Raw genomic sequence first — 143800 nt, 5'->3', positions numbered from 1 at the left:
ACCTTTTAAATATTACAAAGTTGAAACCAGATTTTAAAAATTCTTATTCAAATTTTAGATTTGATTTCACATTCAAATTAAGATTTAAGATTTTTTCTTTAATTTTTTTAAAAGACTAAAACTGAAATTTTCAGCACCAGATATCAGATTTAGATTTCAGATTTAGGATTCAAATTCAGATTTAAAATTTAGACTTCAGATTTCAGATTCAGATTTCTTATTCAGATACAGATTTCACGAGGAATAATGGTTTAAATTCCTATAAAAAAGAAAAAAAAATACAGATTTCGTAATCAGATTTCAGATACAGATTCATTTTTCAGATTCCAATTTCAGTAACAGATCCAGATTCCACATTTTGATTTCAGAACCAGATATCAAATTCAGATTTCAATTTCAGACTTCAAATTCAGATTTCTTATTCAGATGGCAGAATTCTGATTCAGATGGTTGAGATATAAAATTTCGGTTTTAATTTCAGGTTCAGATTGAAGATTCAGATCCGAATTTCAAATTCAGATTTTAAGTTTTTTTTCAGGTTCAGATTTCAGACGTTAAATTTCGTTTTAATTTTTAAGATTTGAGATTATTTTATTCGATTTCTGATTTGGATTATCTGTTTCAAGTTAAACTTTTTTCTAAGATTTTGATTGTAAAAACAAAATCTTGATCTTGGCTCCGTTAAACTAAAGGTCCGAGCAGTTCCAAATAAACGAGATTTTAAAAAAAAAGTTAAGCTTTTCATCTAAACGGGCAAATTTCTCTACATACAAATAGTCTTTGAACACAAAAAAGGAGTACAATATATTCGATAGTATAAAGCTTATTTACAACCCGTCACGGCATGATTCCGCGGTGAAAAAACGGGATCAAAAACCACTTTAATATCCGCGTGAATTCCTAAAAAAAAGAAAAATGAATTAAACCACGGACGTTGAAAAATATTTAAATGTCGTTACCTTGCTCGAGTAGATACAGCCATCGATCGTACAGTATCACCGATTCGATCAGTGGGGCAAACATCAAGCGAAGGGTGTAGAATTTCACCACCCGTTCCCAGTGACGTAGATCGCTCAGAACCACCTGCGAATTCAACTCCTCGACGGGTAGCTCAAACCCAAGACCACTGGTTGCTCGATCACAATATTGCTGGAAGCTCAAATTGGTAACTTTGGTGCTCCTAAGGCCGGAATGTTTCAAATGAGGGTAAAGTTTAACGATGACTCGCTCGGTGGCCGCCCGAAAGGCGTGAACTTTCAGTTCTTGGAAGTCATCGGCGTCCAATTTACTTCGATACTGTTCGATTGCATGACAAGCGATTTCTCTGGCCTCATAACTCAGATGCAGATTCGATTGTCTGCTAAAGGAACTCAACGGAAAACCGTAGTTCTGCCGTTTGTCTTTTTCTGTGGTCAGTTTCATGTAACAGCAGCAAACTAGTTTTATAAATTTAGCTTCCGGGCAGGACAAAAACAATTTGGTCAATGAAACGGCAAGGTCTCCGCAAGGGTGTAACCCAATCAGACCGAAACTAAACTGAGCATCTTTCTCCACGTTGAAACTATCCTTAATCATGGCGACGAATTGGCCAGGATCAATATCTTCAAGGTTTACTTTCCTGGTAAGGTGAATTGGGTGATGTGATGGTTCTACCTTGAATTGTTTTTTCATTTTCGAAGCTAGCTCTTCGTCTTTTTGTCTAGAAAAAAAACATTAGGTTTAAATTTTAAAAAGAAAATGTACAAATTTTACCGCGCAGTTTCAACAAGCTTCTCGTCCTGCTCAATACAGCACACCTCGAAATCAAATCCATAAGCCAAAGCACGTGCCAGGTTCCCTTGACCGGATCCGATATCGACAAGATAACGCACCTCAGTGCTGGTTCCTGTTTTCCAACATTGCTCACTGAACTGTTCGATTTCGTGACGCTTCTTCAGTTTAACCGATTTATTGAAAAGGTTTCGATTGACTCTAAAATTGGTCAATTTCAAATTGTCCTCCGAATCTTCGGCTACGTTTGGAGCAGCAAGTTTCCTCGAAAGGCATAGCTTTTGAAAAAGTACCCGTACGGCCAACATAGACAGGGGCCACAGGGTTTCACACCTACTGTCCGGATCATCGCTTAGCAGATCTTTCAGCCTCCTAACGTCCAAGTTTTCCAAGCAAGATTGCCAACTAGGTGGAAGCAGATCCCAGTGGTCGTCGACATAGAAGTCCTGTTTTGTAAAATTTAAAATGTCCATAATTTACTCCCCAACTTCATGTAAATAACAAATTTCATATTTACCAAAACGTAGGAATCAATCAGCCGGTGGTATTCATCAATCACTTTAATAGAATCACTAATTTTGCACTTTAAAGAAGCTATTAAAACTTCCGATTTTTCGCTCATTATGTCAATAGTACGCGGCTATAATGAGCCGTTGAAAAAAGGGATGTAAACAATCAGCTGATTTTTGGTAAACAAACCCCATGCCATGCTGTACTTATTAGTGTGGCTTGGATTTGTAATTTTATTTTATGCTGCGACGCGAGATTCATACTCAAATTCTGAGATCATTTCATAAACTCGTTAGTTTTATCATTTTTTTTTATATATTTAATACATGTCATCATTTATATTTTTTATTTTTATTTTTCCGTTCTCCCCCCCAAGTTTAGAATTTTTTGAAATTTCGACATTCTTGACATGATTTATGCGGGATGTCTTTCTGTCTTTTCTGTGTTTATTGTCTTTTTTGTCTTGTTAGTGTTTTAAGTCTTTATTGTCTTTTAAGTGTTTTAAGTCTATTTGTCATTTTTGTCTTTTTAATCTTCTTGAGTCTTTTTAGTCTTTTTTGTCTTTCTAGCCTTTTTAGTCTATATATGACTTTTTTGACTTTTTAGTCTTTTAGTCTGTATTGTCTATTTTGTCATTTTTGTCTTTTTTGTCTTTTTTGTCTTTTTTGTCTTTTTTGTCTTTTTTGTCTTTTTTGTCTTTTTTGTCTTTTTTGTCTTTTTTGTCTTTTTTGTCTTTTTTGTCTTTTTTGTCTTTTTTGTCTTTTTTGTCTTTTTTGTCTTTTTTGTCTTTTTTGTCTTTTTTGTCTTTTTTGTCTTTTTTGTCTTTTTTGTCTTTTTTGTCTTTTTTGTCTTTTTTGTCTTTTTTGTCTTTTTTGTCTTTTTTGTCTTTTTTGTCTTTTTTGTCTTTTTTGTCTTTTTTGTCTTTTTTGTCTTTTTTGTCTTTTTTGTCTTTTTTGTCTTTTTTGTCTTTTTTGTCTTTTTTGTCTTTTTTGTCTATTTGGTCTTTTTTGTCTTTTTAGTCGTTTTTGTCTTTTCTTTTTTGTAGTTTTTTTCTTTTTTGTTTTTTTTTTGCCTTTTTGTGGTTTTTTGATTTTTTTTTGTCTTTTTGTCTTTTTTACCTTTCTTATTTTGTCTATCTCGTCTTTTTTGGGTTTGTCCCGCGTGTCAATTTGACCCGTTCTAGAATCGTTCTAGAACCTGCCAACTCCGAAAGAGGTCTGTTTAAATTTTAGCTTTCACTTTTACGACTATAACCGATCAATAAAAACAGGCGCAAAATGTGTTCGGGATATTCCTGATCGTCGTTCTAAATTGCGTTTTGAAGCCTGTTGCTCTTCAATAATAACGATGTCTCACTTTTCCATGTGGAGATCATCCAGCTAATATCTATAGATACATAGGACATAATTGGTAATTTATTTCTTCATGTCCTCGTATCCTATACAGGTAAACAATCCAGGATACAAAAAGTAACCGGTAAAATGTTTCATAAAGCGATCGAGCTACGTTTCATAGGTAGTACGATCACGATCATGTTTAGAAGACAGAAAAAAGATCAACACAGTTATTCATTGCAACCTAGACGGCACGGCGAGAGAGAAACCATCCAGGTAAAGGTGTTCATTTCTCACCTCTTCCATAGACTAGTGGTTGAAGACAAAACATTTTTTTCGTTCGTTCGTTCGTTCAGTCATCAGAGAACCCGTACTACCTTTGTTAATCGGTAAAGTGAAATCGACTGTTTTCTTTGGACATTTTCCTAGATACTTGCTCAATAATGGCATTCAGGTTTACTTGTTTTCGCGACGACTAGTATAGTAACTAATGGTTCTTATCAGCGATGATGTTCTGTAGCGACGCATTCGGGGCAAAAAATATCGATGCCGACAACAAGCTGTGTAAACTTCTGTGCTGAACGATACAGTTTAATAATTGTTCCCCCTAAACTGGAGTCTATTAGGGTGGGGTGCTTCAGCAGGTAATTCTACGTGGCTCCTAGTCCGCGATATTGATCATCGATCATAGCTATGCTCATCCGATGGCTACGGTTACATTGCGGCGCGAGTCAGCTCCATCAAGTAATATTTACAGTTATAATATGGATCATCATAGGTCCGGTCGCCAATGGACAGCGATCTGAGGTAGTTTCATGTGACAAATTGTACTGGTTGATTCTACTAAATAGCTCAAATTGATCTTTCAGCGCGGTCCCGTTCCAGGGAATCCAAGTGGAACAAATCACCCGAGTGGTAAATATGGTAATTAGTTCCGTCACTTCGATGGCCTCATTCAAATATGTACTGAAAATATTTTGTTTGCTCAACACAGAGTACGAGTACCATCCGGAGTGGCCTCGACAGATGAACCGAGCGTTGGGTTCCGTTTCGGCTGTTGCTTTCGATTCTGGTGGCGGCGTGGTGATCTTCCATAGGGGCTCACACGTTTGGGATATCAGCACCTTTGATGAGGGTAATCGGTATCTTCAGGTCCAGAGTGGTCCGATCCAAGAATCGACGCTGCTGACCTTCAACGGTGACACCGGAGGGTTGATTAAGGAATGGGGTGCTAACTTGTGAGTATTGAATCATCGTGTGATGTAAAATTTCCTACTTCGTAACAGAGCTGACCTTCATTTCTTGTAGCGATAAAGCCAGCCTCTGAGATTTAGCGAGCACATGTTTGTCAACCTGTTGCTGAGTTTGAGAATGAAATTTAAAAGTATTTAATTATCACAATAAGTCAATACAATTTTGAGGTTTTTACAAAAAAATAGAACTTTGGATGTCTATTTTTTACATGGTCTATTATAATTATTCTTATAATAAGAAAACAAAACAAGGTGATCGTAAATTGATTTGTCTTTTAGAACTTATTTGCGTTCTTCAATGATAAACTTTTTATGTCCCATGCAGATTTGAATGCTGAACCTTGAATAAAATACATTGAGGCCCTCAAAATACGAATTACCTATATTTAAGAAGCATGCACTCAGAAAAATCCTATTATGTAGAACATAAGATTCTCTTATGAAGTAACGCCATAAGAAAAATAATGCAATTCACATTTGTATCTGTTCACTTTAACGTGTAAATTTTTTTACAGCTTTCATGTTTACTGTCCTGTAAAAATTAATATTTTGTTATAAATTTGAAACACAACAAATATTTTTTTTTTATTAGAAAACTCGTTACAGGTGGATCAGAATCTACAGGGTTCATTTCAAGAGCTCTAAGTAACATTAATTTGATTTTTTGAAACTTTATTCTGCTCGGTTCCTCAATGATGATCAATGAAGAATCAAAATAATAGTTCTATTTGAAAGAAGATTATTGAAAGTATATACTCACTGACTGTTTCCTAGACACAAATCGCATAGATTTTAGAAAAAATCAACTTTTGAAGATGAAATTGTTAACAAAAATTTCTTAACGTGTGACCTCTTGCATGTATGTCTAGCAAGAGCCCTATTGTCATTTTATTTTTTTTTATAAATGGCATAAGTATAGATTAATATTATTGGTACATATTTTGTAACTTTTCATTTTTGTTATTTGTTTTTGTCACTGTGGTAATTTTTGAAAATTTTGTAATTCTGTGATCTTTAAATTTTTTTTTTGTTTTTTTTTAAATATTTTTGTGTTTTTTTTAATTTTTCAGTTTCTCATATTTTTAATTTTTATCTTTGAGTATTTTTCATATTCATCATTTTAATTCTTATGAACATTTCCATTTTAGTCTTTGAATTTTATTATTTACCTTTATCATTTATGAAGTTTTAACCATTTTTTTTTCGATGAAATGTTTCGTTTTTTTTTTTTCATTTGTACATGTATCTGGAATTTTCTACAGTTTGTACTTTAAGCACAGAGCTTTAAGTCTATTTAGGTAGACTTCGGCATTTTTCAACATTTTATCAATTTTGGGTCAGTTTTGCATTTTTATTGTTTTTAAGGTAATCCAATTTTTATTATTTTCATAATCTTGATATTTTTGTTACAATTGCCAATTATTTTGTCGATTGCCATTTTTGTAGGTATATTTGTTTAATTTCTTATTTTTTCTTTATTTTGTAATTTTCTATTTTCTTAAAGAGGCGAATCTACCAAGCAAGCCTCTCTTATAAAATAAATTAAATTAAACAAAATCTATTTTCTTTCCTTGTTACATTTCTTGATTTTTGTGTTTATGTCATTTAGGTCATTTTTTTATCATTCTTCCTATTTTTTTAGATTCTACATGCCCCACGGATTGACGATCGATCGTCACGACAACTTCTGGCTAACGGATGTCGCCATGCATCAGGTGTTCAAATTCAACCCAAAACTGTCCACGACCGAACCCTCGCTAACCCTGGGGATCCGCTTCGAGCCGGGCAGCGATCGACACCATTTCTGTAAACCCACCTCGGTCGCGGTGCTGGACAGTGGAGACTTTTTCGTCGCCGATGGTTACTGCAATGGTCGGGTGATGAAGTACGCTTCCGATGGTACCTTGTTGATGAGTTGGGGCAAGAATTCTTTCGTATTGACCCGGACCTTCCTGATGCCCGACGGACCGGTGCCGGAAAGTTTCTTCGCCATTCCACACGCCTTGACCTATGCGGCAGATAAAGGTTTGCTGTGCGTGGCTGATCGTGAACAGGGTCGAATACAGTGCTTCCATGCTACGAACGGTACGTTTCACTCGATGTACAGCAGTCCGGAAATAGGTCATCGACTTTTCAGCGTGAAGTATGTGCCTTTGGATGGGGGGATGTTCTACGTGATTAATGGACCACCTTTGGGAACCCTTCCGGTCCCGGTAACTGGATTCCTACTTTCTATGAACCATAACGAAGTGGTAGCGAAGTTTCATCCAAATAGCCCCAGCCAACCGGGGGCGTTCAACAATCCCCACGAGTTGGCCGTCAGCCCAAGCGGGGATGATATCTACGTAGCAGAGCTGCTACCAACCAAAGTGCATAAGTTTAAACTGAAACGATCCCTTGTCCGATCGTCCTCAGTAAGTCAGTCAACGATCGATTCAACAGCCATTTCCGATACGCTGTACGCCAGTTCTCTAACACTGGTAACTATCATTGCAAGCCTTCTGGGAACCAGTTGTTTGATCATGTGCTTATTTCGAACGGTTTGCTTTAAATCAGGTGGGTTCCGGAGGAGGCAAAGGTTTTCCACTCCCGGAGAGAATATTGCCCTGAGGACTTTAAGCCAAGCCGACGAAGAACTGGGTACGTGACGATTTTGAACTTTTGAAGAATCTTTGAAAGTATTGACTGATTTTGTTTTTTTTTTTTATTATTCTAATTTATTCCTTCCCACTCTGTGATTAACATATCGAAATAGACAATACATGCAGCTAAGACACTTAAATGTCAGATGGTTTCAATTTTTTATTGAAAGAAATCCTATTGTTCCGGGAGGTGTAAGCCATGACTTTTGGGCAAAGCACGCGTTTTTGTTTTCGTCCATAATTTTTTTTAAATTAATTTAAAGTTAAACTAGAAATTTTAGAAATAAAAAAGTGAGAATGATTGAATAAATGATCGGAGGAACTTCCCGGAGTGATGTGTGATTTGTTCCAGCATGCACCTGGTTGAGGAAGTTCAGAAGGAATCTAAATCACTGATGTCTAAATTTCAGTCGGTCCAGACTACAGAATAAGACATTTCTAGTTGAAAACAACAAAGTCTTTTTGCTGAGATCCAACCTTTTCTACTACTTTAAACGTTTTTATTGTATAATTTTCTTACACAATGTATCGAGATTCTTGTAGCAATTTTCAAATTATGTTGTAAGTATAGGATCATTTACCATATGAAGCGTTTGGTAGAGAACTCCACGCTTTATTCCTCGCTTTTTTCCAGTATCTTTTGCGGTATTTACCACATGGTTGGCCGTGCGTAGTATATCTGCAATGCATGTTTTATGTAAGTATCAGAGATAATGTTGAAAAGAAAAATGAAGGACGCAAGTCTTTACATTTTCCAGGATGCTTACATGTTTTGGCTGTGTTGGTAAAAGAAGAAGAAGAAGAAACCCTATAGTTCCGGGTCACTGAAGAGAATGATGTCACCAGCCAATTTTCCGATTAATAACTTAGAATCAGTGTATCATACTCATCGATTACTTAAAACGTTAGACCTTTGATGTTTCTCTGAGATGTTCATAATTTTCATAATTGAGACCAAGTTCGAATAAAAATTCACCCGAACATGCTCTATTCAAAGAATAAGGTAAATGATCGTTTTTTGTATAAGTATGCTTCAATCAGAAAGATAAATAAAACGCTTCCGGTTAGGTCCTAAATTTTTTTTTTATTATTTATCACAAATTATAACATGCTTGAACATCACACTTCCTATTTTTCTTTTACGAAAGTTTAAATAAAAAACAAACATATATTGAATCTGTATCTGGAGAAAGGGGGTTTTGGGTAGAAGGGGAGCCCATATTACTAGAAGATTTTTTCACAAATGAATTGTTTATCAAATGGCCACATTCGTTTTTGAAGCACCTTCAATTTTATCTTCCGTTGCCGGCAAATAGATGTATTGGCGATGTTGCTCAACTGGAGGTCGCTAAAAACAAACGTTCGTAGATTCTCCACGGTTTAACCTGCTCGGAAAGTTTAGTTTGTTTCTGCCAGCTACCGTACAGAGAGTGAAATAGTACCCCATCGAAAGGAGTCAAAGGGTTTTCGTTGTTTAATCCTACCACTCTTAGAGCTTTTGAAAAATATGAGTAGATTTTGCACCACAAAAATGTCAATCGAAATGGCCGTTCTTCCAGAACATCAGGATATTGCACCTCGTCAATATCATACGTTTTAAAAGTAACGTCGTAGCTTATCTGTAGCAACAGATCTGCCTCGAAAAGTTGAATTATATTTTTCTCCATAAGGTAAAACAAGGCAACAACTGTCGGACGAAGTACATCCGGAATTGGTGTTAGTAGACTTGGGTCCAGTCTATCGGAGCATATCCAACTGAACAACTGCCACTTAGTGTTGACCAGACTTTTTTGAATATCATCTCGTTTCGAGTACAAATCAAGTAATGGTGGAACTGTTATTCTGTCTGGAAATTGTATGGGGACCGTTTGTAAGGAGTGAGATGCGTTGTGTGATAATTTAGCTACTAGTTTGATTGTATTATCTCTCTCTGCTTGACGGTGATAAATTATTATACCCGCTTTCCGCGCGTGTATGGGAATCACTAGGTCGACAAATCGTCCTCCAACATTTGTGTCCCGCATATCGGTGAAGAATGTAGTCACGTTGTACGGATGGTTTGTCATAATTTGATAGGCAAACGTATTTTCCTCCTGCAGTAACAAGTTTATAATAGCATCATTCGAAGGATTTATGCATGGAGGAGGGCTTTCCTGAAAACCAAAGTGTTTTAAGATGTTGATATCGAATGGTAAATTTTTTAAACTCAACTTACTGTATCGTAGAAATCTAAGCTTTGACGAAACCGTTTGATTAAATCCTCATTTAATTGTTGTCTGTCAAAGACATCATCAAGTAATGTTCGAAAAACGGATGGGTCCTTGTAGTTGTTCAGTTGATAGTTCCGATCCCTCACAAATTGTGCTATAGCATGAAATTTCTTGTAATTTGGAGCGATTTTCTGATGGAACTCTAAAACTTCTTCGTAGTGAACGATATCATTTCCGCCTAGTGTAGCTAACAGTCTCATTTGATAAAAAGTCAAACCCAACGTTCTAACCACTAGCGGGCGATTATATTCGTACGTAGTTAATGTTTCAAAATTGATATCCGAAGACCAGTAACGCCAGAACCCTTTAAATATCAAGAAATCAGTATCGTTCGAAACGATTGCTAATGCCTTCACTTGACTAGCGTATATGGCCAACGCCTGATCACATTCCTGTGAGAACGTAACGTGAACATTTCCATGTTTCTTGGCCAGTTTTACTAATGGGAGAAAAGTACAACTGGGAAGACGTGCACCAAATCTTTTCAAAATTTCTTTGACACTTATTTGTTGGTCAATGCTGTCGAATATCTCTATCATTTTGGCATATTTTTCATCCTGTCTTTGTATCCAGGTGTCATATTTCATCTCCTGAACTGGGCCATCGTAAAAGAAGACCAACTCAGCACCAGCCTCTTTGAGACGCTGAAAAAAACGTTCCATGTACCGATATGACCAGTTGAAGCGAATTCCGCACAGAAAACCAGGCAAATCGGCAAAGGTAAAAGGTCGGTAGAGCGCCATAAGATCAAACACGATGATCGGTTTCATTCCATTATGAGCTTCGGCGTACGATCTGCGGATGATATAGTATGATAAATGATGTACTTAATATGACATCAACACAACACAAATATTTAAACGAACAGGGGCAAGGTAACGATTGAAATGAATGAAACTATCTTGATTGAATAATTCGACGAGAAAACAATAGAATCCTGTATGGAACACAGGCAGCATTGCACCGAGCGGTACATTCACGTTGCATGTAATCGCGTTACATTGTTCCGCTTCATGCGTTATATCAACTAACCTTATTTCCCGTTCCATATTCACTTTATACACACCGCCACGGACTTCTCTGCGAACAAATGTTTCCAGGTGCCGAATGCCCATTTTTTTTGAATAAATAAAAAACCTCCGTCTACGAAGTGCTACTACGTCTTTTGTTGGTAAATATCACTTTTTCCCATTTCGTTTCAAATCCACACACTGCACTAGAAAAGAGATGGTATCTGAACTTGGCAAGCACTTCAGCAACTGCACACTAGTATTTAACCATTTATGGTTGAAAACGAACCATTTTATGTGTTTGCTGCAGAACTACAAATATGGTTAGTTCAGAAATTTTAAATGCGCAATTTCAACCATTTTAGTAAATCTTAAGCATATAAGCTGGTCATAGACACACAGTAAATTTTGATTCGATTTTCAGAAAAAAAAATGCTGGAAACGTTCAGCAATCTAAATTTTTGCTGGTAACCAGCACACATGATTCGTTTTGCTGGTTTTTCCAGCACTTGTATTTGTTTGCTGGAAATTTTCCAGCAATCGATCTGTCAGATTTGGGACTTGTTTATTTTTTAAGGTAAAATTCAACTGAGTTAAAAGTAAATGCCTCAAATTCGGCGAAATGTTTGGTCAGTAGATGCTTTCGATGTTTCAGCTGTTATGATTAACAAGTGTTAACAATAAAGCTAACGATTTGTTGTTATTTAACAGAGTGTAATCAGTTCGTTATCTTGACTGGAGGATGACCGGACGCAGTCGCTGGAGGGCCCCGGCAACATCCAGGACAGAACCGTAAAGAAATAAATAATCTTGGAAAGACATTCTAATAAATAAAGCAGTATATAATTATTCGTAAATTAAAACCAAACATTTGTAGGATTCATTGAATGCTTTTTCAATTGCTGATTTTCCAGCAATTGAGTTTGCTGATCTTTCCAGTAATATATATTGCTGGAAATTTGCTGGAAACTCACGCTTGACTTGATGTCTGATTGCTAGAATAAAGAGGAAAATAAAAATAATTGTATTGATCTATATCCAAAATTTGTAAAATAGAGTATCACCTTGCTTCAGCGTACGAAAACAAACAGACTCCAATTTGACAACGCGATTGCTGATTTTCCAGCAAACTGGAAAGTCCAGGAATCCGAAAACCGATTGCCGATTTTTCAGCAAAAATTGTTGAGAAATCATTACACTCGGGAACTATCGGTTGGATGCAAGTCGAGTGAATTGCACAATATCAATTTGATATTCAACAAACAATAACACAGCCAAGTGTGGAGACTTCATCTGTAAAACGGACTACTTGCATAGAAGATTGCACGAGATTGGATACAATGTTTGATACAATATTGAACGGAATCTAGTGGACAACTGGATTAAACGTTCTGGTTCTTGAAATAGTAAATAAGCATGTGGAATAAAGTGCATGAAATAAACTTAAACATTACTAATGTAACTCATTTAGTTTAAAGGAATAGACGAATGATGTTTCAATACCGTATTCGTTTTCACATCTCGATAGTGTTGCACCGTCCTGGCCAAAAACGAGCATAAATTATATGGTCGCTTATTATAGTTAGTGTGCGTGACATCGATATTTAGTGCCAAATGTAAACATCAAGCAGTGAAAATTCCAAGGGGCTGAAAGAGAAGAAAATTTCCGAACTGACATTTCAGTACCGCACTGACGTTTTGGTTCCAAAATTCCATTGAAATCAAAGGGGAACTGACGTTCTGGTTCCAAAAAGTCAGTACGGTCGGTTTGTACACTCTAGGCGGCTACAACCCAAAACCAAGTTGTAATGCCGCAAAATCGGATGAAACTGGCTCCCGACGAAAATAAGTTCGGAGGGGTTTTCCCAAACTTGAGAATCGGGCTCTTTCTCACACCCCAAAATTGAGAAAGCCATTCTGACGAGAAAACGATATTTATTTGCTGCTCATAGCATTTCAAATGGACATATATTCATTAAAAAAAAGACAAATGCGTTGTTTGAAGTTTTTTTTTATTATGACTGTAAATAGTTTTTAGTTCATTGTTTTTTATTGGGGTCTTATTTATAATTTCCGTGGTGACTTTTTCCAGCTCTGTAATGAGAATGGAAAATAAAGAAGAAAAATATTAGAATCAATGTGCAATAGAATGATTAAGTACAAAAGTAACGTTATATTTATTGGGTTGTTGATGACATAAAATATAGAAAATAATCTATTGTCCATTCAACTGCAAGTTGAAACTTACTCACAAATCTTCTGTTAACAAATTTTTCTACACTCACCTAGCTTTCCATATTTCTGTGGTATCCCCTCTCAATTTGTTGATCCGTTACTACAATTTCCTTTGATCCTTCCAAAACTTCAACAACTGATGTATCTGAAATTAAAATAAATTGTTTTGAATTACACTTTTTACTAATATAATGACTGTACTAATTGTTTAATAGCTTACCAACGATTTTTCGCTCCTTTTTCATTGGAAAAAAAGTTTTTAGCAAAATTAAACAGCATGGCGACAAGAAACGAAACAAATTCCTAACGATAAGTTTTTGGGGCAGTCAGTTCAAGCTGTGAACTTTTATTTTGGGGTGTTGACAGCAGCCCAAAATTAAGAACAGCACCTAAACTTTGTTTTGATGCCCGGGCGTTCTTAATTTTGGGTTGTTTTTATTCTGAGTGTATGTGATATGACAGTTGCTTCAGTCCTTTGGAAAATTCATCACCAGCTGATTCGCTTCCATACAATTTGTTTACATCAGGAAGCACGATCACCTGTCAAAATTCACGATAGTATTGGTGAAGGCACAAGCAACACTGGATTCACTGGATATTTTCAGAGGTTGCCACCGTCCGCGGTCAGTTCACTACCGGTGAAAAACTGAGCGCATAAACGAACACAAAATAGCGAAAAGTGCACAACTAAACGAAAACGAATACGTTATATAAACTATAGCCCACTCACTATACAAACTCGAACAGACGAAGAAAATTAAAGCAAATTTTGCAATCATGCCCCAGAGACCGTAATTTGCTTTCACTTTGCTTGGCATAAGGAGGCACACATAAAAAAATGAGAGCAAAATTTTTAAAAAATATGCTTAGCAAAGATGATCCCCCCTCATTCTGCGCCGCGCGTGAGGTGACGATAGTCGAGTCACCCGATTCCAGTAGTCGCTTTGGGTGAGAAACGTCTTTGAGAATGAACTTTTTGAGTTCTTATCCTAATCTAGAAGTCAGCTGGGCATGGACCTCTGTCACATCGGCTTCGGGAATAAAATGACAAGACTCACGTGACTCCGACTCGACTCGACTATCGTCAACTTTCGCGCGGCGCAGAATAAGGGGGAATGCCACTTTATGCTGGAACTGAGAGCTCATAACGACATCTCGTTTTCCGAAGGATTTGAGAGCATAAAAATCCAAATTTTTGAACATAGCAATAGCAAAATATGACATCTTTATGCATTCAAAGCTTCTAGAAAACGACAGCTAAACGAGATATAGTTAAGGTTTGAGAACAAGAAAAATTTGCCATTGCTTTGCTATCCGGGTATGGAAATTATACTTTTATTTTTGCTCTGTTCCATGTTCAGTCAAACAAAGTGGGAGCCAAATGTGTAATCTATTGAGGCAAAACATCCCAGTTTTTTTTAATACACATTGAAGGGTCATTTTGGGCGGTAAATTGTGTCTGGCTGTGATTTTTGTATTGCATTAAAATTGTAGCTTTGGTTTTTAAAACGAACACACACACTTAGCAACTTAGTGAAACTTCATGTTTCTTTGAAAAGATCTAAATTCTACTTAAGACCAAAGCCTACATCTTTCAAGGATATAATGGCTAGCAAAATACTAATGCTAACACCACCAGCCAGGTTGGATTTGAAGAATGCCTTCTTCCATATTGCACTGGCAGAAGGTTCAAGCCATTGCTCGATTTAATTCGCTGGTGAAGCGCTACAGATGTTTTCGACTACCATTTGGACGTACAAAATCCTCGGATATCTTCCAAGGAGTTATGCAAATTTTAATTTTGTCAGATTGTGAAGGTACCGAATATTACTTGAACGACATCATGAGAAAAAAGAGTACATGACCAAAACCTCCAGAAGGTAATGAAGATGTTTGAAAACCATAAAAACGGATGGGAAATCTGTTGTAGTAAGCGGTGATAACCGATGACAATCATGTTAAAAAATAAAATTTGTTATTCTATTCCTAACCATCAAACGAACAAGTCGTTCTTATTTCAAAAGGTTATGGACCCACGTTACGTTTAGAAGATTTTGTCCTCAAGATATGGCTTCTCACGGAATTTCAAACCTTCCAGGCATAGAGCGACTTCAAGGCAGAGAGAACTGGGCAACATGGAAATTTGCCGTACAAACCTACCTCGAACTTGAAGAACTCTGGGATGCCGTTAAACCGAAGGTGAAACCGGATGGGTCTGATGTAGCAGTTGATCCAGTCAAGAACCGCAAAGCTCGGGCAAAGATTATCCTCTTGCTCGATCCGATAAATTACGTCCACGTCCAGAATGCTACAACGGCCAAAGAAGTGTGGGCGAATTTGGAAAAGGCGTTCGATGACACCGGATTGGCACGGCGTATTGGTTTACTCCGGAAACTAATCAAGACGGATTTTGCGAGCTGCTCATCAATGCCGGAATATGTCAACACAATTATATCGACAGCCCATCAGCTAAATGGAATCAATTTTGCCATTTCTGAAGAATGGGTTGGTGCGCTGCTGTTATGTGGTCTACCCGAGGAATACAGGCCGATGATCATGGCCTTGGAGAATTCCGGCGTTGCAATTACAGGAGACGCCATCAAAACAAAACTGTTGCAGGAAATTCAAGTACCAACAGCGGATGTAGCGTTACTGGCAAAAGGCAAAAAAGGACTCCACGGCAAACAGCAGAAGTTGACAAATTCATCATCAAGAGGACCAAAATGCAGGAAGTGTGGCCAACATGGCCATATCGCCAAGGAATGCAGAAGCAACAAGAAGGCTGAAGCGTTTTGCACCGTATTGTCGACATTCACATCCTCAAGCGACAGCGAATGGTTTTTTGATTCGGGTGCAACAGTTCATATGACCCGAAACAAATATTTACTCAAAAACATCAAGCCCGCCTCAGGATCGGTTACAGCAGCGAATAAGGCAACGATGCAGATCGAAGGCTCTGGTACTGCTTTGTTACAACCTCGATGTCAAGAAGATGCTATTCCCGTAAACGATGTGCAGTATATCCCGCAGTTGACGGTAAACCTTCTTTCGATCAACAAGATTGTCAGCAAGGGCTACACGGTGGTTTTCAACGATGCTGGTTGCAAGGTTTTGAACCGCGACGGTCAGGTTGCAGCTACTGGAACGCGGGCCAATGAACTTTTCAAGTTGGAACAACATGAAGAAACGTTCAGTGCTCTAGTGTCCACCACCACATCAAGCTTGGACATATGGCATCGTCGCATGGGACATCTACACAAAACTGCGGTTGAGAAACTATCCGATGGCTTGGCAATAGGTGTTAACTTGTCCAACAAGAACTGGTGCGATTGTGCAGTTTGCGCAATGGGAAAACATAGCAGACCCCAATTTCCAAACCAAGGTTCAAGAGCAGGCGATCTTCTTGAAGTCGTTCATTCAGATGTCTGTGGTCCTATGGAAGTAACGTCCATAGGAGGCAGCAGATACTACGTTACTTTCGTGGATGACAAATCACGCCGAATATCCATCTATTTTCTTCGAACGAAATCCCAAGACGAGGTACTCAAGGCTTTCAAAACTTTCCATTCGATGTCCGAGAGGCAAACAGGAAAGAAACTGAAGATTCTTAGAACGGACAACGGTCGTGAGTATATTAACAAAGGATTTTCCGACTACTTAGCTAGGTGTGGCATTCGACATCAAACTACCAACGATTACACGCCGCAACAGAATGGATTGGCCGAGAGAAACAACAGAACCATCGTTGAACGCGCCAGGTGTTTGTTGTTTGAAGGTAACCTGGGTAAGCCGTTCTGGGCCGAGGCAGTGTCGACAGCGGTTTACCTTATTAACCGCTCACCAACCCGTGGTCACGAATTAACTCCGGAGGAATGCTGGTCTGGTCGAAAGCCGAATCTATCCCATGTTCGAATCTTTGGTACCCAGGCGATGGCGCACATTCCGAAACCCAAAAGGCAGAAGTGGGATCCCAAGTCTCGAAAATGCGTTCTCATTGGTTTTGATCAAGAAACCAAAGGGTACCGTCTGTACGATCCAAAGAACAGACAAGTTTTTAGCAGCCGAGATGTCATTTTCCTGGATGAAGGTAGCACGAATCCGAAGGTGGAGGACACAGGTCGAACGATAATACGACTGGAGCTAGAAGAAAATATGTTTTCGTCAGCAACTCAAGACCCGCCACCTGAGCCATCCGTATCTTCTTTAGAAGATCCTTCCGCACCTGATGTGGTTCATTCCGAGAGTGAAGCCGACGATTTTGATTCTGCCATGAGTGATGTCAGTACTTCATCCACAGATACCGTAACCGATGTGACCGTGCTCCCACCGCGACAAGTTTCATATCCGTCTAGGTCACAGACGTTGAGGCGCAGCGGTCGGGAGCACAGAATTCCAGGCAAGTATAAAGATTTTTTAGTGTCTTGCAAAGGCTTGCCGTGTTCTCCTTCCCCACAGAACTTGCAAACACAAACCGATCCACCGGAAAGGGCGGAAATACGAGAGGCACCACTCAACTCACTTCACGTTAGCGAGATGTTGGGCGAGCGTGGCGATTCAACTGTACCCATTTCCGATGACCCTTTTACCCACCAAGAGGCTCTGGCTCGTGACGATGCCGATCGTTGGAAAACAGCAATGCAGAAGGAGTACGATGCTCTAGTTAGCAACGGAACTTGGACCATGGCGGAACTTCCGAAGAACCGAAAGGCAATTCCGTGTAAATGGGTTTTCAAAACGAAGCTGGACTCCGATGGCAACGTGGACCGGTACAAGGCAAGACTGGTGATCAAAGGATTTTCGCAGCGAAAGGGGGTGGACTACAACGAAACGTATTCACCCGTGGTTCGTCACAGTTCGCTGCGATATCTGTTTGCGATGGCGGTCAAGCACGGATTGCAGATTCAGCAAATGGACGCCATAACTGCATTTCTGCAAGGAGAGCTCGATGAAGAAATTTACATGCAGCAACCCCCTCTCTTCGAGAACCAGACCAAATCGCTTGTTTGTCGTCTGAATAAGGCCTTGTACGGGTTGAAGCAGTCAAGTCGGGTCTGGAACCGCAAATTGGACATGATGCTCAAGAAGTTCGGGATGTTCCAAGCCAAATTTGATTCCTGCGTTTACTACCGCATCCAAGATGGAAACATTATGTTCGTGGCGGTCTATGTCGACGACGTTATGCTGTTCTCGAATGATGCTGAGTGGATGAACAAAATGAAGTCTTTCCTCAACGATAACTTCCGAATGAAAGACTTGGGTGCAGCCAGTTACTGTCTTGGAATCCGGATCCAGTACACCAAAGATGCGATAACGTTGGACCAAGAAAGCTACGTAGAAGCGATGCTGAAACGATTCAATATGGCGAGTTGCAATCCGGTGAAGGTTCCCATTCGAGAAAGACTGACCAAGGCGATGGCACCGAAAACTGACGATGAGGCGAAGAAGATGACCGAAATACCGTATCAGGAAGCTGTAGGTAGTTTAATGTACTTGGCCCAATGTACACGACCGGATATCTTATTCGCGGTCAATCAACTGAGCAGATTTAATTCCAACCCTGGAATTCAACACTGGAACGCAGTCAAGCATCTTTTCCGTTATCTTCGAGGAACGTCAAAAATGAAAATAAGCTACCGAAAAGATGGCAGTCCCGAGGTTACTGGTTACAGCGATGCAGATTGGGCGGCTGATCAAGATGACAGGAAATCGACGAGTGGATACATATTCACTTTGCAAGGTGGTCCTATCTCGTGGAGTTGTAAACGCCAAACGACGGTAGCACTTTCAACCTGTGAAGCTGAGTACATGGCGTTATCTGGAGCGGTACAGGAAGCAACCTGGTGGAAAGGTCTTACTGGTCAATTCGAAGAAAGTGGTCCCCTGGTTATTCGATGTGACAATCAGAGCACGATTGCCTTTGCTCGGAATGGCGCAACAAACTCCCGTACCAAGCACATCGATTTGCGTCATCACTTTATCCGAGATCTTCTGGATAGGCGAGTTGTGGAGATCGAACATGTGGCATCCGACGATCAAGTGGCAGATGGTCTTACGAAGCCGTTACCCCGAATGAAGCTGGAGAAGAACCGAGAAGCTATGGGTGTCATCGCTTAAGGAGGAGTGTTGTAGTAAGCGGTGATAACCGATGACAATCATGTTAAAAAATAAAATTTGTTATTCTATTCCTAACCATCAAACGAACAAGTCGTTCTTATTTCAAAAAAATCGGAAACGAGAAATACAGGGCAATGAAGGACGCTCGCAGAACTATATCGAAAGCAGAGGTAAAAATCTTATTTATCTATATACTTTTCCTTCTCACGGCATAACTTGATGGACACAAAAAGCTTCTTGGGGCTTATCACGTTCATTGACAGATTCATCTCACAAGAAGACGCGGACAAGACACGTCATTTGCAATGCAAGGGAATTCAATCGAAGATTAACTTCGAAGACCACCGAAAGTTTGAAGGCAGCACGCCGAAAAGTCAATTTCGTGGGCTCAAACGGAAGGACCCGATTTTTGTTAGCGGACCTAAAAGTTTGTGGCAGAAAAACCTAGCCACAGAAATTATAACTGTCGACGAAAATCCTGACTGACAGACATACAGTGAAGGCGCTGGCTCTGCATCGGCAACAGTGGAGATCTTTTATTTCGACCCCTAACGTCGAACAATCGACGCTGGAATCTTATTTCAAGTAAAAAATGTTAAACTTCCCGGAGTCACGGTCGGTCACGTATAAGTCGTTTTCCAAGGATTAAATTTCTTTTCAAGTTCGTCAGAAGGTTAACAATTGCTGTGTATAGGATAACTTTTATTGCGATACTGTTCAATTGTTTACTCAAAAAAAATCAACATATTCCACAAAATGCCTTTGTCGTTTATAAATCTAGGTTCTGTATTTTTCTAATGGTTTAGTTACCAAAAACAGAAACAAAAAATTAGAATAATTTTCATTTTATTCATTTAAACTAGATTTTAATTTAACTAAATTATACGTTAAATAAATGTTTCCGGAAAAGATAATCATCTGATTTGATTTTTTTTCGTTTGATTAGTACGTGATAGTACGTGCTAACAGTTTAAAGATAAAATAGTCTTAAATAATGCTTCAACATAATTAAATTAGGCAAAAAACTTCTTACTTGTGTAACGCAAAAGTAAGCGCACCGATTGTTGTTTCCTTATCTTTTTTTTCATAGCTCGTATCTAATTTGAAAAGAGCGAAAAACGGACTTACCTATCATCGGTCCCCCGGGATGCATTTAGAATGATGCACAAGCGCTTCCAAACATGCAGATATAAATATATACAAACCGCAGCCATTGTTTTGTCTCGTTCAACCTACTGTCCCGAGGTCGGTAAGCTGGCACCGGTGGCCGTCGAGAACTGAAGTCCTTGCAGGGCTTCGGCCTGAATGGTAGCACTAACCGTGATCGGGGGCATTCCGGGGAGAGAAATGGGCGTCGTGACTGCACTAGTTTGGAACATAGGCACCGGTGGTGGTGCAGTCATTGGGTCCAGGATCGTCGTTTGTTGTTGTTGTTGTGGGAAGGTAGAGTACATCTGGATCGGAGCTGGGGCCTGGCCAGCGGCGTACATTTGTTGGGGAGCGGCAGCTGCCGGAAGTTGACCAGGCTGCTGATGAAAATCGACGACACTGGACGGGTACGAAAGGCTGGCCGGTTGGAACTTTGGGAATAGAAATAAATAAGAAACATTAATGAGAATCATACTTTTTTTTAAAAAAAAAACTTACTCAATCAAAAGTATTTAAAAAAAAACGTCGAGAAAAATATTTCAAAATTCTGATGAATTCGGATTTCTTATTTTCGATCCAGATTCTCACTAAACTCAAATATTAAATTAAAATTTAAGCCTTCTGATTCCAGATTCTAATTTCTTATTCAGGTTTCAAAAAGTTATTGCTGATTCTGATTTAGTTTCAGTTTTTAGACTCAACACATTTAAAATTCAGTTACAGTTTTCAGATCCAAATTTCAAATAAGGATCTTACGGCGTGTTCGTAAATTGATTTTTTTCTATCGAAGTATTTTTTTTTATCGGTGCTGGCGTTCATAAATTAAACAAACTGTATGCCAAAGCATTGGAAGGTGATTTGACATCTACCAAAAAAAATCGATGCATCACCCAAAAAATCAATTTACAAACACGCCGTTAGAATCATTTTTGACAATTTGTCTTTTTTTGTAATTTTTTTAATAATGTATTTAAATTTTATGTTATTAGGTATTTGTAATTCTGTCATTTTTTTTTTGTTATTTATTTTTAGAATTTCTTTTTTAGGATATCAGAATAAGTTGTTCTTAGATAAATTTCAACATATCAATACTCACACTACTAGCTAGAGTTGCAGCTGCTCCAACGCTTCCATAGTTTTGATAGAAATCGGAACCCAGCGATGAGGGCGGGGGAACATCGGAACCGAACACGCCCGGATTTACAACCGGCGGATGAGATGAAGGTGGCGCAGCTGGATACGAGTAATTTGTCATAGGAGGAGCTCCCGGATTGTACATGGGAATCGTTGCTGCCACGTCAGTACCCGGGGATGGCGAAGCGTTGATGTCATGCGCCGATGATGACACCGGGATTACAGCCGTTGGAGGTGTGTAAAAAGACTCGCCGGTAATAATTGGCGGTGAAGCTACCGTCTGATTGAGGACAGGAGTAGCTGGCGAAGTTACGTGTTGGTTGTTGTTTGCTTGATCTGTTGTGGTGCTGGTGGACAGTTTCGAAAACTGATCCGTTAGACTGGAAGTTTCGGTCGAAGGTGGTTGGGAAACTGTTAGAAGGTCCGAATGTGCCGTGGAAGGTGCGGACACAAAGGTATTGGTCAATGGAGGAACCATCGGAATAAACGGGATAGATTTGTTGGCATTAGAATCTCCTGTCGGAACCGAAGTCGGAACAGATTGCATAGCTTGACTCGTGGCAACCGGTAGCGTAGCTTGTGGAGTTTTGCCATCGGTGGGAAACATTCGAATCGGTATTCGGTGCAGATACCCGTAGCCAATTCCACAACCCAGACTTCCTTCTCCACCCCATTTACTATTGGCCGTTATCGTTACCTCACGGCAAGCATCCCGATCAATATTGTACACGTACATTTTCAATGGACGCCCTTCATGTGACTCGATCAGCGTAAACAGATCTTCACTCTCATGCAAAATCGAATCCGCCCCAATTATATAATCCGTAAACGGAATCAATCCGGCTTCTTCGGCCGGCGACGACGGGTGTACTTCCAGAATATGCCAAACGTTCTCATTCGCACCCTCAAATGAACAGAACCTTATACTGACACCCAACAAGCCTTGGCCACCCCAGCTGGTACTTGGCATAATATTGACCACCCGTATGTTTTGAGTCTTGCTGCTGAATATCGTCATCTGGATCTCCTTGTCAATGTTTGCCTTCAGCAGCTCCTTCAGGGTATCATTGTCCTGATCCAATCGGGTATTCCCGATCGCCAGTATAAAATCAAAGAACGCTTCCAAACCGGCCTTCTGCCCCGGCGAATTATCCTGAACCTAAAAACGAAAAGATCGAGAATCTCCTTAAAATTCATTGCCAATAAAAATCAAAACATCCATCACAAAACCAGACACGTCATCTTCCAAATTAACAAACCCAGAATAAACCAAAATCCCCAGAACTTACCCTTAAAACGTGATAGCCCTCGGTTCCGCCACCGGGCACCGAAATACTGTGACTTAATCCCATAACGATGGATGCGAGGGAAGTTCGATTATTTCACTATTTTCCGGAGATTTTTTCGGAACACGACCGGATTTTGCTGCACAAATGGTGAACACTTTTTTCCTTTTTTTTTCTTCTGAAAAAGACTGCAGTCGAAAGACGTCAAAATTGGGAATGTGTCGCGACGCTTTTCTACCGTGTATTAGAACCTTAAACAATTAGACGGTGTAACTTTCAAGTTCTGTAGGGTGGCTATAATATATAAAAATTGAAAACCCGATTTTTGCACTTTTAGTTTGCTCAATGATATTACCCGAGCTAAATTTAAGTAGAAAATTTAAAGTTTTCAATGAGAAGTGTCTTTCAAAGTTGAGAAGAAGAAAAATCCAATGTTGTTACACAATCCTAACCCTTTTTGAGAAATAATTTCACATACCTTGAAAAAAAATATCCAGGATTTCACTGCAACTGAGAAAACACACAACATAAAAAACATCACCAAAAATTCGTAAAACAATTTAGAAAAACATGGTTGATAAGACTAAATTCACTTAAATGATAAAAAAAAACACATCAAAAATAACAAAGATGACCAAAAACTGACAAAAGCGACAAAAATTGCAAAGTTACAAAAATTAGAAAAATGACAAAAAAATATATAAAAATGACAAAAGTTACAAAATTTCAAAACCAACAATACGACAAAAATAACAAAAATGACAAAAAAAACAAAAATAACAAAAATATTACAAAAATATTACAAAAATTACAAGAATATTACAAAAATTACAAAATTTCCAAAAATTATAAAAATTACAAAAATTACAAAAATGACAAAAATTACAAAAATAACAAAAGGCACAAAAATTACAAAATAACAAAAATGACAAAAATTACAAAAATGACCAAAATGACAAAAATTACAAAAATTACATAAATTACAAAAATTACAAAAATTACAAAAGTTACAAAAATTACAAAAATGACAAAAATAACAAAAATTAAAAAAAATTAAAAAAATTGATAAGATTAAAAAAATGACCATAATCAAAAAAATTACAAAAATTACAAAAATTAAAAAAATGGAAAAAATCACAAGAATAACAAAAATAACAAAACAAAAAAAAGACAATAATGACAAAAATGGCAAAAATCACAAGAATTACAAAAATAACAAAAACATAAAAAAATGACAAAAATGACAAAAATGACAAAAATGACAAAAATGACAAAAATGACAAAAATTACATAAATTACAAAAATTACAAAAATTACAAAAATGACAAAAATGACAAAAATGATAAAAATGACAAAAATGACAAAAATGACAAAAATGACAAAAATGACAAAAATGACAAAAATGACAAAAATGACAAAAATGACAAAAATGACAAAAATGACAAAAATGACAAAAGTGACAAAATTCACAAAAATGACAAAAAAGACAAAAATGACAAAAATGACAAAAATGACAAAAATGACAAAAATGACAAAAATGACAAAAATGAAAAAAATGACAAAAATGACAAAAATGACAAAAAAGAAAAAAATGACAAAAATTACATAAATTACAAAAGTTACAAAAAATACAAAAATTACAAAAGTTACAAAAATGACAAAAATTACAAAAATTAAAAAAAATTTAAAAAAAATTGATAAGATCAAAAAATGACCATAATCAAAAAAATTACAAAAACTACAAAAATTAAAAAAATGGAAAAAATCACAAGAATAACAAAAATAACAAAACAAAAAAAAAGACAAAAATGACAAAAATGGCAAAAATCACAAGAATAACAAAAATAACAAAAACATAAAAAAATGACAAAAATGACAAAAATGACAAAAATGACAAAAATGACAAAAATGACAAAAATGACAAAAATGACAAAAATGACAAAAATGACAAAAATGACAAAAATGACAAAAATGACAAAAATGACAAAAATGACAAAAATGACAAAAATGACTAAAATGACTAAAATGACAAAAATGACTAAAATGACAAAAATGACAAAAATGACAAAAATGACAAAAATGACAAAAATGACAAAAATGACAAAAATGACTAAAATGACAAAAATGACAAAAATGACAAAAATGACAAAAATGACAAAAATGACAAAAATGACAAAAATGACAAAAATGACAAAAATGACAAAAATGACAAAAATGACAAAAATGACAAAAATGACAAAAATGACAAAAATGACAAAAATGACAAAAATGACAAAAATGACAAAAATGACAAAAATGACAAAAATGACAAAAATGACAAAAATGACAAAAATGACAAAAATGACAAAAATGACAAAAATGACAAAAATGACAAAAATGACAAAAATGACAAAAATGACAAAAATGACAAAAATGACAAAAATGACAAAAATGACAAAAATGACAAAAATTACATAAATTACAAAAATTACAAAAATGACAAAAATTACATAAATTACAAAAATGACAAAAATGACAAAAATGACAAAAATGACAAAAATGACAAAAATGACAAAAATGACAAAAATGACAAAAATGACAAAAATGACAAAAATGACAAAAATGACAAAAATGACAAAAATGACAAAAATGACAAAAATGACAAAAATGACAAAAATGACAAAAATGACAAAAATGACAAAAATGACAAAAATGACAAAAATGACAAAAATGACAAAAATGACAAAAATGACAAAAATGACAAAAATGACAAAAATGACAAAAATGACAAAAATGACAAAAATGACAAAAATGACAAAAATGACAAAAATGACAAAAATGACAAAAATGACAAAAATGACAAAAATGACAAAAATGACAAAAATGACAAAAATGAAAAAAATGACAAAAATGACAAAAATGACAAAAATGACAAAAATGACAAAAATGACAAAAATGACAAAAATGACAAAAACGACAAAAATGACAAAAATGACAAAAATGACAAAAGTGACAAAATTCACAAAAATGACAAAAAAGACAAAAATGAAAAAATGACAAAAATAACAAAAATGACAAAAATGACAAAAATGACAAAAATGACAAAAATTACAAAAATGACCAAAATGACAAAAATTACAAAAATTACAAAAATGACAAAAATAACAAAAATTAAAAAAATTTAAAAAAAATTGATAAGATTAAAAAAATGACCATAATCAAAAAAATTACAAAAATTACAAAAATTACAAAAATTACAAAAATTAAAAAAAATGGAAAAAATCACAAGAATAACAAAAATAACAAAACAAAAAAAGACAATAATGACAAAAATGGCAAAAATCACAAGAATTACAAAAATAACAAATACAAAAAAAATGACAAAAATGACAAAAATGACAAAACTGACAAAAATGACAAAAATGACAAAAATGACAAAAATGACAAAAAAGACAAAACTGACAAAAATGACAAAAATTACATAAATTACAAAAATTACAAAAATGACAAAAATGACAAAAATGATAAAAATGACAAAAATGACAAAAATTACATAAATGACAAAAATGACAAAAATGACAAAAATGACAAAAATGACAAAAATGACAAAAATGACAAAAATGACAAAAATGACAAAAATGACAAAAATGACAAAAATGACAAAAATGACAAAAATGACAAAAATGACAAAAATGACAAAAATGACAAAAATGACAAAAATGACAAAAATGACAAAAATGACAAAAATGACAAAAATGACAAAAATGACAAAAATGACAAAAATGACAAAAATGACAAAAATGACAAAAATGACAAAAATGACAAAATGACAAAATGACAAAAATGACAAAAATGACAAAAATGACAAAAATGACAAAAATGACAAAAATTACATAAATTACAAAAATTACAAAAATTACAAAAATTACAAAAATTACAAAAATGACAAAAAATGACAAAAATGACAAAAATGACAAAAATGACAAAAATGACAAAAATGACAAAAATGACAAAAATGACAAAAATGATAAAAATGACAAAAATGACAAAAATGACAAAAATGACAAAAATGACAAAAATGACAAAAATGTCAAAAATGACAAAAATGACAAAAATGACAAAAGTGACAAAATTCACAAAAATGATAAAAATGACAAAAATGACAAAAAATGACGAAATAAGTTCAATTTTTTTTTTAATTTTACTTTTTTTATTATTTTGAAGATTTTGATAACTTGAATTTCTTGCCTACTTTTTCATTTTTGTCATTGCTGTAATTTTTGTTTTCCGTCTTTTTTTTTCATTAATTTTGCTTATAAATGTTGTAAATTTTTTTTAAATGTCATTTAATGGAAAATATGTAAGATAAAAATTAAGGACTTTCCGAAATCATTTCTCATTAACGGGAATCGGATTTCCCATTTTATTTAAGTTAAATTGTTTATAAGGAACATCTCCAATCAAACAACGGCGTGCGGTGTAAAGACGGTGTAACTTTCCTATCCCTCGCCAAAATGTAAAAGTGTGCGTGAGACACTCGTCATCGACATTTTTTATGGGGGGTGTTTCAATTGATCGGCTTACAAAGTTCATGTAATCAAACAATCAGCAAAACACAAAAGTTTTTGAAAAATTGATTTAAATTTTCTTTGTTGCTGTCTTGTCAGAATTAAAACATTGAAAAATATAAAAAATAATATTTAATACGAATAATACTCCTATAAACCTAACCTAAATCCGAGATATATTTTTATTTCCGTTATCCATTTTCACACCCCTCGTTCCAAGTGTTTGCTCATTATTTGCCTTTTTCTCTATACAAAGTGCGTGGGAGGAGAAACGAAAAGGGGAAAAATCAAAAAAGTTTAAAGAAAATCGAACCACCACACCGCACGCACAGGAATTTTTGTTGATTCTTTTATCCGTATAAATTGTTATGGCCTAATTTCGTGTCCCCGTCGAAAGAGACTTCCGGAATTTTCGTGTGCAACAGCAGCAAAGTACAGCGTACTCGGAAACTATGTGAATTAAACGCTCTGCTAATTAGATTTTAAGGCGACGAAAGTTGGTGCTTGGTCGACAAAAGAAACAGCAAAACTCCAGCAGGGGAGTTGCACAACAGATTATTTAACGAAGGGGCAAAAACAGCAAACAAGAAGAAGCCTTCAAAATAGGTCTCCTGGGAAGAGCGCTTCGAAAGTTGAACCATTTGCCGCCCAACGGAAGCCGGAAGAAGCCTAACCATTGTAATCTTATGAGCATGAATAAAATCCTGCTGGTGCTGATCATTGCCAGCGGGTTCCTGCTGATCATCTATGCGAATAGTAGCATTTTCAATCGTAGGAATATTTTGACGATTTTCCAGAAGGATAACATCGATCCGGGTGGAAGTTCCGGGCACAGTAGCTTCCTGCCCGGGGAAGCTGTAGCTGGAAGGACGGCTCATTTGATCGGAAGCAATGGAGTGGCTATAGGTTTGAAACCGAATGAACTCAAACGGGTCAGATACATCCCGAAGGAAAATAATGCCACCGAGTATAATATTTTCGTTATCTACACCAAGGAGGGTCAGAATCAGATTCTACGGAACAAGTTTGAGTTGTTCTTGAAGAGTTTGCTGAAGTATGCAACTGTGCCGTTGCATTTGCACGTCATTACAGATGAGCAGAGTGAACTGTCGGCGGAGGAACTGATCAAGGAGCAGATCGAGCACTACCGGAAGGCGATCGTGTTCTATACGCTCTATGATGTGAAGGACTGCGCCGAGAAGATCGAGGACATCGTCAAGAGTATGCTGCCGCTGTTCAACTATAAAACAGGTAATATGTGGGTCATTCATACATCTATAATCGTTCGTTTCTTTCAGATAGATCATATCATAATTGTCTGACTATTCAATTATTAGTTTAGGAGTAGGAACTCTGTTAAAAAGTATCGCTGATTTTGGCAGTGCTTAAGCAAATATGAGAAATCCTGAATACGAGTATAAGCTCATGGTTAGGTAACTTATTCAAAGTGACAAAATCCTGAATCCAAGTATAAATCTATGCTCAAGTTGAAGAAACTTAAATGGGGAAATTTTGAATCCGAGTAAAACTGAACCTATAGTAAAGAAACCTAAAGGATGAAACACTGAAACGAAAAAAAGGTCCTCGCCAATGTTAATACACGAACGTAGCAGTAACCTAAACTAACAAGAAGCTCATCGCGAGTAAGTTCAAGGTCAGGAAAAAAACGACCAATCCTAGGAAAAATGATTCCGAGAAAAAGTTGGTCAAAGAATGACTAAATCCTGAACCGATTATAATGCTATAGTCTAGATAGACCTACTAAAACAAACAGAAGAAAAAAATAAAAAACTCGAATATAAGCCCACGATTTGGTAAAGAAACTACTAAACGACTAAATTGCATGTGGAACCGAATATAAGCCAGTTTGCCTTCAACCTTCAGTGGAATCGGACATACTTCAACGCGTTTGAAACTAAAAAAGAAAGGCTCTTGTTTCGCGTCTTATAGAAAAAAGTTAAACAAGTGTGTTTTTGGTGGCACGAGTCCTTCTCCCGGAAGTATCATCCAGATAGAACCATGTCGGAATGGATAGATCCTCAGGGTGTACATGACCGATTGTACTTCATGTTCTTGAACGCGAGAAAAGGGTTCGAATTGCCGAATAAGAATTGAAAATTCGCAGCGAAGAACGAGCCCGAAATTTTTTCACTTTAACTACGCTCATCGATGACACGTTAATCGAAGTTGGTCGCTATCCTGGTTTAAATAGCCGAAAATTCGTAGTTCGATGCACCGAGGTCGAAAGGATGTCGGAGGAAGTGCTTCTGAAAGAGCTACCTTCGCAAAAAATAATAGCAGTACGACGGATAAAAAAAAACCGCGACTGGACTTGTTGAAACTCCGATTCTGGTTCTTGCCATCAATTCAACAGTTGTTCCGGAATTTATAAATTTCGGTTTTATACGTTTGCGAACACGACATTATTACCCCAGCCGCTCATCCGCTTATCAAGGAAGAATATCGCAAACTCAACTCCGCTATAAAAGCCAGTCAACGTTGTATCAAAACCATCTTAGCCGGATTCAGCAAAACCTCAAGACTAGCCCCAGAATCCTTCTTGAATCACGTCAAGAATCAGCGGAATAAACCTGGAACACCATCCTGCATGTTCCTGGATAGCATCATGACGAACTCTGACTCCGGAATCTGCGATCTCTTTGCAAATAAATTCTCGAGCATCTTCGATACATCTTCAATAACCGACGATCAACTGGATTGTTTAGCTACTGGGCTTTTCTTGAAACGGTATTACAGTCGAGGATCTCTAAAGCAGCCACTAAGCTCAAAAACTCCTTCTCTACGGGCCCGGATGGGATACCAGCTACCTTCCTGTAGCGTCTTATGTATCAGTCGTGACTCAGGGAAGTCATCTAGGGCCAATAGTATTCCTGACCTACTTAAATGACGTGCTGCAACTTATCTATGGACTAAAATTAGCGTATGCCGATGAGTTGAAACTGTACTACTTTATCAATGGCCCCGAAGTTGTGAACTTCCTGCAGAACCAGTTGACCCTCTTACCTTCAAACCGTAGTAAACGCGCAGTAATATCATTTTCCCGCAAACGAGGTCCGTTCTCAGCCGTTTATTTCCTTGGAAACGATGCCATCTCTCGAGCTCAACACGTGAAAGATCTTGGTGTGATTCTTGACATGCGGTTGGTTTTTAGATCCACACCAACTACATCCTTGATAAGGCCTCCAGAAGCCTGGGTCTTCTTTTGCGCATGACTTAGGACTTTAATGACATCTACTGCCTGAAGAGTCTTTACTGTAGTTTGGTTCGCTCGATCCTTGAATAAGCTTCTGAAGTTTGGTGCCCATTTTATCAAAACGGTTCTGATAGCATCGCAGCCATCCAACGACGTTTTTAAGGTATGCCTCCTGACACTTAAACTGGCAAGACCCTTTTCGGGTTCCCAGCTACGAAAGCCGCTGCCGCCTGATCGACATCTACACGCTGCAAGATTTAAAGAAGATTTAAAACATCCTTACAAACAATACCCCTGGCTAACATTTTAAGATCTTTTACTTCTGCCAAAAGCTCAAAACTAATCTCAACACAATTAATTTCAGGAAGCTACTACAGTGACGCACTGTTCCTTATCTCACTGGGTCTGCATCGGATCGTGAACGTCAACATGAAGCGAGCCATCCTCATCGATTGCGACGTCGTTTTCCGTTCCTCCGTAAAGGAACTTTTCGACCAGTTCGATTACTTCAATCCGGACCACCTGTTTGGGCTAGCCCCAGAACTTACACCCGTCTATCTGCATATTCTATTCAAATACCGGGCGCAAAACCCCTACACCCTATTTGGCACCCCGTACTATCTGAACGGAAGCAGCAGCGCCTTGCTTACCAATTCGGTGGGTGGCTTCTTCGGTCGAACGGCTCGCAAAACGCGTCACGGTTATCCGGGATTGAACTCCGGGGTGGTCATGCTGCGGCTGGATCGCATCCGGCAGTCGCGCCTTTACGAAGAGATTATCAAACCGGAATCGGTTAAAAACATGGTGGAAAAGTACTCCTTCAAGGGTCACCTGGGCGATCAGGATTTCTACACCCTGATGGGATTCGAATTCCCGGGACTGATTTATCGGCTCGATTGCATCTGGAACCGGCAGCTGTGCACCTGGTGGAAGGAAAACGGTTACGGAAATGTGTTCGATAGCTATTTCCACTGCGAGGGGGCCATTAAGGTCTATCACGGAAACTGCAACACCCGAGTTCCGGAATGATTCGGAAGAAGGTAAACTTTTTTTATTCTGCCATATCCTCTCTATAGTATCGTGTGAAAAAGATAGATACGCTAAGCGTTGTCCTTACGATGTGTACTTTTGTGTTCGTCCAGAGACTAGGGACGATTTTTACATACTGACTTAAGTAATCCATATCTATCGCTAAACATCTCTTGATATCATAGTGAGTTGAAGACACTTGGCTAGCAACATTCCATATCTCTATCTTAACGGCAACATTCTTTGCCAAGCGTTTTGAAGACTCTCGATTTCAAACTACTGTCTGATTTTTGGTAGAAAAAATTGTGATCTCATTTTGTGAAAATGATCCTTATTTTAGCAATATATCTTGATACGTACTACATTTATTTTTAAGATTTCAACTAAAGTTGCAATAAAATAACGACCGAAAACGGCCGTTCTTCCATAAAACGAATGTGAAACAATTTCGAATCTTAATAGCCATTTATTTTCTCTTAGTTTTCACTGTTATTATTAGTACAAAATTAGCGATTATTTTAAAGAAACTTTTTAAAACGATCTGTTACTTATTGAAAAAAGAATATTGATTTTATCAGAGTATATACCTACTTTAAGTTTAAAACTTACAAAAAAAAAAAACAGCAATGCATTCCCAGTATATATCCCACACGAGTTGAAACAATAAGTAAAGACAAAAAAATAGAGCGTACGTTGGACGACGAAATAGTTTGATAATAAAGATTTACCTACTGCTAGAAAGAAGAAAAAAAAAATAAGAAAAATAAATCCAGTAGAGCTGCAGTTTTTAGGGCTCGAATCAAGCAAACGAACTAGCAGCGAAGCTCGAACTTTTAGCTAATCGGTGTAGATTTTTGAAACCTACTAAAATAACCAAAACGGCTTTGATTGAACGACGAACGTACATTTTTAGACGAAACCTAGCGAGATTAGTAGGAGAAGCCATCGGGACAAATCTGATCGCTCCTTTAAAGGCTAAATAGATATATAGAACTTACACTAGTTTTACATTAAAATAGGAAACAGATTGATGACTGCAATTTGGTGAGAATTAAAACAAAAAAAAATCAAACCTTTTGAATTAGGGGCCGTTAAAAAACTGCTGTAGCCAGTTGAAGTGAAATTACAACATAAAAAAAAAACAAAATATACAGTATATAATGTTTAGTGAATGCGCTAAGGGGAATTGAATAAATTTTATTTCTTCTAACTTAGCTAGTAGTGAAGAATGAAAAAAAAACTATAATTGAAAGAGTTTCAGCTTTCGATGACAGCCATGCTTGCAGATTTTTAAACAAGCAAAATGACCAAACATTCGGCTCTCATCACTCATCGGAGACGGTCGAGTATTTTTTCATACCGTGAAACAAAAGTGTGTGATACAATAAGTGCAGTTCGGTTATTAATAAATTTAGTGCTGCTATCCGATAATCCGGACTTACGTGCCGTTACCGGATAGCTACCTGGAACAGCAAAATATCAACTGGAACGCCGCCACTAGGAAAATTCTACCGGTTAAACACAATACCCTTGGTGCTGTGCCCATTCGTCAGCAAACAAAGAACCACATTGTTGGCTGGCTTGGGTGAAGGTTTGCTAGAGTGGTTCAAAAACTTTTTTTCTTTTTTTTCAAAAGTTATTTGGTTTTTTTTTCTTTCCTTTCTCATTGGTTTTCCATTCTTTTCTCTACTATTTATTATTATTTAAATCTTTTATAGATAATTATATTAAGCTGAACACATATATAGATAATCTTTTATTGGTTTTGTTCTCCGCATATACCCATCAGTTTGGAAAATTGCCGGCTGATGGATGACGACGGCGAGGCGGGCAAAGATCCCCCATTTCGAGGAGAAAATGCTTCCGAAGAAGCCGTTTCCGACGGAACAGACTCGGATAACGAACCCCACGTACCGATGTACCTTTCGGATACCGAAAATAACCCCTCCCCCTCCTCACAACCCTATAGTTTAGCTATTTCACCGAAAATTTTTAAATTTGGTAGCTCTTCCCCTCCTTCAAATAATGTTCATCTGCCAAAATCAACCTTACCTGAAACAAACACCACCCTCAAAGAGTTGCCTAAACCTCCCCCTCGCCGTCGGGTTTACCAAGCTGAATCGACGGGACCTTGGGTGGTTTACATCCGGTCCAAACCGAATGGGAAATCACCCAATGTGATTTCAATTGCACGGGACCTTGATCGATCTTACCCTTCCGTAATAAGCTACCAGCCTATGAGACCGCACAAGATGCGCATTGTTGTTGGTAGCTTGAAGGAAGCAAATACCATCGCTTGTGACCCGAAGTTTACGATCGAATACCGCGTTTACGTTCCCGCTCGTGACGTGGAAATTGACGGAGTGGTAACCGAAGAGGGTTTGACCGTCGATGATCTTGTGGAGTCCGGGGTTGGCCGATTCAAAGACCCTGGTCTTCCCACGGTTAAGGTGCTGGACGCGCGGCAGCTAAAATCAGCTCATGACGAGGGGGAAAAACGAAAATTTTCCCTGTCGAACTCCTATCGTGTTACCTTTTCCGGCACTGCACTTCCTGATTTCGTTGCGATCGGGAAGGTTCGTCTACCTGTGAGACTTTATGTGCCTTCGGTCATGTACTGCCAGAATTGCAAGCAGTTGGATCATACGGCCGCCTACTGTTGCAATCAGGCACGCTGCTCTAAGTGCGGGGAGAAGCATGAGGAAGCTTCGTGTGAAATACAAGCAGTAAGCAAGTGTTTGTATTGCACAGGCGAGGAATCTCATGCTCTCTCGGCGTGTCCGAAGTACATATCGCGCCGGGAAAAAATCAAGACTTCTTTGAAAACCCGCTCTAAAAAATCATATAGAGACATGCTGATGAAGTCTTTGCCAATCGTCTCAGAAAACCAGTTTGGCCTTCTAAGCGAGAATGAGTCCGAAGGGGAGGATCCATGTGAAGGAACATCAACTGGGCCATCCTTTAATAAAAATGTTTCACAGGCTCCAAAAAGGAAACGCACAACTAACACACAACCCCTATTAGCTGCCAGCAAAATTAAAACTAAAAGAAATCCTCAAAGTGGAAATAGTAATTCTTCCCCTCCTATTCAGAATCCTCCGGGTTTTAATCCATCCCCGAAGGACTTCCCTCCACTTTCTGGGAAGTCAAAACCCCAGTCTTCCCTTCAGAATTCAGGCCCATCAGTAGCTAACAGGAATGCAACAATTTCGAGAGATACTGCATCTGATCCATCGTCGAATAGTTTTCCCAGCTTTTCGGCTGATGGTAAGATGAAATTCTCGGAAATTGTTGCGTTCATCCTGGACTTTTTCAGTGTACCAGCAGGATGGAGAACTATGATTAATATGTTTGTACCCCTTTTGAGAGAAATTTTAAAAAAGAAAGCTCTTACAATGACCCTCATTTCAGAAACAATTTCTTTTGATGGCTAATTCATTCAATGAGGGAAGAGAAATTGTTTCTGTATTACAATGGAACTGCAGAAGTATTCTACCAAAATTAGACTCTTTTCAAGCTTTGGTACACAATTTGAATTGTGATGTATTCGCCTTATGCGAAACTTGGCTTTCTCCTAACGTAGATTTCAACTTCCACAGCCACAACATTATTCGCCTGGACCGTGATGGTCAAAGAGGGGGTGGTGTTCTTTTGGGGATCAAGAAATGCCACTCTTTCTATCGTATTCCACTACAGCCATCTCCAGGTATTGAAGTCGTTAGTTGCCAAGCTAGAATAAAAGGTCAAGACCTTTGTCTAGCCTCGGTTTATATTCCGCCAACTTCAAGTGTGAGCCGGAACCAATTGGCGAATATTATTTCACTTCTCCCAGAACCCCGGCTAGTTCTGGGAGACTTTAACTCCCATGGCGTGGGCTGGGGTAGCTCACGTGATGATGAACGTGCTAACATTATTTATGAGCTGTGCGACGACTTCAACATGACTGTCTTAAACAATGGGGAAGTGACTCGAATTAATGGATCCCAATCACAGCATAGTATTTTAGACCTTTCTTTAGCTTCTTCCTCTCTGAGTTTGGATTGTACGTGGAAGGTAATCCAAGACCCTCAGGGAAGCGATCATTTGCCTATCAATATTTCTGTCATCAGTGGTCGTAGTCCACCCGAAGAAATCAATATTCCTTATGACCTCACAAGGAATATAGATTGGGAAAAGTATGCATCGGACGTCATTGAAGCCATTGACTCAACAGAAGAACTGCCTCCGGAGGCAGAGTACAGTTTTATTTCCGGAACAATTGTGGACTGTGCAATCGGGGCACAGGTCAGACGGAATGAAAGCTCGACGATACAGAAACGGCCTCCCACTCCGTGGTGGGATGGAGATTGCTCGCGTGCGCGAACTGAAAAGTGCAAGGCGTTTGTTGAGTTTCGCAGAACCGGATTGCCAGAGAAGTTCCAACGTTACTTGGCCTTGGAACGCAAGTTCAAGAACTTGATCAGGGGCAAGAAACGGGGGTACTGGCGGCGATTCGTGGATGGGTTATCTCGAGAAACGTCTTTGCACACGCTTTGGAGAACGGCACGAAACATGCGAAATCACACTCCTTCGAACGAAACTGAAGAAAGTTCAAGTCGATGGCTGATACAGTTCGCGAAAAAGGTCTGCCCGGACGCAGCACCAGCTCAGAGATACTATCGGGATACAGAGAATAGTTCCGAAACGGAGGATCAATTCTCGATGGTCGAACTTTCACTTGCGCTCTGGTCTTGCAACAATTCAGCTCCCGGACTGGACAGAATCAAATTCAACTTGTTGAAGAATCTTCCAGATACCGCTAAGAAACGCTTGTTGAATTTATTCAATAAGTGTTTGGAGCTGAACATTGTTCCGCATGACTGGAGACAAGTGAAAGTCATCGCCATACAAAAACCGGGAAAACCAGCTTCTGAATACAATTCGTATAGGCCGATTGCAATGCTCTCGTGTCTCCGGAAATTGCTCGAAAAAATGATTCTCTTTCGGCTGGATAAATGGGTTGAATCAAACAATCTGTTGTCAAGTACACAATTTGGATTCCGTAGAGGCAAGGGTACGAACGACTGTCTAGCATTACTTTCATCAGACATTCAATTGGCGTTTGCCCAAAAAGAGCAGATGGGGGCAGTATTTCTGGACATCAAAGGGGCATTCGATTCGGTGTCCATAGAAGTGCTATTTAGTAATCTTAACTCTTGCGGACTTTCACCAATTTTGAACAATTTTCTATACAACCTGTTGTCTGAAAAAATCATGCATTTTAGCCATGGAGAAACCAAAGTTGAACGAATTAGTTACATGGGTCTACCCCAAGGCTCATGTTTAAGCCCCCTGCTATACAACTTTTATGTCCGAGAAATCGATGCTTGTATGGCACAAAATTGTACGCTAAGACAGCTTGCGGATGACTGTGTTGTTCATATCACAGGTAAAACAGACACTCAAATAAAACCTCCGTTACAAGAAACTCTTAATAATCTATCACATTGGGCCAGAAATCTAGGCATCGAGTTTTCGCCTAGTAAAACCGAGTTAGTAGTTTTTTCAAGGAAGCATTCCCCTCCTCAAATAGAGCTCCTTATGATGGGTAGAACTCTAAGAGCAAGTTCACTGGTTGAGATGGAGTTGGAAATTTCGAAGGTTTACATCACATTACAACACATTTGCCGTCCACCGGTGTTGGGAAAATCTGATATTCGAACAGTTTCGCGCTGCAAAATTTGTATCGTATAACACTTTTTGGCGGAGGGTGATAGAAAAACACGATGTTTTGCAACACCGAACCAAGTGATAGAGTCGGCGTTGCAATACAGTATTCGTGCATGAAACGCTTAGGTGCTGCCATCTATCTTATGCTCAAAACCTCAGTTGAGGGGAAAATAAAGGAAATTGAGCAATTTCAGGATTTAAACATAAAGTGATATTTTCTGTTTTTTTTTAATCTTTTATCACTTAAATTGATACGAATTGCAATGAAGTTAATCAACTCTTTAAAACTTACAGCCAATTTTTTTCATGCCCTTGCCAATCGAATACATTTTGAGGCGCAGAGATGCCAGATAGCTGGGTGAATAAATAAACTCTGTTTGTATGTTTTGTTTGAGCGGTTTTCGGGAGTAGGAAATTGTTTCGCTTTTTTATTTGAAAAAGATATTCCGTCGGAATGTCCGGTAACAAGTTCGGAACGCCGTCTTTAATTGATCCATCATCTTTAGAAAACGGAACCCTCGCTGTTGATTCGACAAGTGTCAATCATATCAAACGCAAGGCGTCGTATCGGAAGTAAAATTCAGCTTGTGTCTGAAATATCTATACTTTTTATTTGTCACTTACTTAATTATCACTTTGAAAATGAAAGTTTTAGAAAGAGTTCAAAAACTTTATCAACTCGTGTAATCAAATGCCCTCCAAAACTCCTAATTCTGCAGAATACAGTTTAATATTAGGATGCATTATAACTTAAACAATACTTATTCATACACCTAAATTATAAAATTTTCATATTGGCACTACTATTTCAAGTTAATGATCAAGTAAAATGAATTCGATTTCAATTTTCAAACGGTGAATTCAAAATACAAAAAGTCAGTAAAATTACTGAAAAGCAAATTCTCTTGGCATCGCTGGTTGCTTTCAATTTTATACCTTCGTATTCTATCACACCGGTGGACGGCCAACCTTTTTGGTCTATATTTCACGATAGAAAAATTCCCATCTGTGCTACAGACGTCAAAATTCCTACCACTTTTTCCCAACACCATTGGACTTGCTCTAACTCAATCTCTTAGTTTTAAATATTTGGGTGTCTGGTTCGACTCTAAATGCCTCTGGGGAAAACATATTAGGTACTTGACACAAAAATGCCAAAAGAGAATCAATTTTTTTCGAACGATTACTGGAACCTGGTGGGGTGCTCATCCACAGGACCTCATCAGGTTATACCAAACAACGATACTGTCGGTCATAGAATACGGAAGCTTTTGCTTTGGGTCCGCCGCGCAAACCCACTTGATTAAACTAGAACGAATACAGTATCGTTGTTTGCGTATTGCCATGGGTTGTATGCAGTCGACACATACGATGGGTCTCGAAGTACTGGCGGGAGTAATGCCGTTGAAAAATCGGTTCTTCGATTTATCGCTACGTTTCCTAATTCGAAGTGAAACTATGAATCCTTTGGTGATAGAAAATTTGGAAAGGCTTATGAATATTAATCCGCAAGTAACATATGTAAATAATTATAAAACTTTTAGTCAATTAGAAATAAATCCTTCTTTATTAAATTCGGACACGAGTCACTTTTACCCGAGTAGCAGTTCCTTGATAAGATTCGATCTGTCCATGACCGCTGACATCCGTGGAATACCAGATCACGTCCGACCCAACATTATTCCTTCAATCTTTGCTTCAAAAGTACGTGAAATTGATCCTATAAAAATGTTCTTTACTGATGGTTCTAGAATCGACAACGCGACTGGCTTCGCAGTGTATAATGAGGGCTTTGAAGCTTCGTTTAAGCTTCGAGAGCCATGCTCCGTTTACACTGCTGAGCTAGCCGCTATTTACTGCACCTTGGAACACATTCGCACACTGCCCGTAGACCACTATTTCATCTATTCGGATAGTCTCAGCTCCGTTGAGGCAATTCGATCGATGAAACTGATGAAGCGCTCTTCCCATTTTTTGTTGGAAATTTCAGGGGTATTGGGCGCCTTGATCGAAAATTCGTATAGGATTACCTTAGCTTGGATCCCGTCTCATTGTCTTATTCAAGGCAATGAGAAGGCGGACTCATTGGCTAAGGTGGGCGCGTTACAAGGTGAAATCTTTGAGAGGATAATAACTTACAATGAATATTTTTCAATACCTCGCACTTTAGCGATTAACGCTTGGCAGTCTAGCTGGGACAATGGCACAAAGGGACGTTGGCTCCATACGATTATCCCTAAGGTTCCGACGAAGGCATGGTTTAAGCATTTCAACATGAGTCGCGATTTCATTCGCGTGGTTTCTCGGCTCATGTCAAATCACTGCCGGCTTGACGCGCATTTGTTTCGTATACAACTAGTTACAAGCAATGTTTGTGTTTGTGGGGATGGCTACCACGACATTGATCATGTTGTGTGGACGTGTGAACGGTTTGATCGATCGAGGGCTTGGCTACTGGATACCCTTAGGGCCCGACGTAAACCACCTGGTGTTCCAATTCGAGACATCTTGGCAAAACTTGATCTTGAATATTTGTACCCTATCTACAAATATCTTAAAATGTCTGACTTGGTCGTTTAGTCTTCCTTCCTTCGTGGCTTTTCCCCTGTATATGTACCCTATTAATGTTCATTTCATCTATTAAATAGAGTAACATACCGTCCAATGGGTTCCACAAACTCCACCAGAAGTCTGGCCAGGAAGACGACAATCTGAAGTAGCTCATGCATCCACAGCTACAGGAAGCCACCACCGAGCCCAGATGGAGAAATGTTTCCGATAGTAAACCCTAAAGGCTCCCCTTCCCAACCCCCAAATTAGAATACAACTAACAGTTGAGTCGCCGCGACTATTACGGCTCCCCCTTCTACTAACATAGATTAATGAAGTGATACACTCGGCAAAACGAAACTTTATAAAAAGTAAAATGCCTTAATAAACAAACCTATGATTATAAAAAAAAAAAAAAAAAAAATGACCAAACTCTAGATGTGTTTTCTATGTTAAGTCTGAATATGGAAGAATATTATTTTTTTTTCTCTTTAATTCAAACGGTGCTGGTATCACAAATCTTCTCTTTGCTGGTATTCTCAATTTAATCGAAACTAAACTTCGAAAATTTTAAATTTGGATTCGAACTTGAGTTTTCTTAAAACACACAACCACATATTGATGAAAATTATATTGTATAAGTTAGATCAATTCGTGAAAAGAAAGCTTCTACTGATTCTACCACTTGCCAAACTTTTATCCATGTTGTGTTATGGCCGTTCTGAAAAGCTAGGTATATACCACGGAAAAGGTTCAATCGTTAGAAACAGTTCTGAAGGTATAGTTTGGCTACCTTATCTTCAAGGCATACGATCACGCTCAAATTCAGTAACCAACATGTTTTCAAGATACTTTCTACATGCAACTTGATTTACTTCGATATGAAGAGTGTACCAACATAACGAAAAAAAAAAACTAGTAGCAACGCCATCTCTTATCGAGTCGCAATACTTATGGTGTAATCTAGATCATTTTACAAAAAAAACTGATTTTTTGTATTGGTTGGGATCAACATGTGATCGGTACCATTTCCAGGCGAATTGTATAGCAAATGAGCTACTCAGTAGTTCGCGACACAATGATTGTCATCAAACTGGAAAACTTTACCTTGTTTCAAATATCCTAATCTTTATTGAACCGATTCGATACACCGTTTTTCCGGCCCAAAAAACCTTCACGCTGCTGCCAGCGAGTTGTTTATTTTGTATTTACAAGCTGTTTTGGTTGGTGATTTTATTCAATCGCTTGCTGATGACAAAAAGGTGCCATTACATAACCCCTCGTTCTTCCACTGCCAGCTGCTTAGATAACGATCTCGGTATTACCCAGTTCCTCATCCGAAGGGAGCACAATGTGGGCTGGATCGATGTAATCCTTGCTAATCGGTTCCAACCCGGCAGCTTCCCGACGCCGCAGTTCCAGGTAACCCTCCCGTTGGGCCCAATCCAACATCTGGGTATCGGGCAGATAGGCCCAGTAGAAACCTCCCAAAACCAGACACAGTGTTACGGAGAAGAAGAACGATGAGTTCATGGCGTTCCGATCTTCGGTCTCGTTCTTATAGTCGAATCCATAACTGACCCAGTTCTTGGTGGCCGCCGTTGAAGCGGCGGGTTCGGCAGGTTTTGCGGCAGCTTTCTTCGACACATCAATGGTGGCGGCTTCACGATTCTTCTGGGATGACGAAATCAACCGGGCGCTGCGAAGCGAGTGCTGCATTAGGGAGCGGGCCAGCAGGGCACTGCTATTCAACCGAATCAGGCCGGACATGGTCGTGGGAAACCGATTTCTTCCTGCACTTTTACTAAACCACCACGGATCTGCTGAACTGCGAAGAAAAACTTTTGTGGATTTTTGTTGTTTTTCCGCGAGGTTACAGAAGGTTACAAAAACAAATGTCAAAATTACGCATTGAGAGTGATTTCCAATTTTGAGTAAAATTATTGCAGAGCTTTTTTTCTGGTTAACAAATAAACCCATATTGAGGGTCCTCAAATCTGATGTTGTTTATGTATAACATTTCTCGTTACAAAACAAACAGAGATTAAAGATTACCGAATCTCGCTTTGATTTTCAGTACTGAATTCAGAGAAATTTGAATTCTAAATTTTAATTAAAATTCAGTTTTCAGATTCAAGTCTGAATTGAAATTCTAAATTCAAAATTCAGATTTCAAAAACAGATTTCATGTTTCAGATTCAGATTTAATTCTTAAGTAAAATGCCTTAATAAAACTATATTATTCTTATTTCGATTCCAGATTCTAATTTCAGGTTCTAGATTCAAAGTTTGGAAAGCTTTCAGATTAAGTCTGAAGTCAGATTCAGAAATCAAACTTAAATGTCCGATTCATAATACACTTTCAGCTAGAACCTGTATCGGTCCAAACCGGTCCAAATTCCGACCAAAGCAACCGCATCCGTGCATGGTTTATTATACCTGTTTCAACTCAACTTTTTTTTACAGGACCGGTTTAAGCAATTGGTCCAAAACTGATGAGATTTGGATCCAATTTAACACAGTTCTAAACTGCTTGAAAGCTTTAATGAAATTAACACAATGGGGTTACCGGTTTTTCACTGGTTTGGATATAATTTCGATGGTCTAATAATTCTTGTATATTCACATTCAAGATTAAGATTCAAACTTCAAAAGATTTCAGATTCAGATTTTTTATGCAGGCCTCATATTACAGACAGATTCAAATTTAAGATTCGGATTTCAGATTCAAATTTCAGATTTCAAACGGGATTAAAATTTAGATCTCAGATTCAGATTTGAGATTCAGACCTCAGATTACAGGTAGATTTCAATTTCAGATTCGGATTTCAGATTTGAGATTAAAATTTCTAATTAGATCTTGGATTCATTCAGATTGAGATTCCCGTTTCAGATTTCGATCTAAAATTTCTGATTCAGAGTTCGTATTTAAGGTATCTCAAAACCCAAAGTGATTATTTCAGCGAACACGTGTATTTTGTTTTTTAAAGTGACAGCCGCCGTGACAGTTGAATCGCAAAAAATACGAAAAAATTCCGTCCAAGCGGGCGACGAGCAACCGCAGCCAGCAAGCGAACGAGGGCCAGCGCAAAGCAAATCAGTCAGCCAGAAGACATCCGATCGGAACATCCAGCCAGCAGCAGCAGCATTAGTAGCAGTAGCCAGCAGAGAGAAGTATCGAATCTTTGTGCGCACAGCCAGTAGTCAGTGTAGCGAAGAAGGAAGGAATTTTTTAGTCTCTATACTAGTGTGTGGTGTGTCGTTGGGAAGAGAAAAATACGAAAGATACCTGTCGTATTTTGGCCTTTATTGGAATTGTGGTGCAGTGAAAAAGTGTGGGGCTTTTATTATTGTAGCGCGTAGCTTCCCGGCATTACGGAAAAAAGGGAAGCAATCAACCGGAAGTCTCCTCGGGAATTGGCTAGTGATTCCCCAGCGAAGAAGGGCAGAGTAGAAGGTGCATTTCACATCGAGTCGATTCGCGGTTGTTGGGTGGTGCTCGTTACAATCGGCAAAAGTTAGTGCCTGCGAGAAGAGGGTAATCTGAAGATAAATCGGTCTCTTTGGTTTGCCGAGTGTAGAATTCGAAAAATCGAAAAAAGTAACCCGAGTGTGAAAGATATTTTTGTGGTGCTTGCTCGAGCTAAAAAGTCTTTACCGAATTCGGACGTAAAAGTTTCGCCAGCAAGCTAGCAACTCCGTGCACAATTTAATTGTTCCGATAAGCCGTCAGCCACAGCAGCACCCTTCAAAATGGTCATCAAGGTCTACATCAGCGGAATGTCCGGCAGCAAAGAAGTAAGTAGGCACAGAAGTTGAATGAAAGAATAAAACGGAAAGGGGGAGATGTTGGGGACCACAGAGCAATATACATTTTTGCTACTACTTGCACAAATATCACAACGGGAAAAAAGTTAGTCATCAAAAGCGCAGATAAAAAATGGAAGAAGCAGTCAGCCAGCAGAGGGCACAAAGAAACGAAACGCGTTCGTTGAATCAACTATACAGTTATCTCTTGACGCTCGTTCGTTCGTTCGTGTTTACTAAATATGGTCAATGGGCGGCGGTGCCAGTTAACAAAATCTAACAGCACAAACTCCGGTGTACGTACACTGGCCCTGGGCTGGCTGGCTGCCGCACTAATAAATATCACTCCCCCCAGACGCATCCCACAAAATGTTGGGATGATCACATAATTTGATGATCGGTTTGGGTTTGAGTTTGCTCTCATGGCTTCATTTAATTGAACAATTGGGCTGGTGCCTGATATTTTTTTTAATATGATGTACAGTATAAAAAGTAGAGGGTTTTCATTACCAGATTAAGGAATTTTAAATTTTAATTATCTACTGATTTTCCAAACGTTTTCCAGTTCCACGCCAAAAATGTAAAATTATGTTGTTTGAAAGTCATCTTTGTTATTCATAAGAGATCCTTTCACGTTGGCAGAAGAAATGCATTTTGATAATTTTAAAGACCGAATTTTGTTTTTCGTTTGTTTTGAGTCGCCTAGGTGTTCATTAGCTCGAATAATCAACTGAAATCCATCTTAGGATCGACTAAAGATCCAGTGGATCTCCTTCATAGATCTGATGAGTACAAAATCAGTTGTTCCGGCTGTGATAAGGTGTACATTGGGCAAACCGAAAGGAAATTGATCGATAGATTCGAGAAACACATGGCTTTAGCTATATTTTATTTATTTATCTCTTTATAAAATTAATAAATCATATATTAATAGATTGGACCTGAGTCGGGATTTTATTCGTTTATTTTCCCGTCTCATGTCCAATCATTATTCCTTGAATGCGGTACTCTATCGTATAAATATTGCTAGCAGCAATTTATGCGGTTGTGGCCTAGGTTACTATCACATAGAGCATATTGTTTGGTCGTATGAGGACCATCTTGTTGCTAGAACGAATTTCATAGACTCCCTTCGGGCCCGAAGAAAACCACCCAACGTTCCAGTAAGGGATGTGTTAGCTGTGATGGACTTGGTCTACATGTTCGAAATATACCTTTTCCTAAAAGCTATTGATCTCCGTCTATAATTCTTTTTATTTTCACATTTCCCTATCTGTTTCCTATTCTCTTCAAAAAGTGTTAAAAAAGTAATCTAGACCTAAGCAAACAATTGTAAAAAAAAACAAAACGAGTTTGGCTCCTTAAAGCCTCAAGGTATGAGCCGATTCAAATAAACGAATTATAAAGAAAAAGGATCATATATTGATCCTGGATGTGCTAATATTGCACGCAACAGTACACCTCCAGCTAGTTCCAGAATTTCTGCGCAAGACGCTATACGCACCATCAAAACAAACATGAAGTGGACATAGGAAAACAAATGGCGTTCAAATCCATCATTCCTAAGGCAAACAAATATTCACCTTCAAAATATACAGACCGGAAATGTCTCTCGGACCAACGTGTTATAACAAGATTGAGGATAGGCCATACAAGACTGACCCATGCGCACCTGTTCGATAGAAGTACCCCGCCTATATGTCAATTCTGCGGCGTCCTAACTACTGTGCAGCATATTCTGACCGACTGTTATGGATATAAAGAAGCTCGTGAGAAAAACAACAATAGGAGAAGTGTTTTTGAAATCTTGAAAAATGATGAACCACTTGAAAAATCGCTACTTAAATTTTTGAAAGAATGTTATCTTTATAAAGCTCTGTAAATTGCATTTTACATGACACAAAAAAAAACTTACTTTATGATCCCGCGCCGATCCTCCGGTGCATAGGGCCGTGGTAAAAGACCTCCACTGTTGACGATCCGGAACCAGCGTCTTCACCTGGTCCCAGTCAAGATTCTCGTCGACAGTTCGGATTTCAGCGGCTAGGCTTCGCCGCCACGAGTTTCTGGGTCTGTCTCTTTTTCGATGACCTTCTGGATTCCAATCTAGCGCCTCTCTGCAAATCTCGTTTTCTCGATTTTGATGACACCGGCGATGTAGTTCCTCATTCGAGATCCAGTTGCCAGGCCACCAAGCGCGGATGATATTCCGCAGGCAGCGGTTATGTGCACCAAGTTTCGCACCCGAACAGCAATACGGATTTAAATATCATGATTCACCAATGCGGCAGACAGATCGGTATAGATGCCATCAGTTTGATATTTCTTTTAAATTAAGAGACTAACTACAAATACAAATCTACACACTCTAAGAATTCTTCTTTACATCCCTCGAAACGTCAAAATCAAAAGGCTCTGAGAAGCGGTTGAAAGTCTTAATGACGCCAATTATTGGTCCCGTAATTGTTCAGTCTATGGGGAACGAAAAGCTGAAGATCCCGATTCCGTTTGGGAGGACGTCGGGGTCGGACGCTAAGAGGAAGAAATTCCAAAAGTGCGCTACAGTCGATTCTTGATGAAACCAGATCAGCGACGAAAGACAATGTCAATGTCGATCAGGCGGCAGCGGCTTTCGTAGCTGGGAAGTCGAAAAGGGTCTTGCCAGTTTAAATGTCGAAGGGCATACCTCAAAAAACGCCGTTGGATGGCTTCGAAGCGATCAGAACCGTTGGTATCCCTTATTCTGCGCCGCGCGTGAGATGATGAGCATCGATTTGTCACACACGGTGACTACTAGATTAGGATAAGAACTCAAAAAGTTCATTCTAAAAGACGTTTCTCACTACTGGAATCGGGTGACTCGACTATCGTCACCTCACGCGCGGCGCAGAATAAGGGGGGATATGGACACCAAACAGCTGGAGCATATTCAAGATAGATCGAACCAAGCTACAGTAAAGACTCTTCAGGCAGTAGATGTCCTTAAAGTCCTTCGTCATGCGTTAAAGAAGACCCAAACATCTGGAGGCCTTTACAACGATAAAGTTGGTATGAGTCTTAAAATCCAGCCGCACGTCAAGAATCACACCATAGATCTTTCACGTGTTCAACTCGAGAGATTGCATCGTTTCCAAGGAAATAAATGGCTGGAGGCAAAGAGTTTAAACACATCTTCGTGCCATTGATAGAGTAGAACAGTTTCAAGTCGTCGGCACACGCTAATTTTGGTCCATCGAGAAGTTGCAGCACGTCATTGAAATAGATCAGGAATACTATTGACCCTACATGACTCCCCTGATGCAGCTGAGAATTGCCTGGAAAAGCAGTTACCCGTACGAACTGTCAAGTTACGTCCAGTTAAGTAACTGCAGAACCAGCCAAAAAGAGATCCACAAAATCCTAAACGTTTGAGCTTTCCGATGGCAATATCATGATTCACCTTGTCGAATGCGGCAGACAGATCGGTATAGATGGCATCAGTTTGATATTTCTGTGCGCAACTTTCATGCACAAACGAGGTAAAGGTCAGTAAGTTAGTTGTAGTTGAGCGTTAAGGCATAAATCCATGCTAGTCGTTGGAGAAGTTATGCTTGGCTATTAGCTTAGCTTGATTGACTACTCACATCCACCTGAATCATTGAACCCGAAATGCTCAAATATCAATTTCTGCTAAATGAATTTCACGTCTGAAACAGATATTTTTAATTGTTAAATAATGATATAGTCGTTTAGCTCGCATTTCTCTACACAAAATATGCATTTCGAAAACCATGATCGCAGGCGTGGCTTAGTAGAACGAATTCCACATCACCAATGGTTGCTACTCCGTGATTGACCGAGGCCATCAATTTTGTACAAAGGTCAAAAGAATAATACTTGGGATTAGTAGCTCATTCTCATTGTACAAAACTGCTGCTCTCTCTTTGAACATCAATAACGGCGCCGGCCACGTCCTAGTAGTCAATGGGAGGTAGGAAAAATATAGAAAGGGATGAAAGACATAACATTGCGCTTTAGGACCGAGGTCACCTCTGCATCCTAGCAAACAATTTTGTTTTGGAGTATGGATGGAAGGATATAATCAGGAAACACTTTTGCCAAGTGTGATTATTATGGAGGCAGATCTGTGGTCGATGCCACTTAAATGAGAACCTAAATTTTCTTAAAATTTTGGCTTGTATTATGGCATTTTGTTTTCAATTAACTCTCCCACTTTTCCCCGATTTGCGTGCACTTACCGCTCTTCATTTCGTCGTCCCTGGAAGGATCTCCTCCGCATCGACCTCGCCGGTCCCACTGTGGACATTCGCCCCGTGTTGATCACGCTTGTTCGACGACGCGTCGCCCCTGCAGTGACGCGGACGCACCCTTGCGTAGCTGCTTCTTTTCCGGTTGCTATTCGACCAGAACACTTTCTGATGTGCGCCGGCAAGTTTTTGGCTGGAACTGGACTTGAGGATGGCCTGCGAGCGGCTCCTCCGACCTTCGCTCGAGACCTTCGGCACTAGTGGTACTGCGTCCTCCTTTTGATCGCTTTATGCCCGGAGCTTCGATAGTGGAGCACAACAGGCGCCTACTCTCCATAAGGATCTTCTTTTTCTGGCACCGATGGATGCGCGCTGCGGTTGCCTTGGTTTGCAGCCACCTCCGCCGCCACCTGAATGGCACAACTGGTGCTGTTTTACTTCAGCCACTCTACGTCACCTGGCGCACTGATGGAATAGCACCGCTGGTGCTGCTGCTTCCGTTTTCGGTTACCCTCTCGCATGTAGCGCCTAGGGTCCAGTAGGGAGCTGCTTCTTCCCCCTTTTCCTGCCGCTCTTCGCACGGAGCGACAATCTGCTAGCGCTGGTTGAGCTTCTCCTGCTCCTTTACTAAGATCACCGCCTGAGGACCACCAGAGGCGTCTTCCTTCCGTCTGCGGTTGCTTGTCACCGGGAGTACCTATTGGGCACCACTGGTGGTGCTTTTCTTCAAAGTTCGATCGCCCTGGAGCACCGATGAGGAACAATCCTGCTGGTGAAAATTTTATTCGTCGGCCACTCTTTGCCGGAGCATCGATGTCGCCGGTCAGCCCTGAGAGTTTGCCACCGAGGTCCCGATAGTGATGGTAGATAGGGCAAAAAGTAGATGGAGTAAAAAAGGTAGATGGATGTGGAAAAAAGGGCCGCCGGCGAAAAGCCGAAACTAATTTCTTGTGGCCACGTTTTAAAATTCACCTTTACCCGCCTGTGCGACCCTTTTGCCGTTCTTTCTTTGCTTCTCCCGGACCGGGATTCCCGGCTGGGGCTACCCTATGGGCGATAAAAGTCGGGTTAGGTAAATGCGGGTTAGGTTCCTCGCGGCAGGTGTTACCTTTTTAGGCTTGATGCCTTTTCCGTCCTCGAATGGACCGATGCAGTGGCTGCACGTGGCCTGGCCTGGCTTTTCGCCGTGTAGTGGCCTAATTAAATCACGCACGCAAAAAATGTGATGGTGCAACGTACCTTTGGTTCGGATCTCCGCGGCACACTTCCACGCGGTTTTTCTCCCGGGCGACACAAACAATTTTTTCCACCACGAACTTGTGTGGTGTGGTGATCTACTCCCCACCGGAAACGACAATGAGGTTTTCGGTCGTTTTTTGTTTTGTTTTGTTTCTTTTTTCCGATATCTGCACGCTGATTTTGATTTACTCACTCCTTTTACACGCGGAGTATATTTCACTTATTTTTTGGGATTTTTATTTTATTTTTGTGCACGCTTCCAAAAACCTACATGGGGATGGGTTTTTATTGAGTTAATGATGCCAACTGCTCGTATCGTATCAGCTTAGAGACTATTAACGAAAAAATAATTTCAATTGCAACATGATCTAGTTTTTGAAATTCTATTTTTTAAAATTGTTGTTTGATGGAAATACCTGAACTGGTACAAGTACAATCTTAAATTATAACCACATTTCTTCATTTTTCATGACACTTTCCAACACATCTAATTAACTGCCATTTTATCGCAATATTTTCACTCAAAATATCATACCTTTTTCCTAAATGATACACAGCAAGAAAAAAACGTGTAAATTTAGATCGAAAACGATGCACGAAAACGGAACATCGATTTTGATATAAAATTGTACCACGGTGTATTTTTCTCAACAATGTAATTTTTGAGGCGTGTAAATTTAGATCGAAAACAATGCACGCAAACGGATGACATAAACCGTCGTGTAAAAATACACAATGATGTAAATTTCAAAACATAGCACCGTTAATATTACAAATCTTTTTTAAATAATCAGTTTTTGGGTGTTGTTTATGAATAAATACGCCACATGTGTCATTTTATTTAACATATATTTCCGATACACTGAAAACTCAAAAAACATTCACCATCACTTGCAGCTGGAATTGTGGTTGTGTCCGATGATCCCCAGCAGGGCAATGTTTTGCCGATCAGCTTCAGGCATTCTTGAATCCTTCCGGAACAGCATAGTAATCGGAATCCCCTAAACATCAGAAACATTCAACATTGATTCGGCCTTTGATCCATTTATAAAACTGCAATTCCTGCAATCGAAAGAGAATTTGAAGTTCCATTTTTTTCATTTCGTCTAAAACTAAACCTACCATTTTTTAATTCAATTCTGAAAGAATTTGGTTCAGTTTTAATACAAAATTAACAGCGGAAGCGAATTTTTTTTCTTTTCGCACAATAAACCACCATCTCGGATAAAAACAGAACAATTTATGCCGCGAAAAAAGGAAAACAATGAATCTGTCGTGTTTTATATTGTTTTCGATGTAATTTTATATTGAGATATATTTTTTAGATCAGGGCGTGTAAACATACATAATACAAAATTAAGTTTATACCAACGATTCAAAAATAGATCAAAAAGAGTGTAAAATTACATCAGTTTTGAATTACACTGGTCAAAAAGTAGATCACTCGTATTTTAGATTGCGTATACTTTTAGAAATTTTTTGCTGTGTAGAATCATAGCTTTATAGAAGCTGAATTGATATTATAGTCGTTTAATTTATTTCTTAATGCTTCTCTGATCTCGGCATCATATTAGTTTTCTAGTTTGGATGGAATGTATAAGATAATATCACAACAAGCATAGGATCAATATTTTTGTTTTTGAAAAAGTTATTTTAGGAGTTGTTTTTTGATGGAGAAAACATTTTCTAGAAATTAATTTAAGATATGATGGACAATTTTGTCATGTTTTCGTGCAAAACCTAGTCAATGTTCTGATATGATTACTTAAATGTAGCAATATTACCTACTGCAACCTCTTCATAAAAGCAAAAAATATCGGTAACGAATATGATGGAATCAACAAACAGTTTTATTAAAAATAAAATTCTTTTGATTCCTTATCATATCTCATTCTTTGAAAATCCTTAACCTCCAAAAATGCACAAAATCAATGAAAAAAAAATTCGACTTATAAAAGATTTATTTTTTATTCGTTACATTCCTTATGCATTTGACAAAAAAGAATCTCCTGATAAAATTCCTAGATTCGAAAATGTTAAACAGGTATTAATGTATCCTACAGAGTAAAAATCCCTTATACAAAAAAAAATGTCAAATCCTCACGTAAATCTTAAGAAAAAAATTGAACCACCTCAACGTCTCTAGATTTAAAGCACCGGTTATCATCCACCTCTACGAAAGTTCTTGTGCAAAACTCTGTTAAATCAACTAAAAAAAGGCACGCAAACGATTGTGGAAATTTTTTCATAGATAATGCAAACCGTGCAAATAATAGCAGTTCACGAAATTGATTTTTGCAAGGCGAAATGACACAATCTAGTTAAACTCCTCTCCCTCATCTTTTCCTAAAAACAATATTAGAATTTTCCACTCTTTGCAGTCTTTCATATTCTTACGACAGTCACCGAATGTTATTTAAAAAAAATGCTGAGTGTTTGGGAATTGAAATTATCCCTGCCTCGATTGATACTACAGCTATCATGGACATTTTTTAAATAAATATTCTCTAAAAATCACCTAACGAAATATAAAAGCAAACCAAAACAATAAGAGTAAAAGAATACTTAGCTGAAAAATCCTTTGCAAATGCTATAAAGGTAGAGTTGTAAGTTTCGCTTCCCATGATTGGTCACTTTTCCCGGTCCAAGATTAACCATACGAATCCAATGTCCAAAACTTTGTAAGCAGTTTTTTTTTCCAATATTCTTGAATACTTTTGGGACAAAATGAAAATTCTTGAAAAATTTGAGGAGCTTGAAAACTTGGTGTCAGTTGAAGCCCCGTTAGAGAAGTTATGCTTGGCTATTGCACACAAAGCTGAAATTCCACGGTAATTATTGACATCTTTCCTATTTCTCTTTTTATGAACCGGGAACATGTAAGCTTCCTTCCCCAGTGAGGGGAAGGTGGCCTGTTCAAGCGAAGCTTGGAAGATAAGTCTGACAGGAGTCCGAAAAAAGGCATAAAACGCTTCAGGAAGGTAGCTGGTATCTCATCCGGGCCCGTAGAAGAGGAGTTTTTGAGCCTCGTGGCTGCTTTAGAGGTCTGATTAAAAGAAGAAAATCCTTCCTTCACAGAGTCCTAGATCGGCGGTAGCATTAGACATGTGTGAATCTGGTTACTCTATTGATCGAGGAAATCACACTGCACTATGGGGCAGCTCTATGCAAACTGGTGGCCATAAATCAAGGTGTCGACTACCTGAAAAAAACCTGGAAAATCAGGGAAAATCAGGGAATTCAATTTGCATCAGGGAAAATCAGGGAACATCAGGGAATTTTTGCACCAATCAGGGAAAAATAATGATCCTGATTTTATTTGAAGAAATTGAAACGTCATAGTTTATTATCTGCTTAAAAATATGCGGATATGACACTAAGAATGCTACGAAAAAAATGTTTTATGCTCAGCGAAGAGCAACTACTGCAATTTCGTATCGAATGCAAAGGAAAGCTGAAGGCAATTGTACTTAAGTTAATGAAGCGATCGCCATTAACTTATCCTCTGACCAAGGCCGTCCCTTGTCTTGATCCGGCAGTTATCAGCAGCGATACCAAATTGGCCAAAAAATATTTGAGAAGACTTTGACTATATTGACAGATACTGGACGCATTAGTAGAACCTCGGCAGATTTAGCAGTACGGCAGTATTCCGGAGTGATTGCCAGAGGCGATAAATTTGATAATTATGACCGTAGCAAAGAAAGGCTGAATCATTTTTGGAGTGGAATGCTAGCAAATGCCAAGAGTTCTTTTAACATCGTCAAAATGAGCTGCAGTTTTTCACATGGCAACGCGAATATTAAACGTGGTTTTTCAGTAAATTCCCAAGGAATATTTAAATAAGGTAGTGTCGAGAGCCATATTGTATTTTTTTGTGACGTCACAAAAACGAATGTTTCGAAAATTTATATGCGAATGGCAGAAATTTCAAAGAAAAACACGTTTAGAACGAAAATGAATTCCAATTTCATTTTGATTGTGTTGTACGACCTCTATTGCATTATGTTATGAAATTTTTTGGTCCTTTGAAGATTGCATTATGTTTTTTTTCTCATTTTAATAATGAATGCAATGTCGTCTTGAAGCTAAAATGTGCAAAAACGAATAAGTCTCGCTGGTAGTTATTGAATGCTCAACTGATTGTCACGATTTTTATACAACCGATTTATCTTATACAATTCTTATGTAGAACATTAACATCAATTAATGATTGTTAGCTCGATTTACTAAAATGCCAATAAATAATTGTGTTTTTGTATAAAAGTTTGGTTTTTGATAATTTTTTTGAAATAAGGATATTTTTAATTTTTGCAAATTTGAGTAGGGAAAATCGAACTTCGATGGTATATCTAATATATAAAGATGAGTTGGACTATATATGTTTGGTTGTTTGTATGCACCTTATACAAATCCACACCGCTGAACCGATCAGACTGAAATTTGGTACAGAGATGTAGTTGAACCAGGGTAAGGTTTTAGTAATAGTGCTGAGCCCCTCCCACCTAAGAAAAGGGACCCTCCCATACAACTTTCGTTTTTATTTCCACAAATCAAAAGTCATGGCACCCATTTGGCAGCCGATTTTCGTTTCCTTTGGCGGGTTGTTTTCACCATCACCATGGGCCGGGCGTAAGAAACGACTATCCAGAGTTCACGTGTACTGGGAAGCAAATCAAAGCTTGCTGAGCGTTAAAGATTTGAAAGGGGAAATTTTGGCGGTTGTTTTTTGTACCTTCTACTGCTGAAAGCACGTGGTACCGGTGCGAGGCATTTGATTGCAATAATGAACCTTCATTTAGGATTTTAAAAAAACTACTCGCCTGTTAGAAATATATTGAGAAGAACAGTGGTTGAGGATCTACTAGAATATGCCGTGTGTAAAGTATGGATACATTAATTCATGTTCATTATGAATTGACTTCTTCAGTTGAATAACTATTTGGACTGAAAACTAATGTTCCAGCTTTTAGGAACCAACCATTTTCATATTTTCGGAACTTCTCAAAGGGAAACAGTTAATAAAACTGAAGGTTGTGTTGTAAGTTCAAGGCTGCGATCTCAACACTTTGATTGCCGTGTAGGAATTTAGTTTACAATAGGAATTAGACAATATAACGTTCATTTTATGCAACTAAATCCAACGCACGAGACATTTAGTAATTTAATCTTAAGTTTTTAGTTTTGTACAATTCAAGTTCATTTGTAATTCATTTCATTTTTAAATTTTAAGTAATTATTGATCATCGATGTGTTCAATTCTATCATCCAATTATAAGAAAACTTAAAAAGCACATTGAAAACATACAGAGGAAATCTTTTATAAGGTTTCAGCGGAAATCTATTTTGAAATTTCTAAGTACAAAATAAAACTTAAAAAGATATTCCATTCTACGGGTAGATCTTGAAAAGAGGTCGTTAACATTTGCTTACAAGCTTAATACTTTGGATTTTCACTAAATAACCCATGGAAAAGATAAAAAAAATGTTATCATTTGATGAGAAACATTTATCGAAAAACCTGGCCAGATCCAGCATTTGATTTCAAAATGTTCAAACCGATATCCTGGCAATATCCGGGAAAACTTGATTAAAACTACGGAATTATTCAGTAAAAATAACGAAAAATATACTTGCAAATATTTTTTTTCAACAAACCACATCAGCAGATTTAAAATTGTATATCAAGCTTCCAAACACGAGTCATAATTATTTAAAAAACTTGCCATTTAAAACTTCTTTTTGAATGTAAAAATGAAAATATCTCAAGTTTATGTTACGTTTTGAAAATTATGTGAATAAATCCGGGCAAATCCTGGCTTTTTGCAACAAAATCTGGGAAACCGGGCCAGAACTGACTTACCTCAAATTTTGATTCAAATGTTCTAACAAATCCGGATAAATCCGGGCCACCCGGCAACCTTAGATTGAAATGTTTTTCGTGATAGAATGGGTAAGCATTCAAGGGAAATTCTTTCAAATTTCGATTAGCAAAGCTTAAAACTATTAGTTATTTAATAACTAGCTGACCCGTTGTGCTTTGCTACACCTTCCGAAAATAAATGTAATTTGTAAAAATTTATTCAAATTTACATTTTAGAGAGCATTTTTTTAAATCAAACCTCATCATACTTCAGAACCAACAACTTTGAAATGAGAGCTGTAGCTGCAGTTCTGAATTGCAATTCAAAGATGGTTTATATTATTTACTGAAACTTTATCTCTAAACTCGTTTTTCAAGAACTGAAATTTGTACTCTGTACCCAAAAATACCTTTTTAAATATGGTCCCTTCTTTGAAAAGCTCTTTATCTTAAATTTACATTGGAGCTCCCCCATTTTTTCCAATTTTGTCCCCACTGCATGAAGAAAGTAGGCAAATTTAACCGGCTCGAGTTTACATAAATTACTAATTGAAAGATAAAGATTCGCATATTGGAATTTATTGCAAATTGTACTTTATGGAGATAAAATTTTTAAAACCGATGAATAGCGTGAATCGAGACAGTTTTTTGAGTATATTCCTAATATTTTGTATTATGAGCACTTCCAGCTCCTGATAAGCTTTAAGCTTGGGGTATTTTTTGGAGTTGAAAAAATAAGGTATAGAAATTAAAAAAAAACGATGAAAAGAATTTTTAATAACCATTTTCAAACAGCTTTTTTCACCATCCTCGCCTACGAAGCAGTTTGAATATCTATCCTTTTTGCGCCAAAATTATGTTAAAAAAATGCTTCGCCATATTCCAAACTCGTGGACATGAGACATTATAGCTTGAAGTTTCCCCAAACAACACTTATCATGGTAATAAAAAATATATTAAATTTGTTATGTATTAAATACAGTGCAAATTTCTTTTTTTTTTTAATTTACTACGGCAAAAAATATAAATATTTAAAAAAAATATCAGTTGCATCACTAAATAAGTTCTCAGCGTTTTTTTTTAAATTTTCTTTTTGAAAATCAAACATTCAAAAATGTTGGAAAAATCATATTTCTAAGGTTACATTTGTCCCGTATATTGGGGCAAGTGTCAATGCAAAGCTTATTTACAGATGCGTCAGAGTAATGGCTTTAAAATGGATTTAATACGTATTCCTGTTTTTTGTTCTATCAAGTTTCACTGATATATCTTCAGTATTCCTGCAGTATAAATTTATGTTTGTTACTCCACTTTTAACGAATGCTGTTCAAACGGAATGACCTTCATTTACAAAGACATTTAAGAATTGTCAATATTCGCTTCAGTTTCAACATTCTGAATACCCCTTCAGGTCTTTCCAACATATTGAATCATTTTGAAGATGAATTTCTAAAAAGTTCGACGTTTGCCCTTGGCCTACCGTGTAAGTTGACAGGAGGGAATATTGTATTTATCACTTTAAGGGTTTACTAAAAATTTCTCATAAAAATTTTGCGTCCAGTTGAATATCAGTTCTAAAGTCTCGCTTTTTAAAAACGAAGCGGATCAAAAGTCTCTTTTATGCAGCCATGAAACACAAAAACACTTTTCATATTAAGTACGTACTTGAATTAGTATGTAATCAAAAAGTACGATGGTTTTTTCAGAGTTATTTGAAATAAAAAACTCCCATATGCATTTCTAAATTCGTTTCCGTTGTGTATTTGGGCCGAAGTAACAATTTCTAGAAGAAAACATAATTTTTTTTTTTAACAGAAAAAGTTGAACGTTTGAACATGTTCTAATGTTCCTTGAATGAAAAGTCGAATGCTACCTACATTAACACGAACTAAATATGGCAGTATTTTTGCAAATCTTTCAATTGGTTTTGATTCGATTGATAAAATACCAATCCGTGTTACATCTAGGCGTTATTTATTACCACGTGCAATTAAGCAAGAGAAAACACATCAAAGTTGCATATCGTCCCCACGTGCATAAGAAACATAGGTACTTGGTTGAGGAACAGGCGCCTATTTTAAATTAGTCCAGCGATCAATGAACAGTATGATTTAGTTACTATCCACTTGTGACGACGTTTGCTTGACCATAGAGACGAAAAACAAACCCCTCAAATAAAAGAAAATCTCTAAAAATGGATGCCATAACTTTTCAATTCCAGATTTTGGCAAAAAAAAAATGTATGTATATGTTTTATTCGATCGGCAAAATTTCAAACTGGGTCTCATCTAGGCGTCATTCATAACCGTGTGCTGTACAAATGAGCTAGGAATCAAGTAGAAAAAAAATCACATCTAGGCTTCATATCGCCACCCCTTGCATTGAAAATATTCTTGGTTGAGAAATACGCGCCAAAATATTCCCACTGATCAGTATGCTATGCCATGGTCACTATCCTTTTGCGACGTTGACTCGCGACGCCTCGACCATGGAGACGAAAAACAAACCGCCCAAGGGAAGAAAAAATCTCGAGAAAATGGATGTCATGACTTTAATTTGTTTCGAAAAACTACAAATTTTGTATGGAAGCCCTCCCTCCCTTGAGTCGGATGGAGTTTTGACTATTACAGAAACCATCCCCGGCCTCAAAAACCCTCAGATGCCAATTTTGACGATGATCGGTTCAGTAGTTTCCGAGTCTATAGGGAACAGACAGACAGACAAACATTCATTTTTATATATATAGATATGAAAACGATAAACATTGCTAATAATCCCAATTAAAACTTTAAGAAGACTTACAAAACTTACAAAGCTCACATGGCCAAACATGGTCCAATTTGTTATGATGATGATCAAAAAGATTTCAAAAAGTCAAACGACTCATTTCGATTTATATTTTATGTGAACCCGAGCAAGGCCGGGTAAAATCAGCTAGTTTTATATAAAAATAACTCGAAAATCCAACTTTTTTCGTACCGATCTTGAAGAGCAAGAATCCTTCTAGAATAAAATGTTTTAAAAGTGAAAATTTCCAGCAAATTCTTCGAGCAATAAAAAAAAGTGAAAATTTCATAGTAAATTCACAGATTTTTCGTGATTGTGACGTCGCAGTATGTACTAATACTAGAGCAAGGCTGCCTTGACACTACCTTCTTTAAATATTCCTTGGTAAATTCCGAATGTCTCTTCGAAAATATGCGTGGAGAATCAGTGGTGGCTAAACGACAAATCTATGATGCTGTTTTTTATGCTGGAGGGATAAAGTCAGTCCAAATTTCCAACAAACTTATTCAGAGAGTTAAAAATTCACATGCTCTGAATTTGGAAGACAAAGATCGCCGCAAAATGGAAGCTCTTGAATCAGATCAAACAAAGCTGATGAAGCGTAATCGAGAAGCGGAAGCAAAATCGCTTGAGGTGAAACGGAGGAAAATTTTAGAAGACGCACAGAAGAAGGCTGATAGCTTGCAAGAGAAAATTGTTATGCTGAAATCATAAGAATTTCTACAAGTGGATCCGAACTGGCTGACTTATCCTTAAATGTTTAATATCACAAATAATACTTCCATTCAAATTATCGTTATAAATTAGTATTCTCGACTCAAAGTTTTCTTGCGTTTATTTTCGGGGGAAATATATTTTCTATAACTTTAAGATGTTTCCTCAGGTTGCAAACCTGGAATTTTCTGGAAAAACGACTGGCAAATCAGGGAATATTATTACCAGATATGAGTCGACACCCTGTAGGGGAGATGAGGGCATAACGAGAACCCGAGGCATAATGAGAACTACGCTTTTCTACGAAAGTGCGTATTTTCTTAAATAAATTTTCATGAGGATTTGTTTCGTACTTCCTATAGTATTATTTTTTTACAAAAAAAAGAATCTCCTTATCATCTTTACAGAGATATTTAAAAAAAACTAGCTTGGTTCACAAGTTACGAAAATATTATAATTTTTGAGCACCACGAAATGTACGCACTGCAACATGATGTACACATTGTTTCTCAATTTTTACCATCAAAAAATTTTTGATTTTTCACTTTTATCAATTTTAAAACACGTTTTTACTTAAATTTGTTGACTAGGGGCATATAGAGCACCATATTATCGAGGCATAATGAGCATTTTCTGCCGTAGAATCTAGCAGCGAATAAAAATTGATTTATAGCGCCACACCTTGACTAGTTTTCATCCGACAATTTAGCCTATTGGTAAGGTGTCGGAGAGGTAATCAAAAGACTAGAGTTAGATTTCTGTTCGAGGTGATTTTTTTCCATTCACAATTCATGATCGATTTTTTTATTGTCACATTATACGGCTAGTAGCATCATCCTCCGAACAAAGCACTTAATGTATGAGCGTGCGTGAATTGTTTGTATTCTACAAACAGATCTAGATTATTTTGTTATTGCTTTGTTTGATGAATCTATGACTCACCTGACTTCATCGAATTGAATTCGCTGCTAGATTCCCCGGCAAAAACGCACATCTTGCTCTGATTAATGGTGCTCATACTGCCTCAGGGGGGGTTCTCATTATGCCTCCACAGTGGCTGGTTTTCAGCTTTTGGCAAAATTTTTCAAAATGCATTTTTTAACGTTTTCATCTAGTTTTTCACGTTTCAGCCCGTTAGGGAATAGGCTTTTCAAGTGTCTGAACACGAAACAATAATGTAACCTCCATATTATAGCTATTTTCTATGGTTAAATAACCGTTTTCCTTAAGGTGGCCATTATGCACCCATCTCCCCTAAATATATCTCCGCCAATTCAAGTCCTAGAGGGTTACTGACTTCGGCAAAGTTGCTCAGAATGTCGAATACTATCATTTGACAACATCAGGTTAGGGGCAATCCATATACCACGGGTAGACTTAGATGCTTAACAAATTTTCATGGTCCATGGCCATACACATTTTGGGAATTCATATGGATGATCATCCACGGAGGGAAAAAGGAGTCTAAAATAGCTCAAAACTTGTTCACGTGGTATATGGATTGCCCGTTAGTTCTAGATCTCATCACAGATAGTAGTATATCGTTATGAATTTAAGTGCTATAAAGTCTGTGTCTTCGGCAGGTTGTTCAAAATGCCGAACACTATAATTCAACACAATTAGACTAGGGGCTATTTATTTGCCACGTATGCTTTGGATTTTTATATCTATTTATTTTAATTTGATGTTGCTTTAACTGTGAATGAGTTTTATACTTACTTGAAAAATTTGCAGTTGTGTAGTTTTTCAATTGTCACAACCCTCTCATACAAAGTTAGCCTCAAAACTCGCTTCGAAAAAAGTTAAACGAATTTTTCGTTTTTTGAGGTTAGTTTTTAAAAAAATTCCTTTAAAACATGTTGTTTCAAAAGATAAAGCTTTGACGTCTCCTAGAAAGTTTCTTAAAATTAGATGATCTACAACTTTCTCTAAGACATCATAGTGATAAAATGATAAATACAAAAAAAAGAAAAATTATCTTACTTATAGGTGAATTGATCAGGAAAAAAATTACAACAAAATATGGGCATTTTAAAATGGTGAAACATTGTAGAACATACCATAAAGCTATTTTGACATTTAAGCCTTCAAAAAGCCCATGATCACGTTTTTCGGGTTTTAAACCACTGTGCAATGGTCCCATAGATACAAGGTACAGTACAACCTCGTTAATCGAACGTTGATGTTAGTGACGATTTACACTGACAGATATACAAATTCATATCACATGGTCAGCTTCGTCTTTGAGTCTATACGGAAAATTGTTCAAAAATATAATCGATTTTGATATTATCATCTTTTCACAGAATATGAAACTTCCCTAAGCAGTCTGATTGCATAAAATAAAATTTAGATAAAATGACAGAAACCTTAACGTGACCAACAATTTGTACTGCCAGTACAACTCGCAACATATCGGCAACCCTAGCTTCTGGGTCTGGGTTTGGGATTATGATGACGAACGACGACCCAGGAACAAATTAAACCGGTTGATGTTGGGGGAGGAGAAACCGCACCCAGGCCGATTACGCCTATGATGTCATATTTTTGTTTGTATTTCGGCAACACTCTCCTCGTAGAAGGTGCAGTTTATACACACCAGTTTTAAACTGTATCTTCCACACACAACCACCGTCAGCCGAAAAACGGTTTTGGTCGACTTCGTGCGGTATAGACTCTCTTCCGTCCCCTAAAGTTTCCCGGCTCAGCTATCAGCCGTCGATTTCTCGTTCCGTCCGATGGTCACCGGTTCGTTTTTTGGTTTATATTTGTTTTTTTTTCTTGCTTTCCTATATTCTATTTCACTGGTTCACTTACCATCATGGGCAATGAATCAAGAATCACACTTAGCGAGTCGAACTTGATATTGAACGAAATCAAGAAGAAAGGCAGAAAATCTTTGGGAAGTTTTCTTCGACTTTTTGTTTGGATGAGGAAAATCGGATCGCTCTGATAATAGGGTTTGGGTTGGTCAAATGGGTGTAAGGCAGGCGAATTGGGGTAGGCATTTATTTCATCTTATTTCCTAGTCGAATTCGAGAAACCAGAGGACAATTTGTGCCCGTTGGGTTAGAAAATCGTAGAAAAGTAGAGGAAAATTATTCTATTTTCGTGGCACTTTGCAGTTGGTTTACGATTTTTTTTCTTGCGTTTGCCCATTGTACTCGCTACTTGTTGATGTGTATTTGAGGACGTAGCAAGAAAAAGAAAAATATCACACAACTGTGATAAGCAAAAAGAATTGGCTCATTCCTTGAGCGACGAACGCATTGGAAATTTGTGTGGTTTTGGCTTTCTGTTTGTTATCTGTGTGTTGTCGCCACGCTGCAGCTGCTGACTCTTGAAATTAGAAACCTTTTAAAACTTTGTAGTCTTGTCGATGACTCACTGATTGCGTGTTTCGATGACTACGTTAGGAAGTATTGCACTTTTGTGATTCACAAGCAGTCTGTCGCAGCTGAGGAACAATATTTATGCCATAAATACAAGTATTTTTCAAATTCTTCCGTAAATTACAGCCACTGTAGAAATTACTGTCAATTAACGTTGTTTCTCTCGATGCATCATTTGTTCTAAGTGGGTCTAGATTCCTCTATCGCAAATGTTGATTGCTATCAACAGGTATGCCACAACAATTTCTTTTCCATGGTCGAACACCACCGGTCCTCGTCTGGAGAAGATTGATAATTAATGCTGCCAATAACGTCGGTCTGATGAATGTACACGGATGATGAAGTCTTGCCGTCGTCGGTCGTCGTAGGCAGCAAGCAAACCGGACACAGATCGGATAGTTGCACGAAATTGCAGTATACCCAGGTACTTGTTGCATTCATTTCTCGTTTCGTTTCGAAATCACATTCTGACGTTGCACGTCTGCAAAATTGCAGAATAGATTATCATTGAATTATAGTGGCCCCGTTTGTTCCGCTGCTGCTGCTGCTGCTGCCTGGACTGAGAAGTACAAATAGATGTAGACGTAATATATACCTTCATATTGAAAGAGAAACATACCTCCCAGTAGACAGAACAGAGTGTGGACTCTATCGATCCGTGTGATCAATGGCAGGAAATGACCCTGAAACGGTATACAATAAAGTGTAATTGCTCGCATATCGAGTAGAGCACTACCCATTCCCGATACGGCACTTGACAATGCACTCGAAATGAGAGGGATTGATCTTCGAACTTGTATCTATAAATTTACTACAAACTTTACAATTGCAGATTACATTGATTTTTGGTAATATTTTTACACAGATCCCCATATGCCTCTTTTGCTTAAGATCCACTTTGGGCTCAAGGTCGACTCTCGTTTTGAAGGACTGGTCGTATCTACAGGGTGACAAAAAAGTCCGGTCACACAGGAAAATCTCTATATTTCAAAGAATAAGAATAAAATCTGAACCTGACTTTCATAGCTTTATTCAGTAACTCATAAAGATACTTCACAGATGATATCTCGAAATTACACCACCTTTATCTGATCGAACCAGCTTCAGACGTCTCGGAAAGTCGTCGCAAGCGGGCGCACAACTGCTCCATCGGCATCTCGTCCCAGATTTGCGTGCTAACTCGTTTGAATTGCTCCAAATTTGTTATTTTATAGTCGTTCAGGGCTTGTAATATAGCTCAGTTGGCAAGTCCGTTGCTTCCTGAGCCAATGTCCGCGAGTTCGAGCCAAAGAGTAAATATCGAACACAGTTGTACCGGATAAGTTTTTCAATATTTGTCCGCCAACTGGAACGTTGATAAAGTCGCGAATGCCGTAAAGATGGTAAAACGACTATAATCGAAACAAAAAAAAAAAGAAAATAGTCGATCAGCTTCGACATCATGTATCCCCACACGAAATAATCCAGTGGATTCAGATCCGGAGACGACGGAGACCATTCATTCTTCAAAATGAAATCGGCCAAGTTTCCCTCAGACCACGCCTGAACAACCTTTGCGGTGCGGGATGGGGCGCCATGGAAGCAAGACTGACGTCTTATTTTGGAACCGGGAAACATTCAGCTTGTCCGCAGGAGCTTGCTGGAGGCTCACACTCCAAACTCGATCATTTTGGCGATTGACTGTTTGCTCCAAAACGAACAGCTTCCAGTCCGAAAAAATACTCTCGTTATCTGCGCGCCAAATCGAGCAGCGATAACAGCTGCCCTTAACTCTGCCATGGCTCACAACTCAATGTTAACAAACTGCACAGAAACGAAACTCTGCCACTTTGGGCAGCAGAGTTTGCCCTTTCATTTGACATATAAAAGGCACCAGAGAGATGCATCGTGTAGACTACAGGCGATCCCAAAAAAGTGTGACCGGACTTTTTTGTCACCCTGTATATATGTATATAAAAATGAATTTTTGTCTGTCTGTCTGTTCCCTATACTGCCGTTGGAGGCATAATTGTCACATGTTACATTCTCGTTCGTTTTGGTGTCTACAGGAGTTATTTAAAAATTGTTGTTTATCGGTGTTTGATTGGCTGGTAAACGGTGGATAATGTGCAACACGAGACCCCATAGTGGTCATATCACCTCTTATTCACAACTCCTATCTCTACCACCCCGCGGTGCCGGCTGGGGTGCGAGTAACCTAAGCGGAGATCGGGTACCCAACCCCGGTGGATGCTTTGGTCGCATGCAGACTGAGAAGGTGGCCGCACGCGTCTGTTCTCCAGGTCAGGGGCGGCTCAAACAGCGTCTGTCTTGCAGCAAGCGGCTGAATTTATGAAATGCGGCTCCCGCCAGCTAAGTCCAAGATGGCAGCCCCATCGCGGGATAGGGACTTTAGGCTAACAACCTACTGCTCCTGATACCTTGTATTGTTACAGAAACTGAGAGAAGAAATAACCGAATTGGAACTTTGGCAACGACTTTTAGCATGAAAACACGGACTAGAATTGGAACTTGGAATGTTTTGACCCTTGCCCAGCCAGGAAAGCTGGCTCAACTTGCTAGAGAAGCTAGCCGCCTCAAGCTAGAGATATTGGAACTGAGCGAAGTCCGTTGGCCTAACACTGGAGAACACAAGACACAGTCCGGGCAAGTACTGCTTTACTCTGGCATACGAGGAGAACATGCTACTCGGGAACGAGGAGTTGGTTTCCTGTTAAGCCCACAGGCCCATGCGGCCCTCATAAGATGGGAACCGATAAACGAAAGAATAATCGTAGCCAGATTCAGAACACGGGTTAGAAACCTTACAATGGTCCAGTGTTATGCGCCAACTGACGTTGCCGATTTGCAGGAGAAAGAGCAGTTTTACAGTCAATTGAACAGCGTGGTTGAGAGAATTCCGAAGGGTGACATTCAAATCCACTTAGGCGACTTCAACGCAAAGATTGGCTCTGATAATCAGGACTTTGAGCGCATCATGGGGCGCCATGGTCTAGGACAGATGAGCGAAAACGGAGAGCTGTTTGTAGAATTTTGTGGCAACAACAACATGGTGATCGGTGGATCGCTCTTCCCCCATCGACCAGCACATAAGGTCACTTGGGTATCCCGAGATGGCCGAACAGAAAATCAAATTGACCACATCTGCATCAGTCGAAAATGGAGAAGGAGCCTTCTTGATGTCCGCAACAAACGAAGCGCAGACATTGCATCCGACCATCATCTCGTCCTTGGCGAGATACGACTGAGGGTTGCGCGTGTCCAACGGCGCGAGGAGAAAGTCGGGTGTCGATACGACGTCCGCCGGTTGGAGAATCCAGAGGTGAAAAGGGCATACGTTGAACAGCTAGAATCCCGAGCCTCGGAACTGCCGACAGACGGAACAGTCGAAGAACAGTGGTGTGGAATCAAGAATGCCTTTATCACGACGAGCCATGGTACTCTCGGTAAAGTTTGTGGAAGACGAAGTGAATGGATGTCGGATGAAACCTGGAGGATGATCGATGATCGGAGAAAGGCGGAAGTCGGAATTGAGCAGGCATGTACCGGGTCAGCCAAAGCAGCCGCCCGCTTACGATATGCGGAGCTGGAAAAGGCAGTTAAACGAGCTTGTAGACGAGACAAGAGAGCCTGGACAAGCTCCCTAGCCGAAGAGGGAGAAAGAGCCGCCGCCATTGGAGATATCCGATTATTATATGATATTTCTCGCCGCCTTAGTGGTGCAAGGACTAATGCAAGAGGCAAGAATGCCGCTGAAAAACCGAGCAGGTCAGCTGCTGACAGATCGAACAGATCAGCTCAAGCGTTGGACTGAGCATTTTGATCAACTTTTCCGAGTTACAAATAGCAATGGCCAACAGAACCCGCAGCTCGAGGCGCCCACAGTAAGTTGCATTAATGGCGTCAACTCAGAAGCGCCCACGCTGGCTGAAATAGAAGCGGCAATCAAGGACATGAAATCCAACAAAGCGCCTGGAATCGATTGCATTCCTGCTGAAATGCTCAAAGCCGACCCTGCCTTGTCAGCACAAATGTTGCACCGTCTTTTCGCTGACATCTGGGATACTGCAACATTCCCGGCCGACTGGATGCAGGGTATCCTCGTAAAGGTCCCAAAGAAAGGAGACCTAACAGAGTGCGGTAACTGGCGTGGCATAACTTTGATCTGTACAACCCTTAAAGTACTCTGCAAAGTGATCCTGAACAGGATCCAGGAGAAAATCGACGCTACACTCCGACGGCAACAAGCTGGATTCCGATCCGGACGATCATGTGTGGACCACATCACAACGCTACGAATAATACTGGAACAAATCAACGAATTCCTTAGACGACGAGGGGTCCCAGAGAAACTAGTCCATCTCATCGAAGCACAGTACGAGGCATTTTCGTGCAAGGTCTTGCACGACGGTGTCTTGTCCGAACCAATCCCGGTAACTGCTGGAGTGAGACAAGGATGTATTTTGTCACCGCTGCTTTTTCTCATCGTAGTGGATGAGATCTTGACTGGATCGATTGACTGTAGACCAAACCGAGGATTGCCGTGGAATCCTTCAACCATGGAGCAACTGAACGACCTTGACCTGGCAGACGATATTGTTTTGCTCGCCCAAATACAACAAAACATGCAGAGCAAACTCGACGACCTCACCGAAAGCTCCAAGGCAGCAGGTCTCAAAATCAATGTCGGAAAGACCAAGTCGATGGAAATCAATACAGAAAATCGTTACAATTTCGTGGAAGCTGGACAACAGGTTGAGACAGTGGATTGCTTCCAGTATCTTGGTAGCCAGATTACGCCTGATGGTGGTACCAAGAAGGACATCGAAACCCGGATCAGAAAAGCCCGATTTGCGTTTGCGAGTCTCCGAAACATCTGGCGGTCACGCCAGATCTCTCTACGAACTAAGATCCGAATCTTCAACTCAAACGTCAAATCCGTATTGCTGTACGGGTGTGAAACTTGGTGCACATATGCGGTGACGACGCGAAAACTGCAAGTTTTTGTGAATCGCTGCCTGCGGAACATCATCCGCGCTTGGTGGCCTGGCAACTGGATCTCAAACGTTGAACTTCATCGCCGGTGTCATCAAAAGGCGCTAGAAATCGAGATTCGGGAACGTAAGTGGAGATGGATTGGGCACATGCTGCGAAGAGATGAAAACGAGATTTGCAGAGAGGCGCTTGACTGGAATCCAGAAGAAGAGGCAGGCCCAAAAGCTCGTGGCGGCGAAGTCTAGCCGCTGAAATCCGCACAGTTGACGAGAACCTTGGCTGGCAGCAAGTGAAGACGCTGGCTCGGGATCGCCAGCAGTGGAGATCTTTTATCTCAGCCCTATGCGCCGGTCAATCGGCGCTGGACCCTTAGGTAGGTAGGTAGGTGTTTGATAGAAACATCAAGTTCACTCTAAAAAACATGTTCTTATAAAATATAATAAAAATATTCATCGCAACGAGGCGTTAGACACCGAAATACCTCACCTATCAAAATGTAACATGTGACAATTATGCATCCAGCGGCAGTATAGACTTGAAACCTACTGAGCCGATTTGCGTGAAACTTGGCATATGAGAGAATTGGAGGCCGGGAAGGTTCCTATAATAGTTTAGGACCCTTCTCGCTTCCTGGAAGGGGAGAGGGGGTCTCTCATATAAAAGTGAAAGATCTTCATAACTAGAAAACTGATCAATCAAATCAAACCAATCTTGGCATGTGTACTTGGGTATGAGGAATGTTTCAAAGAATATTTGGTACCCCTCTCTAATAGATAAATAGGGAAATAGATAACTGGAGAACTAATCAAGCTAATGGAACCAAATTTGACATCGGAGAGTAGTGGAATAAGAGAAATGGTGGAATACGAGAAATAAATGACTATTTCAGACCCCTCTTACCTTCCAGTGGAGATAAAGGAAGGAAGGAGGGGGCTTTCAAACCTATTTTATTTTATAACTTGACAACTATTCGAGCAAATGGAACCAAATTTGGCGTGGGAAAAAGTTATTAAGATTTAATTGGGAATAACTGATATGCAGAATGTTTACATAGATATGCGATTTTTTTTAAATTTTTATGCCTATATCCATGGTTGGTCCTCTCAAACAACAAAAAGCCGAGAGAACAAAACTGTTTTCAGTCCAGCTTCCGAGCTGTAAGCGACTCGGGCCGGACAGCAAGTGTGGTGCTGTTTTCTAACTTGTTGATTGAAATTTGGTCCCGAATATCGAATTTCATTAAAATTAGACAATTGCCAAATCGTCCAGATTTTGCCCGAATTTTTGCACTTTATTTGTAAAATCAAACAAAAAATTAAATTGAGTCATTGAAATTATTTTGCGTCAAAATTTTTCGAGTAAATTTTATCAAATTAATGTAAACATTTTTTTGAAGCTTAAAATATGATTTAAAATTGATTGATGAATTTCTTTAAACAAAATTCAAGTGTTTTTATCCTTGATCTTTTAAATGATTTTGATATTGGCGGATATTGGAGAAAAAATCCCAGATATACACATTCCGGATACTTGAAGATAAATATCTGGAAAGCTTAGGCCAGAATAAATTCGGATTTTGTGGTTCCAAATTTGCTTATAAACATTAAAATCCGATGCCTGTGATAAGATTTCGGATTCTGCATCCAGTTTATTGTTGGTGAACTTCAGTTTTTACTCATTTGGATTTGGAAAAAAATCCTGATTCGAATCTCGATTTGCATTTCAAACTTTTATGTTCATTCTTTCGGAATATGAAATGAAAATATTCACTTATGATTCTTATGCAGATTAATTATGGTGATCAAGAATTGAAAAATCTGAAACAGTTTCATCATTGGCAATTTTCCTATGGATTCATAAGGTTAATTTCGAATAAATAACTGAAGAAAGAATTCACATTGAAAGCCAAAAATTCAGAATTCAAATATGAGATTTCTTGTTGAGAATTTCGGGTTTTGGCTCATAATTAGTAAAAAATATTATCTGGAACCTAGATTCAAAAATCGTTTTCAAATTCGGAATTCAGATTTCAAACTCAGATTCAAAAAGCAGTACTCAGATTAGGAATCCAAATTAAAAAATTCAGATGCAGCTCAAAGTTGAGTTTTATGGTGAAAATTTAAATATCATAAAGAGAATTTCATGAAGAATTCAAATCACAAGCGATCGCAGTTTCATAATTTTGATTCTGAATTCAAAATTAAAATTTAACCCTTCATTTCATGATTTTTTATTTTTCCTTAAAAATCATTTTTAACAGTTGGAAATGATGAGTACATCAAGAAAAAAAATGAAAATTAAATACGATTTTTCACTTTTTTCATACATTAATTGTTGCAAATTTGTAACTTTATGAAACGAAGGGTTAATATTCGATCAGAGTCGGTTTGGAACACAAACCAGAAGAAATCATCAATATAAAATAAAATTTTGATTTTTAAGAAACCTAGATTTTATTTTTTTTAAATTCAACTGAATTTAAAGCATATTTCACGGGTTCTTTGTTTAACCTTAATTGGTCGGGATTCGACCAGATCGAACGCCATCAGCATTTTTTCGAGTCACTTGAGTATACTGTAGAAATATGTTCAACTATAAATAAATTTGGTAAAAGTTTACGACCAGAATCAAATTTTAATAATCCAAAAATCACATCTCAGTGAATTATTATAGTTTTTGCGGTCTCGCATAAGAATAACATGATTTTCTAAATCTGCAGTTTAAGAATTTTCCGATGGTGTTCAGTGTTCAGATGGTGGAAGCCAGTCCATGAAAATTCTTCTTAAGCAAGATTCAAACAATTTATTTTTTATTTTTAAACCACTGTACAAGAGAAGAAAATAAATTTAATTTGAACCGCAAAATTTAATCTCTTGCTTTTATTCCTAAATATTTCAATTTTTTTTTACCAATGCCTCAAATGGTCATGCCTGTTGTTTAAAAAAATTAGCTAACTACTTTAGTATTTAGGTAAATTTGAAAAGTATTTCTTTAAAATGAATTCTTCAAATCCATAATTTTTTTTGAAACTTCTTGAAAAAAAATTGGCAACTTCTACACTCAGAAATAAATAAAATATCAAACAATTAATTTCTAGGTATTTTCACGTTTCTCCCTCTTAACGCACAAGGATATTTCTCATGGTGTAATTACTTGGATATTTCTCACTGAGAAATATTTCTGCGATTAAAATTTATGCATTGAGAAATGGGATGATTGTTATGGAAGCGACATCTGGTGGTCAGAATAAAAAGTTTGAGCTGGGACGTAAAGGCAAACGCTTAAAACAGAAATAATCAGAAAAAAAACAAACGAAAATCGTTTGATTTTCGTACAAAAGTTCTATGATCAATGTGCATTATTGACCATAGCATACAAAACAAATGCACTTTCCCTTTAACAATACTTTGCTGCTACTGATTCCATTCTTTTTAAAGATGATTAACATATTCGAAAAGAATGGAACCTGCATGCAGTCAAGTTGAGCGGCATTTTGCAACTGAAAATTTAGCACGTGCTCATACCCGTTTAGTTGGGACTCAAAAGCACAAATCACAAAGCGTTTGTTTGAACAAAATAATATCTCGGTTATTAAATTTTATGCATTGGATCATTACACGCCAAGAAATTATTCGGGTGCATAAATTTTAATAATTGAAATAGTTATTTTTTAATATTTCTGGATATTAATGTCAGTTAAATGTCAGAGTAATTAAAACATAATATTTTTAATATTTTTTAAATTTCTGAGTGTAGGACTTATTTTCGAAAGTTAGAAATTAACATAAATACCTTACTTCAAATGTAAACTAGCTCAAACCTGAATAATTATAAAGAAACTTCATTTTTATATGACCCATTCTAGCGTGACGTCACAACGTTTGCAAAACAATTTTTTGGTATATTGTATGTAAGTTTTACAGGTCATATCGCACATTGTTAAAAATTGTACATTATAAGGTCAAAATTTAATTCTCTACAATTTAAAACCAAAAGTATTTGTATAGAATAAATAGTTAACAAAATAAAAGCAAAAGGAATCGTGACGTCACAACGCGCCTCTTTTCCCACTTTTCAGTTTTTTTTTTACAACGCCGCAATTTTCTGCTCTTCTACAGTACCGTTCATAATTGTATAGAAATTGGAAGCAAGCGCACTGTCACTTCGACTTTGAACTTCCATAACTTTTTACTCTGATGATATTTTTTGATCAAATATTTTGCGTTAGATAGATCAATTATCACACTATTATATCACAAAATTTAAGCTTTCTGGAGTTTGTGTGGCCTGAGAAACAGTAATTCTACGAAAATCGGACTTTTTGGACTTTTCTCATTCAAACTGCAATATCTCTGAAACTACGCAACATTTTTTATTGAAATTTTTCAGAGTGATTGATGAAATATAAAGCTAGCATGTCTGACGTTTTCGAAAAGTTCTGTACATGAGATCAAAAGTTCATCATGCAATATTTCAGGCATGAACCTTGAAATGCGATTTCTATAGAATTTTGGACGAATGTTTCCATAGGAAAATCATATTCTTTGTTTAACAACCAGTAAATCTATTTCAACCGAAAAATCACAACAGTATCGCGAGATTCTGATTTCAAAACACAAATGGATCATTTATTCCATTTTTTCTTTTCTTCATTGCTTTTGCCAGACATTTTTTGTCTGATTGGTGGAGGAAACGATATTGTTCTCATGAATCGTCCAAAATTCTATAGAAATCGCATTTCAAGGTTCATGCCTGAAATATTGCACCCCGTGTAACTTTTGATCTCATCGATAGAATCTTTCGAAAACTTCAGACATGCTAGCTTCGTATCTCAACAATCACGGTGCGAAATTTCAATAAAAAATTTTGTGCACTCAGAAATAAATAAAATATCAAACAGTTATTTTTTAGGTATTTTCACATATCTCCCTCTTTACGCACGCGGATATTTCTCATGGTGTAATTACTGGGATATTTCTCACTGGGAAATATTTCTGCGTTTAAAATTTATGCATTGAGAAATGGTATTGGACGACATCTGGTGGTCAGAAAAAAAGTTTGAGCCGTAACGTAAAGGCAAACGCTTAAAGCAGAAATAAACAGAAAAAGCAAACGAAAATCGTTTGATTTTCGTTCATGTTCTATCTATGGTCAATGTGCATAATTGACCATAGCATAAAAACATGTGCATTTCGCTGGTAATATTACTTGCTGCAATTGAGTCCATCCTATTTAAATATGATTCAGTTAAATATTTAAAGAGAATGGAATCTGCATGCAGTCAAGTTGAAAGGCATTTATATAGCAACTGAAGAATCTAGCATGTGCTCATACCCGTTTAGTTGGGACTCAAACGCACAAAGCGTTTGTTTGAACAAAATAAATAATATATAATATTTATCTCGGTTATTAAATTTTATGCATTGGATCATTACACGCCAAGAAATTATTCGGATGCATAAATTTAAATAGCTTAGCTTAGCTTGATTAACTACTCACATCCACCTTGAATCTTAAAACCCGAAATGCATGGTTGAAGAAAATGTATACATGACTTATCAAAAAATCAAATTATGATAACTATCACTTCGAGTTCCACGATCGCTGGCGTGGCTCAGTAGAACGAATTCCACATCGCCAATGGTTGCTACTCCGTGATTGACCGAGGCCATCAATTTTATTCAGAGGTCAAATGAATGATGCTTGGGATTAGCAGATCATTCACACTGCACAAAACTGATGCTCTCTCTTTGAACGTCAATAACGGCGCCGGCCACGTCCTAGTAGTCAATGGATAGATTGGAAGAAAGAAAAAGGATGAAAGATCTATTTTGTGCTTTAGGACCGAGGTTACCTCTGCATCCTAGCAAAATAATTTTGGTTGGGAGAGGGGTTGAAGGAATTGGTTGGGAGACACTTTTGACTAGTGTTACGGTGAACAATAAATATTATTTTCCTGACTCATAAAGTTTCTATAGAAGCAGGCATGAGTGTGTTAGGTTAAATGGTGATAAAAAAAATAACGACTGTTACCAAGTGTAAACATAAATTTGTAAAAATAATTCTTTTATATAGTCACGTGGATTTTAATTGAGATATAAATTGAAGAGATTTGGGTTATACATTTCGCATCATGTTGGGCAGCTAATAATAATTTTGAAAAAGGAACCATAAGTTGGAAAAGGAACCTTTTCATAATTTCAAGTTGTTGAGGCAATGAAACAGGTTAAGTTATTTACATTTGAAATTATCTGAGGGAACGAACATGCTTTTGTTAATAATGTTCCTAGGTGAATAAAAAACTAGTTAAAAATAAATACTTATTTGAGAAAACTCAACATAATTTCGAAGCACTAAAACTTCTAAACATATTCCGAACTATCCGAAGCGTCTTAAAAAAAAAAGTTTATAATTCACTCCTATCCCAAAAAACATAAACCAATTACAGAACTATTTCCATGTACATATTTTCTGATCAACAAACTACTACTTTGGTTGAGTGCCTAACCAAACTTCTGAAGCACACGTTAAAACGTCATTAAAATTACAATTGAATTGCATTGTGTATGTTCTTATGCTTCAACATAAAATCCCCTACTAAAACTATTTGGTCAACTCACTTTGGGGCAGAAAAATCAGTTCGAACGCAACCGTATGTTACCATCTTGAACTTTTGTGAAACGTAAGGTTCATACCTTCCTGACCACGATAATTTTTATATCAATAAAATATTTTTCACTTCATTATTTTATACATAGAGTTTTCTTTCCAACCGCTTTGAGTTTATGATTCAAAATTAGTACTTACTGTTTTTACTATCTGCTAACTCAAGAGCTCCGCTGAGAAAAATGGAATTATGCTTTCCGAAGGTGTTATCTCCAACTGACTTCAGAAAAAAAAAAACGCAAAAAAGGCTTTTCCTTGACTCGTAACTTGCGTTTACACAAAAAATAACCATGCAATTCATCCGATAAAATATTTTCTGCTCGACTTCGTGCTGTTTATCAAAATATTCAAAATAATCTCCTAAACACTTTTCCTTCTTTACCTATCTGTAAAAAATTTAAACAAACTACTTATCTGAGAAATAATGTTGATCCGCCCGGCAGGTGGATTCAATGCTCCATCAGCTTTACAACACCACAAGGCTGATCCGGAAGACGTAGCGCTATCATTCCGTTTTCAGATAAATTTTCACAACTTTAAAACTCAGAAAAATCCAAAATCTCCGTTTCAGAACCCTTGAAAATTTTCTTCAAACAAAAAAAACTCTTCCGTCATCGACGGTCACAGCCTACCGAGTCCTATTCGGATGCATAAATTTAAATATCTGAAATAGTTATTTTTTAATATTTCTGGATATTTATGTCAGAGAAATATCGGAGTTATTGAAATATAATAATTTTCATATTTCTTTCATTTCTGAGTGTGTAGTTTCAGAGATATTGCAGTTTGAATGAGAAAAGTCCAAAAAGTCCGATTTTCGTAGAATTACTGTTTCTCAGGCCACACAAACTCCAGAAAGCTCAAATTTTGTGTTAAAATAGTGTGATAATTGATCTATCTAACGCAAAATATTTGATCAAAAAATATCATCAGAGTAAAAAGTTATGGAAGTTCAAAGTCGAAGTGACAGTGCGCTTGCTTTCAATTTCTATACAATTATGAACGGTACTGTATTTGATCAAATTTTATGAAAATTTCATGAAAGTATCGATTCATTACAACCAACAAATCGCTGTTTTTGATTTTTTCAAATTTTGATTTCAATTTATTTTAGAGCGATTCAGTTTCGTGACGTCACAACGCACGATTTTTTTAAAGCAGGGTTTTTGCAAAGCGTTGTGACGTCACGAAATTTTATGGTTAGCTACATGAGATAAGTCAAAGTATAATCTTAAAATGAATGCTTCATTTACTTAAAATGCTTAAAAACTTAATAAATAATGTGTTATTTTTTTTTTTTTTTGTTAAATCTCATTTATTTGAAACGGCTCGTACCGCTCGGTTTTAAGGAGCCAAAATCACTGTATGCTTTTAATTTACAATTCATTGCTTAATTCTAGTGCATTTGGAAAATTTAGGGTAGAAAAAGATTTGAAAGAAAAAGTAAAGATTCAGAAATTTTATAAATGAAGATCAATAGTTTTGAGAAAAAGATAAATTTCAAACATATAGTCTAAGTCCATTACAGCCAAAACATCTCGTACTGGAGTGTAAGGTTGTTTTCCTCGGGCCCTTAGGGAGTCCTTTAACTTTGATCTGGCGATAAAATGGACCTCACATGACCAGACAATATGCTCGATGTCATGATAACCAAGGGCGCAAGAACACAAATTGCTGTCAGCCAGATTAACGCGGAAGAGTGAAGCTTCTGAAGAGTAGTGGTTGGACATGAGTCGGGAAAATAGTTTAATAAAATCTCGACTCAAGTTCAAACCTTTGAACCACGGCTTAAGACTTACTTTGGGAATGATGGAGAAAAGCCACCTGCCCTTCTCATCCTCATTCCACTTGCGTTGCCAGTTGATGAGGGTATTTTTGCGAGGTAGGAAGTAAAATTCATTGAAAGCAATTAGACGCTCATATTCGTCGCCTTCAACCGCGCCTGTTTTCGCTAATGAGTCTGCCATTTCATTGCCCGTTACCGAACAATGAGAAGGGACCCAAACAAAGGTGATGAAGAAGCAGCGTCTGGTTAAATCACTCAACATAATTCGTATCTTCTCGAGGAAGAACGGTGAGTGTTTACCTGGTCTGTGTGAACGAATAGCCTCAACAGCGCTGAGGCTATCCGTCACTATGTAATAGTGATCGACAGGTCGTGATGCTACGGTTTCTAGTGCCCAATGGATAGCAGCTAATTCTGCAATATACACTGAGCATGGAAATCGAAGACTGTGAGAGACACTAGAAATTTGATTATACACTCCAAACCCAGTGCACTCGTCTATGAGGGATCCATCGGTGAAGTATATTTTATCAGTATTGACGTGACCAAACTTCGCATCAAATATTCTAGGAACAATAAAGGAGCGATGTTGTTCCGGAATTTCTCGAATTTCATGATGTAAGGACAAATCAAACTTAACGTACAAGCTATTGTAATCAAGGCAGTGACTAAAGCTGGGACAGTATATAGACGGCTCAATCTGCATTGCCATCAACTCATGATATATTGTCATAAATCTTGTTTGTACATTTTGCTCAATAAGCTGTTCAAAGTTTACTATTACCAATGGGTTCACGACCTCACACCTAATAAGGAATCGAAGAGATAGTAAATTGAATCGGTCTTTAAGTGGGAGTATGCCTGCCAAAACTTCGAGGCTCATGTTATGTGTTGACGGCAAACAACCCAATGCTATGCGGAGACAGCGATATTGAATACGTTCAAGTTTAATAAGGTGCGTTTTTGCAGCAGATCGAAAACAGAAACTGCCGTACTCCATCACTGAAAGGATAGTTGTTCGATACAATTTGATAAGATCTTCTGGATGGGCTCCCCACCAAGTCCCAGTGATTGATCGGAGAAAGTTTATTCGTTGTTGACATTTCTTTTTCAGGTACTCAACATGGGCACCCCAAGTGCATTTCGAATCAAATATCACCCCAAGATATTTAAAAGACCTGGATTGAGTGATTGTACGGCCTAGAAGATGGAGCTTTGGTTGAGCTGGTCTGTGCTTCCTAGAGAAAACCACCATCTCGGTTTTTTCTGGAGAAAACTCTATTCCGAGTCCAAGAGCCCAGACAGACAATTTGTTTAAGGTATCTTGTAGAGGTTTCTGCAGTTCTAACTCTTTAGCTCCAATAACAGACACGACGCTGTCATCAGCAAGTTGTCTTATTTTGCAATTTTCTGCCAGACAATTGTCAATGTCATTCACGTAAAAATTGTACAAAAGGGGACTCAGACATGAACCCTGGGGTAAACCCATGAAGGAAGTCCTTCTTTCTGTAACATCTCCGTTAGAAAAATTTAAATGTTTTTCACAAAGCAAGTTGTATAATATATTGTTCAAAAGAGGAGGAAAACCACAAGATTGAAGTTTGTCTGAAAGAATTTCTATTGAAACAGCATCAAAAGCTCCCTTTATATCGAGAAAAACTGAAGCCATTTGCTCACGTTTTGCGTACGCCATCTGAATTTCAGAAGAAAGCAATGCAAGACAATCGTTAGTACCCTTACCCCTGCGAAATCCAAATTGAGTTTCAGAAAGAAGGCTGTTGGTTTCCACCCAATTATTCAATCGAAATAAGATGATTTTTTCGAACAATTTCCGTATGCAAGACAACATTGCAATTGGGCGGTAAGAATTGAAATCCGACGCGGGTTTTCCAGGTTTTTGAATAGCGATTACTCTTACTTGCCTCCAATCTTCGGGAATTATATTAAATTTTAGAAATTGATTGAATAAATTCAACATACGAATTTTTGCCACATCTGGCAAGTTTTTCAACAAGTTAAACTTGATTTTGTCAACTCCTGGAGCCGAATTATTACATGAGAGGAGAGCAATTGAGAATTCAACTATGGAAAAATCTGAATCAAGATTGCATCTATTGGGTGGCACGTCTCGGACTATTCGTTGCACCGGTGTGGAATCAGGGCAGACTTTTCTTGCAAAGCTGAATATCCAACTATGGGAATGTTCTTCGCTTTCATTAGTTGAAGAACGATTGCGCATATTTCGAGCAACCTTCCACAAAGTATTCATTGACGTTTCGCTTGACAAATTCCCTACAAATGTACGCCAGTATGCCCTTTTTTTTCCTTTGATAAGATTCTTAAACTGTCTTTCTAAGGAAAAATAAGCATTGAAATTGTCAATGGTTCCATGTTTCCGGAAAACTTTAAATGCGTTTGATTTGTCTAAATAAAGCTTAGTGCACTGACTGTCCCACCATGGGTTAGGAGGCTTCCGACGGAAAGATGATTCTGGTATTGGTTTTGTTTGAGCACGAACTGCGCTGTTATAAATCAAACTAGAAATGAAATTGTATTCTTCCAAAGGAGGTAGAACATCTGTAGAATTTATAGATGAAGCAATTACGTCAGCATAAGTTTTCCAATCAATGTGTTTTGTGAGGTCGTATGCCATATCTATTGGTTTCGTTGTGTTTAACCCATTGTTGATTGTAATAACGATAGGTAAATGATCACTTCCATTCGGATCATTGATCACCTTCCATAGGCAATCTAACGATATTGAATTCGAACAAAGTGAAAGATCGATTGCGCTTTGTCTAGCAGGAGGTTTGGGTATCCGTGTTGGTTCCCCAGTATTCAAAATGGTCAAATTGAATCTGTCGCATAGATCGTAAATCAGAGTTGAGCGGAAATCATCTATCGGTTCCCCCCAGGCGGTCCCATGAGAGTTGAAATCTCCAAGAATTAACCTAGGTTCTGGAAGGACTGAACATAAGTCTTCTAATTGTTTACGACTAACTGCAACCCTCGATGGCCAATAAAGACTAATAATGCATAAATCTTTCCCTCTTATATTTATCTGACATGCAACAGCTTCAATTTCACCACAAGAAGGGAGCGGGATCCTATAGAATGAATGACACTTCCCAAGCAACCAGAATTCCCTTAAAAAGGTTCCATAGAAGCTTAATCAGCTCTCGTTTGTGTCTAAAGAGAATGCTAATCAGCCCAAAATTTAAGTTCTTAAAGCTACTTTCAAGTTCGTTTAGGTGGCTGTAGAGAACGCTATTCAGCTTCTAAGAGAATGTCAAGAAACTTCTACGCGCCGAAAAAAAAATCCGAGTGACAGATTGCTCTGACAACCACATGTCAGATTGCTAGGTTGCCGGTCTATCATGGTCTATCTCATTGATTTTTATTATATTGTTTTGATTACAAAAGCTGCTTACACGCCTAGAGAATTGAACCGCTGCTCTCTAGGTTGCAATGAAACTCATCAGCCTCTCGACCAATCCATCAATAGCTAATTGCCACTGTAATGATTAGTATTTAAACTTAATGTCATTTGAGATGATTGAGTGGGTTGGTCAATAGAAGGTACCTTATTTCGTTCAAAGGACTTTCAGTACACAATATGAATCGAAACAAAAATTCGCATCATCAAAATTTATTCGAATATCTTATTTAACATTTATAAGAAAAATTCGAAAAAATCTTGAATTCCATTTGTAAATATCAGTACAGATATAAACAAAACAAATACCATGACAAAAAATTGACAGACATTTTTGACATGTCGCTTAGAATTCAAATAGGTTCTTTAAAACACCTTCAAGTATCTTAATGGTGCGCCTTAGAATGTTACGCGAACGTTATCGACCTTCTTGAAAAACATTTATGACATGTCGCTTAGAATTCCGATATAGGTTCTTTAAAACACCTTCAAGTATCTTAATGGTGCGCTTTAGAATGTTACGCGAACGTTATCGACCTTCTTGAAAAACATTTTTGACATGTCGCTTAGATTTCCCATATAGGTTCTTTAAAACACCTTCAAGTATCATAATGGTGCGTTTTGGAATGTTACGCGAACGTTATCGACCTTCTTGAAAGAAGTTCCATTGAAAGCGCCTAGAAGTTCTGTTATCGATAGTTTAACCTTTCAAAGGGCGATGGAAGTTCCTGAGTAACTTTTACGCGACAAGAGTCACCTGAAGTTCCCGTAAAACATTTTTTCAGCCAAATGTGAACTTCGGAGTTCCATCTTTAAGTAAAAACGCGACTTTTGGTTGCTTGGGTTTTTTATTCCCAAAAGTACACCTCCATAAGAGTCGATGCGGTCTAAACGTATTATATTGAAATCAGAGATTGATACATTTGTTTGAGAGGAAAGCCATGTTTCGGAGAGAGCAAAAATATCACAGTTAGATTCATAAACTAAGAATTTAAATGGATCTAATTTAGGTATTAAGCTACGGCAATTCCACTGTAAAACAGTGATATCTTCAATTCCACTGCCTGAATTAGCCATCGAGAGATACGAACACAGAAAGAAGGGGCCATGTTTGCATCAACTGCTGTAAAAATGTCTTTATTGTAGGCAGTAATGTAAAAATAATGTTTCTGATGGGATCAGATAAATTGAAAAACGATATGATTCCACCGACAATGTCAGACAACTTGAAAAATCCTGATGAAGAAGTGGGAGCTGACGAAAACTCACTGGATTTTGTAGCTTTTGATGTCCCTGGGATCGCTGTGTCCTTCTGGACTGAAAGATTACCACGTAGACCAGGAGGTATTCGTTTTTCCGAAGAAGTCGAGTTTTTACGACGATTGACTGAAGGGGGGTTCACCGATGCTATTTTGGTTCGAGTTTTGGGAAGAGTAGCCTTTCTGCGTTTGCGAGTGGACCCTACTATGACCATTGGTCGACCTTCATCAGACGTGTCGGAATCCTCTTCATCAATTGTAAGAACATTAAAAGGGTTTTCGGATTGCTGTTGAACCGGATGAGAGACGCTTTTTAAAATTTCTGCATACGATCGTTTAGAACGTTCCTTAAGGGATCGTCTTTGCTTATCCCAATGGCTTTGAAAAGCTTCGCACACTGAAATGTCATGAGGAGAATTTCCGCAGTAAACACACTTTTGCACTCCTCCACACGCTCCATCTTCGTGTTTTTCTCCACAAAGAGAACAACGTGGCTTACTGCAGCAGTGAGATGCAGTATGGCCTATTGTCTTGCAGTTGTCACAGTTCATCGGTCGAGGTACAAATAGACGGACAGGAAGTCTTAGCATTCCGTCTATTAGAACACAGTGAGGGAGGGCGGTACCCTCAAAGGTCACCCGAAATGAGGCTGACGGGGAGTATATTTTCTTACCTTTTTCAGTGGTGGCTGTCACGAGTTGTCGACAATCAAGAATCTTAACTGAAGGTGAGTTGAGATTCTTAAAAATGCCAACTCCATTGGACTTAATATAATCCTCCGTCAGACTCATTTCGGTGATAACGCCTTCTATTTCAACGTTCCGTGACGGAATGTAGGTTCGGTACTCAAGATTGAATAACTGATTGGCAGCAATTTCGTTAGCAGCCTTCTGATTAGACACGACAACTCGCAGTTTGTCTGGTCTAACCTTCGAAATGCTGGTAACGGAGGTCCATTTTGCCAGATCTTTCGTGATCTGCACTACTTTCAAATGACCTTTAGGTTTGGGCCGAAAGAATACAACCCATGGTCCAGTAAAAGTTGAGTCATCTGGATAGACCCTGATTCGGGGTGGAGGAGAAGCAGATTTAGGAACAGAGCAAGCATCAGATACTGAAATCATTTCAGTATCTGAGCGAGGCACGTCATCCTCACGATCTTGTCCTCCGCCCTCAACCATAATCAATTATGGTTGAAGTCTACACACCGTTATCAAACAATATATGAGAAATATAAGATTCAAATATAGTAAATTTAAATGAAGAGTAGAAAGATATAGAGGAAGAAATGAAAAAATGCACAAAAAACCTTAATTTTATTCCACAATGTTTTGTCTCCTCTCGATCCGATATGGTTCCAATGTGTCGTCTCGCTCACACCTCTGCTTTGGGTAGACGCTATTGTCGATGGCAATCACGATCGTGGCGATGACCTTGGTGATGACGATCGAGAGCACGTGGTTTGAGCAAAATGACTTCTTTCTCAATCCACTTCAGCAACCGGCAAAAAAAAACCCGTACTTGGGAAAAAAACACAATGCGAAACTTCACAACGGTTGTCCAGAAACTTTCAGCACTTAATGTCCAGAAAAAAAAAACACACCACCAGGGGGTGAGAAAAAAAAAACACTGGCTGATAGATTGTTCGCGTCACTTTCAATGGTCCTCCTGGTATTCCACTTCGGCACATAAAATCCGGATTCCTCGGTATACCGATAAGACCCTCCCTAAACACTCCAAAGACAAACACTTGGCCGGTGAATTGGGTTGGGAGCACAACGCGTTGCAAATTAAACTCCAACTGAACTTTTTTCTGATAGCGAGTTAAAAAAGCGACTGCACGCTACGAAGTCCACGGTTAGAATGAATAAATAATGTGATTTGGTGATAAAACGGATCCATTTATTCCCAAAAATTAAAAGGAATTAAATCTCAAAGGCCCATATAAGCAGATAAGGTTTGCAACACTGCTCACATCAATTTTATTCGAAGTTTTTTTGTGCGATCATATGAAAATAATTTAGAACAAAACTTAAACTAGGAAATATTTATTCGTAAAAGCGTTGAAATGTGTTTCTGAAACTTTAAATCTTTAATTTCAAAGGAAAGGAAAAATAAATGATAATTTCAAAGCCTCTAATCGAAACGCGTTCCTAAGATGAAATATTGTCATAATCAAAGCATCAAAATACTCAAATTAAAAGAAAAATTGCTTGGTAAAGACCTAAATTATTGACGAAAAACGGTTTTTCTTATCATGCCGAACAAAATCTACATAATTCAGGTGCGTTGCGCAGCCCCTTCCCTTAGAATAATCTGACCCAAATTTTGCATGAGACCTTGTGCTAGTGCATATTTGAATTTATTTAAATTTGTTATTCAGTTCAAAGTCTCTTTTGTGAGATTTTATGTGAACACGGGGTTCGATTGGGACTTTCTAGTGACATTCTTTGAGGTGGAAATTTCAATAAGGGCAGTTTTCTATTAACATAATTTAATTAATTTTACCAATTAATTTTCTATGAAAATCTTATGAATTTTTTAATAAAAAAAAGTAAATCTGTTAAGTTTACAATGTTCAAAGATATTTGAATCTCATACATTTATTTCATGGAACTTATTTTGTTTGAACATAATGCCAGAAAGAAATAGAAGCTACTAGCGGTGTTTTTCATTCTAACATAGATATATGAAGAACTTGATCTTTTGCAAGATTTTTATGCAAATCACAGATAACTACCTGCTTTATGTTTCACAAATATTCTTTTACAAAATCGATGAGGATTTTATTTGTTTGATAGTTTGTTTATTCTTGAATCAAGCGTTTTTAAGCGCTGTTTTATATGTTTTATTAGAAATGTTTAAAAACAACTAAGTTAATGCAAAAAAAAAATAAGTTTCTTTAAAAACTCGATAATAGAATTCGTTTATTGAAGCACATTGTTGTGTTGAACTTGAATTGAAGAAATACTATCATAGTGTTGGAGTAAAAATTCTTGAACGTTTTCGAAAAAAAAGTAAATAAATTTTCGTGACGTCACAATGCATTCTTTACCCGGGTGCAACTCACAACCTGCTAAACCGATTTTCAATCTAAAAATTGCATTAAATTCCACTCAAAAAGTTTGAAGAGACCTCCAATTTTGACAATATGTGAAATTTCAGTAAATCATAAATTTAAAAACAGTAGAATTTTCGTGACGTCACAACGCTTAAAAATAGATACCTTTCTCAACGATTCTAGAGCGTAAACTTGCAGTAGGGGAGATGGGGGCATAATGGCCACCTTAAGGAAAACGGTTATTTAACCATAGAAAATAGCTATAATATGAAGGTTACATTATTGTTTCGTGTTCAGACACTTGAAAAGCCTATTCCCTAACGGGCTGAGACGTGAAAAACTAGATGAAAACGTTAAAAAATGCATTTTAAAAAATTTTGCCAAAAGCTGAAAACCAGCCACTGTGGAGGCATAATGAGAACCCCCCCTGAGGCAGTATGAGCACCATTAATCAGAGCAAGATATGCGTTTTTGCCGGGGAATCTAGCAGCGAATTCAATTCGATGAAGTCAGGTGAGTCGTAGATTCATCAAACAAAGCAATAACAAAATAATCTAGGTCTGTTTGTAGAATACAAACAATTCACGCACGCTCATACATTAAGTGCTTTGTTCGGAGGATGATGCTACTAGCCGTTTAATGTAACAATAAAAAAAATCGATCATGAATTGTGAATGGAAAAAAATCACCTCGAACAGAAATCTAACTCTAGTCTTTTGATTACCTCTCCGACACCTTACCAATAGGCTAAATTGTCGGATGAAAACTAGTCAAGGTGTGGCGCTATAAATCAATTTTAATTCGCTGCTAGATTCTACGGCAGAAAATGCTCATTATGCCTCGATAATATGGTGCTCTATATGCCCCTAGTCAACAAATTTAAGTAAAAACGTGTTTTAAAATTGATAAAAATGAAAAATCAAAAATTTTATGATGGTAAAAATTGAGAAACAATGTGAACATCATGTTGCAGTGCGTACATTATAGATCAAGGTTATATTAAGATCATAAGAGCTTATTTCGTGGTGCTCAAAAATTATAATATTTTCGTAACTTGAGAACCAAGCTAGTTTTTTTTAAATATCTCTGTAAAGATGATAAGGAGATTCCTTTTTTTGTGAAAAATTAATACTATAGGAAGTACGAAACAAATCCTCATGAAAATTTATTTAAGAAAATACGCACTTTCGTAGAAAAGCGTAGTTCTCATTATGCCTCGGGTGCTCGTTATGCCCTCATCTCCCCTAACTGTTTTTAATCTTATATCATGCTGAAAAGATGGCTTTTCAACCTTCATTTTGCAGTAATTTTTTTTGACATAGCTAGATTTTTTACAAACTTATGTTATAAGTAAAGAATATTTGCAAAAATCAATTTAAATTCATACTAAAATTTTTAAATTTCAACGTTAACATAATCAGTTCTAAAGAAGGGTAGCTGAAAATCTTTTAATGGAAAATGACACTCAAGAAATAACCTTTCTAACGCTATGTAATTTATTTTTGGATAGTGGATAATAAAAATCGGTTCTCCAGTTGAGGGGTGCTTGGAATGGGTCATATATGTTTGCATTTTTCAAGCAAAAATATTACAGAAACAAATTTGTCACAAATTTTTTTCCGCAAAAACTTTCTTGTTTCTTAACCAAGATTTACAAAACTTATAGTTTTGAAAAGCTTGAAACGTCATTCTTTGGCAATATTCAGGTACAATCATTTTTTCAAAGTCGATGTTTTTTTAACATGCATTAAGTGCACGAAAAAATATTCACTTAGTGCCTGAGAAAGCTGAAGTTAGAAGCTATATGTTGCGCATATGGAACTTTTTTTAATTTCGTAAGATCAAGGCCACAAAAATTGTAAAAAAGTGCTGTAAAAACCGTACTTTTTAATGAATCAACCGCCAAAGCTGTTGGAGTTACAGCACATAATTTTTGAAACGTGAATTGGAAAGTTGACGTTATTTGTGACATATTGACATATTTAGATTTATGAAACACGAAACACAGATTTTTTTGGCGACTATTCAAATGAAGCTCTGGAATTCGGGAAAAAACAAGTAAGTGCAATTTTTTTTTTAAATTTCAACTAGCAATAGAAATTTTACATATTATGTTCATCATTTAGTTTCTCGCCGTTCCCAAAGTCTGTGTACAGCAGCTGTAATAAACCATTACACTAAAGCGAAAGTAAACTCCATTAATGGACCATCATCTCTCACCCAGGCCGTCTAAAGCATACAGGGTGTGTGGGTGGAATTCCTCATTCCCACGCTATATTTCAAATAAAATCCATGTTTCATCCATGTGCAAATAGTGCGCGCGGGAATAATAATCTGATCGTCGTCGTCGTCGTCGTACTCGGCACTGCACAATGAGGCAAAATTTCTTTGTAATCTCTCTAGATGAGCGCTGCAAATCCTATCGGGGCGTAGCGTAGACACAGCTGAGCCGATGATGGCCAAGTCCAAGCCTACGGCTTTCCCTTGCGCGTACGCGCGTTCACTACTTGAACCAACTAGCTAGGAGGTATGGGCGGACATTCAAGATCTCTGCCAAGGTCATACCTCGCCATATTCATCATCATCGTCACCGCCATCATCATCTTCGAGGGGTTTCCCGTTGTCTTAAACGTCCGGCGAGATTCCGTCAGGGGATGTAAAAGAAAACAACCGAATGAGGTGGAAGGCGGTCAGGTAAAACCGGCTTGTGGCAAAAACAAAAAACAGGGGAAGAAATTGTTTATTTTCCCACCTGTGAAGGGAACGGCTCAATTTTTTGGCAAATGATGAGATCAAAATCTCACCCAAACACTAATGCGATGAGCGGCTGTTAGTAGAAAAAAAAACTCGATTTCGAATGTGTTGATGCTACGCCATTCACTAACATATGATGTGGTCCGAGTTTTTTTCCTGCCTTCGTCTGGCAGGATGTTCTAATTTTGCGTATTTTTCAATTTTAAAGACGTTCTCGAAAAGTTCCGGATTGAATCGCTAGCTTAGATGCTCGCTTGAGACGAATCATGGGGAAATAAAATAAAATCGCAGCTGAGCTGCCTTCGGTACGATTTTTATTTGTCACCACAAATGATCACAGAAAATTCGCTAAGGTCGATGTACTTAATCAAGTTTGTGTACGACGTCGTCAGTGAAATTATCACTGGGATGGTTTGGTAAATTTTCCAATGCAGCTCCCATTTTAAGCGTGTAACCTTTCGTCGTCTCTTGGTTAAAAATGTTTGTTTCAATTAACAAGTCGGTTTGCACACATTGTGACTTCGAAGCTCGATATAAAGTACCTACGGAAAGGTATTTTTAAAAAGATTGTTTTGATTCGGTTTCTTTTTTCGGTTTTGGCACACATTTCAACCTCAAAACGACAACAAAACGGTGGTACAAGCAGGACATGTGGGGTCGGTGGGAGGCAAAATGAGAAACGTGTTTCGCCGATCGTTCACAGGACATTCCTGGGGTAACTTATTTTCAATCTTTTTGGCACTGCCAAGACCGATGTCTTTCCGATAGTTGTCGGTAGTTGTCAGTGTAGCAAGACTTGCTCTTCTTTTCTTTTCAAACCAGACAGAATTTCGCTTTCGTCGGTCAAGATTTCGAACAACAAAATCGACCTTTTGGGGTTGATCGTGATTTCGCACGACCATCTACTCGATTACGAAAGACCGTTATACCGTAAATTACAACGAACTCTGAATGGTTTTTGTGGTGTATAAATAAAATAAACTGCCATCAGCTGGTCTGTTTACTTCGTTAGTTTCGTCTTCGGTTGATTTTTATAGGACAAGCTGTCTTCTTTTGTTGGACTTTTATTTACTACGTATTTTGCCGTCATGTAGATTCGCTTTACAAATATTCCAAAAACAACAAAAATCGATTCATAAACTTTAGGACATCATGCCAAACGTCCATTATGCCAAACGGCATTATGCCAATCGGTATACATACAATCAAGTATATAACAGGTTTTTCATGTTCTCATTCTAGAGATTTGCAGTTTATCTTTCAAACTTAAATCTGTTTTTTTTTCTAAAATGTAATCGTTAGGATGTTTTGCTCTATTGAACCCATAGAGAGCGAGCCACATGAAGCATTCCTTCTGAGTGATCAAGACGATTTTCCCGCCTCATTTGAATAAAATGGACACAACATGGTTAAATAGGAAAGATCAGGAGATAGGTTCAATTCAACAGTAACGGGTATTTGAAACTTCAACGGAAAATCAAACGGAAGTTGGTAAGGATGGACTTTGACTATATAAGGTTTTTCCACCTACAACCACGAGATCGCGAGAGTAACTAAAGCATAGATCATCTTAAATCTGGACGCACTGTTTATTATACCATAACGCTCCTAGTTGTCGGATCTGAAATGTTTTGGAATGTTTCCTCTACCAGTGCTGAAAATTTCTTTACGATTCGTTTTGTTTCAAAAAAGTTACATGTGATGGAAGCCGCGTAACGAAAATTAGTTTTGGACACTCACGTAAAAAACCCGACGTAGTCAGGTTCAAGAATCGCAAAATCGGCAGGTTCATACCAAGCGTCATAGTGGAACTAAGGATCGGAAACTGCACTTGAAGGTTGTAAGACTAGCCACTAGTCAGTCGGCAGCCGTCCCAAAGATTTCCTAAACAGTCCCTAGGGTCGGCAAGCTTACTGAATGAAATGCAAAATGCAGAGAATTTCCGGAGGAAGAAACAACTCCACCTTCTAGCTTACTGCTTAACACATTATTTATTAAGTTGCACAATCCAAGCTTGGTTTTTGCCCACCACTTTAATCACTAATTAAAATAAGGTTGTATCTGACCTGTTGCTGCTACCACCTGGATCCAATCCTCGTTGCGGTTCAACCTTGGGTTCGAAGAGGTCGGAGCCTTTTACTAACGCGGCGATTTGTTAATGGCGCCCTCGGTGAAACGACTCTTGAGAGTCGTAGCGATCGTACGGTGAATTGTGTAGCTGACCCCACCTTGGGTGCTGAACTAGGCACGGAGTTGTTGTTGGCCTGATCCGAAGTTCGCCGGGGAGAATTCAACTCAAACCAGCGACGGATGCAATGCGGCAAGTCAACGGCTGATACAAATCCGATTGTCGGAAGATTTGAATCTCCAAGGCCGCCGAGGGGTTTATCGTGGTGTAGCGGCAGATCTAACTTCCAAACAGCGGCGTACAAATGGATGTAACGGTGGATTCAAATCGAATTGACGGCGATGAATCAGGGTTGGAATTCTATCCAAAAATAGCGGAGTCCTGATGTCCAAATATTTCGGCTTCTGGTATTGTATACTTTATATTTGGTTCTATGTTGTTCCGCAAGAATTTGAATCTAAAATGCCGATGGACGTTATCATCGGCAGGGTTTCAGTTATAGCCGGTCATTTCTCTCGCCTCGCGCCTTTTCTTGTCTCGTCTAATTTGATTGTTTCGCCGTTTTGCCTCTTTGCTTCGACCAGGTAGCTTACGGTCTCTGGAGGTGAGTAGTGGTACCGGTAGTGATGGCTGCGTGCTTTTCGCTTTCTGGTTAATAGTCTCGCCTTCCAGAGGAATAGTTCAACCCCCAGAGATACTCACTGCATACGATAAACTACAAACTACGAATAAAATAGCTGAGACCTCTTTCGAGAGACTAGCAACGCTTACAAGGTGTTGAGAACTGTTGAGATTTGTCTAATCGAAGCAATCGATGGGACAAATAACAACATACACATCATTAATAAACAAATATTATATGTAATCATGGAAATGGTTTTAGTATATAAGGTAGCGAAATTGGTCAAATAAGGTATTTCAAGTTCTATTACCAACTATAGAACAAGTCTCTCCTTTCCACTGCCCAAGTGCTGCACAACAGGTTATGGGCCCAGCACTAGTGGAAAGGAGGAGAAACGGAATCAAAAGTGGACAGTCATCCAGCCAGGAAGCAGATGGAAGGACAACGAGCCGAAGCCAAGAAAAGTCAACGAGTCGGGAACGGTGGATGGTTGTAGGACCAGGATCCATCTGGAAGGTCGTCGGACTGGGAAGCCAGGTGGAGGTCGACAATCCAGGAAAACGGTGGTCGTCGGACAGGTACCAAGGGAGGTCGTTGGGCCGAATCCCTTGCGAGCTGCCCGGAATCCATAGGAAGGTCGGCGAGCCAGAGGAAGGTCGTCGTGCCATTGGTGAGGCGTCGGGCCAATAGAAGAGCGTCGAGCCGGAACCAAACAAGGTCGTCGGACCGGTGCCATGGAAGGTCGAAGGGCTAGGACCGCGAACGCGGTCGACGGGCCAGAGCTACTGGTAGGTTGTCGAACCGGAAAGCCATGGAAAGTAGGCGGGCCGGTATCATAGAACGTTGTCAAGTCTAGAACCAGGTGGTGGTCGTCGAACCAGGAGTCACTGGTGGACTTGCGAGTGGGGTACCACGGAAGGTTGCCAAGCCGGTGTCATGGAAGGTCGTCGGACCGGAAAGCCAAGTGGAGGTTGTCGGGCTGGAACAACTGGGAGGCACACGCCTCAGGAAAGGCATCGAGGCGAAGGAGAAAGCTTCGAGCCGCAGTAAGGAGACTGCGACGACCCAGAAGTAAGGTCGTCGAGCTGCAACAGGGGCGAGAGCGTCGTGCAATGAATGCGACGAATGAGTGCGTGCGTTGAAGAGGAGAAGCCCCATCTTCAAGAGGAGCCGCCGGAGGCAGTAAGCAGACTGCGAGTGTATATGTTGAGGAGGAGTGATGAGATTTGTCCAATCGAAGCAATCGATAGGACAGATAACATTCGACGACCTCCACCGGGATCTAGCACGACAACCTCTCAATGGCTCTGGCCCAACGACCTTCCATGGCTCTGGTCTCGGCGCTCATTCTACGGCTCTAAGCTTCCCTTCCATCGCGACGCCTTTCCTAAGGCCTGACGCCTCTAGTGGTCCAGCTCGATGACCTTCACTTGGTTTTCCAGTCCGACGACCTTCCATGGCACTGGCTTGACGACCTTCCGTGGTACCCCGCTCGTAAGTCCTCCAGTGGCTCCTGGTCCAACGACCACCACTTGGTTCCTGACTTGACGACGTTCCATGATACCGGCCCGCCAACCTTCCATGGCTTTCGCTACGACGACCTACTCTGGCCCGACGATCGCATTCGTGGTCCCAGCCCTACGACCTTCCATGGCACCGGTCCGACCGGCTCTCAGTGGCTCCGGTCCGACGACCTTGTTTGGTTCCGGCTCGACGATCTCCTATTGGCCCGACGCCTCACCAATGGCACGACGACCTTCCTCTGGCTCCCGGCTCGCCGACCTTCCTATGGATTCCGGTCAGCTCGCCTCCCTTAGCACCTGTCCGACATCCAATCGAAGCAATCGATAGGACAGATAACAACAAGAACGATCAAGGCAAACCCAGGGCAGTCGGACTATGACATCGCCAAAAAATTCAATGCCGAACGGGCCAGTAAGCAACCAAACTGGACATTGGAGACGAATGTAGTAGTCAAAGGACGTACCCGGACGGAAGTTATATTCAGGCTTGCAATTTCTCTAAAGAGAATCACCGAAGTGCTTGGTTTTCGATTCTCGGTAGAGATTCTCTGAAACGCACTGCAGAGATTTTCAACCGAACCTCTGTAGAGAATCTGTAAATCAACTCGACAGAACGAACACACACTACAGTGAAAAAATGTTTACACCACGGAGAGCGACAGCGACGGCAGCGAGCTTGGCTTGTTGCGTTTACCAATACATACGAAGTTGAACCACTCGCCCGAAACGCCCGAAACATTCATCGTTTGTTGATGATATTATTATGCACACCATCGTGTTTGTTTTTGTCTTTGCTTTTTCGTGGCTTGAACCAGTCGGTTCTGTGTTTTCACCGGGGTGCTCTACGGTGACAAACTGTCGTGTGTGTGGCTTTCGAGGAACGAAAAATCTCACCTGGGTGATTTGCAGCTATCGCACGGGAGTGTTTTATTCTCCGTTCTCCGTCTTTCTCGGAAGAGAATGGCATCTCTGGTTATATTTACAACGAGGTTCTAAAGAAGTACGACGGATGCATCCTCATGGATGACGAAACGTACGTGAAGATGGATTTTGGGCAGCTTCCTTTCCAAAAATTTTATAAAGCCACTGGTCGGGGTGATGTCCCCAGAAAGTTCAAATTCGTTTTTGCCGATAAGTTTGCAAGAAAATGTTTGATTTGGCAAGGTATTTGCAGCTGCGGACAAAAAACTTCGGTTTTTGTGACAAACAAGACTCCAAAATGTACAAGGAGGAGCACCTGAGAAAACGTATTTTCCGTACACTAGATCTCACAAAGAGGTCCTACAGTGGTATCGAGACAACCGGGTGGATTTTGTTGAAAAGGACATCAACCCAGTAAACTGCCCTCAATTCCGCCCTATCGAAAATTATTGGGCAATTGTCAAGCATAAGATAAAGGACGACTCGGATGTAGAAGAGATGAAGAGATGGTGGAACAAAATGGCCGCTGAGGTCAGCGAACAGGGTGTCCAAACTATAATGAGTGGTATTTGTTGAAAAGTTTGAGATTTCAACAAAACCACATCGATATATTTTTTTGTTGTTTTTCCTTTCAAGTGCAATAAAAGACCTACATTTTTAGTAGGTACAGTAGTTTTTCGATTTTATCACGCTTACTTCACCGTGATAATGGTAAAACTGTGAATTTAGCGAAACTTGAAACTAAAATTGAAAAACGGCAAATGGTTTCTGAATGATTTTCAAAAACAACGTGATAAAATCGAAACAATAACCGTAATAAAATAGAGCGTGAGTTTAGCAAGTATTGGAAAATCTAACAGTGATAAAATCGAAAAACTACTGTATATAACATTTTTATTTTGTTTACCTAGTTTCGACATAGATTCTTTTTAATGCGCTTTTTTCCAAACAATATCAAAAAACATCGATTTATAAAAATTTGAAAAGAAGCATTACTCTCCACTTTTACACAGTATATTATAAGAAATAATGTTGATTTTTGAAGAAAAACATAAGTACACATATTTTTGAAAATCAACGCCAATTGCTTCGCCGATAAAAAGTTAACTTATGCTCGATTTATCCGTTCAATAATTTAAAACAAATTGTAGAAGAATATTTGACAACCATTCATATTTTAACAAGCGAAACACATAGTGGCACTATTCATGTTTCGGTTACTGTACATTTCACATGTGTTCTTGCCCCCTATTGATCGCTCTTGTTACTCTATCACCGGAAATTGCTGGTTCAAGTCCTGTCGTTGAGCCGTTGTATCTTTTTCGAGAATTTTATGATATGTACGGCTTATGTTTTTCCTTTTCTTGATCCTCATGTTTCTCTAGAATTTTCCATCATCTTTGAAAATTTTAGATTACTATGTTTTAAAACATTCTGCGCAAAAAAAAAGTAACAATAACGATTGACTTGGGTTTATGCCGTAAACTCCGTCTAAAGATGAAAAACTCCATACAAATAGGTTTTTTTTTCCAATTTAGCATTCCTTTTTCTTTTTGGTAGGATTTAAAAATGACTTGAAAAGATGTCGGATAAAATACTGAATTTTATCTTTTAAAGGTCAAGGTCAAAATTTTGTCAAGGTTTCAAGTTTAATTAGTATAAAATTCAGGAAAAATATTCAGTTAGGCTTCCGCTTTTCCAAATCCGAATTGCCGGGCCTCTCGCTTAACCCCTGCCATCAGATTTTGTACAGCCACCTTGTCCACCTTCTTCGCCGCAGAAAGCCAGTTTGCCTTGAACTGCTGCTCGTCCTAAGCAGTTTTTTTGGTCTTCTTTAGGTTCCGCTTGACAATAGCCCAGTATTTCTCAATTGGGCGGAGCTGTGGCGTGTTGGGAGGGTCTTGTCCTTGGGAACCACCTGCACGTTGTTGGCGGCGTACCACTCCATGGCCTTTTTACCGTAATGGCAAGATGCCAAATCCGGCCAAAACAGTACGGAACAACCGTGTTTCTTCAGGAAAGGCAGCAGACGTTTATTCAAATACTCTTTCACGTAAATTTCTTGGTTGACTGTCCCGGAAGCTATGAAAATGCTGCTTTTCAAGCCACAGGTACAGATGGCTTGCCAAACCAGATATTTCTTCGCGAACTTTGACAGTTTCATGTGCTTGAAAATATCTGCTACCCCCTTCCTTTGCCGTATAAAACTCCTGTCCCGGAAGTTGCTTGTAGTCGGCTTTGACGTAGGTTTCGTCGTCCATTACCACGCAATCAAACTTCGTCAGCATCGTCGTGTAGAGCCTCCGGCATCGCGATTTGGCCGTCGTATTTTGCTTATCATCGCGATTTGGAGTCACTACCTTCTTGTAAGTCGATAGTCCGGCTCGTTTTTTGGCTCGATGCATGGTTGTAGACGATACACCCAGCTTATTCGCGGCATCTCGGAGAGAGAGGTTAGGGTTTCGCTTGAAACTACCGACAACTCTCTTTGTCGTCTCAGCGGCTTCTGGTTTTCGATTTCCCCCCGATCCAGACTTCCTGGCTGTCGACAAACGTTCCCCAAACACTTTAATTACATTTGTAACGGTTGATTTGGCAACTTTTAGCGATTTTACCAGATTTGCGTGCGAGTAGCTCGGATTTTCGCGATGCGCGAGCAAAATACGCTGCTCTTCTTCCTTGGACGGCATTTTGACAACTGAAGAGTGAATTTCAAAATCAAAATAGGAGAAACATTCTACACACACACACCTTCAAAATGAGGGGTGTTCAGGTTTTTTAAATGCAAAATTGAAAAAAAAAATACGTCAAGTTGATATTGACCAAATTTTGACCGTATCACCCTTTATTGAACTTAAAACCATAAATCAACCACAGCAGTAGTAAAAAATCTTGGTATTAAAATATATGACTCAACTGTACATAAGATCTACTTACTACACACTAATCGCCAGCGGCAGTGATTTAAATTGAACTGACAGCCAGAGTAAATATGGGACTGTAAAGTGGGATTAGTTCTGGTTTGGCTGACTAACATCGGGCGATGCTTTTTATTACATTCTTATTAGAAAAGAAAATTCACACCCTGATTTTGTGTTAGGGATAAAAGCCGTGTTTGTTTCTACTTTATAAGTAAAATAACAATGAAAAATTAAAATTTAAATTCAATCGAGAACAATAGAAAAAAGTTATTGAATTATTGCTTGTGGATCAAAATAAGAAATCTTTTTTTTTTCCTTTTATAAGTATCCAAATAAATCAGAGCGCGATCGTTTGCCCTCTCAAAAGATGAATGTCGCTCGAGACGACAAAAACAAAGCGACAATTTATTGGCAAATTGTTCATATTAATGGTCGGATGGCGCCTTTTCGATACATTCACAGTAAACAGATGTCGCTTTTTATCTTTCTACGCTATGGTTATTACCATTCTATAAATTTCTCTAGAAGTTGATTAACCTTCCCGAGTTTGTTAGCGATGTATGACTTCAAAAATTTAAATCTGATTTTTTTTTTCAAAATGACTAATGATATTTTCCTACCCCTTTCGCAGGTCAAAAAACGGCAGCAGCGAGTCACAATGATCATGGACAGCAAAAGCATCCCCTACAGCATAGTGGACATTACCGAGCCGGGCCAGGAGGAGGAGAAGGACTTCATGCAGAAGAACTCGCTGCACAACGGAGCCACCGTCAGTGATCAGACCCCGCGGCATCCGCTTCCCCCGCAGATTTTCTCCGACGGCGAGTACTGCGGAGACTACGACGACTTCGACCTGGCCAACGAGATCGACAACCTGGAAGTGTTCCTGAAGCTGGAAGCACCGAAGGAAAACGTCGCCCCGAGTGAGGTGAGCCCATCGCCGGCGGTTGATCCGCACAAAAACGGTACCAGCACCGAACCTGCGCAGGACCAGGCCCCGGCTGTTGTTGTTGGGGAACAGGATGAGGCGCCGAGCAAGGAAGACGACGGCGGCGATGGCGATGAGGACAAAGAAAACAAGACTGAACAAGATGAGGTTTGAGTTGTTTCCGCTTGAGCGACAGCAGCGTGACAAATATAGGAAGCCAGCAACAAACGATCTTCTTTGCTCCTATAATATTTACTTATATTAACCTGAACGCCGAACGGACTTGTTCCGTTTTTACTTTTCTGTTTTTGTAATTAAGTAATTTTGCTCTTTGGGTCGATTTCTCAAATTTTGTTTAGTTGATGTTGTACCTTCTAGCTAAACCGCAAAATTCAAGATGCTCGCTCGCTCGCTCGCGCGCTGTTGGCTTAAACCTGCTCGGCCCCTCGATCGATAGATAAGCATTTGAAGAGAGAGAGAGAGAGAGATTATAGAGTAGAAAACGATCCGCGTCCTTCGCCACGCCAGGAAGGAAAATATCGTGCAGATCGTTCTATTTTTTTTTTAATTTTTGAAACATTAATCCGTTTTGTTCCGTTATTTTACTGCTACCTAACTGTGTGCAACACAGATCGATTTTTTCTTAGATGAATAAGCGTGATGCAAACTAACAACAGAAAAAACTAAGCTGTAAATTACTGCGAAAATTGATTGAAATGCATGAATTGCCTGCCTAGAGTTGCTTTAACAGTTTGCAAAGTTTACCGATAACCTTATCGAATTTTTTTTTAATAATAGTAGTTGATCCATTAATACGAAGGCAACCATCATCTAATTTTGAAAACGGAACTGTTGCTCCTTCTGATAAGATAAGCTAATGCATTGTATCGATTGTTGAAAGCCCGATCAGGAAAGAAAAACAAAATTATATCAAAATGAGATATTTTGATATTTATTTTTCTGTATCTAAATGAGTTATAATTCAGTACTCGTAGGATGTTAAAATATCTCAAATCATATCAAAAAATCTTTACGAACATAGCTAAATTATATCAGTTTTTGATATGCTCCTATCAAGATTATATCTGGTTTAGAGAGCATAGTTTGATATTGGACAGAACAAATTATATCAAAATTATAACTTATCAAGATATGAGTGCTTCGAGAAAATTTTCTAGTGGAAGGTCAATAAACCACATTATTTGATAAAACCATGCCGCATTTTTGGTTTCCCAAAAATTTGATTCAATTTTATGAATCTGTTGAGCGAAACTCGTTAATGTAAGGTTTGAGCCGTTGACTTCGATGTCCGTGTTTCAGAAAAAGATGTACGTATATCAAAATAAGATATAATCATTTTATTTTAGGACAATCTGAAAAAAATCTTGATCATTGAATATGAGCTCAACCTCATTCAAGTTTGTCAATCAGAATAAGATATAATTCAGATTAGAGAAACTTAAAATCGAAAATTTGGAGTACTTTATTATAACTGAATCAGATGTAAATATCTTGGTGAGATATGTTTGAGTCATTATTTTGATATGCTCTCCTGATCGGGAGTTCAAGATATTACCCACAAGTGGTTGCCTGTTGATTCATTGATAAAAGTGAAGCTCATGTAGATAAAGAACCGACCGCTACTTTCCATTGGCTGCTTAAAACTATGAAAAGTTCAGGAACTGTTTGAAGTTTATTTTGCCCCTTGATTTTTGTTTTTACTATTGAAAGCTTTCAAATACACATTAATAGAAACAAAAATTCTCCAAGTTTATTAAAATATAATTTTGAAACCTTGAACAGGATTTACAGTATAATTCGTTGCATTATCGAGTAAACCGTTAAGTCAAACTTTCAAGTCCGTTTTCCCTTGAATAAATCCTTTAAGTCTTCAAGTATATTAGTCTTTATCTTTCCGTGCAATTGAAACATATTGATGCCTAGAACAGTTAAGCTTACTTCAACTCCATACAATATATTAAAAGAAAACTATCAGCTTACTTACTAACAATATTTAATCGAATGAAATAGATCAAACAAACACGATTAACTATTAGCATTGCCTTCCATTTTGAATTATTTTTCATACTAAAACGTTATAGTTGTTTCAAATTAATCATACAAAGACAAACAGCTGAAATGCTACAAAATCAAACTAATTTACAAAAACAAGTGTGTGCTTTGGTCGAATAAAAAACCATTAACATGATAGATGAAACTGTAAAAGGGATAAGAAAAAAATCCTATCAGACACAAACTATTCCACTAAAAGAAAAAAGACATTTTACTTATAGAAATCCCCGAAAACAACAAATGAAGCATTTAAAAGTGAAAGGATCGATCAATCCTTTCCCTTCCTTAGGTCGTTAAGAGTATTTACATTTGCAAAAAAAAAACAACATAAAACATCAGAACAAAATTTATGCAGAAGAAGAAAAAAAACAATTGGGGAAGTCATTAAGAGTAAAAAATAAAGGCAAAGCTCTGCGCTGCAATGTAAAACTTAAAAACAGATCGCATAACTTAACCGGACTAGGTAGTGATGCTTGTTTTGTGTGTTTTATTAACCCGAAATTGCCATAACCCAACAACGCGCTCACTGAAGCAATGCTGCAAAAACTTGCTGAAAAACTTCAGTGTTTGATTTTTTTTTTGTAAATCAAATGTTTGACCATCAAATTTTGATTTTTCCATTACATTTCCCTTGAATTCCCCAACACTGATCATCAATTGGCGTAATACGAAACCAATGCGAAACATCAACAACTGTCTTATCAAAACCCAAACCCATTCGAATCAACCAATTCACTACACCACACCTTAAAACTTTGTCAAACAACAATGTTTGAAAACAAAAAATAGCAAACGATAGCGAGTGACGACGCTGAAATAAAATCAGCTGCCGAATCAACGAGCCTTGAAGTTGAAAACCCGCAGATCGAACAAGACACTTCGATGAAAGCCGAATCAGACGTCGAAACAAAACACGAACTAAACGAAAGTGGGAACAGTGATTCCATGCAGCTCGACGACGACGACGACGAAGAAGTTGAGAAGTCACCTGCTAAGGAAGACGTAGTAGCAGAAGTTGACGAACGACCTAAAGTCGAGACAACGGAAAAGCAAGAACTTATCGATGGAAAGATCGACGAAGACACAACCGACAGAAAAATTCATCAAGACACGCTTGAAAACGTCGATGAACCCTTTGTGGAACGATCTGCAGAAATCGATTTGGAGACAGCCAAAGATCCTCCGCTAGAAGTTGTTGATGAAAATATTCTGGAAGAACAATCTGAAGAACCGATGTTGATCGATGAACAAGAGATTGATTCAGCACATAACACCAAAGAAGTAACGCAAAAGGAGGACGAAGATGATAGTGTTAAATCGGATAGTGAAAGCGAGGATGAGGAAGTCGATTCGGTAAAAGAAGTTTTGCCTAAGACCCTCGATTATGGAAGTGTTGGTGCGGACACTTTGCAGGTTCAAAGTTCGCTGGAAATTGACGAGGACGAGGACGATGAGCAGGAGCAAAAGGTTTGATGGCACCTGGCGCTGTTTCCTACATTTTGATGTTGTAATCGATGTTGTTCGTAAGCTTGATTGGTCGTTTTCTAAAAAAAACTAAACCGAAATCGAAACTTTCAATCAGAAAACTTTATCTGAAATGTGAATCTGGATTTGAAATCTTAATTCTTAAGGCCTTATCGGTGAATATTATATTCTATGAGTAATAACATATCAAGACTTGAAAAAACCTAGATGGATAGAAAAAGATTAGAAAAAAACCACGGTGATTAATCTTTAATTTCAAAATTCTGAATCTGGATCCAGTTTTCGAAAATGAAAACTATCATAACTTAATAACTAAATCTTAGATTTATATTAAGAATTAAAATCTGTTGGAAAAAGGTTTTAATCATCTTTAATTATCCCGATTAGGCAATGGAGATTATAATAATTTTTTTTAAATATTTTTAAAAGTGGCTCCAGAGAGAATTTTATGTTATGGAACTAAGCTCTTATGAATAGATTTATAATTTTCTTCAGTTATTGAATTCTCTGGGGCCAATTTTATACATAAAATATCTTAACACTCCGCGAAAGTTGAAGATACGCGTTAAGCGCTGTCCATTAAATAACAGTTTCATAATATTTCAAATTCTCTCTGGAGCCACTCTTGAACATATGCATAAAATCTTTAATATCCTTAATTTTGACCTCGATTTTATGTTGCAAATTCGTGAACACAGTGCTCGATTCTAGATTCAGTGTTCTTGTACAATTCATTTGAGAGAAGGTGTCTATGTTTGCACAGTCCAGGAGTAGTATTCATCATTATTTTGAAGTTCAGAAAATAAAATAAATGAAATTGAATGGTCACACTGCTGAAGATAAGTGGAGCGTCACCCGTGAGCTATTTTGAAGGGTATTAAATTTTCTCTGGAGCCACTAATACCATCTTTGAAATCTCTGGAGCCTTCTCAAGAGATAACAAAAAGAAAAACAAAATGGTACCTGATTTTGGAAGGTTTTGACATCTGCAAAACGTTTTATTTCATATTTTCAAGAATTTACAAAGATTTTCTTTTGGTTTAAAATTTCTTAAAGAATAGGTTTAGAAGTAAGTTGAAATCGGCTCTTATATTCTTAGCACCTCGGAGAAAGTAAATTTCGAAGGCTTATGTAATAAGACCGCTGACAGTAGATTGATATTTCTATCACTTTTTATTTGAAGAGAGTGGCTCCAGAGAGTGAAAAATTATGTACGCACAAAAATGTCTTCAAAGACCTTTGGTAACTGTGTTGATTCTTATTCACGAATGATTCAGAACTAAAATAATAATTCTCAGAATTCAGAAGTAAAATTAGAGTTCAGAATTTGTTCCGGAAAACGACCAATCAATTCTTTATTCATCCTCGCTATCGTGAAACGTTTGTGAGTTCACCTACTACTCTGTGCCATGCAGCCAAGAATTCTTTCGCAATTATCCTGTTGTCGACAAACTCTATAAGAATAACCAATCTTAATATTAAATATACAGACATATTTCAGTCATTTCCGCCAGTCACAAATCATTCTCCTATCGTATAACAATCGAAGTTAATTTGACTGTTCAAATTCGTTTCAAACAAATGTCGTCGCTAAAAAGTATAAAACTCATCAAAAGAAATTCCACCATTCATTGCGCAACTGACTTTCTTCTCGCTTTTCTCCCTGTGTACCTACACAGTCAGTCGATCGGTCGGATGACTTTGAATAAATATATATTCAGTTTCTGTTTTTCCTTGTCTTTTCCTGTTGTGTGTGTCGCCGTTTTGTGATGTTTATTTTTGCAGGCCAAAAACACTTGTTCTGCTTTTTTTTTTGTGTGCGACTTTGTGTGGATGCGTCAATTTTTTTAAACGGGTTTTTCTAGCCTTTCGGGAAGCTTCCGCTAAATTAAATACGTACTAAACATCTTGTGTGCGCTTTGTTGAATTCTGGGGACAACATGCGTTGTTAGATAATTTTTTTGGTTGCTGTTTCTCTGTCTTTCTATTACGACAAAACAGTTGTTCCCTCAATCGAAAGTGCGCTCGCTTGCCCCATCATGCTCTTGCAGGAACATTCAACAAAGGGTCGTTCATAAACTATGCCGGAAAGAAAATCGAATCAATTACTTGTCTGTCTTGTAAGACTGTGTATATATTTTTCAGGTTTTTCTTATTATTCATCAGGTTTCCTTCCTTAGCGGAGTAGGCAGAACTTATATCGAGATTCTTTCGATGTGTTTCGTTAATTTTTTAAAGTAATTACTAAGCCGAAGAAATTTGCATGTTTTTACCTAGGTCAGGCAAATAGAAATTTTGCTGCAGCATTTTTGCAGCATTTTTTACTTTTCGACAGAAAAATGAGCACTTTTTGAAAAGATTTGTAATCGTTTATGATAAAAGTTCGTGCCGGAACCGATGCTTGCTTACTGGTCGGTGATTTAATTAGATCAAATTGACATTTGAGCGCATTTTTTGTTTTTTTTCTTATGTTTTCCATCCCTGCACTCTAATTCTCCTTGACTCAGATTTGAAGGAAAACAATTCAAAATGCGCCAAAACTGGGAAAACTCAAAATTTGATTAGAACGGCACAACTCAGAAATGAATAGTAGGGGTGTTCGTGAATTCTGAGTTATTTTCAATCAGGCATTTTAAAGGTGCGTCTTAACGGTCTGAGCCAAAACAACTCAGAATTTTTAAAATTTTGACACGGTTTCGAAAGGGATTATAAATTTTTGAGAAATAAATTGAAATTTCGAATGAAACAAAATTAATTAAAAAAAAAGTCAGAAAATAAGTTTATTTCCCGTCGTAAATTTTTCACCTTATTTGATGTGTGACAACAAGCATATACCATATTCTGATGTTGACGAGTATAGCATATTTCTGACTCCTGACAATTCGACAAAATATTCGATGATGTACAAGCACTGGTACAAGGGAGCGTACGGTATTGTCTACTTCTCTATCGGTACTTTTATCACGACTGTTCATGTACCGTGTAATCTGCCTAACCTTCCGGTAGTACCGATCCTGGCTGTTCTTCGTGCTAACTCGATTGAGGATTGCTGCGGATAGGAACAAGATTCCCCTGCGGCATCCGACTGGAATGTACCTGTATAGGAAAAGCTAGATTGAGTATGGCTGAAAATAAACAAAACTCGTGAATTTTAAAATCTTACCTTTTATCGTCGTAGTGGATGATCAGCAACCAGCATTTTCTTCGTTCTCAAATACATTCTCAGTCCTAAAGGCATCTGCTGTTCAGCCGGAACTTCCACCGATCCCAGTGGCGAAAAGCTGCGCCGCATCCGTTGGAAATTAACCTAGAGGGGAACAAAATAAATAGAACAAAAAACAAAACAAACTTAAATTTTTCCAGCTTTCGTTATGATTCCTATATATTCCTTTCTATAGAAAAAAAGGATAAATTGGTTGATTTTTTTATCTCTTCATTTGAAATAACATTAATTAATATCTAAATATTTTGTAAATATAGGGGGAACTTGTCTACTACCGGACAATTAAGGATTTGAGTCATATACCTCCAAACATTATATTTTTTGTTATTATATTTTCCTCCACTGATTTGAAGAGTAACAATATTACGATAAGGAAACTGCAGTACGAAATAAAATAGTTATCAACCAAATCCAAAAGTGATGAATGGTCACAAAAATAACTTGATCAATCAATGTTTGCACAAATGGCACAAAAATTTAGGAATATTTAGGCGATCATTATCGTAATATGTACTAGCCAAAATTTTTCAACGTCTAATATTGTTTTTTTTTTTTTTTTTTTTTTTTTCTTTTTCTCGGGATTTTCATCCCGAAGGATGATTCATCCCTCTTCCTTCCGGGGCAGTTGTTTTTGTTGTTGTCGCTTTTGTTTTGTTTTTCTTTTTACATTTCTGCAAAAAGATTGGTCATACGAAGGAATGACAGCACTTTTTCCTCCTCATCTGGGTCGTTGGACAGAATTTCTCGTAGGCTGTTTGCAAGTTGCCCGACTGTTCGGGCTTGTTGGTGAACTAGGCATTGCGTTAAGATGTGTTTAACAGTTAATGGCACATTACAGGCATGGCATACGGGGGAGTCTTCTTTTCCCATTAAGTGACCATGGGTCAGCCTTGTATGACCAATACGCAGCCGTGTCAGGGTTCGTCGTTCAAGGAATGCCTTCCGGTCGTTCCATCTTGAAGTGCAGTTCTTTACCTCTCTCAGTTTGTTGTCTCGGCATACGTTCCACTCATGGCTCCAAGCGAGAGAAAGCTGTTCCTTTAGCCAGTGGATAGCATCTTTGGGAGGGATGGGTATATTTGGTGGTTCTAGTTGACTGCCTTCAGTAGCTAATCGGTCTGCGATTTCATTGCCCGGGATATTGGTGTGTCCGGGAATCCAGCACAAGATTATGTTTTTCTGGATGGCAAGGCGGGATAAGTCATGGATCCAAGGATGCTTAATATTTCCGGTCAAAACAGCTTTTAGGACACTGGCCGAGTCAGAGAAAATTACAGACCCGGATTGGGGGCACATGTCTTCAGCTGCTTTCAGAATAGCGAAGGCTTCGGAACTGAAGACAGAACACTTAGAGGGTAATGCAAGTGCTAGGCTGCCAGTACTACAAAATATCCCGCATCCAACACGGCCATCAGCGGACTTAGAACCGTCCGTGTAAAGTTTGGGAAGATCTTTGTATTTTCTCTCGACGAGTTGAAGGAAAAAGGACTGGGCGATTACAGAACTTTCTCGAGCGCGTAATTTAGAAAGCAGGCTTAGATCCACTTGTGGAATTGGCGAATCGTATTTCCATTGTCTAGGTTCGGGACGAGCAGCTATTGCAGGGAGAGATGTGTTGTGCTTCTGTAGGAAGGTCTCAGCTCGTCTGATCATGGGGACAGTTGAGTCTCGTTGGTAGGATAACCAGCGAATGGCTTTATGCGTTAGGTTCTTGGATAGGACGTATTGAAAAGGATGTTGCCCACTTTCAGCCATTAGGGATGTTATTGGGCTGCTTTTAAATGCTCCGCTAATAATACGGATAGCATGGTTGTAAGTTGGTTCGAGACTATTAAAGATACGATCTTCTCCTCTACTGAACAAGCCGAGTCCATGAAGCATAGTTGGTAGGAGCCACCCGTGAACAAAACGGAATAAAGATGTGCGAGAACCAGCGCCCCTGGCGCTGCAAATTTTTTTAAGGATGTCCAGCTTTGAAATAGAAGACTGTCGGACTCTGTTGGCGTGTGAAACAAATTTTAGTCGGTCGTCCACCCAAACGCCTAAGATGCGGGTGGTGTGAACTAGAGGTATTGTTTTGTTGTCCATAGTGAGTGGCGGTAATTTGCTTAATCTTCGCTTCCTGTGCCTGAAGTGCATTAATTTCGATTTTTCGGGAGCGAACGTGAAACCCATGGTAGGTGCCCAGTTGGCTATTTTATCGACAGCTGTTTGTAACTTCTTTCTAGCTTGTTTGGGGAATGGTGAGACGGAGAGGAGGGTGATGTCGTCGGCGTATACTAGCATTCTAACATTATCCGGTATGATGTCGAACAGAGACTGCATTCCAATCAAGAAGAGCGTAGGGGCGATGACGGAACCTTGGGGAACCCCGTTTGTAATGATACGAGATGGGGATAGTTTTCCGTCGGTGAATACTCTTGCTTTACGGTCGGACAGGAAACTTTTAACAAAATGGCCTAGTCTTCCCAATATTCCCCATTCTTTGAGAGTTTTTAATATTTTGTGCCTATGAACCCGATCAAAGGCCTTTGAAAGGTCCAAAGACAGGCATTCAACATGGTGGTTTTTTCCGAGGGCATCGTCTAGGATACTTTCGAGGACTGTCAGGTGATCATCTGTTGAGCAACCAGGGCGGAAGCCGTACTGTCTTATATCCAACCTGTTGCTGGACTCAAGCACGGAGACGAGACGACGCTTGACCATTCGTTCCAAAATTTTTCCTGAACAGTCAAGGAGGGTGATGGGGCGGTAGCTATTGATGAGGTGTAGGTCCTGTTGCGGTTTTGGGATGGGGATGATAAGCCCTTCTTTCCATTGTTGTGGTATCACCCCGTTCTGCCAGATTTCGTTTAATATTTTAAGGAATACAATTTTGCCAATGGGTGGTAGGTTCTTCAACAGCGGGTATCCTATTTCGTCTTGTCCTGCGGATCGTCCTTTAACTTTTTGGAGGGCAGCACCAAGCTCCTCGAGGGTGAAATCGGAGTTGTATTGCAAATTCGAATCGGTATTAAAATCGATAGTGGTCGAGTCGTCGTTGGTGTAAGTACTAGTAGAGGAAACGGACGCAAAATGCTCGCAAAAAGAATCAGCTAACAGAGTAGGGTCATTGGAGTACTGTTGACCCAACAGGAGATGGTATCGACTGGTGCGGTTTGATCCATTCAAACGTTTAATTTTTTCCCAAAGCTTGGCGGATGGGGTATTGGGATTGATTTCCTCAACGAATTCTTTCCAGCAGTTGTTTTTAGCTAACTTAATAGCAGCTCGAGCAGCCGAGCGTGCAGCTTTGTACTCTTTAAGCGCGGTTTCCTTATTGTAATGGTCATTTGGAAGGCGTCTAAGGGCACGGAGCTTTTTTCGACGAAGCTTGATGGCTTGACGAACTTCGGGACCCCACCAAGGGACGGCAGGCTTTCCAGGCACGCCGGTTGTATGTGGTATGTACAAGCGTGCGGTGTCAAAGAGGAGCTTAGCGAAGGAATCGTAGGTGTGATGATTATATCCTTCAAGGGCACGGTCGATTCCGATTTGATAGCCAATCCAGTCAGCTTCCTCGTATTTCCACCGAGGTCTGGTGGCAACTTGGGGTGTGGATTGTTCCAAGGATATTACAATGGGTATGTGATCACTTCCATGAGTATCATTCAGGACTTTCCAAGTGAACTTTGGGACAACCTCCAGGGACGCAACACTCAAGTCCAAGGCAGAAGTGTTACCAGTTGAGGGGTCGATTCTTGTTGGCATAGTGTTATTTAGTGGGATAATATGGTTAGATGAACAAAAACTTTCTAGGAATGCACCTTTTCTGTCAGTTTGTATACAGCCCCAGCTAATGGAGTGAGCATTAAAGTCGCCCAGAATTAGGACCGGTTGGGGTAGCTGTCCAAACAATTCTTCAAGTTCATGGGAATATTCGTCAAAACTTGTTTGGGGTGAGATGTATAACGAGGCTATTGTTAGGTTGATTGGTGATTTGAGACGGATGCAGACCACATTAAGTGGAGAGTCAATAGTAATAGTAGTATAGGGGTATCCAGTTTTGACGGCTAGACCGGATCCTTGTCCGTGGTTTGTACTTAAGTGGAGAGTGTAATCCTTAAAAAAGTTTTGGGGTATCTTGTTTTGATATGTCAGGGTTTCTTGCAGAGCAAGTATGATTGGAGAGTAGTTTCTGACTAAAAGTTGCATTTCGGTGGCGCGGGCTCTCAATCCTCGAAGGTTCCATTGAAGTACAAATGAGATTTTTCTTTTTTGGGTTGGAGTTCTGGTAGTGGGGTTGTTGGACGGAATTGGGTCTATTGTTGGGATGTGGGTGATAGTGGATGGATTTCTGGGAATCGGTGAGTAAACAGGATTTATGTTTGGGGAGGAGTTCAGGTGTGCATTGCGATCGAATGATAAGGTATTATGCGAACTGGACATGTTAGAAAAAGGTAATAAAAATAAGTTTACTCACCAGGATGTGGAGGGGACTAGGTGTTTATTCGGGATTTCTTACTGGCCAAGTTGGGTTTGTTGGGTGATGGTTGAGATTGTTTCTTTCTGAGTTCAACTTCAGTTCTGGCACTTCGTTCCTCGGATGAATCTCGGTTGCGGCCTCTTTTAGGTGTTGAAGAAGCAGTACTAGTCTCTGACATCATGGTATCATCGGAATCTGTCGAAAATTCTTCGTCTTCGATATTTGGTTGGGGGGTTGTTTGTAGTTTGTTGAATTGGGCGGTGAGTGTGGAATCGGTCGAAAAAACTTCAGTTTCAATACTTGGTTTGGGGGTTGCTTGTAGTTTGTTGAGTTGGGCGGTGAGTTTAGAGATAATGTTTTCCAATTCTTTTATTCGTTGATCTTTCGCGACAAATTGATTGATGGTTCTGGCTGCTTCCATACGATGTTGAACGGAACTAGCGTTTCTGGCTGCTTCGCATCTGGAACGGAACTCTTTCACAGCGGCGCTTTGGGAGATGCCAAGATCAACACGGATACGGACAATAGCTTGTTCTTCCACCTGTTTGGGACAGGTACGGCTAGTAGCTGGATGCGGTCCTCCACAATTTAAGCAGAATGGATCATTAGTACATTTGGGATGGGAATCAGCAACCCCGCACTGCATACAAGCTTCATTGTGTTCGCAGCGGGTTTTTGTATGTCCGTATTTGCCACATTTGTAGCACATCAGAGGTCGTGGGTAATAGGGTCTGGTTTGTGCTCGGATGTATCCAAAATAAACGTGAGTCGGAGCTGTGGTTCCTTTAACGGTCAGAACCATGGTATTTGTGGGCTCATCCTTACCATCAACCTTTTTTACAAAACGATAAACCCGAGTGACGCCTTGATCTGCTAGTCCTTCTTGAAGCTCTTTGTCGCTCATGCCAAAAACTTCGCGACACGACACGATGCATTGGGTGAAGTTGAGTGTTGGGTGCATACAGATTACTATCGGGGATCCATCGATCAGCTGGTTGATTTTAATCAATTTTTCGGCTTGCTGGTGGCTGCGAACCTTGAGAAGATAGCTGCTACCTCCTTCGGTTGGTTTGGCAGAATCTATTCGTCCAACAGCTTGGTCCACTGTCTTGGCGATAATAAACGGGTTCGGGAGCTTGCTGTTGCCTACTGGTTTCAGGATAAGAAACTGGGCGTCACCGTGAGTGCCCGCGGAATCCATCCAGGCAGGCATCGATCTTCTGTTGCTTTGGCCTGGAGGGCCAGTTTGGCCACCCCATGGTGGATTTTTATCCACCGACATGGTGGTATCTTGTCGGTGAGATATCACTCGCGACGTAATACTACGAAGCACAAATGAAAAGGAGACTGAAAAAAGTCACACGGATTAGATGTCCGTGTTAGTGAACAATGGCTCGAAAGAAAATTTAGTGGGAGAACGTATCGAATAGGAATCACGTCTGAACACCACAACGTTTCAGTGAGAACTGTCTAATATTGGTTAAATTTTGCAGATCAGATAACCATATTAGCCCACTATTTACTATCTTTTATGGTGTCAAACATTATTGGGATAATGCGTTTTGGAAATATTTATGTTGTCCAGCCATAGACAAGTTTTCCCTTTGTCGTTTATAAAATCTTTTATGTAAGTAACTAAAAGTTGTACTTACCGTGATTGTTACTTCATCTGCAACTCCCAGTTTCCTTGAACGGAGAAGTTTCTATGTTTCCACTTCCAGTCTCACTATTAATGTTCAACTTTATGACCAGGGCGAGATGTTCGTTTAAATTTAACAGACGGCCACTGCCCGCATCGGATCTTCCTATGTTAGTTAATGCTCGCCATAGTCCTGCTACTACATCAGGTAGATTGCCGGTGTCTAACATTTGATGCTACAGCCCCTGCCATTAGTGTTCCGGCGAACCTCGAGTTTCGAAACTTGAAATTTTATCCGACTACCGTAGCGATTCCTATAAGAAAAGATTAATTAGTTGAATTTCCATTTAAAATCACATTATTATTATTTGAATTCTAAATATTTTATTTATACTCACCATTATTTTTTCGTCAATCACTCCGAGCGTCGCATACCGACAATCATTTTGTGTTTTGAATCTCTCTGAGTTGTTTTTATCTATTTCGCTCGAAAAAGTGTGAGTCTTTGCTAAGCCCCAGGATTTGGAACTCGCTAGATGAAAACAACTCAGAATTTTGAAGGTTTTTCACTCAGTCTGTTTCATCTTCATACATGGTGCGACACCTGAATCGAAACAAAGCAGTCTCTGAATAATTTAAAATTACCGTGTGGGATATAACGGGTCGTTGTTTGCTCACTGGGTAAAATACCTTACACAGTAAATGAAAATTACCGAGTTCGGTAATTTTTTTACCGAAATCCTAACAAGTGTAAATCGTTAAACTGTTCGGTAATTTTTTCGGTCAAAAATAAACGAACATCGGTAAATCGATTCTTCATTTACCGATGTTCGTCAATTTTTTACCGAAAAAATTACCGAACAGTTTAACAATTTACACATGTTAGGATTTCGGTAAAAAAATTACCGAACTCGGTAATTTTCGTTTACTGTGTACGTTTCCCTGAACCTTTTCAATTGTATTACGCAGCAGCAATAAGACCTACGATCATTTAAAGTCATCTCAAGCTTCCATCGATATCTTGAAAGTGAAGCTGGATACTTTTAGTTTTGGTAAGTGACAGTTGTGGCTTTGTGGAAAGCCAAGGTCTTGTACTGAAAAATTTGTTACCACCATTTCTGAACGATTAGTATTTTTTGCCGTGGTGCTGAATGCCAATGAAATTGTGTTGAAAGTAGTACCTACTCTTTGTTTTTTTTAAAGCCCCTATCAATTAAATGCGATAGTAAATTTCCTTTCGTCGATATTCTTTCCGAAACCATCATGCAACACTTTAAAAATGGGGAAGTTGTATCTAACATTGTTTTAAACAAAAAATCAAATTTTTGATAATTTTTATGTTTTTGATATATTTATGATTTCATCACGCATAAAGCACCAATTGCAGTAATTTTTGGTTTTGTTCGGATTAAATTGTAAGCGTCAGATAACACTTCCATCGAGGTTGTAGTGATTGGTCGCGAGTAAATGTAGTTTTCAAATATCGCAGTTAGGGAAAATGATGGGTGATGGTTTTCCTCAAATAATGCAGCCTTCAAAGCCGACGACAGCGCCACAAGCCACCAGTATGCCAGGAAGCTTCAACACGTCACAACCAGAGAACAATACATGGTAGCTCGCGATGCTTGGCAACCATTCCGAATCGGTAGCGACGCCCAACGAATTAACGAAGGCGAAGCGATCGTGTTTGTCATAATGGGAGAGCAACGACCTGTAATTTCGAGTGAAGGCCGGTCAAATGCGGCTACCTGGTGCTGGCTCATTTCGATTATTACTACGAAATGTAGAAGTTATTTTTATTTATTTTATTTTATTTTCGTAGTATTCCTTCTCACAGCATAACTTGACGAACATAATTCCTAAAATTCACTCGGTCCATGGCAACCGTTCTCCAATTTCTCGGACATTTCACATTCGCCAGATCACGCTCCACTTGGTCTAACCACCTCGCTCGTTGCGCCTCTGCTCGTCTTGTTCCTACCGGATTCGTAGCGAACTGTTTTGCAGGACAGTCGTCTGGAATTCTCGCAACATGTCCTGCCGGCCATCTTTAACAACCTTCTAAGTACTGGGTTCGCCGTAGAGTCGCGCGAGTTCGTGATTTATCCTTCGCCTCCACACTCCGTTCTCTTGCACGCCGCCAAAGATGGTTCTTAACACTCGCCGTTCGAATACTCCGAGTGTACGCAGGCCCTCCTCGAGCAGTATCTATGTCTCGTGCCCGTTGAGGACAACCGGTCTAATGAGCGTCATATACAGGTTACACTTCGTGCGAGGGCTAAGTCTTCTCGACCGCAGGTGCTTGCACGACTTTTGCTGATTATTCGCCTCCGGATCTCGCGGCTGGTGTCATTGTCTGCGGTCACCAGTGAGCCGAGATAGACAAAGTCTTCGACTATCGCCAGCTCGTCGCCGTCAATCGTGACCTTGTTATTACTGGACAAGCGGGATCGGTCGGTCTCGGATCCGCAGGCCAGCATGTACTTCGTCTTGGACGTCTTAATCATCAATCCGATCCTTCCCGCTTCGCGTTTCAGTTTGCGATAGATTTCCTCCACTGCCGCAGATGATCTGCCAACTATATCAATGTCATCGGTCAATCATCGGCAAAGCAGATAAGTTGACTGGATCTGTTGAAAATCGTGCCCCGCATTTCGCCCATCGCTCGTCGAATAACACCTTCTAGCGCCACGTTGAACATCATGCAGGATAGACCATCACCTTGTCGAAGTTCCCTGCGCGATTCGAATGAACTCGACCATTCAGCCGAGATCCGCACACAGCACTGCGTTCCATCCATCGTCGCCTTGATCAGCCTGATCAGCTTCCCGGAAAAGCCGTTCTCGTCCATGATTTTCCATAGCTCGTTACGGTCGATCGTGTCGTATGCGGCTTTGAAGTCGATGAATAGATGGTGCGTAGAGACTTGGTGTTCCCGGCATTTTTGGAGGATTTGCCGTAATGTGAATATCTGGTCCGTCGTAGACCGTCCCTCCATGAAGCCGGCCTGATGACTTCCCACGAATCTGTTTGCTTGTGGCGTTAGGCGGCGGAGTAGGATTCGGGACAACACTTTGTAGGCGGCATTGAGTCAACACTTTGTAGTTCTCACAGTCCAATTTGTCGCCCTTCTTGTAGATGGGACATATTACCCCTTCCTTCCACTCCTCCGGTAGATGTTCTGTGTCCCAGATCCGGACTTTCAACCGGTGTAGGCAATCAGCTTACTTGTCTGCGCTCATTTTGATGAGTTCAGCTGCGATGCCATCCCCCGATTGGTTGCTATTCAGCTGACGAATGGCTTCCATTACTTCACTCATCGTTGGGAGTGACTCTCCTAAGTCGTTGGCTACGCCGGCGATGTACATTCCCCCACCATCTTGATCTCCTGCATGTGAGCCGTTCAGGTGTTCATCGAACTGCTGCTTCCACCTTTTAATCACCTCACAATTGTCCGTCAGGATCCCCAGTTCTTATTCCGGCACATTCCGGCTTGCAGCACAAAGCCTTTGCGGGATGCGTTGAGTTTCTGATAGAACTTTCGTGTTTTTTGGGAACGATGCAGCTGCTCCAACTCCTTGAGCTACTCCTCCTCCAGGCGGCGCTTTTTCTCCAGGAAAATTCGGACCCGCTGCCTCTTGCGCTCTCGGTGATTTTCCAAATTTCGGCGGGTGCCTCTTTCGTCTATCACCCTCCTACACTCCTCGTCGAACCAGTCGTTCCGTCGAGTTCGTTCCACATGCCCGATGACGTTCTCCGCAGCACCGTTGATGGCTGTCTTTATGGTATCCCAACAGTCCTCGAGAGGGGCTCCCGGCAGCGCTGCTTTGAGCGATTGCGCGTAGTCTGCCGCGATTTCAGGTTGCTTCAGTCGTGCGATATTAAACCGAGGAGGGCGTCGGTTTCGTATGTTGTTCACTACGGAGAGTTTTGGGCGCATCTTCACCATCACCAGATTCTGACTCGATGTTGGCGCCTCGGCAGAACCTGAAGTCGATTATGTCCGAGAAGTGCCTATCAAAAACGTAGTCGATCTATGATTGCGTTTGGCACGATGATCTCCAGGTGTACTTGTGTAGTAGGCGGTGCTGGAAAAAGGTACTACGTAAGGCCATTCCTTTGGAAGCGGTGAAATCTATTAGTCTGAGGCCGTTTTCGTTGGTCAGCTGGTGCGCAATGAACCTTCAAATTGTCGGTTTGAATTCCTCCTCCTGGCCGACCTGAGCGTTAAAATTATTGGTATTGACCGTAGGAAGAACAACTACTTGGTTTGATAGTTTAACAAAGAATGAATGAATTTCATTTTTCTCTTGCTTTTATACTATTTAAAATCTATTAAACGATTGCTTTGATCGATATTATTTATTTGAACGAAACAACACGCCTGCTACTTCCGACACCTCTCCTCGAGTTGATCCGATCTAATTCCGATCTTTCCACGCAGCTTCTCCAGACGAACTCGTTGCAATGGTTTGGTCAGGATATCAGCAAGCATGTTTTCGGTAGGACAATATTCCAAGCTGATGAGCTTCTTTTCTTGCAGATATCGAACGAAGAAAAATCGCGTTTCGATGTGCTTGGTTCTCCTCTCAAGGCGATCACTTCCAACCATCTTGATGGTACTCTGGTTGTCCTCGTATACGGTGGTTGGATCCTCAGTAGCCTCGCCGATTTCTCGTACAAGTCGCTGCAACCCAGCCCCATGCAACTGCACCTCCACCGAAGAGAATCAGAAAGCCATAATTCGACTTCCTGTCACGGCAATCTCCAGCCCAATCGGCGTCGACGAACATCTTGAGATCAGCCTTTGATCCTCCGAGCTGAAGATTCTCGCCTTGTGCCGCACAATGTTGCCTCCTTGGTCTTGAACAGCCACTTCGAACCAATCGCCCTTTTGACAGGGGGTAGCTCGACAAGGTCCCACTTCTGGTTGTCGACCATCTGTTCGTACCATGGAGTCCTTCCGGCATACCTCCTGCAGCGCTACGATGTCGAATTTGCGGCTCTTCAAATCGCCAATTCTGCCACAAAATTTAGAAATTGGCAGTTCCATGTTCCAAGTTTCGTTGCATGGGTCTTAACCGATTTCCATCCGAAATTTGTTGTTCGTTGTTCGTTGCTTGTGTTTTTTTTACTCACGGGCTAGCCAGGCCCGCAGCTAACCCCACTATCTCGCAGGAGGACCGTCGTGATGTTGCTGTTTTGGCCGATAACCTCCAAGCGGTCATACGTCGAAGGTTGTGGTCGATTCCGAACTACAAACCCTTCGAATCGACAAACCAACCTCCCCAACTAGTTTTTCCGTCCTGGTAGCCGAGATTCGCGGAAAGAACCTCCCGGCTTCCGGTTGGAATTGGGCCGACAGAGCAGTTGGTCAGCCGCAGCAGCGACGCCATCGTCGAAGCTCCGCCATCTTCTAAACCCGACGATCAGGACTTGGCTCTAAAAGGTACCGAAACCATCTGGGGCATTATTAATTTCGAGCAAATTACTATACGGTTGAAGTGAAGTGTGGCAATTGTAAATAAAGATTGAGAATTGCATAATTGGGGTTTTCCTGAGCTCCCAGTTCGAACTCTCTGCGGTTTCCTTTGGTTAAGCGAGCCGCCCTGAGGCCTAATGAAGGGAGTCCCTGTAACGCCGGTGGGGTTGTAGGTTTCAAACTTATAAAATTATACATTTTTCTGTCAAAACGAGATTTAAAAGGTGAATCTTTGATTTGCAATTTGATGCATACTGGGTGAAGTTTTTTACGGCATCGAAAAATGTTAAAATTTGTGCATCCATTAGTTGATTTTTCAAATTTTCTATGAGAATCAAAAACTTGTAAAAACTATCTCACGTAGGATTGTTCGATCTTCAGGGAAAGATCGATTCCCAAGATCGATTCAGCTGAATGGTTCCGGGATCGATCCACCTTAAAAATCGAAGCAAAAGGATGGATCTTTGCTAGATCGATTTTTTAAATGTTTGTTAAAGATGGGTGCTGCCTGAGGGCTGATTTTATCTAAAAAAATAGCGAAAAACTACAGCAAGCTAATAGTTTTGAATATATGAAATTGTATGAGCGATACAAAATTAAACTTCAGAATGTTTTATTTTTCATTTCTCCAAACGATATACTTTCAAGTTCAAGTAATATGCAGGTTCGATAAGAATACGTCAGGTTCGATAAGAATAATTTAAGTCAGTTCATCACAGCCATAGGTCACGGTACAACAGTAACGCGTTCAGTTATCACTTGAAAGGCTCCATCCATTTTTTTTAAGTATAATTTTCATCAAAAATAGAGGCAATATAAAAATATTAATTTTAAATTAATATAATAATTTAAATGTTTTTTTTTTTTTTTTTTTTTTTTTTTCATGCGGCAGCTTTATGAGAAATCACACGGCCCTTTTGAGGCCAAAATTACTCACCGCGGGGGAAAGCTAGGTAAATGAAATGGGTAGGATTGGGAGGAGACCGCAATACACCGGGCGGATTAAGAATGTGTCTCATTTAAACTCCGGTTGCTCTCTGACAAGTCAAACCCTGGCGAACCTGGGCTGGGCTTGCCAATGAGCCGTATTGCGAGCGGGGGTATTTTATATCAATTGTATAATGTGTAAATGTGTAACACTGTGTCATGTGAAGTGAGCAACAAATAGTAGCTTTGGTTTGGTTTGTTTGCTGGATTCGTCGTGATATTAAGTAGTATTGTGTCGTCTGAAGTGAGCAACAAATAATAGCCTTTGTAGGGCTGAGTTTTGTTGTCACAGTGAGTAATATTGTGTCATGTGAAGTGAGCAATGTTTGAATTTTGTTGTCACAGTGAGTAGTATTGTGTCATGTGAAGTGAGCAACAAATAGTAGCCTTTGTAGGGCTGAGTTTTGTTGTCACGGTGAGTAATATTGTGTCATGTGAAGTGAGCAACAAATAGTAGCCTTTGTAGGGCTGAGTTTTGTTGTCACAGTGAGTAATATTGTGTCATGTGAAGTGAGCAACAAATAGTAGCCTTTGTAGGGCTGAGTTTTGTTGTCACGGTGAGTATTATTGTGTCATGTGAAGTGAGCAACAAATAGTAGCCTTTGTAGGGCTGAGTTTTGTTGTCACAGTGAGTAGTATTGTGCCATCTGAAGTGCGCAATGTTTGAATTTTGTTGTCACACTGAAAAGTATTGTATCGTGTAAAGTGAGCAACAAATAATAGCCTTTGTAGGGCTGAGTTTTGTTGTCACAGTGAGTAATATTGTGTCATGTGAAGTGAGCAATGTTTGAATTTTGTTGTCACAGTGAGTAGTATTGTGTCATGTGAAGTGAGCAACAAATAGTAGCCTTTATAGGGCCGAGTTTTGTTGTCACAGTGAGTAGTATTGTGTCATGTGAAGTGAGCAACAAATAGTAGCCTTTGTAGGACTGAGGTTTGTTGTCACAGTGAATAGTGTTATGTTGGGCCCTACCTGTCACCTAACCTTACTCGATTCAAAAACTTTGAGCCCATGATAGTTTTCTCTTGAGATTAGCATAGATTGGCGAATAAAAATATTTACAAATGAGTAAGTCTTTAGAGATTCAAAACAAATGTGTAGCTACTCTGTAATTATATTAACAGCTTGGATACCATAAAACAGAATCTCCATTAAAAGGTGTTTAACACTGCAGCAATTGTAAAAAAAATCTACGTTACACAAACAATAAAATAATTGATAAATAACCAAGCAAGACCATACTACTAATGACAATGCTGTTCCTCTAAAGCATCATCGCTAACTCTGAACATCTTCTCAGAACAACTTTCCTCAATCTGTTTCGGTTGAAAGAAATAACACTTCTATTTTTAATTTCCAATATTATCTTCCTGGACTGCCTTTATATTATTGTTTTTCAAAATCGTAACATCTTTCTTAGACTACCTTAATTGAATTTCAAGCCTAACCGAACAATAGACGAATCTACCAAAAAGCGTTGAAACGAGAAAGAATTATTGTTAACAGGAAACTGTCCAAAAAGCATTCTGATCCAATGAGCCTCTAGTTCTTGTAAAATGCTTGATTTAAGAATAATCCTTCGAAATTCATAAACCGCAAATGCACACTTACTAGAGCATTGGGGAGACGAATACTACTTACTACCTTTACCTTGTCTAGTAACACATTGAACAGTTATTAACCCGTGACCCATTACAGACTAGGATACGGGGACACATCTGGACCTACAGAATACCGGACCTGAAATATAAAACTTTATTAAACAAATTGTATGAAAAATTATATCAGGTCAAACAATCAATACTGATCGGACCATATTGAACACTGGTAAGACGTTTGTTTAAAGCCGTGGGGCCAACACGTAGGTTCCGTTTCACTGGCGTTCATCAGTGATCCGTTCGTGTTCGCAAGATCTGGTGTGATACTATCACTATTCGATTCTTTAAGATCTTGCGCGACAAGGCATACCCATTTATATCAAAGTGATATAAATGAGCCTCTTACCATGCCCACGGAAATATAATAATTTAAATGTAAATACAAAACGAATGCTTTATTTTTTTTTAGAAATACATTTGATTCAAAAACTTAACAGCTTCCTACTGAGCTTTGACCATGACTTGAAAGTTTAGATAAGAACTTGAATCTTTAGCTGAGAAAAATGCTTTGGATCCAAATTTTCACCAAAATGTCCTGGTTTTTAAAGCTACTCACAAGCGGATCCATGATGCCAAAATTTCATGAATTTTCATCAGTTCATCAAATCATTTTTTGCTATTCGCTAGCTTCAAAATAGGTCAATTTTGTTGAAAATCTTGCCCACAAAAGCTTTAGATGCTTAGTTGAAGGTTATATGGAACTACCGAATACTTGAGCATTCGATAAAAATTCAGGTTTTTATCAAGATTATAGACAGGATAAAGGTAAAAAAGCTTATCTTTGAATCGATTTCGATTATATTAGTGGCATGGTAGCACCAATAATGAAAAGCTGGCTTTCATATGATAGAATGGTATCAAAATTCTGCATGAGACTGAATCTTAAAATATCCGGATTACGTTGAAAATAAAAACTTAAAAAGATCGAAAGATCGGATCGAAAATAAACCGATTTAATCGATTTTCCCAATGCCAAAGAATCGATCCAAAAAATCGGAAATTTGAGTTCTAAAGATCGATCTCGCAAAGATCGATTCAAGATCGACCAATCCTTCTCACGATGTGAAAAACTGTGTCATCATCATTTCGTTAAAGTTTAATGAAAATTGTATTACATTTAATTAAAATAAATTGAGTTAGTAATAACAAGTAGCGAAATTTTGGTAAACTCGATTTGATGAATTTCTTCAATGTTAACGAATTGGTTAGAACAATTGTAAATCAACATGTTGTTGGTAGGAAAATTAAAGACATTTGAATAAATGTAATCGAGAAAATATCTATCATCTTTGAATAAATTTGCCCTTGTGCTTTTTTTTCTCTTCAACATGGTTTATGAACGACCAACAACGTTTTAAGTTATTGTTGAATGTTAACCAGGAAAAAAATCGTGCAAAATTAATGCCCCATCATAAAACAAAATCTAACCAGCTAGTAGGACGAGCCAAAATTGGTTTGGCATTTCGAGCGTCTATCGAGTGTGAAAAATGTGTACATTCCTCCTTTTTCTGAAACTGCCCTGCTGTTAAGCAGTGAATTTGCGAATTGTTGCGTAACTACGAGAGTGATGGTTTAATATTCTGACTGAACAACCTCTTTGAAGGCCACCGATGCCGCCGCAGCCGGAGATGACTCTGAGGAACAGGAACAGCGGGAGCTGCTCGAGGCTGCCGACGCCATGGGCCAGCGGGAAGACGCCGCGGATGATCAGCAACAGCAGCAGGATGATGACGTCGAAATCGCCGAAGAGGTGTGCCATCCACCTTAATAACTATTGCAGTTTCAGCCATTTTTTTGTTTCTTTAGATGCCTGTAGGTTTTTAGTTGGTTTTTTTGTAGTCAATGTTTGCGCAAAAAAAATTCATACATCAGATCAACATACAGTAGAAATTTAGCACCAAGGACCATGTGCTCCCAACAAAACTCACTTTAGCGTGATATATTCTGAATATACATATATTTGAAATCACAAATGCTTTTGATGTTTCTAATGATAACTTTTGAAATTGTTTTAATAATCTTTCTTTTTTATTTCAAATTTTTCAGGAGGAAGTTGCGAGCAAGCTAGTGGACGGCGATGAGCCCATGCAGGCCGAGCAGGAACAGGAAGAATAAACGATCTTTAGCAGCTGCTAGCTAAGCCTTGGGTATATCGAAGCGGCTGACATGAAAGAATCGTGGATATTCACACTGATATTAACTCACACCCACAACACACAAACCCATACATACGTTTCAACCCATTCAATGAGATCGTGTTCTGCTTCTTGAACACCCATTGAATGCCTTACTACAACTGTACTGTTTTTATGTATACACTCACAATTTTCACGCATTGTACTTTTAAAATCCACTTCATATTACTATTAAGATAAGGGAGAAGATGTACGAACGTAAGGTTGAATATACAAAAGCAATCATAAGACCGAAAAAGATAAGTTAAAAAGAACAGGAGACTAAAAGAGAGAACTAATTAAAAAAAAAACAACACGAGAACAAATTTTAGACAAAAAAGTATGACTTCACTGTTACTAGTTTTTGTGTCCTGTTAGGAGTAAGCGAAACATTGTAACATTTCTCTGGCTGGCGCAAGAACAAAAACTTAAAAGCAACTGCAACGAATGCGGATATTTTGGCTGACTCGCAATGACGACTTAAATTGTTAGGAAGAATGAAACTTAACTACACTTTTACTGTAACTACTAGGGACAATTATTTTGAAAAAAGATCAGGGGAGCAGAATTTCGGATGATCGAAACTCGAAATTGGCTGGAGCGCAGCGACTGGCTTTCTAGTCGAGCGTATCTATACCAACACAAATCCCTCTGAGCGATAGATCTATAGGTTAAATACTGTTCTATAATGAAATAAATTTCTTAAAAACATAGTTTTGTTACTTTCTTACGTTTCCTTCGAAACATTCTAATCTTAACAAGTGGTCTTCTAATACAAGCAAATATTAGCTTTGCTTTTTGATTTCCTTGCATGCATTAAGTGGTTCTCCCTGTTGTGGAAAGGAGAGACTTGTTACTCCTACGGTGGTAAAACTACGAAATTTTTTTTTGGGATTTTAAACCAATTGGTTTATTCATTTTCTATCTTACATCCGATTTATAGGAAAACAATCCCTACACAGTAAACTAAAATTACCGAGTTCGGTAATTTATTTTACAGAACTAGTTCTGTAATTAGAAAATTTTCGGTAATAGATCAATTTGACGTTTAGTTTTTACCGAGTTCAGTAAATCGGCTCTTGACTTACCGAAGTTCTTATATTTTAATGTAAACAAATCTCAATGCCATCAATTTTCGGTAAAAAATCACCGAGATCAAACTGCAAACAAGACGAACGTCAAAATTCGATTGTCATTTTTTCGCACTCCGGGTCTTCCTTCTCATTCTTGCAACCGGAATTAATCGTTTCGACTACTTTCGTGTGCTCGAGTGTGATGGGTATCTTTTACCCGGCCAGTCGTCGCCATTGCTCGGCATTTTCGGTTTCGCGTGTTTTGAGCAATGAAGCAGCAGTTTTTTTTTTTTGCTTCGGTGGCCTCCATGCATGCACTTGAACGCACATAGACGATCGGATTTGGGACATCGCCAGCACCGCGGCGCTTCGCATGGAATGGATTGCTAATTTGATCGCAGCTCCAGTAAAGGTACATCGGATGAGTTTATTTTCCGCACTTTAGTAAAAAATTAATTTTACTTCCAGGTCCCGTGGCTGTGACAACCTTCCTCCAGTCACCTGTGGCAGATGGCCATTGTCCACAGAATGTGGAGGAGGGGATCCTTGGAAAGCCACGAGACGGTACCATGATTGCCATAACACAGAAAATAAAGTAAAAATATTTTGATCCAGCTCCTCATTTTTATTTGTAGATTGAGCCTCTGCTATTGAGGCGTCTTCTAGAAATGCGATAGTATTTAGCAAAAAATATTTTTTTCGGTAATTTTTAACGAAAACCGCAAAACGTTTGGTAGTTTCAGCTTATGATGCACAGCATATTACATGAGATGATATTCGAGACTCAAATCATCTCGTGTAGTATGCTGGTTACGTACACCAAACTACGGAACGTTTTACGGTTTTCGGTAAAAATTAGTGAAAAATTTAGTTTTTGGTAAATATTATCGGCATTGCGGTAATAACAGATATTTCGGCGAAAAAAATCAATTTTTCGGTAAAAACAACCGAATTTTCGGTAAAAATTCGAGGAATTTTGTGAAAATTACCAGTTTTTCGGTAAACATTACCGAACTTTTTGAATTTATCTGGTAAAACTGACCGGTTTTTTGGTTTAAATTACAGATATTTCGGTAAACTCTTCCGATTGTTCGGTAAATATTACCGAACTTTTACAGTTTTTTCGGTAAAAAATATCAGTATTTCGATATTAATTACAGGTATTTCGGTAAAAAATTTCAAGTATTTCGGTAATAGTTTTAGGTATTTCGGTAATCGTTACAGGTTTTTCGGTTAAGTCTACCAGTTGTTTGGTTTATATAACCGACCTTTTTAGTTTTTCAGTTAAAAATTACCGGCCTTTCGGTAATAATTAAAGTCATTTCGGTTCAACAATACCGATTGGTCGGTTATATAACGATCTGTCATGTTGACAACTGTCAATATTTTGACAGATGATCAGCCGAGTTTTGGTAATTTTTTACCGAAAAAGGTCCGTAATATTTGACAGCTGTCACTTCTCAGCCATGAAAAAATTACCGAACAGTTTAACGATCTCCACATGTTAGGATTTCGGTAAAATAATTACCGAACTCGGTAATTTTCGTTTACTGTGTATGCTTACTTATCTAATTGTTTATTAATTATGTGTATGTTGTTATTTGTTCCATCGATTGCTTCGATTGGTCAAATCTCAACGCTCCTCCTCAACATACACATTCGCAGTCTTTTAACTGCTTGCGGCGTCTCCTCCTGAAGATGGGGCTGCACCTCTTCAGCGCACGCACCGGATTCGTCGCATTCATTGCTCCCTTGCTGCGGCTCGAAGCATTCTCCTTCGCCTCGACACCTTTCCTGAGGCCTGCGCCTCCCAGTGGTTCTAGCCCGACGACCTTCACTTGGCTTTCCGGTCCGACGACCTTCCATGTCACCGGCTTGACGACCTTCCGTGGTACCCCGCACGCAAGTCCGACAGTGACTCCTGGTTCGAAGACCACCACCTGGTTCCTGACTTGACGACATTACATTATACCGGCCCGCCAACCTTCCATGGCTTTCGGTACGACGACCTACCAGTGAAACTGGCCCGACGGCTGCTTCGTTGTCTCAGCCTAGCGACCTTCCATGGAACCGGTCCAACGACTTTGTTGGTTCCGGCTCGACGCTCTTATTTTGGCCCGATGCCTCACCAATGACACGACTACCTTCCACTGTCTCTTGACTCGCTGACCTTTCAAGGATTCTGATCCGCTTCCGATGGATCCGACCGAACGCCCGGTTCCATGGTACCTGTCCGACGACCTCCCATGTTTCCTGGCTTCCCGATTCGATGATCTTCAGTTGGCTCCTAGTCCGACAACCTTCCACGGCCTCCGGCTCGCCGACCTTCCAGTGGCTCTGGTTCCTGCCGAGATGACCTCCCAATGGTTCCTGGTTCGTTGTCCTTCCGTGCTTCGGCTCGTTGTCCCTCCATCGGCGCTGACTCTTCTAGATTCCTAGCGATTCTTCTCCTTCTCCTTTCCACAAGAGCTTGGACCATAATCTGTTGTGCAGCACTTGGCAGTGGAAAGGAGAGACGTGTTACTTCGACGGTGGTAGAACTAAAGGGTGTCAACGATGAAATTGCCACACACAAAATTGATTCGCAAAATTCGAGTTTTCATCCGATTGCCATCAAATTTTGCATGGATTGAAAAATAAGTATTAAACTTAATTTTGCCATTTTCCCCGTATTTTATTTACAGTTCAACGCAAATGCTCGTACCTTGACCTTAATCCCGGCCATAAGATTCTGCACAATCTGTGAATCAACTGTTTTTTTGCATGTAAACCCATACTTTCTTCAGTTCCTCGACTGTCTTCACTACCTTAGGTCGTTTAAGAAGGTGCTACTTCATAATCGCCCAGTACTTCTCGATGGGGCGGAGCTCCGGAGGTTTGCACGTACTTGGAGTAGTGGCATGAGGCCAAATCCGGCCAGAAGATTTTTGGGACGTTGTGGGCCTTAAGGAGAGGAAGCAGTCGCTTCTGAAAGCACTCTTTCATGTACACCTGTCCGTTCATTGTGTCCTGGGTCACGAAATGTGCACTCCGCTTCCCGCACGTGCAGATGGCTTGCCATACCAGGAATTTATTCGCAAATTTGGACATCTTCTAAGTGCGGACATGCCCCGGACGCTGAACTTATCCTTGGCCGTGAAAAATAGGTTGTCGTGGATCTGTTTGAAGTCGGCCCTCACATATGTTTCGTCGTCCATGATGCAGCATTCAACTTTCGCATGCATGTTGAGGTACAACTTCCTGGCACGGGTTTTGGCGGATTTGTTCTGCTTCTCGTTGCGATTAGGGGCCTTTTGTACCTACTTACTTAATGATCCCGCGCCGATCCTCCGGAGCATAGGGCCGTGGTAAAAGACATCCACTGTTGACGATCCGGGGCCAGCGTCTTCACCTGGTCCCAGTCAAGATTCCCGTCAACAGTTCGGATTTCAGCGGCTAGGCTTCGCCGCCACGAGTTTCTGGGTCTGCCTCTTCTTCGATGTCCTTCTGGATTCCAGTCCAGCGCCTCTCTGCAAATCTCGTTTTCATCTTTTCGCAGCGTGTGCCCAATCCATCTCCACTTACGTTCCCGAATCTCGATTTCTAGCGGCCTTTGATGACACCGGCGATGTAGTTTCTCATTCGAGATCCAATTGCCAGGCCACCAAGCGCGGATGATATTCCGCAGGCAGCGGTTTACAAATACTTGCAGTTTTCGCGTCGTTACCGCATATGTGCACCAAATTTCGCACCCGTACAGCAATGCGGATTTGACGTTTGAGTTGAAGATTCGGATTTTCGTTCGTAGAGAGATCTGGCGTGATCGCCAGATGTTTCGGAGACTCGCAAATGCGAAACGGGCCTTTCTGATCCGGGTTTCGATGTCTTTCCTGGTACCACCATCAGGCGTTATCTGGCCACCAAGATACTGGAAGCACTCCACTTTCACCAACCGCTACCATAAAACTGGAGGGATTTCCTGTGTTGATCTCCATCGACTTGGTCTTTCCGACATTGACTTTGAGACCTGCTGCCTTGGAACTTTCGGTGAGGTCGTCGAGTTTGCTCTGCATATCCGGTTGTGTTTGGGCGAGCAATACAATATCATCAGCCAAGTCAAGGTCGTTCAGTTGCTCCATTGTTGAAGGATTCCATGGCAATCCTCGGTTCGGTGCACAGTCAATCGATCCAGTCAGAATCAGACTTGTAAACCGTCGACATTTTCTCTGACAGTCGCACAGCCTGCTTTTATCAGTTTCATTGTTCGTGCCATCAAACGAATGCGACCGAAATCTTGCCGAACAGTCGACTACTATCAAACGAAACGACATTCATTCTTCTTTGTGTGATTGTCGAACGAAATTTCGTGTCTTGGTACACGAGAGGGATAATTTGATGGTCAAACGACCATAATTCCCGACAGTTTACGACATCGCCTATCTCTTTCACGCAGCAGAACATACAGACTCAATAAGCAAATGCAATCTTTTCTATTCACTTCCTCCTGTTGAAAAAAAATTCGCCACTCTGCAGCGCCGGGTGATGTTTGGATGTGTTGGTCGAACAATGTGGAATGATTATCTCGATTATCTACGCAAGAGGGATGAAAGTCAAACGACTAACCACACAAAAGATCAAAATTTCATTTGACATTTTTTTGCTCTCCGATCAAACGATTGCGCTCTCCACGATTGTCACGAACGATGTGTGGTGGTTGTCCCCGGAAAAATTCAAACGATGGTGACCACTTACAAGCCTGGTCAGAATCTCGTCCATTACGATTAGAAAAAGTAGCGGTGATAAGATACATCCTTGTCTAACTCCAGCAGTTACCGGGATTGGATCGGACAAGACACCGTCGTGCAAGACCTTGCACGAAAATTCCTCGTATTGTGCTTCGATGAGATGGACTAGTTTCTCTGGTACTCCTCTTCGCCTTAGAGCCGCCCAGATGTTTTCATGGTTAAGTCGGTCAAATGCTTTTTAGAAATCAACGAACACCAGCAGAAGAGTGTCCTGGAATTCGTTGATTTGTTCCAGTATGATTCGTAGCGTTGTGATGTGGTCCACACATGATCGTCCGGATCGGAATCCAGCTTGTTGCCGTCGGAGTGTAGCGTCGATTTTCTCCTGGATCCTGTTCAGGATCACTTTGCAGAGTACTTTGAGGGTTGTACAGATCAAAGTTATGCCACGCCAGTTACCGCACTCTGTTAGGTCTCCTTTCTTGGGGACCTTTACGAGGATACCCTGCATCCAGTCGGCCGGGAATGTTGCAGTATCCCAAATGTCAGCGAAAAGACGGTGCAACATTTGTGCTGACAGGGCAGGGTCGGCTTTCAGCATTTCAGCAAGGATGCGATCGATCCCAGGTGCTTTGTTGGATTTCATGTTTTTGATTGCCGCTTCTATTTCAGCCAGCGAAGGCGCTTCCGAGTTGCCGCTATTAATGCGACTTACTGTTGGCACTTCGAGCTGCGGATTCTGTTGGCCATCGCTATTCGTGACTCGGGAGAGTTGTTCGAAGTGCTCATTCCATCGTTTGAGCTGATCTGTTCGATCGGTCAATAACTGACCTGCTCGGTCTTTTAGCGGCATTCTTGCATTAGTCCTAGCACCACTGAGGCGGCGAGAAATGTCATAAAGTAATCGGATATCTCCATTGGCGGCGGCTCTTTCTTCCTCTTCGGCTAGGGAGTTTGTCCAGGCTCTCTTGTCTCGTCTACAAGCTCGTTTAACTGCCTTTTCCAGCTCCGCATATCGTAAGCGGGCGGTTGCTTTGGCTGACCCGGTACATGCCTGCTCAATTCCGACTTTCGCCTTTCTCCGATCATCGACCATCCTCCAAGTTTCATCCGACATCCATTCACTTCTTCTTCCACGAACTTTACCGAGAGTACCATGGCTCGTTGTGATAAAGGCTTGATTCCACAACATTCTTCGACTGTTCCGTCTGTCGGCAATTCCGAGGCTCGGGATTCTAGCTGTTCAACGTATACCTATTTCACCTCTGGATTCTCCAACCGGCGGACGTCGCGTCGTATCGACACTTGACTTTCTCCTCGCGCCGTTGGACACGCGCAACTCTCAGTCGTATTTCACCAAGGACGAGATGATGGTCAGATGCAATGTCTGCGCTTCGTTTGTTGCGGACATCAAGAAGGCTTCTTCTCCATTTTCGGCCGATGCAGATGTGGTCAATTTGATTTTCTGTTCGGCCATCTCGGGATACCCAAGTGACCTTATGTGCTGGTCGATGGGGGAAGAGCGATCCACCGATCACCATGTTGTTGTTGCCACAAAATTCTACAAACAGCTCTCCGTTTTCGCTCATCTGTCCTAGACCATGGCGCCCCATGATTGAAGTCGCCCAAATGGATTTGAATATCACCCTTCGGAATTGTCTCTACCACGCTATTCAGTTGACTGTAAAACTGCTCTTTCTCCTGCTCATCGGTTGTCGATCGACACCGTGGAATTCGCAATTCCCAAAGTTTTAGCGATTTAACGATGAGAGAGATCCTTGTTCTCGTGATGAATGCGCAAGATTTAATGACGCACGAGCTGTTCTTTCGACTCCGTTTCCGCGAGTTTTGATCACAGGAACAGGCTTCCGAAAAGTACTGGCGAACGACGACAGTATTCTTGCGAACGTCGCACATACACCTCGATGAAAGCTTTCAAAATATTTCTTCCCCGACAGTTTTAAAAGGAGCGGTCGTGCGTGACAGTTTTCAATGCGTTGAATTTCGCATGACAGTACGACTTACTTCGTCCGACTGAAGCCGAGATTATCTACTCTTAGAATCTAATGATGAGAATCTAATATCATCAAAATAGGTTAACATTTGTGGCCAGCAAACTACAGGTCAAATTTTTCCTAACGGATATTTTGCAAACAGCTTTGGAGGGTTATAAGGCAAAGAAAGTCGAAATAGAATCAGCAATATCCGCAAGTTCTGAATTATCTGTCTTGAATTAGAAGTTCACATATGATTCATTTTAAAAGTATTAGACTTGGGTAGTTCGTTTAGAGCTTGGAACTAAGTCCAAAATGTGAAACTGCTTCAATGCGTTTGGCTGATTTTCTCAACCAATTCTTAATATAAAATTTTCCTACTAGAAGTAATGCGACTTTTGGTTACTTGGGAATAACATGTGGTAGTGAACTTGACTCACATAACTTCAGTCAGCAACAATAGAAACTTTACATACATTTAATATAGATACAAGTAAAATGGTTTGGGCTTACCGATTAAGTATTGAGAATCCATCTCCAGTCTTCTGTTTCCTGAACCACCAGCTGGTAATTTTCCCTTAGCTGGAAAACATTCCATATATGATTAAAAAGCATCTTATCGTCTTTACTGCCGCTATCGAATCGCTTGCTGAAGGTAACCGAGTGATTCAATCCAACGCATGTATTCATACCATCAGTGAGCTTACAGCTGCAGCATTCGGCTTCACATCCTATGACCATGCAGCTTGGTGCACGATTTTTTCTAAAGATAAGAAAGGAAAGAAAGATAACTACATATTAATAAGGATGCACAATTCAAACTGAAAACTAGCAAAGAACTTGTCAGAATTTACAGCATCCTATAATTTACAATAAGGATAATGCTGCACTCAAGAATCACCTTTATTTTACATTTTCTCATATTGCAATGCAACAAAAAAAAACATTTAACCGCTATTTGGTAAACAAACTTGGCTTAAATAATTTTTGGATTTTAAAAATTTTCATGTCAACTTTGTACCGCACACCCTTAAGCTATAAGCAAGAAACGAGGGCACCATACAACTTCTTATTGGAAGAAAAACTTGCACGCAACAAATGGCGCAAAAAAACTTTATATACGCATTTCGTTAGTAAAAATAGCTCCAGAAGCATATGTACAATAAACGGTCAAAGTTTCATCCATCAACAGAACTACTTCGGGCCGTTGCTTCATATATATACCGTACGGGTGAACAACGGCTTTTGCCCAGTTGAGCCTCGGTGGTCCGGGGTGCAGGCTTCAAACCTGTAGTCGATTAGCGTCGAAGTGGTTCGATTCCACCTACTGGGCGGAACAGATTTTTTTTTTGTTTTTATACAAAAATGATCGCCTGAGGAATGATTTCGGACAAATTATTACAACCGCTGGTTTCATTACAGAATGTCTGTTTTCTTTAAGTGATTGTTGTTGTGTGTATGTGTGAACTTGTGATTGTTACACTAAATAACTACGTTTCATTTAAACTAGAGTTTATATACCATTTTTTAAATCCATTTTTTTTTCATTCTTATAAAGTAGGTAGTATCCCCTAGCGTGCTGTGTTGTTTCACTTAGTCGTTCGCGAAAATCGCGCAGCTTATTACTCTCCTTTTTTACTAGTTTTTTTTTTGTTTAATTTAACCTTTTGTTTTGTTGAGAATTGTAGAGAATAATTGAAATATAGGTTTCATTTCTTTGTTATATAAAAAGATTGAATTTCGTTAGATTAGTGTTTTGCCATTTTACTCACATCGAGAAAACTTTAGCAAAAAATCGTTTCCCGGTCAAATTTGTGCCGGGAACTACTAGTACCCCAAAACAATAATTATAATAATCATGTTTCCATGAAGAAAGAATATTTTGGATCAAATGCGAACTACGACGTTCTATAGATTCTAGCATTCGCTCGCGCATCTACACTTGCACACATACAACATCCAATGAAGAAGGACACATATAAGATATCGAATTTTTTTCTGCTGTACTCAATGAGACAAATCGATGAGAAGGGAGACTTAGCTGCTGCAGTCGTCGTTGGCCGTTGCTGTCCATTCTAGTCGTCATCATTTTCTGCATCCGAAGAGTCGGTGGTGAACTCGCTTTCATTGGCCTGCTGCTCGTTGGCTTCCGACTCGGAATCGCTGATGTCCCACTGCGGATGTTCGGTAGGAATCGCAGCCGCCTCCTTGACGTCCAGCTTCAGATCCACCTGCTGGTCCATGCCGAAGTAGCTGTCCGATCGGAGGCACACGGTAAACACGTACACACCGGGCCATTTGGGAGCGGTGAACTTGATGGCTACCTCCTCGCGGTGCACCAGATTGGTCACGTGGTAGGGGGCCGTTAGCAGGGTGCGGGACTTACGGTCGCAGATGTACGTCCACCAGTATTCGTACTTTTCCTGGAAAATTTTGAGTGGGTTAGGAGGAATGTTTGTAAGTGTTTGTAAGTGGTACGGACCTCCGGGAATAGTGGACAGTGAACTGGATGAGACACCTTCGATTTTCCTTCGAGTTTCTCGCGTTTGTTGATCTTTTGTTGGAATCTGTTGAAAAGAATTGAAAATTAGGAACAAAACAATAGTTCAGGTAGAATATGAAAAGAACTTACTTCTCCCACTCATCGTCGTCATCTTCCACTGCAGACTTCTTGTCCTCATCCGAACTGCCAGCACCGGCAACGCCTTCGTCATCGCTTTCGGCACCACTGTCGACATCTGTATCTTCTTTACGAACTTTCTCGCTGGTTTTAGTCTTGGAGGAGAAAACAGATTTAAAGATATCTAATATTGAGGAAGGAACCACCAGTAACCTACCTTCTCTGCCTTAACGGCTTGGTTTTGAGCTTGGGCCTGGGCGGCCACAGCAGCGGCCATCTGCTTCTGCTGTTTGCTCTTCTGACCGCCGCCGCCACCTTTGCTTTTGCTTTTGTGTCCACCCTTGGTGGGCTTCGGTTGCCATGCCGGTTTCTTGGCTGCCTTGGCATCTTCCTTGTCGTCCTTTTCCGGCCCATTTACGGCCGCAATGTCACCATTCTGTTGCGGCGCTGCCTGATCTTCTCCCCCTTCATTACCTTCTTCAGTCGATTCTCTACAATGGAAAAAAAAATGTACCATTTGAAATTGTTCGAAAACCTTAAGATTACTAAAAAGGAGGCTTACGTAATGCCCTGCTTTTCCTTGGCGTTGGTATCGCCGAACAGTTCGCTCATATTCCGACGAACCAGCTCAACCGTAACCGTCACAATGGCTCCGGCCGTTACGACATTGGAATTTTCGTCGTCCACCACCTCGCACTTGACGCTGAAATCGATGAGAGGCATCTTGCCCAGCACCTTCATCACGTTGTCGTACTCGTGATCGCTCAGGCTGCGCAGCACCGCACGGCTCTCGTCGGCCGGCAGCTGGGCGAACTGCTGCAGATTCCGGACCGGGCGCTTCTTCGACACGAAGTAGCGCAGGTGGTCCTCCGATACGTGCGGCAGCTGCAGCAGCGGGTTCTTGAACTCCCACAGGCCCTGGATGATCATCGGCGACAGCTTCATACAGTTTTCGATCGTCTCGATGGTGGGCAGTTTGGAAACTGTAGGGAGAGTTCCAGATTTAGGATTAAGATGTAAGATTCAGATATCAAACGTCCCATTTCCGATTCAAATTGCATATTTGGAATACAAATTCACAGTCAGACCTTCGTTTCAAATATTGAATAGAGGTTCAGATTTTAGATGTAAAAAAAAACGATTCAGATTAGGTTTTTCTAAGCCTGACTATAAAGTTAATTTAAGAACCTTAAAATATAAATTAACCCTCAGTAAATGTAAAGTGCTTGGTTTAAGAAAAAGCCATCAAATTTCATAAATCGCAGATACACCTTCACTGGAGCATTGAGGAGGAACATAGTATTGAAATATGTTAACCTACTTTCCTCGCTAACAGTTCTAATATATCTCTAAAAGATTCATTTCATAAACCTAACCATAAACCCAGTGATTGAAAATTGCTAGATTTAAGAATAAGCCTTCGTAATTCTTAAACCGCAAAAACACATCCACTGGAGCATTGGGGAGGAGAATGGTATTGAAATATGTTAACTTACTCTTCTCTAACTGTTTGAATATATCTAAAAAACACTCCACTTCCGAAGGATCTGAAAAATATAAAAGAGTAAGTGTAGGTACCTATTAAAAAGGTTCATAAATTAATAATAATAGACCAAGCAATCATTTCTGATCGGACCATGTGATAGAGCTTTAGTGATCCAACGCTAAACTGTGATACCCTCACTATTCTATATTTAATGTTGTTATACGTCAAAGTAAACCCCAAAAAGTGCTATAAATGAGCACTCAATCACGCCCACAGACTTTGGATTTCAATAGCAGTTTCAAATTTAGACTTCAAATTAAGATTTCAGATTTATATTACTTCTGACTTAGTTCTTAGATTCATAATTCAGATTTTAAAGTTTAAGTCAGATTCCGTTTTACGATTCGGATTCAGCTTCTGATTTAAATTTGAAATCCAGAATACAGATTTGAAATTGGAATTTTAAATTCATATTTCAAGTTTCTATTCAGATTTGAGGTTGAGATTCAGATTTAGATTTCAAATTCAGATGGTTAGATCAATAATAATCAAAATTTGATAACTTACTTCTTCTAGCATAGGCCAACATGATCAGCTGGTTAACGCAGCTAACCATTTCCTGGATCAGATAGGGACACTTCTTGACGATGAACTGCCGATCCTTGTCCAGGGTGTTCTTGTTCAGCCCGATTCGGCTCAAATGGGCGTGCAAAATGGCACGGGCCTTGATGGAGTACATCCGGCACAACGGCAGCTCCTTACACTTTTCATTCAGATTCGGAAGTTGTTTGATCAGCTGTAGAGAAAAGTGAAAGTGTTAAATTGACGTGTATATTTTAACATTTTTGTGAAAGAATCTTACCATTGGGACCTCCTCGTTGTCCGATTGTCGCTCCACGACCTGGGAATTGTGACGCTTGTCGAATTCCAAACTGGCCGCCAAAATCATCACAACTCGCTTCAGCGCCATGTGCGGGGTTTTGTGGAAAAAGTAGAAGTACATCTGGGTCGTGTCCAGTAGAACTTTGTCGCCGCTGTAACGGATTGAACGGTACCACCAGGTACCCACGACAGTCGGCAGTGCTACCATGAATACGAGAGCATACAATCCGAGCACCCAGACGGAATTTTCCTTCTCAACGATCCAGGAAGGCAGCGCAATACCGAACGATGTGGCTCCTGGGCCATCTGGATTGCCGTACTTCTCCCAATTTTTACGCGCCTCATCATCGGTCAATGCCTGGTAGGCTTTGGTAAGTTTCATGAAGGCCTTCTCGTCACCGGTTTCCTTATCGGGATGCAGAATCACTGACAGCGTGCGATACGCCTTTTTGATATCCTTCTGGGAAGCCCCTAGCGGGACCCCCAAAATTTCATGCGGATCAAAGTTGGACATTTCATAGTCGAACTGGGACACCTTGTAGGTTAAAAACGCCAGCAAAGCCCAACCGGCAACGATGGCCAATTTGATGAGAAATGCTTTCAAGCCCTTGTACGGGTCGGAATGTGATATTAGAATCCGTTTCTGGAGACATTTTTCGCACTGACACTCCTCTTTGTAGCGATCCGGATCTGCAAAAAATGAGAAAAAAAACCGACCTATTAGCACCTTTTATTTGGAACACTGAGCAGTTGTCAACATAAGACAGCAAAATAAAAAAGAAAAGTTTTACAACAATGTTAACTCCCATCCGACAAATCCAGAACACGGTGTGGATGCGTTCCGGTATGTCGATTCAGTAACTAATGTGGATCGTTGTGATTGCCACACATTAGATGCGCTAGTTCAAACCAGCAGCAGACGTCTTCTTCATGTGTTCAGTCATTGATAAGTGCGCTCGTCTGTCTTCTGGTCTGGCTGCTGCAATTTGAGCCATTCATAAAAGCACACGACCGCAATCATTGGATCGGTTTTTGTTTTCTTCTATTCATCATAAGGAGAAAGATACAGAATGCAGAGCTTTTCATTCAAAGCATGGGTGGTTTTATCACAAAAAAATAACCAAATCACTTAGATTGCAGATTGTGCTTACAAATCAGAAATTTATTCGAAAAATTAATAGAGAAAAAAAAATGTTTTGAAATCTTTCTGATACTTCAAAGATTTCAAGCATCAAAAGGTTTTGGGTTCATTTTAGGAGTCAATATCAGCTGTACCAGTTTTGGTAACCAGAGTGGTGAATAAAATTTATTCACATTTAATGTATGAAGACCACATTAGTCAATTAGTCATCAAGCCGTTGTATCAAATGGGTGGCGAAATTAGTAACGCTTCATTTGTTCTGGAATAAAGTATTGCGATGACAGCTGTGAAAACATTTGCTCAACATTCATGCTACCTTCTCGTTGTTTGTAGTTATAGTTAAGTCGAATGTACAAAAAGGTAAACAACTTTTTGGGCCACGTGAGCTTTGGAAAGATTTGTTATTGCGTAGATATCGGTACAAGTCTAGTTAAATATAGTCCGAGAAGGTCTTTTATGGATAAATTGTTTGCACAAAAGATTTTAAGTGAAGTGGGAGTACAAAAAATATGCCAAAGGCTAGAAAGCGTGGCAAATCAAACGTGTTATACTTATTATTAGAGTGGATTTATCCAACGAAGACCAGAAATGTTTACAGGTTTCTTTACTTGACCTTCAGTATGCTGTGCAAGTTAACTTCAAATTTTTGATGGCCCTAGCATAGACGACACCTTGCGAGAAACTTGCCAACAAGACATTTAAAAATACCTAAATGCATGCACGCGATGTGCAATATTCTAGTGCAGTGCAGAGTGCTTTACTTGTTCCGGAAATCGATAATCACAAAAACAAAAAATGGCAAAATGACGGCAGATTATCGAATATCATTTTTGAAAGGAACTTAAACTTATCTTATAGTCTGAGTAGCAAAAAGGATTTGAATCCCCATGTTTTTCGTGCTCCTGCTTTACTTTGTTTTGTTTTGAAACGTTTTATCTATGAAAAAAGACCTTTCTGACTTTTTTTAACAAGACTTGTTCAGATATCTACGAAAACTTGCTTTTCCACAATCTTAACGTACTAAGGACTGTATCGAAAACTCTTTAACAACATCTTTCTTTGAATAAAAATGAAATGAGTTTTTTATTTTAACTATTCCTATTCGGTCAATGAAGATCAGTATGATTAGAAACCATATCATGGTTAACATAAGTCAAAAAATTATGTTCTAAAGAATGATTGCACTTTTGATGAAATGCCTTCCATCAGGTTCTGCACAGTGCTGCCTTCCAATTTTTCTTGACTCCTTCCATGCTTTGAGAAACTGTCCCTTCCTTCCTAAAGATTCTGTTCACAATCACCCAGTATCGTTCAATCGGTCGGAGATCTGGACAATTTGGTGGAGTGATGTTTTTCTCGACGAATTGGATGTTATTGTCTAAAAGACATTGCAGTACAGGCTTGGCGTAATTTGCAGATGCCAAATCAAGCCAGAAGAGAGGGGATACTGATGCCTTTTATAGAGGGGCCGCAATCTTTTTCCAAGCATTCATTTTTGTAAACTTGAGCATTTAGACAAAGTTTTTCCATCGCAATCGTGCAGTCGGCATCATCCATCCATCTCCTCGTCCTTCGATTTCGTGTAGAATTGTGGCCCGGGAAGCCTTCCAGAATCATGTTTGATGTAGATTTCGTCGTCCATTAAGATGCATTTGTTGCTGTTGTCCAGAATCCGTTCGTAAAGTTTCCGTGCCCTTGGTTTTGCTTGAAATTGTCACTCTACTGATTTATTCCTTCTGCTTCTTGTACGTCTTCAAGGAGTTCCTGGCCTTGATTTTCTTAATCATCCCAATGCTGGGTTTGAACTTTTTAGCCAGATCACGCGTTGATACCGATCGGTTACGTTTGATATGAGTGATTACTTTAGCGTCCAACTGGGACTGATTGGAATCAGGTTTTCTTCCGGATCTAGCCAGATCCTTCAAGGACGACTCGTTGACATATTTGTCGATGATATTTTCCACGCTTGTGTGGTGTACTTTGCCGTGAACCGTTTTGCGATTTTGTTGTATGTAATACCCTTTTCAGTGCACCAAGTGTGCAGAATTTTCTTTCTAGTTTCAAGATTAATACGAACAATTGCGAAGATGAAAAAAATAAGTCGAACAATTTGATTGCACAACATTTTTTGCATATAAACAAATCTTAGTATTATTACTGAATTATACTATGAATCGTTCGAAAATAAGTAGTAAATGATTCTACCATACCAAACTGTCCATTTTAAAATTTCTGAGATGACTTATAAATGATTTTATTTGTAAGCCAATTCGATTAAATCGCCTTTGATTTGTTAATATTTTTTTTTTGCTACTTCCCCCTCAATGCCACCCGCCTATGGCTCCAAAGACTGACGAGACGACGCAACGACGCAGGCAAAGAAAGTAGGTGTATAGAAGAAAAGTGAAAAGACAACCACCAACTAACTGTTAATTTCTCCTTGGTGTGATTTCTCTTCCTAAAGAATTTGCTAGAGCCATTCCCATAATTTTGATTCCGATTTGGTCAAAATCTTCCGGATCATCGTAGTCCGCACTATAAAATTCCCGTTCTTACCTTCCTTCTTCTTACGGGGCCAGAAGTAGAATGTGGCCGGAATCAGAATCAGCGCCAGGAACGAAAGAATAAAGTAAAAGAATGTTCCTCCGCTTTCATCATACTGGAACTTTTGGCCGCCCATCGTCGCACCTGCTGCTGATGATGATCGCGGTCAGCTGTCCTCTTTTCGTTTCCTCCCAAATTTGCTCAAATTTAAACTTTCCCAGCAGCAGAATCAACAGTACCAATCAGCAGCAGCCGGGGACTCATCTGCTGGAGGCTTCGCCTCGTGATTTTCCGATATTTCCTGTCCGGAACAGGATCGATTCCAGCTGCTTTCTTTTGGAACGCGTGGGTACGCGGGTATCTTCCCGTCGGAACAACGAACCGATATCACTCCGTCGCGAATGATTATACGGAAAATGATCAAGGGATCAAAACGCGATACGCGACCGACGACAAGCAGGAGAAAAGTATTTTTGACACGTTTAACTAGGGAGGGCCCGTCGGAAAGAGAATGCCTTTGCGTACAACATTGCTTGCAAGATTCGTCCATTATCATTTTTCAGTGCTGAAAGCGTGAGGTTTGTTTAAAAATTTTTAATTAAACATAAATTTATTCTATATTTTTCTGAATCATCCCCACCGACTGAAGTCTCAACAAAAAAAATCTACATATTATTTGATGTATATTTAATTTGCGGTAAAATGCCTTTCTCTGGATATATTCAATTAAAAGCTAACTGTTAATTTCCTGCGTTCTAAAATGATTAATATTATCATGCTAAACATGTCGGCGAATACCTATGCAATTTTGTAAATTCTGTAAATTTCGCAAAACTTTACGAATTTCGCAAAACTTTACAAATTTTGTAAATTTTGTGAATTTTGTACATTTTGTAAATTTTGTAAATTTTGTAAATTTTGTAAATTTTGTAAATTTTGTAAATTTTGTAAATTTTGTAAATTTTGTAAATTTTGTAAATTTTGTAAATTTTGTAAATTTTGCAAATTTTGTAAATTTTGTAAATTTTGTAAATTTTGTAAATTTTGTTAATTTTGTAAATTTTGTAAATTTTGTAAATTTTGTAAATTTTGTAAATTTTGTAAATTTTGTAAATTTTGTAAATTTTGTAAATTTTGTAAATTTTGTAAATTTTGTAAATTTTGTAAATTTTGTAAATTTTGTAAATTTTGTAAATTTTGTAAATTTTGTAAATTTTGTAAATTTTGTAAATTTTGTAAATTTTGTAAATTTTGTAAATTTTGTAAATTTTGTAAATTTTGTAAATTTTGTAAATTTTGTAAATTTTGTAAATTTTGTAAATAATTTTGTAAATTTTGTAAATTTTGTAAATTTTGTAAATTTTGTAAATTTTGTAAATTTGTAAATTTTGTAAATTTTGTAAATTTTGTAAATTTTGTAAATTTTGTAAATTTTGTAAATTTTGTAAATTTTGTAAATTTTGTAAATTTTGTAAATTTTGTAAATTTTGTAAATTTTGTAAATTTTGTAAATTTTGTAAATTTTGTAAATTTTGTAAATTTTGTAAATTTTGTAAATTTTGTAAATTTTGTAAATTTTGTAAATTTTGTAAATTTTGTAAATTTTGTAAATTTTGTAAATTTTGTAAATTTTGTAAATTTTGTAAATTTTGTAAATTTTGTAAATTTTGTAAATTTTGTAAATTTTGTAAATTTTGTAAATTTTGTAAATTTTGTAAATTTTGTAAATTTTGTAAATTTTGTAAATTTTGTAAATTTTGTAAATTTTGTAAATTTTGTAAATTTTGTAAATTTTGTAAATTTTGTAAATTTTGTAAATTTTGTAAATTTTGTAAATTTTGTAAATTTTGTAAATTTTGTAAATTTTGTAAATTTTGTAAATTTTGTAAATTTTGTAAATTTTGTAAATTTTGTAAATTTTGTAAATTTTGTAAATTTTGTAAATTTTGTAAATTTTGTAAATTTTGTAAATTTTGTAAATTTTGTAAATTTTGTAAATTTTGTAAATTTTGTAAATTTTGTAAATTTTGTAAATTTTGTAAATTTTGTAAATTTTGTAAATTTTGTAAATTTTGTAAATTTTGTAAATTTTGTAAATTTTGTAAATTTTGTAAATTTTGTAAATTTTGTAAATTTTGTAAATTTTGTAAATTTTGTAAATTTTGTAAATTTTGTAAATTTTGTAAATTTTGTAAGTTTTGTAAATTTTGTAAATTTTGTAAATTTTGTAAATTTTGTAAATTTTGTAAATTTTGTAAATTTTGTAAATTTTGTAAATTTTGTGAATTTTGTAAATTTTGAAAATTTTGTAAATTTTGTAAATTTTGTAAATTTTGTAGATTTTGTAAATTTTGTAGATTTTGTAAATTTTGTAGATTTTGTAAATTTGTAAATTTTGTAAATTTTGTAAATTTTGTAAATTTTGTTAATTTTGTAAATTTTGTAAATTTTGTAAATTTTGTAAATTTTGTAAATTTTGTAAATTTTTTAAATTTTGTAATTTTTGTAAATTTTGTGATTTTTGTAAATTTTGGAAATTTTGTAAATATTGTAAATTTTGTAAATTTTGTAAATTTTGTAAATTTTGTAAATTTTGTAAATTTTGTAAATTTTGTAAATTTTATAAATTTTATAAATTTTGTAAATTTTATAAATTTTGTAAATTTTGTAAATTTTGTAAATTTTGTAAATTTTGTAAATTTTGTAAATTTTGTAAATTTTGTAAATTTTGTAAATTTTGTAAATTTTGTTAATTCTGTAAATTTTGTAAATTTTGTAAATTTTGTAAATTTTGTAAATTTTGTAAATTTTATAAATTTTGTAAATTTTGTAAATTTTGTAAATTTTGTAAATTTTGTAAATTTTGTAAATTTTGTAAATTTTGTAAATTTTGTAAATTTTGTAAATTTTGTAAATTTTGTAAATTTTGTAAATTTTGTAAATTTTGTAAATTTTGTAAATTTTGTAAATTTTTGTAAATTTTGTAAATTTTGTAAATTTTGTAAATTTTGTAAATTTTGTAAATTTTGTAAATTTTGTAAATTTTGTAAATTTTGTAAATTTTGTAAATTTTGTAAATTTTGTAAATTTTGTAAATTTTGTAAATTTTGTAAATTTTGTAAATTTTGTAAATTTTGTAAATTTTGTAAATTTTGTAAATTTTGTAAATTTTGTAAATTTTGTAAATTTTGTAAATTTTGTAAATTTTGTAAATTTTGTAAATTTTGTAAATTTTGTAAATTTTGTAAATTTTGTAAATTTTGTAAATTTTGTAAATTTTGTAAATTTTGTAAATTTTGTAAATTTTGTAAATTTTGTAAATTTTGTAAATTTTGTAAATTTTGTAAATTTTGTAAATTTTGTAAATTTTGTAAATTTTGTAAATTTTGTAAATTTTGTAAATTTTGTAAATTTTGTAAATTTTGTAAATTTTGTAAATTTTGTAAATTTTGTAAATTTGTAAATTTTGTAAATTTTGTAAATTTTGTAAATTTTGTAAATTTTGTAAATTTTGTAAATTTTGTAAATTTTGTAAATTTTGTAAATTTTGTAAATTTTGAAAATTTTGTAAATTTTGTAAATTTTGTAAATTTTGTAAATTTTGTAAATTTTGTAAATTTTGTAAATTTTGTAAATTTTGTAAATTTTGTAAATTTTGTAAATTTTGTAAATTTTGTAAATTTGTAAATTTTGTAATTTTGTAAATTTTGTAAATTTTGTAAATTTTGTAAATTTTGTAAATTTTGTAAATTTTGTAAATTTTGTAAATTTTGTAAATTTTGTAAATTTTGTAAATTTTGTAAATTTTGTAAATTTGTAAATTTTGTAAATTTTGTAAATTTTGTAAATTTATTTTTGTAAATTTTGTAAATTTTGTAAATTTTGTAAATTTTGTAAATTTTGTAAATTTTGTAAATTTTTGTAAATTTTGTAAATTTTGTAAATTTTGTAAATTTTGTAAATTTTGTAAATTTTTGTAAATTTTGTAAATTTTTGTAAATTTTGTAAATTTTGTAAATTTTGTAAATTTTGTAAATTTTGTAAATTTTGTAAATTTTTGTAAATTTTGTAAATTTTGTAAATTTTGTAAATTTTGTAAATTTTGTAAATTTTGTAAATTTTGTAAATTTTGTAAATTTTGTAAATTTTGTAAATTTTGTAAATTTTGTAAATTTTGTAAATTTTGTAAATTTTTGTAAATTTTGTAAATTTTGTAAATTTTGTAAATTTTTGTAAATTTTGTAAATTTTGTAAATTTTGTAAATTTTGTAAATTTTGTAAATTTTGTAAATTTTGTAAATTTTGTAAATTTTGTAAATTTTGTAAATTTTGTAAATTTTGTAAATTTTGTAAATTTTGTAAATTTTGTAAATTTTGTAAATTTTGTAAATGTTGTAAATTTTGTAAATTTTGTAAATTTTGAAATTTTTGTTAATTTTTGTAAATTTTTGTAAATTTTGTAAATTTTGTAAATTTTTGTAAATTTTGTAAATTTTTGTAAATTTTGTAAATTTTGTAAATTTTGTAAATTTTTGTAAATTTTGTAAATTTTGTAAATTTTGTAAATTTTGTAAATTTTGTAAATTTTGTAAATTTTGTAAATTTTGTAAATTTTGTAAATTTTGTAAATTTTTGTAAATTTTGTAAATTTTGTAAATTTTTGTAAATTTTGTAAATTTTGTAAATTTTTGTAAATTTTTGTAAATTTTTGTAAATTTTGTAAATTTTGTAAATTTTGTAAATTTTGTAAATTTTGTAAATTTTGTAAATTTTGTAAATTTTGTAAATTTTGTAAATTTTGTAAATTTTGTAAATTTTTGTAAATTTTGTAAATTTTGTAAATTTTGTAAATTTTGTAAATTTTGTAAATTTTGTAAATTTTGTAAATTTTGTAAATTTTTGTAAATTTTGTAAATTTTGTAAATTTTGTAAATTTTGTAAATTTTGTAAATTTTGTAAATTTTGTAAATTTTGTAAATTTTGTAAATTTTGTAAATTTTGTAAATTTTGTAAATTTTGTAAATTTTGTAAATTTTGTAAATTTTGTAAATTTTGTAAATTTTGTAAATTTTGTAAATTTTGTAAATTTTGTAAATTTTGTAAATTTTGTAAATTTTGTAAATTTTGTAAATTTTTGTAAATTTTGTAAATTTTTGTAAATTTTGTAAATTTTGTAAATTTTTGTAAATTTTGTAAATTTTGTAAATTTTGTAAATTTTGTAAATTTTGTAAATTTTGTAAATTTTGTAAATTTTGTAAATTTTGTAAATTTTGTAAATTTTGTAAATTTTGTAAATTTTGTAAATTTTGTAAATTTTGTAAATTTTGTAAATTTTTGTAAATTTTGTAAATTTTGTAAATTTTGTAAATTTTGTAAATTTTGTAAATTTTGTAAATTTTGTAAATTTTTGTAAATTTTGTAAATTTTTGTAAATTTTGTAAATTTTGTAAATTTTGTAAATTTTGTAAATTTTGTAAATTTTTGTAAATTTTGTAAATTTTTGTAAATTTTGTAAATTTTTGTAAATTTTGTAAATTTTGTAAATTTTGTAAATTTTTGTAAATTTTGTAAATTTTGTAAATTTTGTAAATTTTGTAAATTTTGTAAATTTTGTAAATTTTGTAAATTTTGTAAATTTTGTAAATTTTGTAAATTTTGTAAATTTTGTAAATTTTGTAAATTTTGTAAATTTTGTAAATTTTGTAAATTTTGTAAATTTTGTAAATTTTGTAAATTTTGTAAATTTTGTAAATTTTGTAAATTTTGTAAATTTTGTAAATTTTGTAAATTTTGTAAATTTTGTAAATTTTGTAAATTTTGTAAATTTTGTAAATTTTGTAAATTTTGTAAATTTTGTAAATTTTGTAAATTTTGTAAATTTTGTAAATTTTTGTAAATTTTGTAAATTTTGTAAATTTTGTAAATTTTGTAAATTTTTGTAAATTTTGTAAATTTTGTAAATTTTGTAAATTTTGTAAATTTTGTAAATTTTGTAAATTTTGTAAATTTTGTAAATTTTGTAAATTTTGTAAATTTTGTAAATTGTAAATTTTGTAAATTGTAAATTTTGTAAATTTTTGTAAATTTTGTAAATTTTGTAAATTTTGTAAATTTTGTAAATTTTGTAAATTTTGTAAATTTTGTAAATTTTGTAAATTTTGTAAATTTTGTAAATTTTGTAAATTTTTGTAAATTTTGTAAATTTTGTAAATTTTGTAAATTTTGTAAATTTTGTAAATTTTGTAAATTTTTGTAAATTTTGTAAATTTTGTAAATTTTGTAAATTTTGTAAATTTTAAATTTTGTAAATTTTGTAAATTTTTGTAAATTTTGTAAATTTTTGTAAATTTTGTAAATTTTGTAAATTTTGTAAATTTTGTAAATTTTGTAAATTTTGTAAATTTTGTAAATTTTGTAAATTTTGTAAATTTTGTAAATTTTGTAAATTTTTGTAAATTTTTAAATTTTTGTAAATTTTGTAAATTTTGTAAATTTTGTAAATTTTGTAAATTTTGTAAATTTTTGTAAATTTTGTAAATTTTGTAAATTTTGTAAATTTTGTAAATTTTGTAAATTTTGTAAATTTTGTAAATTTTTGTAAATTTTGTAAATTTTGTAAATTTTGTAAATTTTTGTAAATTTTGTAAATTTTGTAAATTTTGTAAATTTTGTAAATTTTGTAAATTTTGTAAATTTTTGTAAATTTTTGTAAATTTTGTAAATTTTGTAAATTTTGTAAATTTTGTAAATTTTGTAAATTTTGTAAATTTTTGTAAATTTTGTAAATTTTGTAAATTTTGTAAATTTTGTAAATTTTGTAAATTTTTGTAAATTTTGTAAATTTTGTAAATTTTGTAAATTTTGTAAATTTTGTAAATTTTGTAAATTTTGTAAATTTTTGTAAATTTTGTAAATTTTGTAAATTTTGTAAATTTTGTAAATTTTGTAAATTTTTGTAAATTTTGTAAATTTTGTAAATTTTTGTAAATTTTGTAAATTTTGTAAATTTTTGTAAATTTTGTAAATTTTGTAAATTTTGTAAATTTTGTAAATTTTGTAAATTTTGTAAATTTTGTAAATTTTTGTAAATTTTGTAAATTTTGTAAATTTTGTAAATTTTTGTAAATTTTGTAAATTTTGTAAATTTTGTAAATTTTGTAAATTTTGTAAATTTTTGTAAATTTTGTAAATTTTGTAAATTTTGTAAATTTTGTAAATTTTGTAAATTTTGTAAATTTTGTAAATTTTGTAAATTTTGTAAATTTTGTAAATTTTTGTAAATTTTGTAAATTTTGTAAATTTTGTAAATTTTGTAAATTTTGTAAATTTTGTAAATTTTGTAAATTTTGTAAATTTTGTAAATTTTGTAAATTTTGTAAATTTTGTAAATTTTGTAAATTTTGTAAATTTTGTAAATTTTGTAAATTTTTGTAAATTTTGTAAATTTTGTAAATTTTGTAAATTTTGTAAATTTTGTAAATTTTGTAAATTTTGTAAATTTTGTAAATTTTTGTAAATTTTGTAAATTTTGTAAATTGTAAATTTTGTAAATTTTGTAAATTTTGTAAATTTTGTAAATTTTGTAAATTTTGTAAATTTTGTAAATTTTGTAAATTTTGTAAATTTTGTAAATTTTGTAAATTTTGTAAATTTTGTAAATTTTGTAAATTTTGTAAATTTTGTAAATTTTGTAAATTTTGTAAATTTTGTAAATTTTGTAAATTTTGTAAATTTTGTAAATTTTGTAAAATTTTGTAAATTTTGTAAATTTTGTAAATTTTGTAAATTTTTGTAAATTTTGTAAATTTTTGTAAATTTTGTAAATTTTGTAAATTTTTGTAAATTTTGTAAATTTTGTAAATTTTGTAAATTTTGTAAATTTTGTAAATTTTGTAAATTTTGTAAATTTTGTAAATTTTGTAAATTTTTGTAAAATTTTGTAAATTTTGTAAATTTTGTAAATTTTGTAAATTTTTGTAAATTTTGTAAATTTTGTAAATTTTGTAAATTTTGTAAATTTTGTAAATTTTTGTAAATTTTGTAAATTTTGTAAATTTTGTAAATTTTGTAAATTTTGTAAATTTTGTAAATTTTGTAAATTTTTGTAAATTTTGTAAATTTTGTAAATTTTGTAAATTTTGTAAATTTTGTAAATTTTGTAAATTTTGTAAATTTTGTAAATTTTGTAAATTTTGTAAATTTTGTAAATTTTGTAAATTTTGTAAATTTTGTAAATTTTGTAAATTTTGTAAATTTTGTAAATTTTGTAAATTTTGTAAATTTTGTAAATTTTGTAAATTTTTGTAAATTTTGTAAATTTTTGTAAATTTTGTAAATTTTGTAAATTTTGTAAATTTTGTAAATTTTGTAAATTTTGTAAATTTTGTAAATTTTGTAAATTTTGTAAATTTTGTAAATTTTGTAAATTTTGTAAATTTTGTAAATTTTGTAAATTTTGTAAATTTTTGTAAATTTTGTAAATTTTGTAAATTTTGTAAATTTTTGTAAATTTTGTAAATTTTTGTAAATTTTGTAAATTTTGTAAATTTTGTAAATTTTTGTAAATTTTGTAAATTTTGTAAATTTTGTAAATTTTGTAAATTTTGTAAATTTTTGTAAATTTTGTAAATTTTGTAAATTTTGTAAATTTTGTAAATTTTGTAAATTTTGTAAATTTTGTAAATTTTTGTAAATTTTGTAAATTTTGTAAATTTTGTAAATTTTGTAAATTTTTGTAAATTTTTGTAAATTTTGTAAATTTTGTAAATTTTTGTAAATTTTGTAAATTTTTGTAAATTTTGTAAATTTTGTAAATTTTGTAAATTTTGTAAATTTTGTAAATTTTGTAAATTTTGTAAATTTTGTAAATTTTTGTAAATTTTGTAAATTTTGTAAATTTTGTAAATTTTGTAAATTTTGTAAATTTTGTAAATTTTGTAAATTTTGTAAATTTTGTAAATTTTGTAAATTTTGTAAATTTTGTAAATTTTTGTAAATTTTGTAAATTTTGTAAATTTTTGTAAATTTTGTAAATTTTGTAAATTTTGTAAATTTTGTAAATTTTGTAAATTTTTGTAAATTTTGTAAATTTTGTAAATTTTTGTAAATTTTTGTAAATTTTGTAAATTTTGTAAATTTTGTAAATTTTGTAAATTTTGTAAATTTTGTAAATTTTGTAAATTTTGTAAATTTTGTAAATTTTTGTAAATTTTGTAAATTTTGTAAATTTTGTAAATTTTGTAAATTTTTGTAAATTTTGTAAATTTTGTAAATTTTGTAAATTTTTGTAAATTTTGTAAATTTTGTAAATTTTGTAAATTTTGTAAATTTTGTAAATTTTGTA

General features: G+C 37.6%; 8 protein-coding genes and 1 non-coding gene across 11 annotated transcripts; 4 read left to right on the top strand and 5 right to left on the bottom strand.

Moving 5' to 3' along the window:
• Positions 1-798: 798 nt before the first annotated feature.
• LOC129756401 (methyltransferase-like protein 25B) lies at positions 799-2574 on the bottom strand. The gene is made up of 4 exons (XM_055753262.1): positions 2288-2574; positions 1753-2216; positions 960-1699; positions 799-900 (listed from the first exon to the last, which is right to left on the bottom strand). The coding sequence occupies exons 1-4, from the start codon at positions 2390-2392 to the stop codon at positions 824-826; spliced, it is 1386 nt and encodes a 461-aa protein (XP_055609237.1). The 5' UTR covers positions 2393-2574; the 3' UTR covers positions 799-823.
• A 1280-nt stretch (positions 2575-3854) lies between these two features.
• Positions 3855-7649, top strand: LOC129755756 (peptidyl-alpha-hydroxyglycine alpha-amidating lyase 1). 3 transcript variants are annotated; one of them, XM_055752385.1, is made up of 6 exons: positions 3855-4421; positions 4484-4538; positions 4609-4852; positions 6510-7347; positions 7424-7507; positions 7623-7649. In XM_055752385.1, exons 1-5 carry the CDS (start codon positions 4308-4310, stop codon positions 7475-7477), a joined length of 1305 nt encoding a protein of 434 aa, XP_055608360.1. In that variant the 5' UTR covers positions 3855-4307; the 3' UTR covers positions 7478-7507; positions 7623-7649. The 3 variants fall into 3 exon arrangements, with proteins under 3 accessions (XP_055608360.1, XP_055608359.1, XP_055608358.1); XM_055752384.1 differs by having other exon boundaries at positions 7424-7649; XM_055752383.1 differs by having other exon boundaries at positions 3857-4421; positions 6510-7649.
• Positions 6255-10933, bottom strand: LOC129755755 (uncharacterized). The gene is made up of 3 exons (XM_055752382.1): positions 10812-10933; positions 9725-10574; positions 6255-9662 (listed from the first exon to the last, which is right to left on the bottom strand). Exons 1-3 carry the CDS (start codon positions 10892-10894, stop codon positions 8844-8846), a joined length of 1752 nt encoding a protein of 583 aa, XP_055608357.1. The 5' UTR covers positions 10895-10933; the 3' UTR covers positions 6255-8843.
• Positions 10934-19825: 8892 nt separating this feature from the next.
• Positions 19826-22867, bottom strand: LOC129754403 (Golgi reassembly-stacking protein 2). The gene is made up of 3 exons (XM_055750464.1): positions 22711-22867; positions 21384-22580; positions 19826-20718 (listed from the first exon to the last, which is right to left on the bottom strand). The coding sequence occupies exons 1-3, from the start codon at positions 22771-22773 to the stop codon at positions 20371-20373; spliced, it is 1608 nt and encodes a 535-aa protein (XP_055606439.1). The 5' UTR covers positions 22774-22867; the 3' UTR covers positions 19826-20370.
• Positions 22868-27477: 4610 nt separating this feature from the next.
• On the top strand, positions 27478-32721 carry LOC129756628 (xyloside xylosyltransferase 1). Its single transcript, XM_055753539.1, has 2 exons — positions 27478-28505; positions 30833-32721. The coding sequence occupies exons 1-2, from the start codon at positions 27941-27943 to the stop codon at positions 31495-31497; spliced, it is 1230 nt and encodes a 409-aa protein (XP_055609514.1). The 5' UTR covers positions 27478-27940; the 3' UTR covers positions 31498-32721.
• An 8143-nt stretch (positions 32722-40864) lies between these two features.
• On the bottom strand, positions 40865-41635 carry LOC129755932 (NADH dehydrogenase [ubiquinone] 1 beta subcomplex subunit 11, mitochondrial). Its single transcript, XM_055752637.1, has one exon. It carries the CDS (start codon positions 41524-41526, stop codon positions 41059-41061), a length of 468 nt encoding a protein of 155 aa, XP_055608612.1. The 5' UTR covers positions 41527-41635; the 3' UTR covers positions 40865-41058.
• Positions 41636-42798: 1163 nt separating this feature from the next.
• LOC129751759 (glutamic acid-rich protein) lies at positions 42799-118705 on the top strand. The gene is made up of 5 exons (XM_055747450.1): positions 42799-43554; positions 94509-94973; positions 97668-98345; positions 117422-117568; positions 117865-118705. The coding sequence occupies exons 1-5, from the start codon at positions 43510-43512 to the stop codon at positions 117931-117933; spliced, it is 1404 nt and encodes a 467-aa protein (XP_055603425.1). The 5' UTR covers positions 42799-43509; the 3' UTR covers positions 117934-118705.
• An 8325-nt stretch (positions 118706-127030) lies between these two features.
• Positions 127031-127117, top strand: Trnastop-uca (transfer RNA opal suppressor (anticodon UCA)). Its single transcript has one exon. It is a non-coding gene; the product is annotated as a tRNA-Sec (tRNA).
• A 77-nt stretch (positions 127118-127194) lies between these two features.
• Positions 127195-134928, bottom strand: LOC129751689 (translocation protein SEC63 homolog). The gene is made up of 8 exons (XM_055747352.1): positions 134469-134928; positions 130752-131461; positions 130457-130685; positions 128966-129386; positions 128621-128894; positions 128416-128558; positions 128266-128350; positions 127195-128206 (listed from the first exon to the last, which is right to left on the bottom strand). The coding sequence occupies exons 1-8, from the start codon at positions 134590-134592 to the stop codon at positions 127859-127861; spliced, it is 2334 nt and encodes a 777-aa protein (XP_055603327.1). The 5' UTR covers positions 134593-134928; the 3' UTR covers positions 127195-127858.
• Positions 134929-143800: the final 8872 nt, after the last annotated feature.

This window comes from Uranotaenia lowii, chromosome 3 (genome assembly GCF_029784155.1).
Source record: "Uranotaenia lowii strain MFRU-FL chromosome 3, ASM2978415v1, whole genome shotgun sequence".
In the NCBI taxonomy this organism is placed as follows: Eukaryota; Metazoa; Arthropoda; class Insecta; order Diptera; family Culicidae; genus Uranotaenia; species Uranotaenia lowii.
Note: the sequence above shows the minus strand (reverse complement) of the source record. Positions and strands in the feature narration are given on the sequence as shown.

Excerpts from the sequence above, each read along its gene's own strand:
- LOC129756401 (XM_055753262.1), bottom strand. The coding sequence starts at position 2,392 with ATGAGCGAAAAATCGGAAGTTTTAATAGCTTCTTTAAAGTGCAAAATT. Across the intron at positions 2,217-2,287 it reads TGATTGATTCCTACGTTTTG|GACTTCTATGTCGACGACCA; the intron begins GTAAATATGAAA and ends TTTACAAAACAG. Across the intron at positions 901-959 it reads GCTGTATCTACTCGAGCAAG|GAATTCACGCGGATATTAAA; the intron begins GTAACGACATTT and ends TCTTTTTTTTAG.
- LOC129755756 (XM_055752383.1), top strand. The coding sequence starts at position 4,308 with ATGCTCATCCGATGGCTACGGTTACATTGCGGCGCGAGTCAGCTCCAT. Across the intron at positions 4,422-4,483 it reads CCAATGGACAGCGATCTGAG|CGCGGTCCCGTTCCAGGGAA; the intron begins GTAGTTTCATGT and ends TTGATCTTTCAG. Across the intron at positions 4,539-4,608 it reads TCACCCGAGTGGTAAATATG|AGTACGAGTACCATCCGGAG; the intron begins GTAATTAGTTCC and ends TGCTCAACACAG.
- LOC129755755 (XM_055752382.1), bottom strand. The coding sequence starts at position 10,894 with ATGGGCATTCGGCACCTGGAAACATTTGTTCGCAGAGAAGTCCGTGGC. Across the intron at positions 10,575-10,811 it reads AATATGGAACGGGAAATAAG|ATCGTACGCCGAAGCTCATA; the intron begins GTTAGTTGATAT and ends TATCATCCGCAG. Across the intron at positions 9,663-9,724 it reads GCTTAGATTTCTACGATACA|GAAAGCCCTCCTCCATGCAT; the intron begins GTAAGTTGAGTT and ends TTTGGTTTTCAG.
- LOC129754403 (XM_055750464.1), bottom strand. The coding sequence starts at position 22,773 with ATGGGATTAAGTCACAGTATTTCGGTGCCCGGTGGCGGAACCGAGGGC. Across the intron at positions 22,581-22,710 it reads AGGGCTATCACGTTTTAAGG|GTTCAGGATAATTCGCCGGG; the intron begins GTAAGTTCTGGG and ends TTTCGTTTTTAG. Across the intron at positions 20,719-21,383 it reads CTGCAACTCTAGCTAGTAGT|TTCCAACCGGCCAGCCTTTC; the intron begins GTGAGTATTGAT and ends CTATTCCCAAAG.
- LOC129756628 (XM_055753539.1), top strand. The coding sequence starts at position 27,941 with ATGAGCATGAATAAAATCCTGCTGGTGCTGATCATTGCCAGCGGGTTC. Across the intron at positions 28,506-30,832 it reads GCTGTTCAACTATAAAACAG|GAAGCTACTACAGTGACGCA; the intron begins GTAATATGTGGG and ends AATTAATTTCAG.
- LOC129755932 (XM_055752637.1), bottom strand. The coding sequence starts at position 41,526 with ATGTCCGGCCTGATTCGGTTGAATAGCAGTGCCCTGCTGGCCCGCTCC.
- LOC129751759 (XM_055747450.1), top strand. The coding sequence starts at position 43,510 with ATGGTCATCAAGGTCTACATCAGCGGAATGTCCGGCAGCAAAGAA. Across the intron at positions 43,555-94,508 it reads GAATGTCCGGCAGCAAAGAA|GTCAAAAAACGGCAGCAGCG; the intron begins GTAAGTAGGCAC and ends CCCCTTTCGCAG. Across the intron at positions 117,569-117,864 it reads ACGTCGAAATCGCCGAAGAG|GAGGAAGTTGCGAGCAAGCT; the intron begins GTGTGCCATCCA and ends CAAATTTTTCAG.
- LOC129751689 (XM_055747352.1), bottom strand. The coding sequence starts at position 134,592 with ATGGGCGGCCAAAAGTTCCAGTATGATGAAAGCGGAGGAACATTCTTT. Across the intron at positions 130,686-130,751 it reads ACAACGAGGAGGTCCCAATG|CTGATCAAACAACTTCCGAA; the intron begins GTAAGATTCTTT and ends TTTTCTCTACAG. Across the intron at positions 128,351-128,415 it reads GACGACGATGAGTGGGAGAA|ATTCCAACAAAAGATCAACA; the intron begins GTAAGTTCTTTT and ends TCTTTTCAACAG.